Source organism: Arachis hypogaea, chromosome 12 (genome assembly GCF_003086295.3).
Source record: "Arachis hypogaea cultivar Tifrunner chromosome 12, arahy.Tifrunner.gnm2.J5K5, whole genome shotgun sequence".
Classification (NCBI taxonomy): domain Eukaryota; kingdom Viridiplantae; phylum Streptophyta; class Magnoliopsida; order Fabales; family Fabaceae; genus Arachis; species Arachis hypogaea.
The window spans coordinates 116,402,393-116,545,799 of record NC_092047.1 but is presented as its reverse complement, the minus strand read 5'-3'; the positions used below and the strand labels follow the sequence as shown (position 1 = coordinate 116,545,799).

Below are 143,407 nucleotides of genomic sequence, written 5' to 3'. Positions count from 1 at the left end.
CTTGGAGGGATAGCTTGTCTCTAATTCTGCTCAACCATCACAGGAGGTAGCTACAGTGGCTACGTGATGGAGGAGGCAGAGATTGGAGCAGATGAAGCTATCATCATGAAGCATCAAGGGCCAGAAGTTCATCTTGGAGAGCAATGCAAGGATGAAGGGTTCGGATTGATGAAGATTGGTGACCAAGGAAGAACTAGAGGTAATTGCATGTTGGATTTTGCATGGGTTATCTTTTCTCTCTCTCTGGCCGAACCGGTTCTGTTTGAAGAAGAAGAAGATTGGCTTGGTTTGCTTGGTTTCAACCTTGGATACTTTTCCCTATAAGTAAGGGTGAACAGTCAGGGTTTGATTCAAGGAGTAAGAGTGCAAAGCACAGGGTTCTTAGAGCTATCTAAGCTAACAGAATTTCTTCTCCTTCAATGTTCTTTATTTTGTATTTTTCTGTTTGATTTTATCATGTCTTGAGTCTCATGGAAAAAGGCAAACAGTAAGGTTTGTATGAAAAAGCCATAGAGCGAAAAAAGGCAGAGAGTGTAAAATTAAAAGAAAAAGTCATAGATGTCCTTAGAGTTCCTTTGTACATCTGTGTTGTATTTCATGATTCTGTGGGAATTCCCTTGTAAGTTAGGTTAGCACTATACAGTTGAAAGCTTGGCAGTGACCTAGTCAAGTTCAGGATTGGGGTTTAGATTCTTGACTTGTCCCAGATAGGAAAGGTAGTTCCTAAGGAGAATTGGTGTTCGTAATCAAGAAGGATTATAGTGAAATTCCATCATTGTTGTGATGGAAACTGGATGTAGGCTGCACTGCACTTAGCAGCTGAACCAGGATATATCTGGGTGTGATTTTCTCTCTCTTCTACTCCATTTCTGTTTCTACTGTACATGAAATAAAACCAAAAATATCTCGTGCTGACTGACGAGACAAAAAGAAAAGTCTCATGGCTGGGCACGAGACAAAAGAAAGAGTCTCGTGGCTGGTTACGAGATAAAAAGACAAAAAGTTTTCAGAAGTAGTTTTAAAGGCTAGCAAGCGTTGTCAAGTAAAAAAAAGGGGGCTAAGATTCAAACCCCCTTCTCTTAGCCACTGATAACCATCAATTGGTATTAGAGCTTGGTCTCAAAGAGATCAAGCTTTGCAGCTTGGAGAAAAGATCCTGATGGCAGAAAACAGTGGCTCAAATCTGGTGTCCTACAACCTGACTGAAGGACAATCAAACAACAGACCTCCTCTTTTCAATGGAAAAAATTATACCTATTGGAAGGAAATGATGAAGATCTTTGTGCAAGCAGTGGACTACAGACTTTAAAAGATTATCCTGGAAGGTCCTTAATATCCAACCGTTACAAGTGTCGAAGGAGTTGTCACTCCTAAACCAGAAGCAAGCTGGACTGAGGAAGACAGAAAGAAGGTTGAGCTCAACGCCAAGGCCATCAACTTACTCAACTGTGCTATCAGTTTCGAGGAATACCGACGGGTATCATGATGCACAACGACAAAGAAAATCTGGGACAAACTTCTAGTGACTCATGAAGGAACCACCATTATAAAGAAGATCAGGATAGACATGTTGAACAGAGAGTATGAAATGTTTGCAATGAAGGAAGGAGAATCTATTGATGAACTGTTTGAGCGCTTCAACAGCATCATTGTCGGCTTGGATGCTATGTGAATCAAGTATCCTGAATCCGTGCTAGTGAGAAGAGTGTTAGAATGTCTCACAAAAGAGTGGAAAACAAAAGCATTAATTATTTCTGAGAGTAGTGGTCTTGATTCCATGACATATGATGACTTGAGAGGAAATCTTCTTACTTTGGAAAACACTTATTTAAAAAAAGATTCAAAAAAGAAAGGAATTGCTTTTACATCTGTGACTAACCCCTTGGATGATGACTCCAGTGATTCTGAAAATGAATTTGTATTGTTTGCCAAAAAATTCAGGAAAATAGTGAAGCTCAAGGAGAGAGACAAAGGAGACAATTCAAAAAAACTTTATGTTTCTCGTAATTCAAAATTGACAGAATTTTAATAGTACATGGAAAGTAGTAGTTTACTGCTATAACTTGTCAAACCTAATAAAAACGTATATAATTTTTTGCCCTTATTAATATTGATAAATTCAATTTGTATTTTTTGACACTTTGATCTGAATTGTATTTGTCAACGATGAAACTTTCAATTGATTAATTTTTGTAGTAATAACTAGTAAGAAAAAAAAAATTTTAGGGGAGGAGGGGAAATAGTTTAAGGAAAACAATATAAAGTTATCATAAGTTAATGTCACTACAAATAATAAATCTAAATAAATAAGAAAAATATTTTTGAAAGACAAAATATAAGAAACGATCAAATAGCAACCTTTTTCAGCTAAAGTTATCATAATCTACTATTTATTTCTCTTAATCCGATACAAAAATTCGACCCATCAATTAAAAAAAATTATTTATTTATTTAAAATTTTTAACTTAAAAATAATATTCTTTAAAAAATAAAATAAAAAGATAAAGGACCAGCCCATTAACCAATTGTACTAAAAAATTATGTCCTGTGAATAAAATGGACATTAACAAACCGGACCTAAATGGGTCGGACTAGCCTAGTTAACAACCGTACTGATTCTTCGTTCAAATCTCTCTTTACAAAGCCTTTTTCAGCCATTGCCAATTGCAATTTTGCTCTTTCAAGATCAGCCTTTGCAGCAGCCACGTTTGCTTTCAAGCTCTACACTCTTTCAGCTTTGTCACCATCTCTTCTTTCTCCAAGTAACCTTTGATTTAACATGAGGCTCAAGCCATGTCAAATCATCAAATCTAGCCATCTCAACTTCATCCCATAAATCTTGAAGCTCTTCACAAGCAGCATCATCATTCATGTCATTCACTTTCTCAGTCTTAAGAAAATGAAGCACTCTTCCTAAAGCTGTGAATCCCCAATCAATGAACCTTTGGCTCCTATTTCGATGGCTTTGAATAAGAGAAGGGTGATTTCAACATGCTTTCTCTACCAATTCAACATAATCTCTTTCAATTTTTCCTACACCCTTAAAATCTATTAATTCTCTACCAAGTGAGGCATTGTTGTTATTGAGAAAAACTTCATCAACAATGATGCATGCGTCGTTTACAAGAAACCCATTTTTGGAGTCAAGAAATTTGTCTAAAGCCATAAACGATTGATAATAACCAGTTGTAACAATGCTTCCGTTGAATTCGACATTAAAACTTCCTGAAAAATTAAAGTGGCGAAGAGCAGTATATGATCCACAATGATATTCATAAGTTGAAATGTTTATACAAGTTATTTACACTCTCAAATAAACATGATATTATCAATATATATTAATACACTACCTATCTACATAGTTAAATGATGAGAGCACAAAAATGGGATAGATGGTTATGGATGATAATATTCAATCACATACCTTTTGTTTCTGTCATTTTGTCATCAATCTGATTAATTAGGGACAACTTGAATCTTGCATTTCGGATCCACTCATCAGGGAGATGAGCAGAATCCCCAGCATCCAAATAAATTGACAAACATTCAATAATTGACCAAAGTAGAATACTAGATAATAGAATTATTATAAACTCCTAGAGACATTAGTGTTCTGGATTTTACAAAATGATAGAGATCTAGCTAGTAATATAAGCAAAATACAAAAATATCTTTATATATAAACTTAATCTTAATTAGGGTTTAGGGTAATCCATATCCTAGTTGATCATCCAAATCTATTTCTACAAAACCTTCTTCAAGCATTGCCAATTCTTTCTTTGTTGTTTCAAGAACAGCATCTATAGCAATTGCCTCTGCTTTCAGGGTCTTAATTTTTTCTTCCAAATCAACCACATGACCCTCATGCTTTTCCACCTTGGCTGCATTATCAAAATAGCTCAAAGCAGATTTAACATGTGGCTCCAACCAACTCAAATCATCAAATCTAATCTCAGCTTCATCCCATAAATCTTGTAACTCCTTACAAGCATCATCACTCTTCATGTCCTTCACTTTCTTAGTCTTTAGAAAATGCAGGAGTTTCCCTAATGTTGTGAATGAAAGTTGATTGAACCTTTGGCTCCTATTTCTCTTTCTATGGCTTTCAATAAGAGAAGGGTACTTTGAACATGATTTCTCTAGTAGTTGAACATAGTCTTTCTCCATTTTGCATAATCCCCTGAAATCCCAAAATAAAGCTGTGGACTTCATAAGTGAACATGGGCGATTTTGATCATGATCAAGTCCTAAATCATTGACAGAAACCTCAGCAACAACAATGCACGTGTCGTTTTCAAGAAACCCGTTTTTGGCGTCTGAATAAAGTACTCTCAAGGAAACAACATCAACTCCTTTTTTGGGCCGATGAATATTGATATTCCCACTCTCTGGCAAAATCACAAATCATAGGTCAAAATAAAGTTTGATAAGAAAAAATGCCGCTAGATGACTTATCAAAAGGACAAAGGAATAATAATTATATATAAACCTCACATGTAATGAATAGAGTTTATCCATCAAAGAATATAATGATACCTTTTGTTATCATGGATTTGCATTGAAGCTGATCAACTAAAGAGAGCTTGAAGTTAAGAGATCTCCGTCCAACAGGAACATTATTATCAATGTCGGCAGCATACAATCGATCTACCAATAAGCCTCGTAAATAAATGTAGGGGATACTTCGTTGTATAGCTATCTGCCTAACAGAATTTATATACATGCAAAATCACTCATATATTATATTGTAAGCAGTTAAAGTTTTCAACTTTGTGGATTAGAAACAAAATCAAATGAAATTAAAAGTTAAAAGTAATATTTTGAAAGAATCAGAAATGCTTAGAAGAAAAAGCTATCCTTGAAGGTACATACCAGGAATAGGGGCCAACGAAGAAGGTGTCGGAGTAGATGAATCTGAAGGTAACCAGACTAGAGAAGTTGTTAATGGTCCAAGTGAAGTTGGCAGTTGTTAAAGTTAAAACCTTTACTTCTTGTTGCTCCTTTTCCATTCTCCTTTTTCTTCTTCTGCACCTTGCTGGGTTTTGCTTCAGAGAGCTCAAGCTTGCCCAACAATGTGCGTGTCTTTTGAATTCTGAAATGAAGATTGAAAAGGTTAGGATCATCTTCCATCATCTTCCATCATCTCAGTGCATGTGAGACACGTGGCCAACCAGGCTAAAATCAGACGGTGCGTGTTGGCTACCAGAAATCAGACTCTACAATTTCCTATTTTCCTTGCATCCATTTTAAAATCTAATCAGCAACCGTTAGTGAATTTTTTTTTCTAATATTAAATTAAATTATTGAGTGAATTTTTTAAAAAATAATTTAAATTATGTATTATATATTTAGATGTTGTGGACTTTTATAGAATATTTTTATAATTAAATTTTGTTATAAAACAATTTTTATAATTAAAAATATTATTTTACAAAATATTAAAATTATTCATATTTAAAAAAAATTTGCCACTGTTAGTAGCATTTTTTCCTTTGATTTTCTGATAAAAATTAATGTCTATATTGAAAAATTTGTTTTGAAATATATTCCTATTATTCTTATAAAACTAATTTTTTTAAGAAGGATTTTGTTATGCTGTGTATTAAAACATTAGTTAAACATACAATAAAAAATATTTTAATATTTTTAATATATTGAATATATTGAAAACATAAAAAAATTATTTTTGTAATAAATAATATTAAAATATTTTTTTATAATATTCGTTATGACACAAGATAAGAAAATCCTTTTAAAAAAGGTTTTCAACCTGAAAAATTAAACAAAATAACTTTTTATGAAAGTCAGTTTCAATTTATAGAATTATATATACAAACATAATTTAAGTTGTAAAGTTAATTTTTTTAATAAAAAATCAAATACACCCTTTGTTATAGTTATCAGGATTGAACCATTAATTAACCCAATTATACAATTAGATTACCATGTCACTGAGTCAATCGGTAAGTTACTGATTCAATTCACTCAGTTAATCCAGACATAATTAAATAAAAATATAAAAAATTAAAATTAAAATTAAAATTAAAAAGTAAGAATACAGATTTTTACAAATATATTAATAATAATCAAGTATCCATTTTTAGATATAATTTATGACACAAAAGAGATAATATATTAGTCATTAGTACAAAATACTTTTTCAATTTAAATGACTAAAAGAGAGAGAAAACATAACACAATCAATATATTAAATTTAGTATTTATGTGAATCCATGATTAAAAAGATAAAAGTAAAAATAAAATCCGTTTAAGATTTACAATATAATTTTGTCCAATATAGTAATAAGAAACATGTTCGTAAGGCGTTAAAGGAGGAGATGTTGCATTTACAATGTCCGATTGTCCGTGTTCAAACCTTACATCCAATATTTTTTAGTTTAATTTGAAGTGCACATCCGGAGCTCCTTTGGTGGTTTGATGGTATGCTGGTGCATCGTAAACCACAGTGGTTTGAGTTTAATTTCTGCTATTATTGAAGTGGACATGCGAACCTCCTTCGATGGTTCGGCGGCACGATAGTGCATTGTGGACCCACGCAGGTCAGTAGCGGTTTCAAACACGAACTGAGCTTGTTTTCAACGGTTTTTGACCACTGTTGACCGGATCAACTGTAAGTTCGGTCCAAATCACTAACCGAATGATCAGATCAGTGGTTTACCAATTTTTCAGTCGAACTGGTCGGTTCAGTATAACTATATCCTTGGTTACTATCAGTTTAGACTTATTCTTATCCTTTTATTATTGAACACGGAGTGCTGGATTACATTTTTTTATGCTTTTAAATATTAGGTTTAATTATATTGTTGGTTTTTATAATTTCATCAAATTTTTAATTAGATTTCTACACTTTTTTCCTTTCAATTCGGTCCCTAAACTAATATTTTTTTCAATTAAGTCCCTCATGACAGTGAACATTAGAAAAAACGTTAAAGAAGAGTACATTAATTATTATACCCTCATTTTTTTATACAAATTACTCATAGGGTTCATAGCTTTTCATCGCCTCTCCCTAACCTTTTTTCTCTTCTCTTTGATTATTATAGATTGTGAACACTCATGGATCCAAGCCAACTATTTTTATGAATCTCTAACTCCAAAAAGTTTATCAATAGAAGGTGTCTTTGTTTTTGTGGTGAGGCATTTATTGTCATGTCTTCTTTAGTAGTGACAAGCCCTGGAAGGAAGTATGTTGCTTATGGGAGGACGACAAAATGCAACTTCTTTGAGTGGGTTGATGACGAAGAAGACCAGAAGAGTGCATGGTTGAAGCAAAAAGAACAGAGATTTCGTTGTTTCTGCGGAGACACCCTCATTCCCCAGAGTTTAAGTACATCAAGAAATCCGAATAAAAGATTCATTTCTTGTCCTATACACATGAGTTGTAAGTTTTTTTTATTGGATTGATAAAGAAGAAAAAAAAATTTCTGGAGATAATGGATTAATGAGTTCACAGTAAGATTTTGGCAGGGTTAGAGAATTGGAGGCACAAGAAAAAAAGATGGATAGATTAAGTGTGGAGCTAAAGAGATTAAATATAAAAATTGGACAAATAGATGCTTGTGTAAATAGACTGTGTAATGAGATGAGTTCGGTCTAAGAGCAACTTGGTAGCATGAAAGACATTGTAAAGAAGCAAATATGATGCAAATTATGTTATATTGTCTTTTGGTGTTTTGATTGTTGCTGTGTTATATGAAAGGATGCAGGGATTATGGCTTAGTTGTGTATTTCTGGGTATGGACGTTTAAATTCAAACCAATTTAAATTAAACCGTTCATCCAATCCAATTCAAACTAAAAATTGATTAAAACTGTACTTATTTGGATTTGATTGTATTCTATTTTTTGCAAACTGATGGATCGGATCGGATATCGAATCTACTTTTCATAACCGATTCAACACAATTCCAGTTGCACAATGTGCTATAATGTTATTATTTTATTATTATATTTACAATTATACTTATAACATGTTCAATTTGTTATATATTTTAATATTATTCCTATATTATTATTATTTAATAAATATTTTATGTTTAGAATGTGATTTATTTTTTTATTTTAACTAACCTATAATTTTATTTCTATTGTTATGTTGTTGGTTTTTAAAATATTGTTAAAACTTGTTATGTCATTGTTAATTATTTAATATTTTATGTTGAGACTTGTTATCATATATATATAATTTATTTAATTTACAAAACCATAAATCCAATCCAATCCAAACGGTTTGAAATTGGATCGGATCGGATCGGATTTTTTTTTTTTTATTATCCCATCCAAACTGTACCGCAAGTAAAATTAATGTTCGAATCAGATGAATTTTTAACTCAAAACCGATTCAAACCACACTATAAACACTCCTATTATTCACCCCTGTTTCTGGATATAATGAGAATGTAATAGTCTATGAAATTGAAAATGTGAATGCAATGAAGATACATTTTCTGTTAAATAATTTCGTCTAATGAATATTATTTTTTTGTTATTTAATATGTATGAAAAATATGATACATATATAAAGAAAATCACAACAAATTATGCATTGAATTATGGACACGACTACACGAGGTATATAGAAAGTACTTTTGCATTATATATTCAAAGCCATCTAGATAATCACAAAATAAATGATCCACCAACTCATAATAGTGGTCCACTCATATAAGAAGACAGCATCAAAAGTGATTCATATCATAAACAAAACAATGTCACATATCATAATATAGTCTAAAAATCTTACACAGCAACATCACATATCAAAAAGAAACCTTAGATAATTTGAAGCCTCAATCAAGTATGATGTCTATATATTTAGATGGCTGAGTTGTTGTTTTTCAAACTCCTTACTGGAGTCTTTCATTCCTTCTTACACCAAAGACTTTGGTCAGATGGTGATGCAATGGTGTTCGATGGCTGAAATGATGATACAGGGGTATTTGGTGGCTAAAATGGTGATGCAGTGATAGGAGATGACTGATGAGATAGTGGTATAATGATATTTGATAGCTGAGATGGTAATACAGTGGTGATCCACAATAATATTCATAAGTTGAAATGTTTATACAAGTTATTTACACTCTCAAACAAACATCATATTATATTATTATCAATATATATTAATACACTACCTATCTACATAGTTGAATGATGAGAGCATGAAAATGGGATAGATGGTTATGGATGATAATATTCAATCATATACCTTTTGTTTCTGTCATTTTCTCATCAATCTGATTAATTAGGGACAACTTGAATCTTGCATTTCGGATCCACTCATCAGGAAGATGAGCAGAATCCCCAGCATCCAAATAAATTGACAAACATTCACATTCTTCTTCTTCCTCATTTTCAAATGGATATAAAACTATCCTCCTAAACATGATTTTAAAAAAAGTATAATTAAAGCATCCTAAAATTAAAGTAGGATTAAATTCAATTGCAAACAGTCAAGCACCGTACCATGGATAAGAGCAAGTGAGGAAAGTCTGAGTTAAGTTCAGAGAAGTTGTTGATGGCCCATATGAACTTCACAATTGTTTCCACAGTTGCTTTTTGATATTCTATTTCTAGATCAAGAAAACACTTATGTTGAGAATTATACACACGGCGTTATCTTGATTTATTTATGTGATTGGAACAACAAACTACGAAACATGAAAGTTGAAAAATAACTTCTTTTGTTATTTTCAATTTTTTTTCTTGTTATAAACATCGTTGTTAGCTAACTCTTTTTTCAATACAAAATTTTCCTTGTTTCTTTAATTAATGGCTCAATTCCTTTTAGATAAGAAAAATGTTAGATTACCAATATACTTAATTATTTTTAGTCAGTAATTAATTAATAATATTTGAGAATTAAATCAAATTGGTCCTTTTTGACACCGCTACGTTTAGCACTAACGAAACAATCTGATATAAACCATTTATCAAGCGGTCCAAAGAAAATCAACTATCACACAGATAAGTTCCTAAAACACTCATATATCAAACAAAAATAAATCCCTAATCGTTTCATTTAAACCCTTCAATCTCCCTAAAACCAAATTTTATACACATAATTCTAATACTACTTTGTAGTCGCTTGCCTTGCACAAACATAGTAACCAGATATATAATTATCCTCACAAGACTACAAATATAATCACTGCAATATAAACATAAACAATGCAAATATAATCGCAACAATACAAATATGTTTAGATTATATTAGAAAAAAGTAATAGGTCAAACATTAGCGATTATATACGGCATACAAGTTACACTACTAGACATTCTATAATTGACAAAAGTAGAATACTAGATAATAGAATTATTATAAAGTCCTAGAGACATTAGTGTTCTGAATTTTGTTTACAGAATGATAGAAATTTAACTAATAAGCAAAATACAAAAATATCTTTATATGTAATCTTAATTAGCGTTTAGGGTATTATCCCATATCCTAATTGATCATCCAAATCTCTTGCTACAAAACCTTCTTCAGCCTTTGCCAATTCTTTCTTTGTTGTTTCAAGAACAGCATCTATAGCAATTGTCTCTGCTTTCAGGGTCTTAGCTTTTTCTTCTAAATCAACCACATTAGCCTTAAGCCTTTCCACCTTGGATGCATTCTTAAAATAGCTCAAAGCAGATTTAACATGTGGCTCCAACCAACTCAAATCATCAAATCTAATTTCAGCTTCATCCCATAAATCTTGTAACTCCTTACAAGCATCATACCTCTTCATGTCCTTCACTTTTTTAGTCTTTAGAAAATGCAACAATTTCCCTAATGTTGTGAATGAAAGTTCGTTGAACCTTTGGCTCCTATTTCTCTTTATATGGCTTTCAATAAGAGAAGGGTACTTTGAATATGATTTCTCTAGTAGTTGAACATAGTCTTTCTCGATTTTGCATAATCCCATGAAATCCAAAAATAAAGCAGTGGACTTCATAACTGAACATGGGTGATTTTGATCATGATCAAGTCCTAAACCATTGACAGAAACCTCAGCAACAACAATGCTCGTGTCGTTTACAACAAACCCGTTTTCGTGGTAAAAAACTAGGTGTGAACATACTTTAAAGGAAAGAACAACTCCTTTTTTGAGCAGACGAATATTGATATTCTCACTCTCTGGCAAAATCACAAATCATAGGTCAAAATAAAGTTTGATAAGAAAAAATGCCGCTAGATGATTTATCAAAAGGACAAAGGAATAATAATTATATAAATCTCACATGTAATGAATAAAACGATACCTTTTATTATCGTGGATTTGCCCTGAAGTTGATTAACTAAAGAGAGCTTGAAGTTAAGAGATCTCCATCCAACAATGTCCACAGTATATAACCGATTTACCAATAAGACTCGTAAATAAATGTAGGGAAAACCACGAATCATAGCTATCTGCCTAAAAGAATCCAAAGGTAACAAAATTTATATAACTAAGTAAACATGCAAAATCACTCATATTCGTTCGTCCATTATTATATTGTAAGCAGTTAAAGTTATGAACTTTGTGGAGTCAAGGTCCAGAATTTTTTGACAAATCGAAAACATTAGAAACAAAATCAAATGAAATTAAAAGTTAAAAGTAATATTTTGAAAAAGTGAGAAATGCTTAGAAGAAAAAGCTATCGTTGTAAGTACATACCAGGAATAGGGGCCGACGAAGAAGGTTTCGGAGTAGAAGTTTTTGCACCAACACTGAGGACTATAGAAGTTGTTAATGGTCCATGTGAACTTGCTGGTTGTTAAAACCTTTACTTCTTCTTGCTCCTTTTCCATTCTCTTTCCACCCGCCAAGTATCAGTGAAACCCCAAAGTAATCAACACAATGCTTAGAGTTCTACTTATATATCAGCAAATATTTCAAGTAAAATATAGAAATCAGAAAAAAAAAACCTTACCAACAATCTTCTCTTTTTCTTAGCTACTCTTTCTTCAATACCTAACTTTTTTTGTTCCTTTAAGTTAATGGCTCAATGCTAGGAGTTGATGTCGGGGTTGAGCATTAATTTTGAGAAGTCAAGTTTGATCTCGGTGAATTGTGAGCAGGAATGGATAGATAGTGCCTGTGGTTTGTTGGGATGTAAGCAAGCGGTGTTACCTGTAAGGTATCTTGGGATTTCTTTGGGTGCGAACCCTCGGTTGGCAAAGACTTGGAAACCGGTAATTGAAAAGGTGGAAGAGAAACTCAGCCTCTGGAAAGCGAAGGTCCTAACCAAAGCGGGTAAGCTTGTTCTGATTAGATCAGTATTAAATAGCCTTCCCATATACTACCTCAGTCTATACAAGATGCCAAAGGCCGTTGCGGATAAGCTGATTACATTGCAAAGGAGATTCATGTGGTGCAAGGGGGATGGTAATGATGGTCTTCCGCTAGTTAAGTGGGAGTTGGTTCAGGCACCAAAAAAAGCTGGTGGTCTGGGGGTTGGAGATGCGGTGCTACGGAACATAGCGCTTTTATTTAAGTGGTGGTGGAGATTTTCTAAAGAGGAGTGTCCCTTATGGAAAAGGATTGTCTGCTCGTGCAACAACCTGAAGCCTGATGTCATGCTAGTAAGCCAAAAGTTACCAGATAAATGAGGGCCCTGGAAAGACATATGCAATCTTAATTTAAAAGAGCAGAGGATAAAAGACAAAATGCTTACTGGCCTGGCGATGGAGATAGGGAACGGGAGGAATATCATGTTTTGGGAAGATAACTGGCTGCAAGGGGGCCCCTTGAAGGTGGCTTTTCCAAGATTATTCTCCGTGTCGAATCAGCAAGGATCGATGATAGGGGATTGTGGATTTTGGGATGGACTTGAGTGGATCTGGAATTTCCAGTGGAGGAGAGATTTGTTTCAATGGGAGCTGGAACTGGTCCATCAACTCCATGAGCGGCTAAGGCCAGCGAAGCTGTCAGATGGTAAAGAAGACACTTTGGTTTGGAAGTTTGATAGTAAAGGGGTTTTCTCTACTAAGTCGGTGTTGAAGGTCCTACAATCGGAAACTCTGTCAGACGAGATAACGAGTTACAGTTTCACAAGTTCAGTTTGGCGAGGGATGGTACCGCCAAGAATTGAGTTGTTTGGGTGGTTTGTGCTCATTGGTAGAGTGAATACTAAGGAGAGATTGAGTAGACTAGGAGTTCTAAGACCAAGTGATACTCTCTACGTACTATGTAAGAATGAGATAGAGTCGGTGGAGCATTTGTTTCTTCTCTGTGAGTTTACATGGCAGGTATGGTGCAGGTGGGTGGGGTCTTTTGGGGAGGTTTGGTCTATGCCTGGAACTGTAAGGGAAATGTTTGAGAGGTGGACTGGTCGGCATAAGCGGAAACAAGAGCAGAAGAAATGGTTGCCGGGATTCTTTGCAGTTATTTGGAACATATGGGTGGAACGCAATGCTAGGATTTTTCAGCATCAGGAAACAGTGGTGGACTTTGTACTAAGTAAGACATTACAGAGCTACAACGAATGGACTGAGAGTGTCTCTATTGGTGGTTGATTGCGTTGCGGGAAGCTATAGGGATTTATGTTTTAACGAAATTCTTGTTGTTTCTTTTGTTGCTCCACATTAGTGTGTTGAGCTTATGTTGTTTCAAAAAAAAAAGTTAATGGCTCAATGCCTTTTAGATAAACCATTATTAATAGAGATCAATAATAGCCACTCCCGCTGATTGTTTTGAAGTTCTTGTCAATTAATTATAGTTTTTTTTTAAATATTATTTTCAATTTTTCATTGCATCTCATTTAGTTCACTGCCTTAAAAAATAATTAAATTTAATTTAACTTAATCTTACTATAAATAAAGATTTATATTCTTAAATTAATTAATTAACTTAATTTTACTGCCTTAAACCCTTTTTAAGAACAATAAAAGTCTGATTATTATTATTTGGGAATAAAAAAGGCACACATGCATGAGTATGAGTATATGAAGAAATGACCTTTTTGTTTTATAATAAATTGAAAATTTATATCATCAATAGAAGTGGCTACTAATTAAGTAGAGTAATTTTCTTGTGGTTCAAATTGAGATCTTAATCATCGTCCATGCATTGGAAACTACACTACAGCACTACTTGTGAATTGTGATTAATTAATTATTAATCTATACAAATTCCTACTCAACCAGTCATTAAACATTGGAAATATATAGGTCAAATTTATTGGAAGAATAATCCAGAATTGGGTCAAATATCAACCTAAATTTTAAAATTTAAAATAAAAATTATTTTTTAATTAGTTGGCTCTAAATTGATTATACCCTAATTGATTTTTTAGACTAATTTTTAATAAGAAAATTAGAAAAAAAGTTGAGTAAATTACAACTTTAAAAATTATTTTGAGCCAAACTATAAATCTTGGGGGATAAATTGAAGATAAACTCAAAAATTAAAAAGAAAAAAACAATCGAACCTATAGAGGTCAAAAATTGAAAAGAGAAAAAAACTATAGAAGGTGGTACATAAGTCAGACATTAAAGAATAAATGAAGAATATAGTTCGGAAAGACAAAATCACTAAGAAAACGATGAAATTAACTAGCAAATCGTTTAATTTCATTAGAAGAACATACTAGAAATAGCAATGTTGTAATTTCCTTTCAACCAAGATAGTAAGCCAAAAAAACAAGTCCATAATTTGTATCTTAAATTACAGATAGGATATTCCATGAGCTAATGCATCATTCAAATCTCTCTTATTATCAAAGTCTTTTTCAGCAATTTCCAATTATCTTTTTGCCCTCTTAACCCTGTCTTCAAGATCAACCACATAACCCTTCAGCTTTGTCACCATCTCTTCTTTCACCATATAAATTTTCATACTCAGTAATCATCAAATCTAACTATCTCAACTTCATCCCATAAATCTTGAAGCTCTTTACAAGCAGCATCATCATTCAACATATCTTTAACTTTCTTAGTTTTGAATGGAATTATTATTAATTACCACGCCAAGGTGTTAGGAAAAAATAAAAAATAAAACTGTTAACTAGTGTCCTGCCTGTTATATATATTGTGATACTTCATAGTATTTATAACGAAAAAAAAGTTTAGTAAGCTATAATTATTTAAACGAACCTACCAAAACAATTATTTTTAGCAGCTATTATTTTATTTTGTTTTTACCTGTACTAAAAATAACTCTTAATATATTTTAAATTGTCTTATAGTTTGTCTGTCTATAAAAGATTTTAGTAGGTAAAGACATTTTTAAAGATTATAAAAATTATATAATTATTATTTTAGCATATAATAATAAACGTGAATATAAAATTATCATAAAAATATAAGATAAATAATAGATATAACGACCATTGTATTAAAGCCACTAAAAATAATTTTTGCCGCAGTGATGATAGTCGGAAGATCAATATTTGATCCCTGCATGATTCCACAACAATAATCCTAGTGTAAAGAATAACCGGAAATTTTTCTAAGTATTATTTACACGGCTGCTGAAACAAAATACTAAGAAAGTCAAGATAAAAAATAATATAAAATTAATTCTTTTTTTTTAAATTATAACATTAGCTTAATTTTGTTATTTTATATAATTAATTTGTTAAAAAAAGAAACCAAAAATTTTATATATATAGGGCTTGGGGATCATGTCCGACCCACGCTCTACCTCTAGTTATATTTAGACTCTTTCAAATAAACATGACCCTTAATAATAATATATAAACTATCAACATAGTAAAATGAAGATGGAATAAAAATGGGATAGGTGGTTAATTATATTTGGATGAAAATATTCGTTATACTTGTTTTTGTCATTTTGTCATCAGCCTGATTAATCAAAGACAACTTTAAACTTGCATATTGGTTCCAGTTAGTATTAGAATTCCCAGCATGCAAACAAATTTGAACGACATCATCTTCATCGTCGTCTGGAGAAAAATCTATCCTCCTAAACAAGATAAAAAAATAAAAGCCATTGAGAAAAATTAAAATAACCCCAAAATTAAAGTAGGAGCTAATTCAATAATTTCAAGCAACGTACCACGGATGAGAGCCAACGAAGAATGTCTCAGACTCAGAGTGGATATCCTGGTATCTCTGAGCAAGGAAGTTGTTGATGGTCCAAGTGAACTTCACAATTGTTTCCACCATTCCTTTTTGATCCTCCATTTCCATTTCCACAATTGTAAGTAAAGATACTGAGAAAATTTGAGCCTAAATATACTTGAAACTTGATCTATTTATGTGAGTGGAACAGGCTAAGCTGCGTAACTTGAAACTTGAAACGTAACGAATTTAACTCTTTTTTCAATACAAAACTTTTCTTGTTCCTTTCAATTAATGGCTCAATGCCTTTTAGATAAACCATTATTATTAGAAATCAATAATAGCCACTCCCGTTGTTTTTTTTAAAGTACTTGTCAATTAATTATAATTTTTTTATATTATTTCTAATTTTTTTATTGCATCTCATTTAATTTACTGCCTCAAAAAATTAATTTTAACTTAATTTTACTATAAAGATTTGTATTCTTAAATTAATTAATTAACTTAATTTTACTGCTTTAAACCCTTTATAAAAACAATAAAAGTTTGATTATTATTATTATTATTATTATTATTATTATTATTATTATTATTATTATTATTATTATTTGGGAATAAAAAAGGCACACATGCATGCATGAGTACATGAAGAAATGACCTTTTTGTTTTATAATAAATTGAAAATTTGTAATCAATAAAAGTGGCTAATAATTAAGTTGAGTAATTTTTTCGTGGTTCAAAACTGAGATCTTAATCATCGTCCATGAATTGAAAACTACACTACAGCACTACTTGTGAATTGTGATTAATTAATTATTAATCTATACATATTCCTACCCTATCTGTCATTAAACATTGGAAAAATATAGGTCAAATGTATTGGAAGAATAATCCAGAATTGGGTCAAATTCAATGTTTAAAGTTTGAACTCAATACTAGCTAGCTACTTCAATATAACAACATATTAATAATTAGTAATAACAATTGAAAGGGAATAAAGAAATTAATCTCCATGTTATTATAGTTGTGAATTTCGAAGAGGTTAGGACTTATAAACGTCTTTAATACCATTTTGGCATAAGTTTGCGACATGCGAGAATTCCTTCCCAATATGTCTGACGTGATAATTTCTACCTTTATTATTAGATGGTTTATCAAAAGTATTAATAAATCATCCAGAAATTCACTGTGATTTCGAACGCATTCAATTTAATACATTGAAATTCCAATTATTTTTTTTCAATGATAATAGAGTGTGGTATTATTACAATTTGACAAAAATTACCACTGATCCAAATAGTTTAATGCATAAAGACGTAAAGGTAAATTGGGGTCTCTCAAAAAAATATGAATAAAAGACAAACACCAACAAAAAAGTTGAAATTAGATAAAAGACCTAATTCTTCTCAATTAATTAATTAACAAAGTTCAATAAATTTAATTGTTAACAAAAGTTTGTATTTTTTAATTCATTTCTTTCCGATATTACACTCTACTTAATTAGATTGTTAACAAAAACTCATTATTTAAGAAACTCAAGATAAAAAATAAAAATATAAACCAATGTCAAAAAACAGAGAGTTAAGTAGTTAAAAAATAAGTCTATTCTAAAAAAAAAAAACAACTCTCTTTATCCTAATTTGTTAAATTTTAAAATTAAAAATAAAAACTATTTTTTAACTAATTGATTCTAAATTGGCTTTATATCCTAATTAATTTTTTAAACTTTTTTTATAGTAAGAAAATTTAAAAAAAAAATTGAGCCAATTATAATTTTAAAACTTATTGAGTTTAATTTTAAATTTTGGGGACTTAATAAAACCTATAGAAAGTCAAAAATTGAAAAGAAAAAAATAATGGAACCTATAGAAGGTCGTTCATAAGGTAGGGACATTAAAAAATAAATGAATAATATAATTCAGAAAGACAAAATCACAATAAGGAAATTAAAGGATGAAATAGCAAGTTGTTTAATTTCATTAGAAGAACATACATTAGAAGCTAGAAATAGCAATGTTGTAATTTCCTTTCAACCAAGATAGTAAGCCAAAAAAAAAAAAAAAAACAATTCCATAATTAGTATCATATATTAGAGATAGGATATTCCATGAGCTAATGCATCATTCAAATCTCTCTTATCAAAGTCTTTTTCAGCAATTTCCAATTCCCGTTTTGCCCTCTTAACCCTGTCTTCAAGATCAACCACATTTCCCTTAAGCTTTGTCACTACCTCTTCTCTCTGAATATAATCTTTCATACTCAGTGCTGATCTAACATGAGGCTCAAGCCATGTCAAATCATCAAATCCAACTCTCTCAACTTCATCCCATAAATCTTGAAGCTCTTTACGAGCAGCATCGTCATTCATCATATCCTTCATTTTCTTAGTCTTGAGAAAATGAAGAACTCTTCCCAAAGCTGTGAATCCACCTTCAATGAACCTTTGGCTACTCTTTATAAGGCTTTCAATAAGAGAAGGGTGCTTTGAACATGCTTTATCGAGCAATTCAAGATGAACTTTTCCGATTTTCCCTCCACCATTTAAATCTATTAACCTGCTCCCAAGCGAGGCATTGTTATTCACAGAAGCTTCGGCAACAATGACGCACGAGTCGTTTACAAGAAACCCATTTTTGGAGTCGAGAAATTTGTCAAAAGTTATGAACGATGAACAACCCATTCTAACATGGCTTTTTAAGAAATCAATACAGATATCATCACCTGGAAAAATGACAAAACAAATTAAAGGTAAGAAATTCTTTTGATGACGATAAATTGTATTAAGATTATTGAATACTATCTCTTCAAAATGTAGTAATGAAAATGACATTATGAATTAATGGGAATGCATGCTATGGAGTTCGGTAGGTGACAATGTGAATTAGGAAGAATAATATAAAATTGAATGTAGGTTATGAGAATAAATACTAGATTAATCAATATTATTTGTGTAACTAAGCTTAAGTAGATTAATGACTTAGTCTTGTAGTATTTAATGTATTATCAGTGTGGCAGATAGGGTTTAAAGAAAACTAAAGTCATATCTTAACACAATATATCACAATTTCAAGCAATATGATTTTTAACTGGGCCAAATATAGATATATTAAAATTAGTCATTGATAAAATATAAAAATATAAAATACATATTAAAAATAAATTAAATATAATATGACTGATTTTAGTAATTAATTTTTAAAATATAAATAAAATTTTTGTATAATTTATATTATTTATTAACAAATAGTTAGTTCTCCGGCTATAAGGTGACCTTTTTAGTTTGAAATTTTTGATAATGAAAAAAGAATAATAAGATATGATTTTTTGAATGATCATCGTCGGAGCATCTATATCGGTGCATGATTCCACGATATTCTTATAAGCAAATTTTCATACAAGTTATTTACACTCAATCAAATAAACATGCCCTTGATAACAATAAGGAAAAGTATATGGATGATGATATTCGCATACATACCCCTCTTGTTTTTAAAAAGGAAAAATCTAAGAGGCAGCAATTTTTGTGTTTTATGGTCAATACTTAACCATTAAAAGAAAGATGAGTAATCTCCCACTATTGGATGTAATCTCTCACCATTAAAAATACTATTAAAAACACTATTGATAACCAATTAATAGTTACAAAACATAAAAGTTGCTGGCTACTAACACTCCTCTTTTAAAAAAGATTAGAAGTTTAATGCATGTTTCTAGCGTAAAGCAAATAAAAAAAATAGAAAATCACAAAATTAAAAAAAAATGTTGGTCACTTACTAGTTGTCTTGGTTCTCGTCATCTTGCAATCAATTTGATTAATTAAGGACAACTTGAATCTTGAACAACATAGGATCCGCTCAACATGAATAGCAGAATCCACAGCAACAAAATAAATTGACAATCCTTTTTCTTCTTCTTCTTCGTAATCTTCGTCCTCGTCGTCGTCACCTTCACGGTATAACAATAGCCTCCTAAACATGATTAAAAAAAAGTAAAAAAATTAAAGCACTCCAAATATTAAAGTAGGAGTTAATTATTCAGTTGCAAGCACCGTACCATGGATTAGCACCAGCGAAGAACGTCTGAGAATAGAGCATCTTGCAGTTCTTCAGTTCTTGAGAGAAGTTGTTTATAGTCCATGTGAACTTCACAACTGTTTCCAGGTTTGCTTCTTGATTCAACATTTCCTTATAATTAAGTAAAGACTTTTGTTAAGAAGCGAAGCTTCGGGGTTATCTTGTTTTATATATGTGAGTGGAACAACCTAATAAGCTGCGTAACTTGATACTTGAAATGTAACGTTTTTTTAGGTAAACTTTTAATTTCTTGTTCCTTTAATTAATGGCAATGCCTTTTAGATAAACCATTATTAAAAGAGAATAATTGCCACCCCCATTGATTTTTTAAACATTTTTCAACTAATCATCAAATTTTCTTTTTTGTTTAAAAAAAAAATGAAATTATGATTTCCGTTGCATCTTATTTAATTTATTGCCTTGAAAAATTAATAAATTTAATTTATTTTAATTTTACTATAAATATTTATACTCTTAACTATTAATAATTCTATTGAAAATATGACTCTTGTTTTTTTTTGAAAAAAATATCTGATAAATACATGAAGCAATTATCTTTGGTTTCATCGTAAATAGAAAACTTGTAATAAATGAAAATGCCTCCAATAGTTAAGTAGAGAAATTTTTTCGTAGTTCAAAATTGAGATGTTCATTTCCCATGCATCGAAAACAACTACACTACGGGCTACGGCACTACTTGTGAATTGTGATTAATTATTAATCTTTACATATTTCTATCCGATCTTTCATTGAACATTTGAAATATATATAGAATGTTGTTATTAGTTTATATATATATATATATGAAAAGTAATCCAGAATTGGGTAAAATTCAGAGTTTATTTGAAGTTTGAACTCCATATATACGACCTGCTTCGGAGTGCTTCAATGCAACGACATATAATAATTAATAACAACAATTGAAAGAGTCTAGAAAGTTTTTCTCTTGGCACTTCAAAAGTAAGAATAGTAATATTTTTATATATAGTGGCCTAGTGTGTATAAACTAATGAGAATAATGTGATCAAAACTGAAAAAAGAAAAAGAAAAAAAAAAGATGCGGCCAATTGTTTACTATGACAGGGAAAAATAAGGGACATAAAATAGTGGAGGAGATGGGAATTTGGTAGAAAAAGTGAGTAAAAAAAGAGTAATGATATATAATCAGTATAATTTATTATTTTTATTCACAATTAATTAATACCAACGTGATAATAATGTGTTCGTTTATTGCTTAGAAAATTGTCATTGATATTTGATAATCAAGCTAGTAAAAACTTCTACCTTTATTATTAGATGGTTCAACAGAGAAAGGTGAAAATGTGATATAAAAGATATATAAATAATAAATTATGAGTTAACAAGAAGATATGTTATGCTATTAGAGTATTTCACATGCTAGCTCATCATTCAAATCTCTAGCTACATAGCCTTCTTCCTCTTTCACTAATTCCCTTCTTGCTTTTTCAAGACCTCTCCCTGCAACAATCATTTTTTCTTTAAGGCTCTTCACCTCACCCTCCAGAGCAACTACAGTACCCTTAAGCCTTTTCACCTTCATTCCTCTCTTCTCCATATAATTTTTGGTACCCAATGCAGATTCAACATGTTCCTTTTCAACCAACTCAAATCATCAAACTTAACTATCTCAAGTTCCTCCCACAAATCTTGAAGCTCTTTACAAGCATCATCGTTCATCATGTCCTTCACTTTCTTAGTCTTAAGAAATTGCAACACTTTCCCTAATGTTGTGAATGACCATTCATTGAACTTTTGACTCATGTTCCTCTTTTTATGGCTTTCAACAAGATTTGGACGCCTTGAACATACTTTTTCCAACAATTGAACAAACTCTTTTTCTATTCTGCATAGACCCTTGAAATCCACTAACACATTATCCTTAGGAGATTCATCATCATTAGTATCTGTATTTTCATCATGTTGGTAGTTATCATCATTAGTATCTGTATTTTGATCATCATATCCAAAAACCTCAGCAACAATGGTGCATGTGTTATCCACAAGAAACCCATTGTTAGGACTTAGAAATTCATCTGAAGATATAAACGATTTGTAACCAAATTTAACATTCTCTGAGCTGAACAAGTGCTTGTTCTCTGCCAAAATAAAATCATACATTAAAAGTAGTAAAAATAATGGTATAAAATATATTCATACTTATAAAATAATGACAATAAATTTGGAGAAAATTAAATTAAATTCTATAAACGCACGGTGTCTAATATATGAATCCTCTGGTAAATGCTAGTATTTGCAAATTAAATCATGTAGAAATATAATTATTTATGCTTCAAATGGAAACCCTATATTCATAAGAATAGTACACATAATTGAAGCTAACAGCATGATACCACAGATTTCAAGCAATTGAAAGTGAAGAGGCAAAAAAAAATTTAGAAACCATTAATTTTTAGTATATTTGGCTATTATTTAATCAGCATAAATACTAAATTATCTTTAACAAATAAATTTTAATAATTTATGTGTATAAATTCTAAAAAAATATAGCTATAAACGATATCGATTTATATGTGTAAAATTCTGATAAATAAAAATATAAACTACATCTCTTTTATGTTAAAAAAAAAATTACTTAGCATTGCTAAAAAAAAGATTAAGAAAGATATACTTGTCCTAGTTTTGGTCTTTTTGCGACAGAATTCATTAATTAGAGACAACTTGAAGCCAGCATATCTGGTTTTGGCATTAGCAATGTACACAGCATCCAAATAAATTGACAAGCCTTTTCCGGTGTTGGCAGCTTTTGGGGTTATCATAATCCGCCTACAATAATCAGATTTAAAGGAATCATTAAAAATGGTTATTGATAGATTAAAAAAATATGAATGAAAACTTTGAAAGTGCATGCATGCATATAAATTGAAATAATATATACCATGCATAGGACCCAGTGAAGAAGGTTTCGGAGTGGAGCCCCCTGCATTCTACTAACTCGTAGAAATTTTTTATGGTCCATGTGAACTTCACAATTGTTTCAACCCGAAAGTGATCCTCCATTTCTAGAACCTAACTGTATTTCTCATTTGCTGATTCAGTAACTTAAAGCGACAAGGTAGGAATTCGGTCTTATAAACATGCTTTTAATTACCCAAATCGTTATCTTAAGTGGGACATTTTAGGGAGGGATGATTTCAATTTTTTTTAACAATCGAGAGAATAAAGTGTGATTTTTTACTATTAATTTTATAAGTAGAACAAAAAATAAATATAAAAAAGAAAATAATAAAAAATTAGAAATCACACTTTACACTCAATAATTGAGAGAATCCATTCCCACATTTTAGTTATCCAGATTTTAAGAATTTATCTATTATGTATCTTTCATTAAATTTATAAATTAAATTTTTTTTAAAAAATATAAAAAATTAATTTTTTAATGTAAATTTTTTTATATTTATTAAATAAAAACATTTAAATTTTTTTATTAATAGTAATAACACATAGTAGCTAAATTCTTTAAAATATTGAGTTTCTAATGTTTATTTTTGTCCGACATTATTGTCTTTTTTTTTTAATTTGATCTATTTAATCGAAATAACTATTTTAAAAATTTTAAAATTTTTTAAAGATTGATTTATAGATCACTTTTAAAATCAAATTAGAGAAAGATAAAATTGTCTAACGAAAATAAATATTAAAATTTATTTTGTGTATTTTAAAATATAAAAGATCAAAGTATCTAATTTTAAAAATTTTAAAGGTGAATTTAAATAATTACTCTTTATTTAAAGTATTTGTCAATTAATATATAATCCATTTTTAAAAAATAACAGAAAATAGAAATCATTATTTTCATTATTGCAGTTAATTCACAGCCTTAAAAACAATAAATTTAATTTAATTTAACTTTATCATAAAGATTTATATATATTCTTTTAATTAATTAATTTTTTGAGAATATGACACTTGTTAAAAACGGTACTGGGGTGATCTAAAATTGGATGATTGGGTTCAGATAGAAGGCTCAAACAATGTAGGATGGTGGTATCTGACTTGTTCACACTGAGGAGCCGCTGTCTGAGTTGTACGAATGCATTTGAATAGGTGGGGAGTGGTACCTGCAAGACACTCCGATGCCTAAGTCAACAAAGAATTAAGCAGGTTTTAAGTGTATTGGAACTTAAGTTTACCTGAGGGTGTCAGTGTATTTATAGAGAAGGAATCAATAACTATCGCTGAAATAGTTTCACTTCTGATGATGGATAACCATTCCTTTATCTTAGGAATGTTGGGATCTCTCTTCTAAAAGTGAGTAAGAGATTTAAGGAGGCAGTTATTCATTTGAATAAATAAGTGCTGATTGCTTGTTGGTGTCGACTCCGACTTCTTAGTAGAGGTCGAATAGTCAATAAATACCATCTTTTTAGATTGAGCCTCTTTAATTGAACCTGACTTATGTTTTGGAGCAGGATAGAAACAAAAACAATAAAGAGAAATTCTCTACAGACAAGTGTTTTTTATACAAGTCTTTACAAGTCATTTATATTAACGCACTTCAAACCGTTTTCACTGCATCTCCTTCTTTTTCTTGCTGCACGTTCTTCTTCCTCTTCCTCTTCTTCTTCTTTTCTTTCGTTTCTTGCCTTCTCTTTCTCCTTCTTCAATCGTTATTGCACGTTTTCATTGCACCTTCTTCTTCTTCTTCTTGCTGCACGTTCTTCTTCCTATTCTTCTTCTTCTTTTCTTTCGTTGCTTGCCTTCTCTTTCTCCTTCTTCATTTACGTACTTTTCTCTCTGTTTTCTTTCTTCGTTATTCTCGATTTTCATTGTTTTTTGACATCAAGTTCTGAAATCGTTTTTGAAGAAGAAGAAGCAGCAGAAGATGAGGAGAAGAAAGAGAAAGAGTTCTGAATTATGCATAAGGTGTACTTCAACGAATTTGGGTGTATTTCTTAAATTATTTGGGTGTAGTTTTGTAATCCTTTGGGTGTATTTCTGTAATCGTTTGGGTGAATTTCTGTAACCGTTTGAGTGTATTTTTGTAATCGTTTAGGTGTATTTCTAAAGTTCCATTCTCTTCAAATTTGGCAAGAAACTCGTTTTCATGGAGGAAGAAGAAGAAGAGTCGTTCATAATGCATGGTGAGTAGCGCGCTTTAGAAAGAGAAAGTGGTTAAATAACGTACATTTATTTACTCTTAAATGTAAAAGTGTAATGCGTGTGTTTTGTTTGGTTATAAGTCAAAAAGACTTATATGTGTAGTAGGCCTCAACAATAAAAGTCTTATTATTATTTGAGAATGAAAAGGCACACATGATGATGAACTTGGTTTCATCGTAAATTTAAAATTTGTAATCAATGAAAACGGCCAATAATTAAGTAGAGTAATTTTTTCGTAGTTCAAAATTAAACTGAGATTTTCATCGTCCATGCATTTAACACTACACTACGTATACACGCATGTGAATTGTGATTAACTATTAATTATTAATCTCCACGTATACATATTTCTATCCTCATTGAACATTGGAAATACACATGCCAATGTATTGGAAGAATAATCCAGAATTGGGGTAAAATTCAAAGTTTAAAGTTTGAACTCTATGAAGAGATAAATTAAATGGGCATGAATGATATTTTATATAGTAAAATTGAGTAGAAGTGATGAGTAAAAAGAGAGAATCAGATTGGCAATACATCTTAATTACACGTGTTAAAAATAAAAACATTAACATACATCAGAGAAAATAGAGAGTAAAAGATTTAAATCTAAAAATCAATTTAAATTTTATGAGAATTAAATCTTAAAATTTTCTATTTTATTATTAATTTATTACATTCACAATTATATTATTTTTATTTTAAATTAAAGTTTTAAATTCTTATATCATTAACCCTAAATAAAATTTTTAAATTAACACAACACATTTTATAAAAAAAAAACTAAAATCTCAAATTCGTTAGTCTCAATTTATTGAAAATTAAAAATATAAAAAAAATTGTTGGTTTATGATGACTTGCAAAATAAAAAATAAATAGTAACAAATCAATTTCAATTCGTGGATTATAAATGTTATATGTTTAAAGTTATGGATATTATACATATAAAATTATGAATGTTAAATTAGATATATTTTAATAAGAGAAAAGGATAAATCGATCCCTAATTTTTTTGTTCGCGGACATTTAAGTCCCTGAAGATTTAAAAATACATTTAAATCCTTGACCTTTTCAAAATCTGGACATATCGATTCCTGAGTCTAATTTGTCCAATTTTAAAAATTCTCTCACGTATGCATTCGTATCAACTAGGTCAGTACAACAGAAGTCACGTTTGATTTTTCCGATAAGTCCGACAGACCCAAGTGAACATGAGGGATCGATATGTCCAGGTTTTGAAAAGGTCAAAGACTTAAATGTATTTTCACATCTTCAAGGACTTAAATGTCTGCGGATCAAAAGGTTAAGAATCTATTTGTCCTTTTCTCTTTTAATAACTTCAACTATGCAACTTATATATATATATTATAAAATAAAAATAAAATATGAAAAAATTATAAAATAAATTATTAAATATAATTATTAATTGAACAGATTAAAATCAATAAATAAATATACATACGAATATCAATTAAAAAATATTAAAATAATTTAAAATATGATATATTAATACACATGTGAGATAATTTTAAAAATACGTATCTTAAAATTGGATAATATTAATCATAAAAAATTATTAATTATGAACATTATATATATAAAAATATAAATGTTATGAGTATGAAATTATGGATATTATTTATATAAAATTATAAATATTATATGTGAAATTATAAATATTAAATTAAATATATTTTAACTATTTTTACTACATAGAACAAGAAAAAAAAAATAAAAAAATTATGTGTATAAGAGACTGAAAATTGGCATAGATATGATATTAGAGAATAATAGATAATATATATATCTTTTCTATAATAGTAAAACAATTTGAATGCCAATGAGTTATAGCTCAAATGGCATAGTCTCCTTATACTCATTTAAGAGATTACGAGTTCGAGTCTCCTATCTTTGGTTAAAAAAAATTAAATAATATTAATATACTTTTTACTATTATTAATTTATTATTATATAATTAATGCATATCTTATTCAATTATTATTATTTGTCATGTTAAAAAATAAGGAGCATGAGGAAGAAGAGAATATATATATATATATATATATATATATATATATATATATATATATATATATATATATATATATATATATATATTATAGTTAAAAAATCAATAACAAAAATTAGTCTATTTTTTATTAATTTTTTTTATTTATCAAACATTTCTAATTTTTATATAACACACATTTCTTGAATTATAAACTTAAATAACATTTATTAACATTATATATTATTCTATAAGCTTTTTGAAGAAGGTTTAGCAGGGTTGCCACTCAGGGTAGCTGAAACAAAACAAAATCACTTTCCTCTACACTGAGTCACTACGACCATCTCCAGTAGGGAACTCATCCCAGTTCTTGTTTATGGCCCACCTGTCATAAAAAGTAACTCCACATCAGCTTTTGCGTCATAAACAATAAATAAGAACTCAAAGCATCTCTCTCTTCTCCATTAGGAGGAACTAACTTTAGTCCCTATTGTGGTCCCACTTAATTAATTAATTAAAATACTTAAAATTAATATAATTAATTTTTTTCAATAATATTATTTAAATTTATAAATTTAAAAATAATTCATTATTAAAAGATATTAATATTAAATAAATTCATATATAATAATAATACACAATATATAATTCGAGATTATACTAATTTATAGTTTTGTGTTTACAACTGCTAATTTTAATAATATCATTAGCATTTTAAATTTTAAAAATAAAAATAACCAACTCAACTAAAAATTATTTTATAAGGTATAAAAATTAAATTTATTTTTTAATGTAAGTAAATTTAATTAATTATAATTTAATATAATAATATAAATAATATTCAATATTAATTATAATATAAATAATTAATTAAATAAAAACTTAATTATTTAATCTAATTAATTATTTAATTAATTATTATTTAAATAATTAATATAAATTATTAATTAAATAAAAATATAATTATTTAATATAATTTTTATTATAATTATTATTAATTTAATTATTATTTAATTATTTAATTATTTCAGATTTTATATTATTATTTTTTTATAATAACTTGCCAAATGGCAAGTTGTTATTGGTTAATTTGAGTCCCTGCTTACCTTGATCTTTGTGCGGGAACTCACTCCTTCTCTCCTCCAATGGTTAGAGTTCCTATATGTCAAAAAAAAGTCAAAGAGAAACTCACCATTGGAGGTGCTCTAATAACCCACTTGGAGCAACTTTTTCACTTCTTGTTGACTTTAATTTCTTTATTTCCTCTTATCTTACCATCTTTAATTTAATACTTCTGAATTAGTACTCTCTTGTTTAGAATTTTTAAACTATATAATGGTAATTTTATGAAAAGAATATAATGTACTAACATATATTGTAGAGAACCTTTTGTTGAAAATAATTTGAGAGATCAATATATATTCAATGAATTGATCTTCGTATCCAAGACATTTTAAACGTGAAGAATCACTCTTGCCGACAAAGTCAAGTCAAACCCAAAGGCCTCAAGAATTGTGTTATCAATGTAGGAAAGAAATTTCCCTGAAACGCATATGTCCATTCAAAAGATAAAAGATAAATATATTTATATTACGAAAAATAAAAGCTGAAATTTAACTTGAATCTAAAAAAACCTAGAATCGATAAAGGAAATAAAGTTTAACGATTGTTGTGATAAGAATGAGCAACGTGGATGTCCATTCCCATGTAAGACTCATATTTTCAAAGAGAGAATAAATATTAAATATGTGTTGAAAATCAAGACCCCATGCATGTATAAATAGGGGGTATGGTAAGAGGCTTTACACACAACAAGAAATAAAAATACTCTCTCTTTTCTTTCTTACACAGAAGCAAGTAATAAGAAATATATTCCCTCTTTATGCTACAATCAAATACTATTCTCCTTATATTTCTACTACAATTCTTTCTCCTATTTTATTTTATAAGTATTTTAAACTCTATTTTCTATTACTCTTTACATATAATATTAATAGCAATATTAACCATCTTTATTATATTGAGATAGTATCAAATGCAAATCTCTCTCTCTTTATTTTTAATACTTTTCCTTATCTTTGTATATATATACACAATACAACATATAATATTATTATATATATATAACAATTATTGAGCTAATTATATTAATAATAGAGTCTTCTATTTATACATCTTTATTTTATATATCTTTTATTTATTTTACAACACGTTATCAGCACGAGACTCTGATCAAATCTTTAGGAAGACTCAGGTAACAAATTTTCATTATGTCGAAGCTCTCTCATCTTGAATTCAATGCTCTCGATATATCTGGAAACAATTATTTATCATGGATACTAGATGCTGAAATCCATCTTGATTCAATGGATCTTGGAGATACCATTAAGGCTGAAAATAATGCATCCCAGAAGGATAAAGCTAAAGCCATGATTTTTCTCCGTCGTCATCTTGACGAAGGATTGAAAAATGAGTATCTTACATTAAAAGATCCTGCAGATCTTTGGAAAGACCTTGAAGAAAGGTATAATCATCAGAAAACGGTGATACTTCCTCAGGCCCGATATGAATGGACGCATTTGCGTTTACAAGATTTTAAATCTATAAATGAATATAATTCTGCAATGTTTCGAATCACCTCACGAATGAAATTGTGTGGGGAAAAAATAACTGATCATGATATGTTGGAGAAAACTTTCTCAACCTTCCATGCCTCGAATGTGCTCCTGCAGCAGCAGTATCGAGAGAAAGGGTTCAAAAAATATTCTGAGTTAATTTCTTGCCTTCTTGTTGCCGAACGCAACAATGAGTTGTTATTAAAAAATCATGAAGCGCGTCCAGCTGGCGCCGCCCCATTTCCTGAAGTAAATGCGGCAAATCATTACCCCAGAAGAGGTAAATGGCAAGCTTTTAATAACAAGAAAAATTATGGAAGGAAAAGGAATTATGTTCAAAAGAGAGGATCTCACCAGAAGTGGGACAAAGAAAAGAATATCGGGCAGAATAAATCAACCGAGGAGAAGTGTTTCCGCTGTGGTGGAAAGGGCCATTGGTCTCGTACCTGTCGTACCCCAAGGCACCTAGTCGATCTTTACCAGGCATCTTTGAAAAAGAACGACAAAGGAAAGGAAACAAATTTTGTTTCAAATGATGCTGAGAACTCCACCACTCATTATGATGTATCTGATTTCTTTGAGGATCCTGAAGGAAATATTGGTCATTTGATCAATGATGGAATAGTTTAATATGTGGGATTGTGAAGTATATATGTAAATAAATAATTGTTAAGTTTTATTTTCTATGTATTTAAGTTTCAAATGTGATGTACATAAATAATGAAATATTAATGAATTTTGAAATTATTAAATGTGTCAAATTTTAAAATAAAATTTTAGTATATGACATTATTTTATGTACAGTATTTCTTAGAAAATAATTCTGATCAAGTATTCAATTTAACTATGCATACTACTCATTTTATTATTATTTGTTTTTGAAGAATGGCAAGGATATGTAATGAAGATGTATGCCTTGCGGATAGTGCAAGTTCACACACTATTCTCAAAAGTGATATATATTTTACCCATCTTGTGCCAAAAGAAGAGTGTGTTAATACTATCATTGGCTCAGGCAATGTGATTGAAGGCTCCGGAAGAGCTGTAATTTTGTTTCCTGGAGGAACAAAATTTATAATAAATAATGCACTATTGTCTACCAAGTCTCGAAGAAACTTGTTGAGTTTTAAAGATATTCGCCGAAATGGATATCATATTGAGACTATGAATGAGGGAGATCATGAGTATTTATATATCACAACTCATGATTCAAATAAGAAAGTTATATTAGAGAAATTACCCTCTCTTTCATCTGGGTTGTATTATACCAAGATTAGTGCAATTGAATCACATGCCACTGTAAACCAGAAGTTTACTAGCCCAAATGAATTCATAACTTCACGACCGTTTGGGTCATCCGAGAACAACCATGATGAGAAGAATTATTGAAAACTCTCATGGACATTCACTAAAGGACCAGAAGATTCTTAAAACTAGTGAATTTTGTTGTGCTGCATGTTCTCAAGGGAAGTTAATTTTAAGGCCATCACCAGTAAAGATTGGATTTGAGTCCCCTAAATTCCTAGAAAGGATTCAAGGTGATATATGTGGACCTATTCATCCACCATGTGGATCTTTTAGATATTTTATGGTCCTGATAGACGCATCTTCAAGATGGTCACATGTGTGCTTATTATCTTCTCGCAACCTGGCGTTTGCGAGATTACTGGCTCAAATTATTCGATTAAAAGCACAATTTCCAGAAAATCCAATTAAAGCAATTCGTCTTGATAATGCTGGTGAATTTACTTCCCAAGCTTTTGATGCTTATTGTATGGCTAATGGAATAAGTGTTGAACATCCAGTAGCTTATGTTCACACACAAAATGGGTTAGCAGAATCACTTATTAAGCGTCTCCAATTAATTGCTAGACCCTTGCTTATGAGAACAAATCTCCCAACCTCGGTTTGGGGGCATGCAGTTTTACATGCTGCAGCACTTATTCGTTTGAGGCCAACAAGTTACCATCAGTTCTCTCCTATGCAATTAGCTTTTGGCCAGCAGCCAAATGTTTCCCATTTAAGAATATTTGGGTGTGCGATATATGTTCCCATTGCGCCACCTAATCGCACCAAAATGGGACCCCAAAGAAAATTGGGGATATATGTTGGATATGATTCTCCCTCTATAGTGAGGTATCTTGAGATACAAACTGGTGATGTGTTTAAAGCCCGGTTTGCGGATTGTCATTTTGATGAATCAAAATTTCCAACATTAGGGGGAGAGAATAAGCTTCCTGAAAAGGAACTTAATTGGAATGCATCATCGTTGATGCATTTAGATCCTCGATCAGCGCAATGTGAACTAGAAGTTCAAAAGATTATACATTTGCAAAGAATAGCAAATGAATTGTCTGATGCATTTTCCGATACAAAGAGGATAACCAAATCTTATATACCAGCGGAAAATGTACCAATTCGAATTGATGTCCCAGTAGGACAAGTAGCTACTGAAGCGAATTCACGCCAGAAGCGTGGCAGGGCGGAAAATGCCCCAATTCGAATTGATGTCCCAGTTGGACAAACTGCCACTGAAGCAAATACACGCCAGAAGCGTGGCAGGCCTGTCGGTTCCAAAGATAGAAATCCTCGAAAGAGAAAAGAGGTAAATATTATTCCTGTTGAAAAAGACATAGTAGAGACACCTGCAGTTGTCCAAAATTCTGATATAACGCCAGAAGACGTTCAGGTACCTGAAAATTGTGAAAATGACGAGATCTCGATAAATTATGTCTTTACAGGAGAGAAATGGGACCGAAATAAGACAATTGTCAATGAAATATTTGCATATAATGTGGCAGTAGATATCATGCATGAAAGTAAGGATCTTGAGCCAAGATCAGTCGAAGAATGTCGACAAAGAAATGATTGGCCAAAATGGGAAGCAGCCATGAAGGCTGAATTAGACTCACTTGCAAAACGTGAAGTCTTCGGACCTGTAGTCCGTACACCTGAAGATGTAAAACCTGTTGGATATAAGTGGGTATTTGTGAGAAAACGAAATGAGAAAAATGAAGTTGTGCGCTATAAAGCCCGACTTGTGGCACAAGGTTTTTCACAAAGGCCCGGTATAGATTATGAAGAAACGTATTCCCCTGTAGTGGATGCGATAACTTTGCGTTATTTGGTCAGCTTATCTGCATATCATAAACTGCATATGCATTTAATGGATGTGGTAACAGCCTATTTATACAGCTCATTAGATCGGGATATCTATATGAAAGTCCCTGAAGGATTAAAGATATCTAAACCATCCACTGAATATTCGCAAGGGTTATACTCAGTCAAATTGCAAAGATCTTTATATGGTCTAAAGCAATCTGGACGAATGTGGTATAATCGTCTTACTGAGTATCTGGCCAAAAACGGATTCAAGAATAATGATATCTGCCCATGTGTTTTCATAAAGAAAACTACATCTGGGTTCATTATAATTGCTGTGTACGTTGATGATTTAAATATCATTGGGACTCCTGAAGAGATTCCAACAATTATAAAAACTCTAAAAGAAGAGTTTGAGATGAAAGATCTTGGAAAGACTAAATTTTGTCTCGGCCTGCAGATCGAGCATATAAAAGACGGGATCTTTATTCATCAAACAACATACACAGAAAAGATCTTGAAGAGATTTTATATGGATAAGTCACATCCATTAAGTACCCCAATGATCGTAAGATCTTTGGATGTGAAAAAGGATCAATTCCGTCCTAAAGAAGAAAATGAAGATATCCTTGGTCCTGAAGTACCATATCTTAGTGCCATTGGAGCACTAATGTATCTTGCTAATAATACGCGACCTGACATATCATTCGCAGTGAATTTACTAGCAAGGTATAGTTCCTCTCCAACCAAAAGACATTGGAGTGGAATCAAACAAATTTTTCGATATCTTCATGGAACGGTTGATATGGGATTGTTTTACCCCTATGGATCCAAGTCACAACTAGTTGGCTATGCAGATGCTGGCTACTTGTCTGATCCACATAAAGGGAGATCTCAAACAGGATATCTGTTTACATATGGTGGTACAGCTATATCTTGGAGGTCCACGAAACAGACAATTGCTGCAACATCCTCTAATCATGCTGAAATACTGGCGATTCATGAAGCTAGTCGTGAGTGTTTTTGGCTAAGGAGTCTGATTCAATATATTATGTCATCATGTGGACTGATTGATCATAAGATAGCTCCAACTGTCCTGTTTGAAGATAATACAGCATGCATTGCTCAACTTAAGGGTGGATACATCAAAGGTGATAGAACAAAGCATATTTCTCCCAAATTCTTCTTCACTCATGACCTTCAAAATCAAGGGACAATTGATGTCCAACAGATCCGTTCAAGTGACAATCTGGCAGATTTATTTACAAAGTCACTCCCAAAATCCTCCTTTGAAAGATTGGTACATGAGATTGGGATGCGCCGATTTCGAGACGTTAAATGATGTCGGCAAGAGGGGGAGACTGTACTCTTTTTCCCTTGGTCAGGTTTTTTTCCCATTGGGTTTTTCTTGACAAGGTTTTTAATGAGGCAGTCCCCATCACAAAGGATATTGTACTCTTTTCCCTTCACTAAGGTTTTTTTCCCACAGGGTTTTCCTTTGGTAAGGTTTTAATGAGACAATAATCCTAAATGGGCATCCAAGGGGGAGTGTTGTGATAAGAATGAGCAACGTGGATGCCCATTCCCATGCAAGACTCATATTTTCAAAGAGAGAATGAATATTAAATATGTGTTGAAAATCAAGACCCCATGCATGTATAAATAGGGGGGTATGGTACGAGGCTTTACACACAACAAGAAATAAAAATACTCTCTCTTTTCTTTCTTACACAGAAGCAAGTAATAAGAAATATATTCCCTCTTTATGCTACAATCAAATACTATTCTCCTTATATTTCTACTACAATTCTTTCTCCTATTTTATTTTATAAGTATTTTAAACTCTATTTTCTATTACTCTTTACATATAATATTAATAGCAATATTAACCATCTTTATTATATTGAGATAGTATCAAATGCAAATCTCTCTCTCTTTATTTTTAATACTTTTCCTTATCTTTGTATATATATACACAATACAACATATAATATTATTATATATATATAACAATTATTGAGCTAATTATATTAATAATAGAGTCTTCTATTTATACATCTTTATTTTATATATCTTTTATTTATTTTACAACAACGATCTAAAAAAAACGTGAGTATTTTTATTAGAGACATAGTAATTTATGTATTTTTTATTAGTTTAAATTTTAAAAAAATAATTTTATGATATAATTTTAAAATTTTTGTGATTTAGAAATTTAGAGTTTGATTCTTGTTCAAAAAAAATTAACATAATTCAAAAGTTTAAGCTGATCATAAGAGATACATGAATGATTATATTTTTAAAATATTTTTAAGTGACATTTTTAATAACCGTAGAATTTATTAGTTTTTGTCATCACTTTTAGTTATTAACATTGACGAATTTATGTTATAGGTTGTGAGGGCAAGTATTATATTTTTGAAAAAATATAAGAAAGTATATGTACAAATATACATGTGTCCTATAGAAAAATTATATTTGTCTCTACATTAAAAAATTATCTATTAAATTGTGTCAAAATATTTATTTTATTTATATATCTTTTTACTTTTAGAATTAAATTTTGATACATTATTAGTATAAAATAGTTTTAAACATACATCAAATTACGTAATATCATCATATCATAAAAAATAATTATCTTTTATACTGATTACATTTACATAGATGATCATCCAAAAATATAATATAATTAAAGGAAAAATATAAGGAATCAAAAGCTTATCAGTCAAAAACTAAACAAAACTACATTAATTTATATTAATAATTAATTAATTTTAAATTTTTTAAATTCAAAATTTAAAAAATTTTAAATTGATTAAGTAAACTTAATTAAAACCTATAAAAACCTTCCTCTTATCTCTCATATTAACCTACCCACCTCCAACAATCACACACACAGACCCCTTTCTCTCACCGTCAGGCCCTCTCCGCCTCCCCACCGCAATCCACTCCTCTTCTATCACCGACATCTAGGTCGTTGGATTCGCCACCGTAAAGAGATGTTGTGGAACGCAAGAAATGGATAATCATGGTAGAAGAGTGTGATTTTTCAGATATATTATAGGACGTGGCATGGATACTATTGATGGTTATTGCTGAAGGGAGGCTGTGGCGTTGAAGGTTTTATGTGAAGCATTACATGTTTGGTGATAAGTAGAATGCAATGCGACTTCAAGTGAAAAGGGGCTGGAATCCGTGTGTACTGGGTTTTGTTTTTATTAGGGTCTAGGAATAGTTATTATATTAGTAGTTAAAGGGTATGGATGTTGACACTGATGTAGGAGGTTGTATTCATATTTCTTTTGGTTCTTTGTGTTCATGTGGAAGTTTTTTGACTGTTATGATCTAGTTTTCTTCCATTGAATGCGTTCTTTTGTGTTTGGACATACTCTTTTCTGGGATTTCATCACATTGTATGAAGAGATTCTACTTTGTACGCAATTGTTTTGGGATATTAGGTGCCGTTTTGATAAACTACATACTTGATCTTAGTTAAAAGAAGTCCTTGAACAATTATAGAAATATAAAAAAAAGAACATTCATTTAATATGAAAAAAAACATCTTAATACTTAACAAAAGAAACATCTAATTATATTTTAACAAAAATAATTAAATATCTATAAAATTTAAAAAAAATATATAAAATTCTTAAAGAAATAGAGACATTTACATTTGCAATATAAAAAAATTCGAAAAATATATAAAAGAACATCCATTTAATATAAAAAAGAAACATTCTGATACTTAATAGAAGAAACATCTATGTATATTAACTCATAGAGATTTTGAATTCATCCAAAGATATTTGGCTGGATTTTGGCTGATATACTTTTGGTTCCTAGCTTTACTCATAATTAAATAATTATGTAAAATATTTTATACTGTAAATACATTAAAATTAAATTCTAATTTATATCTAAAAATATAAAATAAAATATTAAATTAATTTAATAAAAAACAAAATATTATCGTAGCATTATTTAATTAATCAATTCATTTAGTTGAAGTTTATATACTTAAATTTTTTATTCAACTTTAATATTTACTAGTAAATTAAAAAAAATTATATTAAATATTTATTTTGATAATTAGTTCTCAAACATAAATTGAAGTAAAAATTAATTGAAATAATAATGTATTTTATATTTTCATCTATTTAAGTAACTAACTCTATTATTTTTATTATTATTATTATTATTATTATTATTATTATTATTATTATTTGAAATTAATTTTTTATTAAATAATTAAATAATTATTAAATAATTTATAAAATATATAATGATGATATGAGAGATTTCGTGTATAATTTTTTTTAAAAATACTATTTATTATATATAATTTATAAAAAATATGTTTTATTTTTATTATTGATTAAAAGATAATATATTTATCATCTTAATTAATTTTATTTATTTATTTATTTATTTATTTATTATTATATATTTAATTTATAAAAAGGTAAATTAATAATTATATTATTATTACTTATCAATATATCAATTGTTCATACTCTAACCCAAAACACAACCCAGACTTAATCAAGTTAAAAAACTCGATCTAAAAGATTGGTTTCCATCGCTTATCCGACTTCCTCCAATAAGTCGGGTTCGACATAAGCAGGGACGGATGCATTCATTGAGTAGTGGGGGCAACTGCCCCCAGTGGAATTTTAGAAATTACTTAATACTTCATAGTAAAATGTCTTAAATGCCCCCACTATATAATTTAGGGTAAAGTATATTTTTTGTCCCTGAAATTTACTAAAAGTTTCAAAAATACCCCTAAGTTTTAATTTGTTTCAATTTTATCCTTAATGTTTTCGATTTGCATCAATTTTATCCTTATCTTCAAAATTTTTGGTCAAACTATGGTCAACATTAATTTTTTCCAATAACACCCTCCAAACCCTATTCTCTTTCATCATCATCCCCAAACTCAGTAACATTCCCATCCCTCACTCCCTCTCCGATTGTCTCTTCTACCGTGTAGTCTACCTCCAGAAGAACTCCCTCTCCAGCCACCTCCCTCCGCCGCTCCTCAATCTCACCAACCTAACCTCGCCAACCTCCAACTACTCAACCTTGCTCACAACCTCCTCTCCGGCACGCTCTACCCCCCTCCCTCCTTTCCCCTTCTTTCTTCTTCTTTCTTTTTCCTCCATCCTCCTCCGCCACTGTCCCCCCCCCCCCCCGCGCCACCACACGACGCCGCCACCGTCCAACCGCACCCCCCTTCAACCAGCAACACCACCCCTTTCCCCCCTCCCTTCCCATACCCCCATCACTCCTTCCTTCCCCCTGCCGAACAGCCGCACCGCTGTGCCCACCACCGCCAGCTGCCATGCTTACCACCTCCCAACATGATTTCAATGAAGATGATAAAGGTAGAATCTTTTTGTTGAAATCTTTGAGATCATGCTTGAAGATACGGTACCCACAAAGAAGAGAAAGTAATTGAGAATCAGAAGGGACATGTACCTCTTATTTGTTATGGAGTTTTGATCTGTTGTTGCATGGAGCTGTTGTTGTGTTTTGTTATTGTTGATGTTGCTGTTGCCCTTTTTTATTTTGCTTCTTCTTCTTAAATGTTGATGGATTTGATTTCAAGTGCTTCATAGCACTTGTTGGTTGGAGCCATGGTCAGGGATTGGTGGTGGAATGCTGGGTCTTGTAATGGAGTCTTCTCCATGAAAGAGAGAAGGAGGTTATGATATACATCACTTGCGGTGGCCGGAGTTGGGACACAAACGGCGGCGGGAATGTTAGGGAGGAGTTGTTCTTGATGATGATGAAAGAGAATAGGGTTTGGGGGGGTGTTATTGAAAAAAATTAATGTTGACTATAGTTTGACCAAAAATTTTGAAGATAAGGATAAAATTGATGCAAATCGAAAACATTAAGGATAAAATTGAAACAAATTAAAACTTAGGGGTATTTTTGAAACTTTTAGTAAACTTCAGGGACAAAAAATATACTTTACCCTATAATTTATTTTGACCCCACAACCCCAAATCAAATCCCTAACCCTTCTTTTCCCAATCTTCTTCATCTGCTCCAAGCCTCCAAGCTTCGCAGCCTCCAACCTTCGCACTTCGCAGCCCGCACTCGACAGTCGGCACTCTTGTCTCTAGATATCAGAGCCACTCCGCCGCTCCGCGTCTCATCCAGTGTCACGGCTCTCTTCCCGCTGACGTTTCTGGCTCTCCGCCCTCCGCCCTCCTGTCTCCACATCTCCGCGTCTCCTTTTGCCTTCTTCTTCATCGATCGGTTCCGATCCGTTCGTCCTTCTTCTTCGAATACTGCAAATCTGCGATCTTCTTCTCTCTTTGGTTTTCAATCTTCAGTCTTCACTCTTCAGGCTTCAGCAGAGAACGCCTGGCTTTCGTCATGCTGCCGCTGAACGCCGCATAGATCCGTCACTGGCTACTGTTTACTGTGTTTTACACTTTTGCTTCCTAAAGTTCAACTGTTCAGATTCAATCTTGGATTTTTTTTGGTACAGTCATGAATCATGATTTACATATCTGCAATTCTGCTTATTCACTTATTTGTTTCATTGTTGTTTGATAACTGATTTAGTTGTTAATTGTGAATTTGTATTGAATATTTGATTTTGTTCTGATGTAATGCAAGTTTAGTTTGATTAATTTATTTGTTAATTGTTTTTGTGCATTGATTTAATTATTTTTGAAGACTTAATTTGTTCTGATGTATAAATACGAGAAAACAATATAAATCAGTCAATAATTAACTAATAGTCTAATATTGATTTTGAATTTTTGGATGTCAAAAGTAGAAATCTTCTGATGATTCCTTTTAATGATCTGATATATATTTGTTGTCTTGTTGATTAAGATGAAGCATTCTATTTGTTGCATCAGATTGGGAATTTTTAATTCTTTCATAGCAGCTTGATTACCTAATACCTTCCTCTTGATTGGAATTCACAAGCATGAAGCATCCTCTTTAAGCAATGATAAGGCAAAGAAATGAGTGGCTAATAAGAGAGACTGAAAATTATTTTCTTGTTGTTTTATTTAAATTATTTTGTTGGAATTCACAAATCACAAGCATTCTCTATTTCTCTTTAAGCAATGATAAAGCAAATTCTCTTTAAGCAATGATAAGGCAAAGAAATGAGTGGCTGACAAGAGAGGCTAAATATTATTTTGTTGTTGTTTTATTTAAATTATTTTGTTGTATACTTGTATTTATAATTTTATATTGTAATTTTTAATTTGTGTAGAATTGTGTATTTATAATTTTATACTTGTATTTATAATTTTGTATTTATATTTTATCTTATTAGTAATGGAGAAATATTTCAAAAGAACCTCATCATTGGAGATTGGATCCCAAAACAATTCATCGACCTCTTCTAATAAAAGGAGGTTTTTAGAATTCAAAGTAGATAATCTTATAGCAGATCCAGGACAACGACCAAAGATTTCAAGTTATCACCCGAATGACAGAGACAAAGTTAGATGTGCATATTTACAAAAAGGTCCTTGTCAACCAAGGACTCATGATTTTCCGCAAACTGCTTGTGGTTCTTCTTTTCGAAGATTTAATCCTAATTGGTTTGATGACTATGGCAACTGGTTAGAGTATAGTATATCAAAAGATGCTTTTTTTGTCTTTGTTGTTATCTTATGAAACCTGAGACTGAAGGTGGTGATGCTTTTGTAACTACTGGCTTTTCAAATTGGAAAAAAAAGGAGAGACTACAAATTCATGTTGGGATTCATGATAGCGCTCATAATCAAGCTTGGAGAAAATGTGAAGCACTTATGAGACCAAAACAACACATCACTGCTGCTATTGAAAAACAATCTGAGCAAGCTAAAAAGAATTATCAAATTCACTTGACAGCAACAATTGATTGTATTAGATTTCTTTTGCGACAAGGATTGGCCTTTCGTGGTAATGATGAGACAGATGATTCTGTTAACCAAGGAAATTTTTTGGAACTTCTAAACTTTCTTGCACAACATAATGAAGAGATTGGTCGTGCTTTCAAAAATGCTCGTGGGAATCTTAAACTAATAGCACCCTCAATTCAAAAAGATATTGTAAGAGCTGCTGCAAGGGAAACGACAAAAGTTATTGTAGATGATCTTGGGGATGAATTATTTGCTGTATTGGTTGATGAAGCCCGTGACATTTCTATTAAGGAGCAAATGTCAGTTTGCTTAAGGTATGTGAACAAAGAAGGACAAGTTAGGGAGCATTTTCTTGGTCTTGTTCATGTTTCTAATACTAATGCTTTATCTCTAAAATTAGCATTGGAGTCATTATTAGAAACATATAATTTAAGTTTATCAAGAGTACGTGGACAAGGATATGATGGTGCAAGTAACATGCAAGGAGAATTTAATGGTTTGAAAACTTTGATATTGAAAGAAAATTCTTATGCTTTCTATGTACATTGCTTTGCTCACCAACTTCAGTTAGCTCTTGTAACGGTTGCAAAAAAACAAGTTGAAATTGCTTTGCTTTTTAATTTGTTAACTAATTTATGCAATGTTGTTGGAGTTTCGTGTAAACGAAGAGATATGCTTCGTGATAGTCAAATGACTAAGACAATTGAAGCACTAAAAAGTGGAGAAATTTCTAGTGGGCGTGGTTTGAATCAAGAAACAACTTTAAAAAGAGTTGGAGACACTAGATGGGGTTCACATTACGGAACTATACTTAGATTAATTTCTTTATTTCCTTCTGTGGTTAATGTTCTTGAATATGTTGAGGAAGATAGAAATAATTCAGAACAAAGAGCTGAAGCATGTCATTTATTGAATGTCATTCAATCCTTTGAATTCATTTTCAACTTGCACTTGATGAAAAATATCTTGGGAGTTACTAATGAGTTATCTCAAGCGTTACAAAGGAATGATCAAGACATTGTAAATGCTATGGCATTAGTCAAAGTGTCTAAGCAACGGTTGCAAAATATAAGAGATGATGGCTGGTCTCTTTTACTTGACGAAGTCTCACTGTTTTGTGACAAACATGATATTACTGTTCCAATCATGGATGATATATTTGTGTCACAAGGAAGATCAAGACGCAAAGCTCAAAAGATATCAAATTTGCATCATTTTCAAGTTGAGATATTCTATCAAGTAGTTGATAGACAACTTCAAGAACTCAATAATCGTTTTACAGAGGTGAATACTGAATTGCTTCTTTGCATAGCTTGTTTGAATCCAAGACACTCATTTTTTGCATTTGATAAGGAGAAGTTGATCCAGTTAGCTCAATTCTATCCATTAGAATTTTCTTCCACTCAACTTTTGGCACTTGACAGTCAACTTGAGAACTTCATACTAGATGTGCGTTCTGATGATCAATTCTCAGACTTAAATGGAATTAGTGCTCTTTCTCAGAAGTTGGTTGAGACTCGAAAAAATATTGTTTATCCATTAGTGTTTCTTCTTTTGAAGTTAGCTTTAGTTTTGCCCGTAGCAACTGCATCAGTTGAAAGAACTTTTTCTGCTATGAACATCATAAAGAGTCGACTTCGGATGGGAGACGAATTTTTAAATGATTGTTTAGTGACATACATAGAAAGAGAGACATTTGATTGTATTGACAATGAAAAGATTATTCAATCTTTTCAAAATATGAAACCTAGAAGAATGGAATTCTAAATTATGTGTTATTATTTTGAATTATTATTTTATTTTAATTTATTGGTTAAATAATTTAAAAAATATTCCTATTTTATAACATTAATTATAAAAATTATTATTATATTATATATATTTTGCCCCCACTGAAAAAATTTTCTGGATCCGTCACTGGACATAAGCAAGCAACCAACACCTATCCAAACGAGTAACTGCCTCCTCAAATCTTTCACCTATTTTTAGAAGAGAGATCTTAACAACCCTAAAATAAAGGGCTGGTTATTATCCACCATTATTAAAGGCGGAGCTACTTTAACAGTGGTTATTGGTTCATTCGCTATAAATATACTGACACACTGAGGTAAACTTAAGTTTCAATACTCTAAACCTACTTAACCTCTTACTAACTTAAGCATTAGAGTGTCTTGCAAATACCACCCCCGACCCACCTATTCCAACACATACTTACAACTCGAACGACGACTTCCAGACGTGAACAAGTCAAAAACCACCATTTTTCAACGTTTGAGTCTTCTATTCGAGTCCAATAATCATCCGATTTTAAATAAACCTAGGAACATCAATATTGTTCTCATTGCTTAAAACTTTTGAATTTATTATTGGCCATCAAAACCTACCCTTTTTTTTAATTTAATAATCTCATAACATACTTCATTCACATTTTTAAACATTATTAACTTATTATTAACAAAAAAAAAAAATTCTCTCTCTCTAGCATTCTTCTTGTGATATTTCTAATAATTTCTGTATGCATATGTATTATTGTTTCTTCAAATGTCACTACCATCTTGTTCTTGGTATATATTAACTGATGACGACTAGTCAACCAAATCCATTTTATAATCTCCATGAGCCAAACAAATTAATTATCATCTGACTTTTCTCATTTTGGCAGCACGTTACTACATGCGACAATTACTTCTCCATATGTCGGATGTGATAAAATTAAAAAAACTATATTGTAGAAAAAAGATAACCAACTTGTTATCTTTAAACACTTCTCACATAGCGAATTTAAACTAATTAGAAATCAGTACTAGCTTCCGTTATTGATCCTTAATTTGTTGTATATGAATCGTTAATTGCCTTGTTGCATTGTTACATCTCTAAACTTCTTTCTTCTATATGAACATTGAATAGTTTCATGCATGCTTTCTGGAATAACCTAAATCCTAGGAAGTTAAATTCAATAATTCAAGCCACGTATTCATCAATGTGAAAATGTCGGTGTAAACTAGCTAGCCTAGTTGGGTTTAACACTTGTCTTTTTCACAGCATGCATAATATAATGAGTTATTTGTACGGATTTAATAACTAACCTATGCTCTAAGTATACAAATTAAAGTTGTTAGTAATATAAAATTTTAAATAATTTATTTTAATAAATTTAAAATAAATACATTGAGAATTTAAATTTTATATTGTTTTTTTTTTAAAGAATTTTTTAACTGATAACTTTGTCATATGTGCTAAACTCTAAAAAAAATAAATATATTATTTTATATCACTACTTAACTTTTTCCGTAGATATTATAAATTAATTCATTTTTATTATAAAAAAAGGTGAGATATTCATAATATAATATAGATAAAAAATGAGTCTATTCATCATCAGTATAGAAAACTAAGTTAAAAAAATGTTTTTACCATGAATTATTTAATTATTTTCATCAAGATTAGAATGCATCAAAGTATCCTACATATGTATAAGTTGCTGCACTAATTAAGACATAGAATAATTGGTTTTGGAATCAAAATTGGATTCTCTTCAATTATGATGGGTGATGGCACCCCATGAATCGTCTATGATTGAGAGGCTAACCAATAAGTCAATAACTAACTCATGCACAAGAAATTAAAACATTATTAGAATGAAAATTCAAACCTTGCTCTGGACGGACCAAGTCATTAACCTTATCACAATATTGATCTCATTATTATATACATCTTATGTATGTACCGTGATATATTAATAATTTTATCATCTCCCCGTTTTTTTCTTTTACATCAAATGGGGAAATTTTAATATAAATGTATATATTTTTAACATGAAGGTGTGTACTATATATAGGGGATATCTTTTTCGTCTATTTTTTTCTACTTTACCTTTATTTTTTATTTTTATATATCAAAATTACTTAATAAAAGAGTAAAAATAGTTATTAATTTGATTAATATCATATTTATTATAATTATTGACATTTTTCAAGAATAAGTTCATCTAGATAAAATAAATACATTATAATTTTTGTATAGATAAATTAAAGTTAATATATATATATATCTATCATTACAATAATAAAGTACCAAAACTACTGTACCAATTACATATATAGCTATGAACATGAAGCAATTTCTAAGATCAATAACTCTAGGTATGTTAAAAATGTTACAAGAAGCTGCACCTTAATTTCCAGATCTGAAAATAAAATTAGTTGTGAGACCAATAATAACATATGATCAATAATAACAAATTCATTAACCACATGTTAATAATAACAAGGTGGAAAACTCAGGTGCAGTCGACTTTACGTGAAGTTGATACGTGAGAGTTGTTAGATGAAAATTCAGTCAAATCAGTCAAATCATCTAACGGCTCTCAGTATCAACTTCACGTAAAGTCGACTTCACTTGAGTTTTCACCTAATAACAAAGTCATCATCATTATTATTATTATTAGAACATGGCATAACCAATAGTAGCATTCACATCCATCTTTTGAAACCCTTTTCTCACTTGAGACAAGTCTTTTCTTGCAATCTCAAACTCAGCTTCAGCAGCAGCAAGTTCCCCTCTCAATTTCTTCATCTTAATTTCCAAACCAACAACATGATCAACCAATTTCTTCAATTTCTTTGTTTTTTGCAAGTGAGCCTTCACACTCAATGCAGCCTCAACATAAGGCTGAAGCCAAGCCAATTCAAACCCTGAAGACTTCTCAAGTTCATCCCACAAACCTTGAAGGGTTTTTATGTCATTGTCATCAATGTCCTTAACCTTCTTTGTCTTAAGAAAGTGAAGAACTTGGCCTAATGATGTGAATGCCCATAACCTAAAAGCTTGAGTCCTATTCTTTTGGCTTTGTAAAAGTGAAGGGTGCCATGTGCAAACTTCTTCTAACAATGGAATGTGATCTTTTAAGAAGGTTTGCAAATCTATTAGGTCTCTTAGTCTTAGTTGTTTTTTTGATGAAGCTTGGATTTCACTATTAGTACCTAATGATTCATTTGGACTAGACCTTGATGATGATTGTGATGATGATGTTGAGGGGCTATTTGTAATTTCATCACATGAGGATCGAAGATTAGCATGATTTGTTGTTGGAGGTGATGGATTATTATTAGTGTTATTATTTTCTAAGATGGAATCATCATTGATTGGGTTGATAATGTTGGTGTCTAGAGGTGGTGGAAAATTGGAGACACAAATGTGTGCTTCAATGATGCATGTGTTCCTCACAATGTAACCTTGTCTAAGGTCATGGAAGTCTTTTAGATTCATGAAGAATGAACCCCAGCATCTATGTCCTCCATTGAATTTCTGTTGTGTCTCTACAATTCATAGGTAAAGGAAAAAAAAACTCCAATATAAGATATTTTATTTACAGTAGTGCTAGGAGACCAGCACATTTTGTGATTTGTAATCATTAATTAATTATTATTAATATTTTTAATGATATAAGATTACATTTAAAAGTATAGAATTACACACTCTTTTTTTAGTGATTAAATTATAATTAGATTTTAATAAAAGTGCTCACCTTTGACACTTTCTTATTTATTTATATATAAAAACATTATTTTAAAATTTTCACATCATATCATTATTCTATTGTTCAACATCATTAGAATAATATTTCAATATATATTTTGTGTTAGTATCTAATTTTGATATATATTTAACATGATTATATTATAATACATATAATAATTTCATATGACAAAATCAATAAAAAAATTAAGTATGTTTAATTGTTTATCTATATTATTTTTGTGAAACAATAATCTAGCACACTTGTTTGAGAATATTAACAGTTTGTTTTATCACTCTAAATCTTATGATTATTTTTATTGGAAGAATAAAAATCACTCTAAATTTTATATTTTGCGATTTTAAATAATGTTACACATTTGCTATGCTAATACTATATATACATTAAAATCAACAAAAAATTAAGAAAACAACTAAATAAGATTAGACATGGGTAGGTGGCTTACCCTTTACAATTGACTTTCTTCTATCAACTTGATTGATTAGAGCCAACTTGAAGAAAGTGTTTCTTGTCCATCCATAAGGAGGTAAATTATCAGCAACCATCAAATACAATGAAAAATGATTCACATCGTTCCTCAGTGGATGCACAAGAAGCTTCCTATCACATAAAAATCCAGACACATACATACTTTAAGTTAAGAGATCGATATTAATAAAATTTCACAAATTCAATAGAAAATAAAGTTTAAAAATTTGATACATGTTTTTAATTTATATAATTACCATGTATAGCCACGTATTTTGAAAGCCTTGGAGCTTAATTTGGTGATATCTTTCTTTGTGAAATCTTCAATTTTCCAAGTGAATATCTCAAAATCAACACTACTTCCCACCTTATTTCTCATTCCGTTTGGTGCATCTGGCGGCTACTATGACAAACTAGCTAATTTATGACAAATAAAAAAAAAATCAAAAGAAATTAATTATTAGTTCAAACTAATTTAAGAAAAATAATTAAAAAACACATGAAAAATTGAAAATTACTTAATTATTTTTCCCAAACAATAAAAGAAATAAAAAAAGAAAAACCAATTGGGGGGAGGGTGGGTACCAGATTTTGGAACATGAAGATGAAGCTAGAGCTTTGAGTTTTAGGTGGTGATGATGAAGATGAATATGATAGTTTGGAATGAAAGAAACTGATGAGAGAATAATGAAAGAGAAAGAGTGATTGTTTAATGCTAGAGTGGTAATATATTGTGAATCAATTAGTCAAGTCAACGAACAAGATTCTTCTTATGCAAGGAAGCATGTTATCTAGCTTAGCTTGTACTATATTTAAATTAATTAATTCAAGGTGTTATTAGAAATATCAAGGAAAGAGCATGAGCAGAATTTGGACGTTAGGGGTCACTTTCTACTGTTCCACAATAGTATATTCTGACCCTTTTATATATTAAAAAATACAAAATAAATTTTTAATAATTAATGAATGATTTGTGAGAATCCTAATAGGTAATTAAAAATTAAAAAATATTCAGAGCTTGTTTTCATAAAATAATTAATACTAAATCTACTTAAACTTGTTTAACAGATAAATACTTCAGGGATGTTTTAATTATTTGATGTGTAATCTAGAATTTGAATAAGCTAAGCTTAGGTATACCTCCTTACCTGGATAATAATAACTTTTTTTAACAGAATGAAAATAAGTCAACAATAAAATATGTAGGTTATTAATACACACCTAGCTAATAGTAGGGATACTATTATATATTTAATTTTAATGTATTGATTTTATAAAATTATTTAATTATATTTATTTTTTATAAATATTTACATAATAAATATAAAAAATAATTATTTTTATTAACATAATGTTATATAATTAGACATTTATTTAAAATTATTTTACACGAATTGTACACCAAAGTTAAGTTCATTATCATATTATTCTTTTTCGTTTGATTGGTTCCCATTTCAATAAACAGGTATCCGATATGAATCTTTATATATATATTTTTATTAGCAAATTTATATTTTTTCCAAATAAAATACAATTATATTCTTTAACTACTTGATGCGGATGTTCTGTTTTATATGCATTCTCTCTTTATCATTAATTTGTGTGCTAATAATAATGACATACATACAGATCGCAAATTATAATAGCTGTGGTCCATTATTTCGTGATAGATAATGACCATAGCCTATATTTAATTCTCTTTTCTGTTTTTCAAAATAAAATAAATAGATTTGATATGATAGCTGGATACAATGCTAATCAGATCACCTCAGTTCTGTTGAATTTTCCTATATTTATCAAATTCTTCCAACACATTAATTAATATTAATATTTATGTACTATTTTTCGGTAGGTAGAAAATATTTGCATACATCATTATTTTCGATTTATTATGTGGTGATGTGTATTATACACAAACACTGATTTAAATAGGCATTATTAGAACTGGTCATAAGTATATATATAAATTCGAGAAGAATGCGAAAAAGTTAGAACTGGTCACATCGAAAAGTAAACATTCTAATCCGCATAATAATCATGTCATTTGTTTAAGGTTTTGCATATGTATGTCGTCATGCATTATATCATATAAATCATTTAATTTAGATTATTCATGAACTTCATCATAATTATTGATGATCAAACTGATAATAAATTTACATAAATAATGTGCCCATGAAATCAAGCAAATTAAAAAAAAAATGCAAACATGCACTAAATATTAATAACAATACAAAAAAGAGATTTTTTAAACATAAATAATTAATTTTTTTTCCAGTTCCCGATCGGGTCAAAGATAAAAATATATTCTTTATAGGTTAAAGTATAAGCCCAATAGAAATTTGGATTAATCCTTATCTTGCACACAAAATTTTCGATCAACATTGAAGAAGGCATCAACAATATAATGATGATAACAATATAATAAAATCTGATAAAGGACTTGATATATATAGGTTTTATCAAAATAAAAAATATTAAAATATTTAATTAAAAAAAATATATTTATATGTAATATACTAAATTCAATCTTTACAATAATATTTAAATTTTTAAAATATTTAAAATATAAAAAATATAACAAATTTAAAATTTTTAATATCTATTTTAATTATAAAAAATTATTTTTATATTATTTATATTTTAATAAGTTTAGACAAATCTGACAGATTTATTATACTATTTTATGAACTTGAATTTGATTTATTAATAAAATTAAATTTTTAAATTAATTTAAAATTAAATTTATTTTATAACAGGTCATACCAAATCGAATGTAGGCCAACTTATAGATCTTAACAGGCCACCTCACTTATTTCTTCTCCTAACTATAACTACGTATGAACCCTAATAACCTTAATTGCTTATTTCTATAAATACTTGAAAAATAATTGCCTAAGATCAATTAAGTATAGTCGAAGTATGTTTATAGGTATCACCCAACTTTTCATTTTGGAGCTTGTTGTAACTTATGATTTCCAAATTCTTAGTTACCGAACAAATATGCATTTGTAACTTTTTTGGTGACTACGTCCATATAGAATTTGTGATAGCAGTTCGGAATCTTCGAATCGCGAATCGCGATTAATATATATTACGTCATAATTAATATTATAATATATTTATTTGTTGTGGAATATACCAGCATCGTTGCTTATAGTATTCCTTCAATTTCGGATAATATTCAAAGTAAACTAAATTTAGTCTACATAAAACACTTGCACCAATTTATGGTTGTATGTGCCCCAATATTTAATATAACTAGTCAAGCTAAAGAATACATATATATTCATATAATTACCAGGATGCTTCTCTTATGTTGAATATTGTTACAAAATTGAGAATTTAAGGATTTAATTAATTAACTTAACTAATCTTTGTCGGTTAATTAAATTCATAAAAATAAATAAATAAGTATTTATACAAGCTTTTGGGGGGTCCTTATATATACTCATTGAGTCCACAAACCAACTCTTAAGTATTTTTAAAAGGATATATTTGGATTGCGTCATATAGACATGGCAAATAAAGGATGTATTTTAATATCAATTATTGTTATATGTTTTTTAGCGTTTGTTCTGTTGTGGAAAGCCATTGTTGGCAACACTTTTCTTCAATGTTTTACACGTAGTCAATCTTTATGCATGCATATGCCTTTGCTGCTGCCAGGTATCAAAACAGTCTTCAGTAAAGAGACACACAAAAACAGAGTCTTAAGTTTATATCTTTTATTTATTTGGAGCTACACAGTTACTCAATATATATTCATGAACCTGGATATGTTTGTGTTGAGTTTGGGGATAATTATTTTCTAAAAGCATTAAATTTTATTTGAAAGACAATAATTAAGAAAACATATCATATCATTTATGAATAATAATAATAATAATGTTAGGGGTGTTTATGGATCGGATCATATCCGCAGATTCGCGATAAATATTTGTATCCGATCCGGAAATTACGGATACGGTCCGATTCGCAGAATTATTGGATCAGATAGGATCTTATCTGCACTTTTTACGGATCGAATTGCGGATATCTGTTCTACATTCGCATATCTGATCTGCGGATTCGCACAATAATAATTAAAAATAAATAAATATACATATGCTTGGTATTATATTTACTTATTTGTATGTTTTAATTAATAATTATTATTTGCCAATGAGTAATAGCTCAAATGGTATAGTCTCCCCATACTCAATTAAGAGGTTGCGGGTTCGAGTCTCCTATCTTTGGTAAAAAAAAAAAAAAAAAAAAATTAATAATTATTATTTATATATTGTATTATTTTATTTTTATTTTTTAAAAAAAGTTTGATTAAAAATATTTTAGGAATAAATAAGTTTAAAAGTGTGAAAAAAATATTTTTATTCAATTGTTTAAATAAAAATATTATTAAAAAGAGAAGATTCAATTATGCAAATATATTCGATATCTAATTCGATCTGCACATTTGCGGGTCGAATCCGACACTAAAAATTGTGAATATCATATCCGATCTTATCGGATGAAAATAGTGCGAATCAGATCAAATTTTCGATCATATTCGATTCGATCCAATTCGTGTACACCCCTAATAATGTAGAACCATTATATTATTTTTTTTCTTTTACATGGGCTCTAAAAGAGGGACAAAAGTATCATAATAGCATATGAAATAAAAGAGTTGTAGTGTGTTATTATTGTTCACATATGACACACAAATTAAAGAAATAATGGAGGAAGGTGGTGGTGGAGAAGAGAGGAGGATGAAGATGAAGGCGATGGTGGCCATAGATGAGAGTGAGGGAAGCTTCTATGCTCTAAAATGGGCCCTTGATAACTTCTTCAGCACTATATCCATTGACAATAATAACAACAATGAAGAAGGCAGCATAATGGTGTATCTTGTTAATGTTCAATCCAAATTCCAACAACATATCTACCCTGTTGGAGTTGCTGGAGCTGGTTTTTACCCTAATCCTTATTTCAATCCTTTTCATTAGTTTAAAAAAAATGTAGCATAACTTGTGTTGAGATATATTAATTAAACTTGGTTTTTCATTATGTGTATTATAATTAGGGAAACATAAGCATCAGAGCCAAAAGAAAATGGAAAATCTGAATCAACTTTATTATGCTAAAAGGAGTAATCACATGGAGATGCACAAAGAGGCATTACTGAATGCAAGAAACACCATCATATTAGTTGCTGTTTGATTGCAACTGTGACTTTTGCTGCTGGTATTGCTCCTCCTGGTGGTGTATACCAAGAAGGACCAATGAAGGGGAAGTAAATGGTTATCTGTGATGCTGATAGCACTTGGTTGTGGCTCTCTTGGGACAATCTTCATTGGTCTTAGTGTGTTGCTGGTTGAACATTGGCTGAGGAAATCCAAGTGGAAAAATACAAGAAAGGAAGGTGCAAACTCTGATGGAGAGAGAGAGTCAAACCTCAGATGTTGAGAGCTCTTATTTACATGGCTACCATTCATACTGATAAATTTAGTTTGGTTCATAATGAAAATAATGTGTCACCATCCCTACAATAGTGGTCAATTATGTATACATTTCATACAAGAATTCATAGAAAGCTACTTGATCAGTTGATCTTTAATCTATGGGTGAATACCCCATCCCGGCCCCTGATAATTTTTTCGAAGGGCTACGAGGCCCCGAACACAAAAAATATCCATTTCAGCCCCTGATCATGATATAGGACTGTGTTGTTTGCCATGACAAGGAACTCTCAATAAACTAATACAATGCATTTTTATATTTGGTCTATGCAGGGCTTCAGTTTTACTCCTTCCTAGTCTTCAAATTTATTTGCTTAAAACTTTCTTTCTTTGAGTCATGTATATAATTATATACACCTCAAGCAGTGGAATATTCTGTGATTAGAAGCACCAAATAAAGTCGAAAGCTGAATGTTCTAATTAACTAACAATGTCTAAGCTAATAAAATAGTTCAGCACAAAGGAAAAAAAAAGAAACTTGAATGAGAGAAACTCAAGGCATGATCATAAATAAATAATTAAATACAATACAAAATCCATATAACTTGAATGAGTCACTTGCATCGCAGTGAAAGTAGTCCCATTTCTCCACACCTAGAACTGACTCAACTGAGTCATTCTCATACTCAAATACTGCAAAAACAAAGCAAATTAACATTCAGAAGTTGCACAAGTCTAAGTGCAAATTAAATGCCATAGACAGTCCCTCGCAGCTGTGGTACACAGCATGATGAAGAGAATCACACACTTAAATAGATGTGACATACTTTATTAAGAATGGATATTGAAGAACCAAAAAGTGGTGGTAAATCAATGCGAAGTGTACTAACGTGCGGCCATTATTGGCGGTTATGAGTTAAGTTGGTCAAAGAATGGTCGACAATCAACATCACATCTTTGGCGGTTTTCGAATATGGCCGCTGCTATAGCTAACGTTCCTTGCTGGTATAAATAATAATGAAAAAGTATTAATTATACGATGTTTCTTGTCTGATTTTATTTTTGTGACAGATTCTTCTGTCTGATTATGCTGAAACCTTCAAATTATATTTCCTACGAAATTTAGATTTTAGAATATGAAACTAGAACTAGAGCAATTAAAAATGGATGCAGCATCTATAATGGGTTTTTGGAAGCCATATCCTGTTGACAGAAGTGAGAAGTATCCATGCAAAACAAGCGCAAAAGATTTTAACGAAAAGAGAAAAAAACAGCTCCAAAGATTATCTAAGTACACTTTCCATATTCTGTTGACAAAAGTATTCGACTCAAAAGGATCACAGAAATAATGAACAAGCTCACATGCTGCATCCTCTTTGATTTTAGAGGCTACAATTTTCATTCCCTTTACCATTTAACAGGACCACCGTAATCTCAAATACCTAGAGTATTGGCCAGCTTTACAGAACCATTGATGAACCTGTAGTTAATATATGATATTCCAAAAACATAGCTACAAAGACTTTGACCTATAGTTATCCAATAAGAATGAAACATTATGAAGAAATAAATTCCAATCACTAGCATCTAAAGAGTAAACATTCCAACTCAAATCCAGAATGCATGCCAAACTTCTTAACAACATTTGTATAGCCGAAAGAGTCACCCATTGCTAAAAACAAAACAGAATGATATAGTATGATCCACCATTACAGCTCATCTAGACTCCAAACATCAAATCCATGATCTTGGACACCAATGATTTTGTTGGAGAAGCAATGGCTCCTCCAGTTTGCCGGGCACTTGAGTTGCCATTCTGCAGATAGTAGGGTCGAGAGGGAGCTTTCAGCGTACTTGATTCTGAATTTCTAGCAGACGGAAGAGGTAAGGGCATAAATCCCTGATGGTTAAGCCGTTCATCCAATGCTTGACGTTGCATGGGATCCAAGGGTTTCACACCAACTATTAGGACTCCATTGAGCTGCACTCCATTCTTGTTAAGGGCTTTCTGGGAATCAGAACGATTCTGCATATGCATTGATCTCATCAAAACAGTATGTATGCATAGTTTTGATTGATTGATGCACAACTATTGCTATTTAATCAATAAGTTCAAGTAAGGGAAAGATTGCACACCTGATATAAAATATGCATCCAATTAGCATCTCTAGGACCAGGAACATGTTTCAAAATTTCACCACATTTTTCAAACTCCCTTAAAACCAAATTAGTATCACCTGGAGAAAATCTGCAGGAGGAACTTGTTAACGAAATGATATCAGTATATACAATATAGAAACTAGATCTCATCATATAAATGAAATGACATCCAAAACATAGTTGCAAATTTGACAGGCCCCATTGAAATGTGCAAGAGCATATTCATTCTTTACACCGAAAACATGGTCATTTTGTGGAAGGTATATTTCTTACGCAGAAATAGCTGCACATCTTACTTCTTACATTGTTCAAAACTCTTTCCCACTCAGTAAGCTTTCTTTGTGTGTCATAGGAAAATTTATGTTATTTTATTCACGCTTTCTTTGCATACATGGCAACAGCATAAGGTGCATAATCACAATGAAATATATATAGTGGAATAGGATTAAGGTTAATAACTCAGTGCAGTACTACAATCAATAGTCAAGACTTAAATGCTGAAGTAAGATAGGCCATTACCCATAAACAGTCACCCACTCTTCCTCATTGAGATTCCCAGCTGGCAAAGAATTCCTTTGAACCTCTGGCCTTGCTACTTCCAGCTGCGGAGGGAGAGTTATAAGAGCACCAGGCTGAACCACACCCTCAACTGGTGAACTCCTTCCCTTTTCATCTTGTTCTCCGGCACTCTTTGCAGTTGTGGGTGACCACCAACTCAACCCTGGTGAGCTCTGCTGGCTTTGTTGCACCCCTCTTAACACATAAGATGTGCTGGCCTCGGATTTGCTTTTCAATGGAGTTGAAAATTCTCTATTTGAAGCTTGAACTGGAGTCCTAATATTGGATTTAGACTCCGGGGATATTTGGTAATCCGGTAAGCCTGATTCAGGAGAAAAATCTGACCTGTCTTCCAAGGTGAAAACAGGAGGAGGTGGAAGGTCCGAACCACCGAAATTCTCACGCCACAGAGCAGATACTGCAGCTGCCTGTCCCGGACTTGAAAACTTTCCTCTCCTGGAAGAAACGGGCGAGGCTAAATCCTGGAAAAACAAAGTCTGTCTACCAGACTTTGGAGTTTTGTGCACTGTGGTGCTCATGTTATATTCTTAATCTAGCAGAATCAAATCACTAGCTGCAAAAGCAAACAAAGAAAACGGCTGCATTAAAACAAAATTCGCTGAGAAATTCATGATAAGGATATGGATTCCCAGAATTCAATATAACTAGTAGATTTACCTGGCAGCTAAGGTAGCTAAAATCATAATATATAAAGGTACAGGCAAGGGTTTAGTATTTGAAAACCCTATTATTAAAGTACGTATCAAAATTTGGTTCATTTTCATCAGAGCGCTAGAATTCTTGAAGAAAGAAGCATCCAAATACAAATGACACAATAAAAATGTCATGTAAAGTGTAAGAAATCAGAGAATAAATGGAGGAAAGAATTGTGTTGAAATTAAAATTTTCAGCTAAGAATCAGAGACGAACACTTTGACTTGAATGAGCTATCTGGAGCTGCAATTAAGCATTTATAAGAGATGAAGATGAAATCAGAACAAATAAAAACTAGTTGCAATGAAAAAGGATCTACGGGAAACGAACAAAGGATTCTGAATCCAAGTTTGTGCTGAGAGAAAGAAAGAAAGAGTACCTGGAAATATGGGAGCGAAGGTTGAAGAGCGATGCAATGGATTCAGATTTCAGAAGAGACGAGATTTTGAGTCCAATTTTTGGGGGGTTTTAGAAAATTTCCCTCCCAAAATCAAACCAAAGCGCTCCTTAGCTCAACTCAGCTGCTCCATTGCAATAACGTCTCAACTCTTCTCTATTATACTGTTTTCTAGTATTCATTAAATTCAAAACCCTAATCCCCCTCTTTCTTTTTCTTTCCACTTTTAATTAACTTGCCGACAAAACAGATTCAAATCATAGTTGTCAGAACCGGTTCAGTAATCGAACCGGTCACATTATTAAATTTCTGATTCAATTGGTAAATCACGAATTGAACCGATTGACTCAAAGATGGAGAAGAAAGACGAGACACGACTTGCAAGCACAGAATGCTGAGGATCCGGCAAGAGACGCGGCGAAGGCGGCAAGTATGCAGTGGCGGTGAACCGAAGTGAGCGGCCAGAGCCGTCCATATTTCTCAAACTCACCGGTTTACCGAATTTTTACAAAACCTAACCGAGTCAAAAGGGTTCTCTCGAATTTGTTCCTTATCCACTCCAATATGTCCAGACCGGACCGACCTAGAATATGGGTCCGTTCGAAATATTTTCCAACTATGATTTTATCATATATTAATTAACCAACATGGCTTTTTTATTTAATCCCCAATCTTTTATTTTTTGGACATGAAAAATATCGAATCCTAGTCTTCCCTTTTTTTTTTTTTATATAGATACGGGTCAAGGAGCTAATCACAAATTATTGGGTTCAAAACATATCCATCACCTGTTTGGATTTAATTGGACCATTACATTTGGGCCCATTCAATTTCGTGATACACAACTCATCTCTATAAGACATCAAAACACACGCCTTCTCCAATATTTCAAATAAAAAGCGCCGTTAAAACCCGTCAATACACTTTTTTTCCACAATACTGAAACAGAAAATAATAACGATAAAAAAAATAAATAAATCAATCAAACTAAATATACCCTAATTTTCTTCAATCCCAATCTTGGATAAGCTGGTCTGCAAACATTATCATCGATAGACCATACCTGGAGTCACAATCTATATATTATGTAGACAAATAAAAGCAAAATAAGAAATTCGACCATAAAAACAAGTAAAATAGAAGTGAACTCTCGAGTCTCGACTTAAAATTTCGTAAAGTACAATCATCGATATTCAGATAGCAATACATCTGTACAAACTAGAGTTAAAAGATTAACTACCACACTAGCAATTCTCCGAAAATATAAGAGAGTTCCTGCATTATGAGATGGGATAAAAATGGTCAAAAATGAAAATTCAGGTCTATCATCCTTGGATGCAATAGCCCAAAATTGACACCTTTCATCCCAAAGTTCAAAATTATAATACTAAATCAAGGGCTCAAGCGTCATCCAAACTCCATTTCCTAGTGTTGCAACTTGTTACTGGCCTGCAAAATTGTGTTCCAATAAGCAACGCTACATCTACTTCACTTGCTACTCCTGAGCCCTGAGAATGATAATTACTCCTTTGCCTACCACTGTTTTATGCGTGTTCCTTAATCCAAGACAAAAAAAAAAGAAAAAAGAAAAGTGAGTTTGTCACTATTACTACCAAAATTGCCACCAAACCAACAAGCAGAAGTTAATAAAGATAAAAAAAATGTTATTATTACTACCAAAAAACCGAATCATTGTCATTCAAATTTGCAGCTTAACAAAACTGTTAAGGATATAAAGATTTCATAAGGTTCAGAGCAAACACGCAAAAGAATATTCAAATAAAAGGGTTCAATACGAGAGTATGACGATGACATTTTCGTAAGGGGGATGATGAGGCTACTTCTATTAAATATGCCATGACCCAATAACCAAATACTCCCTTTCATTGTCTGGAAACATTGATCTTCTAAATGTACCGCTCCAAATCGACAGTATTTTGTAATATTTTGTACATTAATCTTCTCATGTACCACTCAAACAGACGATTTAATTGTGAAACAGAGAGATAAGCAGTTAATACTACTTGTAAAACACACATGGCATTAGAATATCGTACTATTTCAGCAGTATGCATTAATTTAACTAATCCAAGTGACATCCACAAACCTAATTAATTAGAACCTCTCAAGAAAACAAAACAACACACAGACATCAACTCCTGACATCTGGCAAGATATTGTTGACAAGTGTTTTATCAAATAAGATGATCCCATCAAACATTCAACTAGAAGTTTAGCATATGGCAAAGGGAAAAGCAATCTACCTCTTCATTCTCTACTGCTATCTAAATCAGCAGCCCCTGCTGCTTTGACATCAATGGAAAAAGCATACTCCTGATCACAGCCCAGGTATGAATCGCACATGAAGTAAAGGGTATAGGATTTCTTTCCAGCATCAGCAGGAGCAGCAAACTCCAGTTTGGCTTTTAGCTTCCGCTGAAGCGAAACCCGTTTAATGGCAAGCAACAAGTTGTTTTTGGTGTCACCAACAACAAGCCACCATCCCTCCTCCTTGGATTTTGGATACCTGGGAGCATCAACAGGTCCTACTTCTGCCTGATCCCGTTCGAGAGCGACTTGTATTGTGACATCTTCCCCAGCCCGCACATTGTCACTGTCTATCACCTCATATGACAAATCAATATTGGGGAAACGATTACAAAATCTGGCAATATCAAACAACTGGGAATCTGACATGCCCAACAACTCCCGCCTTTCATCATCGTCCATCTCTAATAAATCAAACACAGTTTCTATACTCTTCCCTGGGTTCTCCTGGCATTTCTTAGCCAGATCCTTAGTAAAGTGAGGAAGTTGTAATAGCATGGAGTCACGTTCCCACATTCCTTGAGTAACCATTTGACTAACTTCCATGGCCAGAAGAGCCAAGCTTAGCCAACCATTACTTGATATTACATCTACCATTGACTGAAGCAATCTATTTGCACAAAGAAGAACCTCCCTCTGGTCCAGTGCAAGATTTCCCCCGACAAATTGCCTTGAGAAGTGGGCCTGCAGCAAAGCATTAGCTTTAACATGTGGGTCTGTGACTCTCGGGTTTTCAAAGGAAAACCTTTGGTGATTAATTAATCTGCGAACCACCTCTTCCTCCCCGGGTCGTATTGGAAGCTGAGCATACTCAGAAGCTGAAGACAGAACCTCCAAAAGACCCTTCATTTTTGTCTTTGAAGTCAATGATGACGAAAACCGCTCAATTGTCGTGTAACTGATGTAATAATATGAAGCAATCATACCAAGATTGAGTGGAGAAAGATCCATGTCATCCTCGATGAGAACACACTTGCTCGCTTCCAAATCACTTAATGTATTTTCCACAAGCTCTGAAAGGTGATCAGAAAGATGTCTGTGACTAACTCCTTGTAGATTGTAATAGTTGGGATTTTGTGTGAGACGCCTGTACATGAATGTCCATGTGAGATAATCAACAGCATCTTGCTTATTCTCAATAACCCCAGCAACAATTTCAGCATTCAGGTTATCATGCAAGAAGTGATGAAGGTGGCTCTCAACAGGGAAAGCTTCATATAAAAATTTCTTGTAGTATTCTTTCCGGGGTGCATGACACAAGATGACACATTTCCCAGAATTATCTACCAAAGGCCGGCTGGCATGACCCATCATCTGCAGAAGATCAGTAACAGGGTAATCTGACTGTGCATTTTCACGCCCATCATAATACTGTGTGCCCATCACAACTACCAAGTGAGCCGACAATGCCACTCCCCAACACATAGAACTACTCAAAACACACACCTGAATCCAGCCAGCTTCAAACAGTTGGGTCACAATATCATAATCCAGATTGTTTAAGCCCTCATGCAAGTATCCCACTCCTCCTTGTAAAGTGGCTTTCAACATTCCATCACTAATCCTGTCAAGAAAAGGTTCAAGCTCTTCTGAGGACCGCAATAAGAAGGGCTTCTCTGCACCGTCTGCACTCGAGTATGTAATCAGATCCACAGCTGTCAGCTGCACATGCTTCCTTGTAGGCACAAATACAAGAGCAGGTTTTGCATTCTTGGCGTGCTGAACAATTGCAGTATAAGTTGGTTTTGTCATTGCTTGCATCCTTGCCTCAAAATTAGCAATGTCTACACCTTGAATGTGTATTTCCAAAGGTACAGGACGAACGCCGGGGGGAAAATTGAAAAGACCATGGGAAGTAGCTCCAATCCATTCTCCTAGATCCTTGGCATTTGCAAGAGAGGTAGACAAAGCCACAATACGAATCTTGTTTTCAACCTGACTAGCAATATATCTCATCCTCGAAACAATGACTTCTAAAACAGGACCACCTTGACCTCCAATTAAGTGGAGTTCATCAATGATGAAAAGGCTAACCTGCTGCACATGTTTCCTTTGTTTCCAGCGGCGGGATAAAGCATCCCACTTCTCTGGGGTGCTAATGATAATCTGACCTTTCTCAAGTAGCTTCAAGTCAGCTGCTGTTTCTCCAGTCAATTGAACCACCTTCAATTTAAGACCACCTCCAAATTTCCTCTCCCAATCACGATACCGTTCCTTGGCAAGTGCTTCAATAGGTGCAATATAAACAACACGCATGACACTATCAGGCCCTTTTTGATGATTCCTCAAAATAGCGAATTCTGCACAGATGGTCTTACCACTTCCTGTCGGTGCAGCAACTAATACATTGTCATCAGAATTATACAGAACTGTGAATACTTGGGTCTGAACAGGATTGAAATGCTTGAAATCCTGATAAAGTGCTTCATACGATGGATTTCTCAATGCAGTCACAGGCAGTGGTTGCAGGTCCAAGAGTTCAGTTGGGGGAGGGTACTTTTCAGGTAAGATAAGGTGCCTGAAGGAAACAGGTAGAACAGTTTGTGACCCAAGCCATCTATCTGAAACAACATGGATGAAGTATTGAGGAGGAAGAGGTTCGTAGATTGGAACTGTGAAATTCAGCGTATGATCCTCATCAATAAACTGCTTTTTCAGCATAAAATTCTCATGATGAAGGATATATTCCCCATCATTGTCCTCAACAATCACCCAAAAAGGCTCAACATAACCATGAATTCTGTCATCCCATGCAAAATCTGGAGTTATCGTGAGTTCAACCCTCAGAACTGTCCGAGTAATAGGCTGCACATGAGCTGCAAGGTTCAGTTTTGGAAATTGATGGATATATTTATGAAGCATCCTTCCCATCTTTGGAGCACGAATGAGTTCACCTATCTCTTGTGATGATAGGTCATAATACCTCTCCCAAGCCAAATCTTTCTTCTCCAACTTCGTTAATACATCACTAGGGATACCATTGAACTGACGAAGGGGTGTTTGGACACTCCACATCCTCTTGGTCACCATCTTGCACAAGTTCAGAGCCTTTTCAGCCAACTGTGCCCATCCACGTTTCATTACAATCTCAAAAAGAGCCCGCAAAAGGCGTCCAGCACTCTGAAAGAACAAATAATAAAAATCAGTAAAATACTTGCAAATTACAAAAGTCAGCAAGACAGGAAAATTTGGCGTTCTTTTGCTGTGTTTATGTTTTCATTTATAAGAATTTTAGAAAACAATTTTCAAAATTAAATTTTGGAAAACATGGAATCTGCGTCCTTTTTAAGTGTTCTCTAAGAAAATTGACAAGAACTGAGATATGAAAACATGGTGGCATGCCCCATAATTAAGCTGAACTTTCTTTTTCTTTTCAACCTTTCTTTTAAATAGTCCCCCACCCAAAACCCCTTTATCACTTCACCCTCACAACTGCAAATGTTGCCCACTTTGCCTCACTGCTTCCAACCCTTGCTGGCACTGCCTCCTGCTCCGTCGCCGGCACCACACATGCCCCAAGCGACCACTGTCAAGCATTGTTGCAACAGTTCCCTTCTTCCTTTTATTCTTCAGATGCATTAACAGTAATTTCATGAAATTGTGATTTTGAGCCTTTTGGTATTTTTGTCATTTCCTCCCTTTCAACTAATTGTAGTTGCATTCATAATGAGATTAATTTTCTGTTAGGGAATTAATAATGGATATGAAAGAAAAATCAGTTTGTATCTGGGTTTGCATTCAAAAAAAAAAAAGAAAAGAAAAAAGAGATCAACTTAACTGTACTCAGTTATAAAATACAGGCATGTACACACAGGGAAAATTAAACGTATTCTAATATCACAATTTATTTTGAAGTTCATATAAAATATTTTTTAGTTCATAATTTTTGAAAACAATGACACGTAATATGATGCATAATAAAATTAAGTTACTATTTTAGTTACTTCAAGATATTTCACGTTTAAATTATTTTTAAGTTGACATTTACTTTTATTTTAAAAGTTTTAACAGATTGAAAATTGGCAAATCAAACAGATTTTCAACGTTTCCAAGTTTTTAAAGACAACAAAATATAGTCAAACCAAACATGTTTCCTAGAACTTGAGAATATGAAAATAGAAAATGTTTTCTTATTTCTTTAACAAAACTGACCATTAATATCTCAATAGTATAGAACATATTCTCACCTGAGTTATGAAAACCATATCAGATGTTAGTGAAAGCCCTTCAAGCTTTAACTGTGAAATGTATGCTTGAAGCAAAACATTGATTTTCGCACTTGGCTCTTCCAAACTCTCCTTGATGGGAATGGGAACACGGTCCAAAAGCTTTGCTAGCTCCATCTTCTCATCCTGCCGTACCGTCACATACTTGAATTCTTCACTCAGTGAGAACAATCGGCATAGCTCTATGTCTCCCATCGTAGGCTTCAAATGCTCGTTATATGTGGAGATGGTTCCATGTGTTATGTAGTAGTAACTCGCAATGCGACCCAAATCAGTGACCTGAAAATACCCACTCTTCCTGTCATACTTCACCAAATTATTCCTATCCAAGATGGTTGCAGCTGTATGAATCTGCAAGATTTCAATCAGAGATTAAGATTAGCCAATAAACCAGTAAAATATTGGAATGGGCAATGCAAGGATACACATCCAAAACATCTGCATTAATATCACCCAAATTCGTCCACCATATTATCGAAAGAGAAAATCCCAATTCCAGGTAAAGGAAACAGGTAATTTTAGTAGTGAAAACAACAAATTTTTCCTCTAAGTGGAAAATAGAATGGAAACCATGTGCCGTCTTTGTAACTAAACAAACCTTAAGTTTCTCAGCCAATAATGAACTAGTAACCACTTTAAACAATTCTACACAAACCATTAATTGACAAGCATAAATATGACTAGAGACACATTCCATACATTTCACACACAAAAAACAGATATACAATTAATCGAAAGAAAAAGAAAACCCATAATAAATAAACTAGTGTTGGGTTAAAAGATAAAAATAACTAAATAAAACAAACCAAATAAAGGCAAAGAAATCAGTTTGGTTCAGGTAAATGATGCATAACGACACAATGAAAGCATATATTGCAGCGCAACTTCAAGTTTTTCTTGGCCGATGAAGATCTAGTACCCTTTAAATAATTCTAACACGACTACAACGCCCATCCATATATATGTCGCATGCACGCGCTCACACAAACAAATGAAAAACCGGGGGGTTGGGTGGGGGGAGTCCTTAATAAATAAACAGAAAAAGGAAGTGTCAAGTTAAAACTTCTAAAAACAAACCAAATAATGACAGACATCTTTTTGGTTCATGTAATAATGCATTATGATACAATTAAAACTTATATTGCAGTGATACTTACCAAATCAGCTCTTCTTTCCTCCAATAATACATCTCTTGTCAGCGCATCAGGTTCCAAACCATAAAGTGAAGGATTCCGCACCATGCGGACATACAAGTAAGTATATCCAAGCCAATGACAGGCTTCTCTAGCATTTTGGACAGTACCAAGTACAATTTCTGCATTCAGCTGATCAGCCAACTTGGACACAAACTGGCTCTCAATAGGAAGTTGCTGATTCATAAGTGAGAGGTAATACTGCAACTCACTATGGCCAGTAACAATTATTCCTTCACCATACGAGTCATACTGGGGCCTTCCAGCACGACCCAGCATCTGCATCACATCAAGAGGGCTCAGTTCAGTCCATGCTCCCTTCTCCGGACTGTAAATCTGTGTTCCCTTAATTATCACCGTGTGAGCTGGAAGATTCACACCCCAGGCAAGGGTTGCGGTGGATACCAAAACTTGCACATGCCCATCAGCAAAGAGATCCTCAACAAGCTGACGATCTGTCCTGTTCATACCGGCATGATGAATTGCAAAACCGTATGGCAGAAGATCCTTAAGATCATTGCTCTTCACAAGGTCCGTATGAGTATGAAGAATCTCCCGACTTGCACTATCTTCTTTAAGGAATCTAGCAAGAGTATCTTTTGCAAGAGCAGTATCTCTGATGGCTTTAGCTGTTTTAGCAGTTTCTTTCCTTGAATGTACAAATATAAGAACTTGATGTTTTCCTGCCACAGCCATAACTTTCTCATAGCAAATATCATTCATCAACTGGAACCTCTGAAGTGGCTTCTTTACTGTGATTCCAACATACTGTTGAGAAAGGGGAACAGGCCTATAACTATTATCAAAATAGAACAACCCCTTATCCAGTTTAACTCGTAAGAATAGTGCCACATCTTCATAATTAGGAAGGGTAGCAGACAAACCCACCAACCGAATATGCTCTTCTGTGGCTTCAATCTGCCTCACTGTTCTAGCAACAATGCTTTCAAGAACAGGACCTCTATTATCATGAAGAAGATGGATCTCATCAATGATAACTAGTTTCACAAGCTGTGTGTAAGTGCGATCTCCTGACTTCCGAGTGATAATATCCCACTTCTCAGGTGTTGTTACAATAATTTGAGTCTCCTCTATCTGTTGTCGGGTTAGCGATTGATCTCCACTGAGCTCCCTAACTTTAACATCATAACTCTGCAGCCGATTGGATAAATTCCCAACCACCTCAGCTACAAGGGCTTTCATAGGTGCAACATAAACAATTTTGTATGCACTATGATCAATTGAACCATCATCTGGATTTCTATGCAGGGCAATCTGCCGGAGTATTGTGAGGACCGCCACATTAGTTTTACCAGCCCCAGTTGGAGCACAAAGAAGAAGATTGTCAGGCTTGAAAAGAGCAGTCTCGTAAACCTGGCTCTGAACCCTATTCAACTGTGTCATTCCTTTAAAGGCTGGTTGTGCCCAGTCAGGCATAGAAGATATCTTAACAAGCTTCTCATTCTCCTTAAGTGGTTTAGCCTTCAAAGCTGGCACATGAATTTCTTCATAACCCTTGCTGAGATGCCTATAAGACCCATCTGGAAGGTCACACTTCTTTTTTGCCATAAACAAACCACCTTGAGCAAAAGCAAGGTTATCTAGATCAATCATCTGACGCTGACCTTTCAACCATCCACTCTCTGCATCTCTATCAGCAAGCCCCCTCCTGCTCCTCTCCCTGTCCGTGTTCCCCTCACCACCAGTATCGTCCCTCAACCGACGTGCCTCTTCCCTTATACTCTTCTCCAAGTTCTTCTGCCTCTCCTTCGCAGAGGCCCTTGTTGCGTGCAACTGTTCCAAAATAGGCTGCAAATCTGTCCCCTTCATTTCCTCCTCAATCTTCTCTCTTTCCTCCTGGTCCTGTGCCCTTGCCAACTTGGTACACCACACTATCTTCAGTCTGTTCCTTAAAAGGAACTTAATGAGACTGAACTTATCAAACTCAAGATGGATCAACAGCTTGTTCTCAACTTCTCTGTCATCACCTTCAGCCAGAATCTTTAGAACCTCTTCAGCGAGTTTCTGGCACTGCTGTGGATCAATCTGCTGCTCAAACGCCTGTGAAATCTTCCTCTGCAGCCAATAGGCATCTATATCCTGTACATTGAGACTCATTCCCTCATTTGCATCCTCCATATCTTCATCGTCAATACCACCACCCATTTGCATACCACCTGATCCATTTGGTTCGGCAACATCATCCTCATCCTCTTCCTCCTCTTGCACCTGATCAAGATCACTCTCATCATCGTCATCCTCATTCTCCTCAAATTCCACTGCCACACCAACATCATCATCAAGGCCATCATCGCCATCCATAGCCGAGGTACCATTGGCAGCATCAGACCCCTCCTGAAAGTCTGTAATAAGCTTCCCAATAGAAACCAGCTGGTCAAACACTTGATTAGGAATAGGATTCAAAAGCTTCTCAATTTCCTTCTTCTTGTCCGGATTCTTAACAGCATCATTCTTGAGCACTGCAAGAATCTCATCAGCCGCACCGCTAACAATGCTGAGCGGCTGCCCGCCAAGCTGCTGTTGAATGACACTCAGCATGGCCTCATAGGCAGCCCTAGTCTCTTTGGTCTTGGGCTGATACACGCCTTCCTCCGTGGCAGTGAGGACACTCTCTTCCTGGAGGCGGCGGCGCTTGCCCTGTCGAGGCAGGGGCTCGGTCAAAGGGTCACGCTCCTTTTTCTTCTTCTGCTTAGCCTTCTCAAGTTTCTCATCCAGCTCGGCGGGCCTGCCACGGTAGGCCCGGTCACCAAAGCTCCTCGGGTCGATCTTCCCCCACAGTGACTCGGGTTCACCAGTAGGCTCGTGGGTTTCCCGGGGACGCGAGTCGGTGGTGAGGACCAAGCTCGAGTTGGCACGGTACTCATACTGCTTGAACCGTGCGTGTGCCTCCGCACCACCACCAAGGTGCGACATTTTTCTCTACTCTCTTTAAAGCCAAGTTAAGAGAGAGAGAGAGAGAGAGAGAGAGAGAGGGAGAGAGAGAGAGAGAGAGAAATACCCTAACCCTGCAAAATCAAAATTGAAAGCAAAGATGGATCAGAAAAGTCTTAGATACGACCAATTGAAACAAAACCAGGCAACATAAGAAAGACAATAAGATTGAAGTAATCGAAAGAAGAAAAAAGTAATAACAAAAGTGTCCGACTATGGAAATGGTAAAACCCTGATGCTGAAAAGGTTGAAGAGAATAGAAAAATGTAATACCTATATTGGAAAAGTGAATATCACAGATCAGCAGAGAGATATGACCGGCAGCGAGAGAGTACAGAGGTAGCCACCGAGACCCGGTGAGTAGAAAGCAAAGCAGCAACGGAGAGATGGACAAAAACCAGAGGAGATTAGAGCAGATAGCTCAAAGGTTGTAGCCTTGTTGAAGAAGGATGGAGGAGAGAGAACACATAGAAGTAGCCGCAGTGAAGAAGTGGGAGTAACGCTGGAGAAAGATGTTTGTAAAAGAGGCTCGAATTGGTAGAGGGCTGTATGTGTGCGTGACAGAGCGAGAGACAGGGGACTTAGGAAAATTAGGGCTTTGGCATGTAAGTGAATGGGGTGGTGCGGTCGTGTTTGCACGAAGATGGTGATGGAGTAAACAGTGAAAAGAGTCGGCTTATTTGGATGGTCGGTGGTGAGCAATGTAGAAGCAGAACGGGTTAAAAAATCTAGTATGTTTGAGAAATAATAATTAATTTTGTTATACTAGCTCATAAGCATTATAGTATCAATTTTCCGATTAAATAATAAAAATTATTGAATAATTGCTAAACAGGAAGAAAGATAATAATTTCATGTACTATATAAAGATATAAAGAGAATTGTAATGGTTTGAGTGAAATTTTTGTCCTTTTAAAATTTTTGTTATTACTTTTATACAATTATAATACAGAATCGAAGTTGGTTCATTCAAGTTTATAATTTATATAGATTTTTTACTATTGAGTTATAATTATTTTATGTATTATTTAAAAAATAATTAATAAAAACGTGATTTTGTAAGAACTTCATTTTTCGTAATATGATTTTTTGAGTTTTCTGCGATTGGAATTTGTGAAATTTGAGAATTACAGTTTATTTCGTTTTAACTAAACGGATCCATATAAAAAAAAAGGTTTCTATTAAAATATTTTTTAATATAAAACAAAAAATATTTTTAATGATGATATTTAATTACTGGATCTAAATTTATCCAATAAAAAATTTTTACTTGTATTTTTGATCCGTTTAACTTCACCAAAATATTTTTACTTGTATTTTACTTGATCTGATAAAGTAAAAATAAGTAATCAAGTAATTACTATTTTTGGTAATTATCCTTTATTTTTTTGCCTTAATTTCTTTTATATTGTTACCGTGTGCTTCGAATTTTCATGTAAGATTTATGTTGTCTTCTTTTCTTCTTCTTTTTTTCGTGTAAATTATTTTTCAGTCAACAATTGAACATTGCCACTTTGAATTTTATCATCTTTTCCTTTGTCGTTTTTTTTAATGTGTTATATTTCAATTTATTCGTTGTTTTTTCTCGGTTAATGAGTTTGCGCTATATATTTCTATTTTTCTTGATCTCTGTCTATTGATGCTTGAAATATGTAGGAAAATACTGTGTTGGATTTTAGTTTTGGGCACTACAATAAATAAGGGTTTTCGCAACGGTCAAAAACTGTTGCCATAAATCAGAAAACCGTTCCTAAAACTTTAGGCAACAATTTGACAATGGTTTTTTTTTAAGGCAACGGCAATAAAAAAAAACCATTGTCATAGTTACTGGCATAGACAACGATTTTGACAATCACTTTTAAAGAACGGTTTAGAACCGTTGCTATATAGACAACGGTTTAGAACCGTTCTCTTTCATGACGTAAAGGTTTAAAACCATAACTGGATAGGCAACGGTTTTAAACTATTATAGTTTTGTTGTTCACAAAGGCAATGGTTTTAAGTTGTTGCCTTCGGTGTTGTTTTTTTATAACGGTTTTAACACCATTATCATTTTGTAGCTGCCTTTAGCAACGGTTTTACACTATTGTCTTTTGTAACTGTTGACAACGATTTTTTTGTAATTATATAATTCTTTATATACAATAGTTTCTTATATTGCGTTGAAATTAGTTCCAACTATTTTTTTAATCTAGTGTCAATAAATAACCTTAATTATTTAAATCAAATTACTAAAGAAAACTAATTGAACATTTACCATCAAATTCGATATATAAAGTATTATGTAAGATCCACAATCTCATATTATATCATCATTGCAAAATATCATAATACTAGTCTAAGGTCATGTTTGGGTAAATAACTTAAATAAGTTAAAGTATAAGGAGTTTTATTAATAGCAGCTTATAAATAAGTTATTTTGTGTTTGGATTTTTAACTATAGAAGTACTTATTTTAAAGTTGTAGCATTTGGATAAATAACTCAAAAAATACATTTTTTTTACACAAGAGAATGGATATTAAAATAACGATGATAACAAATACTTTCCATTATTGAAGGTTGATTTTACATAACCAAATCACTAAGATTACAATCGATCAGGCAATTGATTCTTTATTTGTTCCTTAATTAGTTCCATTTTTCTAGCGCTTTCAGCATTCGGTTCTTCCCACGTAATATCATTAGAAACTGATTCTTCTACTTCACATTCACCTTCACCCATAAGATCAAAATTTTCATGGAATTCTTCAAATTGTTCATCGCTTGTGTCATTCCGTCAAATAAAATTGTGTAAAGCCATACAAGCACCAACAATTCTAACTTGTGTGTCTAAGAAAAACGATGGCATGGCACCTAAAATTTTCCATCTTGCTTTACAACATCCAAATGAACGTTCAATTGTACATCTAAGGCTAGAATGATAGTAGTTGAATACTTCATTTCTTCCTCTTGCTCTGGGACACAATCTAAAATGCGGAAGATGGTATCTGTGACCTTTATAAGGACCTAAGAACCCCATAAAACACAGATAGCCAGAATCTACCAAGTAGTGCTTATCTAGCAAAATTTAGTGCACCACAAAATCAGTTAATAAAAATAAAGAGTTTAATCTAATATAAATAATATCAGTCTCAAATATGCTAACTTTTAGGAGGAAGAGGGAAATGAAGACTTTGTCTACGCACAGCTTGATTGAAAATTTTAGTATCGTGTGCAAATCCCTCCTAACCTGCCCATACAAATGTGAAACACATGTTAAAATCACATACTGCCATCACATTTGTAGTTGTGATCCCCTTTCTACCAATGTATGGAATTTTCTTATCGGCAAGAACGACAACAGGTATATGAGTTCCATCTATTGCACCAATGCAATTTTTAAAATATGGATAATATCTTTCATCATTTTTAATTTCCACTGGAGTATCTATGAATTGTGGATCAGTTGGTTGAATAATATGTTGAGCAAGCTTGCAAACAGCATCCAATACACAATGAACTTGTCTAGAAATAGTTTTCTCTGGATGTTGGAATCTCTCTTCTGCATTACGTATTGAACCTGGTGGTTCAATGATATATAAAAATATACCTACTTGTTCATGAATTCCAATCCCTTTTGTTGTCTTCAGATTGTAAGTATTTTGTAAAACATCACAGAGATGAAGGAACACGAGCTTTTTCATCCTAAATTGCTGGTAGCAACGAATATGATGCCCATTTAAAAGTTCATTTACCCAACTACTTCCTTCAACCTTGAAGTTTTTCGTGGATTTTTCACAACGTACTTTAGAAAATAATCAACACAAGTTGCGATTGTTATTAAAGTCATTGTCTTCTTCTTACGTTTGGCTATACCTTTTATTTGTTTTCAAAATCTTCGTCTGACATATTTGTATTTGATATCAAACTTTTAGTTGACAAACTTTCAGTTGAGCTGTTAGATATCCTATTATACAAATATTTTAAACTAATATCAAATAATAAACACTAATCACACTTGTGTGTCAACCACAATCTTCAAATAAACACTAGTTCACATCTTAAATATAAAATAGCAAACAACCATAGAAAATAATAAAAAAATATAATCATATAAAATATTTTTTGAACAACACATGAATATATTAAAAAGAGACATTCTAGCAAAAAAACTTTAAGAACCAGACACATCTGCTAAACTATGAGTCTTCAACCAACCAAGTTGTAAGGCAGAATCTTCTAGCCCCATAAAAATCTCTCTATTTGACCTTTTTGCCATTAGTCTTGTAGCTATAAAGAATATATCACTCCCCACTTCTAGCCCAGGTAATTGTTTGAGAACAGCTAAACAAGTAGATATACTTGGTACGTTATTTCTAAAAGCTATTTCGTTGGCCTTTTCTTCTTCAAACATATTAATTATACATTCTAGTTGAGTTGAAAGTTGAGAGGCTCCAGACCCTTTTCCAACCTTTCATCTCTTTTGTCTCATTGCACTAGGAGGCGTTGATTCATCATTTAACTCATCTTCTAAATCTTCTTCCTAATTACCATTATCTTCGTCATTATATCTATCGTTATAACTATCATTTATATCTTCAGAAGGTGCCCATGCACCTACACCAATAGCTACAACATCTTCAAAAAGGAACTCCATTTCATCAAGATGTTTTGGACCTTCCTCTCTAAATTTTGCCACATCAGGATTTTCCTATGAGACGATAAAATGACAATTAAAAATCTCTCGATAAAATTGATATTTCTGAAATAGTTTTAAAAAATGCAACATACCTGAATCTTAGCATCCTACTAATCATCACTTGCTTGTATGGTCTTCTTAATAGGATCCCAACCAAGACCGGTCTCTTTTCCGTTTAGTTTAACCCATAGTTCCCATTCTCTTTTCATAGCCTCCCACTTGTTTTTAGATTGTTTAGACTCATAATTTAAACCAGTCTCTTTCAAGAATTTTGTTTTCAAATTTGCCCAACCAACCTTGTTAAAATGTGTTCCAAGTCTATTTCCAGCCACCATCTCTTCTTTACATATTTTCATGAATATAACAGTATTTCGTTCATTCTAATCAGTTTTAAATTTTCTTCCGGACTTGCCACTTTCATGAATTTGTTGGGGAAGAACATAAAAAAAAAGAAATCAAACAAACATTTTGTACATGAAGAGATACATAAAAAGTGGAGAGATACATAAAAAAATTATTACTGTTTTTTGTTTTTTTACTCTTATTAGAACTCTCTCCTATTTTATTGGGGTCAAGAACATGCTATAACTAATTATAAAAATAATAGCAAGTTGTATAAAAATAAAATCACATATAAAAAAATAAAATTAAAACTGAGATTTCATAGCATACACAATGTTCAATACAAAATTAATAATAAAAATAGAATGATAAAATGATAAAAAAAAAATACCTGGAAGGAATATATGCTGGTTCAGATGAAACAGAAAATGGTGGTGGAGGGTCAATACTTCCAGCAGATGAATCATTACGTGAAAATAGTGGTGGAGGGCCAGCACTTCCAGTAGATGGAACATTGCGTGAAGATGATGGTGGAAGGCCAGTGCTTCTAGAAGATGGAACCTTGCGTGAAAATGGTAGTGGAGGGCCAGTATTTCCAGCAGAAACAGGAAATATTTTTTCACAGAATCAAGAATGAAAGTAGATTTTTTTTGTTTTGAAATCAATTTTTTTTTTCACGAAAGTGATAAAATGACTTATCGAGAAGGAAAGAAGTCATATATTTCTACTTCTTCAAAAAGCTGTAAATTAACTTTTCAGGAAGTTAAAAGCTTTTCTTTAAAATAGTGCCAAACACGCTTATCGTAACTTTTCATAATTTAAAGGTAAAAAAAAATAGCTTCTGTCACTTCCCAAACGGACTCTAAGTCATAACTACTTCTAATTATATCATCATCATTTTTCTAAATACCATAATATTAGTCTAAGTCATAACAACCTCAAACTATATCATCTCATTTTGCAAAAAATATAATAACAAAAGAGAGTTGAAATAGTTAAGTAGCAAGTAGGTTTATCATCATCATATTTACAAGTTCATGACTTTTACTCTTTAACATTTGCTCTTCAAATTGAAAACCCCAAAATCTAATTGAAAAAGTACCTTATCTAACTTTGAAAAGAATCAACTCTAAGAGGGAGCCATCCATGAACAGCTTCACCACCAGTAACTGTGAGCCAACTTGGGAAAATCTCCTCCTCTTACTTGTACTAGTATTGTTCCAAATATAATGCTACCTACTTCTGGTGACATGAGTCAGTCATCCCTTGCTTCCTATGATGCAAAATTTTGGACCCAATTATGATATAGAATATATCAAATGCATTCACATTTTTAACTTATATATATAGATTGGAGGAGTGAGTTATTTTCTAATTAAAAACATTGACATAAATAGATTCTATTAACAAAAGAGAACATTGTTATAAAATCATGCTATAAAAGAGAACATAGATAGATTCTAATTTAAAATCATGCTATCAATATTATATTTTTATATATAAATATAAAAATAACACATATAGGAATACGACTACTACTTTCCCTCTGATCTTGATTTGAAAGTGAAAGCTCATGAAAGCTCATAGAGGACCCTAAAACTTAGAACTTACAAAATCAAAATTCTTAATCCCTTGCTTACATTTGGGTTATGGTGGTCATCCAAGACATAAAGTTGGGACTGAGACATTTATTCCAGATCCAAAGAGTTACAAGGTTAGTTATTAATAAGAAGAGACTTGAGTTACCTAAACTGAGGTTGAGCCATAATGAGCTGAGGAGGCAGAGGACTGCGAGACAGGGCGCAATTCAGAAGCAGCAATGATAGGGGCAGACCACGCACTGCGAGGAGCGGCTTTAGCAACGACGGCCAAGAGAGAACCAACAATGACCACGCACGCCGGGAAGAGGACAGGGGCAAACACGACCAACGTACACAGCAATGAGACGGGCAGACATGACCCACGTACGCGGCGATAAGAGCAGCAGAGATGATCCACGTATGCACGGTGAAGAGAGAGACAGAGACACAGTGATGGCGCACCACGAATTGCTTCCTTCGACGGTGGGTTGGGGCTCGATGATCCGGTGAAGGCTGCGTGAAGTTCTGTGATGATGGCTAACGTACGATGATGAATGATGGGTTAAGGTGGTGGGTTAGGGCTCGCTAGTAGAGGAAGGGAAGATGACGAATGGTGAGAGGACCGAGCAGGAAGTCTGTTGGGCTCTGATTATTTTTTTGGATTTTTCTTTTAAGTGTCAAAACAATATTATATGTTAACTTATAGAGGGAATTAAATGAAAAAAAACTAATATTTGTTTTAAATTTTTTTTCATAAATAATATTTGTTAAATTATTTAAAGAACATTAAAAATTTGTTTTTTTAATAAAAAATTGATGTAATGATTATAAAACCGTTTTTTAAAATAGTCAAAGAGAACGGTTTTATTTTGTTGCTATAACACAGTGAAAAATTGAATTTCAACAGCAACATTGTAAAAATCGTTCTCTAAGACCATCTAATAGAATGGTTTTAAAGTGTTGCAATTTTGGCAACGGTTTTTATGCATATTCTTTATACAAATATTAAAACAACAATAAAAAATGTTGCTTAAAAACAAATCATTGTAACAGTTATAAAAGCGTTCTTTAAAATAGTCAAAGAGAACGATTTTATTTTGTTGCTATAAAGTAGTAAAAAATTGAACTTCAACAGCAACACTTTAAAAAACTGTTGTCTAAAACCATCCAAAAAAAGGTTTTAAGGCGTTACAAATTTTGTCGTTACTAAAACCCATATTTGTGGTAGTGGGGTTATCTCCTGTGTGTGCTCATATTTGGTGATTTTTAGATAGCTAAATATAACTTTCAGATCCCCAATAAAAATATTTTCTTTAAATTTATTGTTTCTGATTCCTAATTATATTTTTGGATTTTTTTCTCTGGATTAGTTTATATTATTAATTATTAATCCATTCGTTTCTTTATTTTTGTTTTGTGTTAGTTCGCATCGATTCAAATGATGCTCTAACCGACATGATGGAGGTTGGGTCTAAAAGCGTACGAAAGTTGCTTCAATCTTTGACTCTAATTGTAGTCGATCTCGATTTTTTTTAGCCTTCGATTGTGGTTTTCTATAATTTTTAAGGAATCCATTTCCTTGGTCAATTTATTTCTTAGCGACTCCACTTCTTTAATAATCTAATCACTCGTAATCTCTGTCCCACACTTATAGACAAAATCCAATTTTTTTTATTAAATCATCAATTATATTTAATTATAAATAATGTTTTTTTTTTAACATTGGTTTTTTTTTTTTCAAATTACTGGTAACGTTTAATTGCAACTTGTGGGGTTAGACATGTTCTTATAGATCATGTGTCCGTAAATCCTCTAATATAGATCATCTGGTCCAATCATTTGGTACCCATTAGCACATGATAGGTCATTGTTTAAATTACTAGCATGTTTATTTCATAGTAGTGTTATAATTTGTATGCCAGATTTTAAATATTTCATAATTATCCATTCTCGTGTATAAAGAATTAAATATTTATATATAACCCTCTATAGTCAATTAAGCAAAGAATTTTAATCACATAATAATTATTTTATTTTAAAGTAACTGTTGCTTTGAATTAATATTATTTTAAATTAAAATATTATTTTAAATTATTTTAATCACATAATAATTAATATTATTTTATATGTTTTTTATATAACAATTGTGGTTAGATTTTGGTTGTAACCTCTTATCTTACAAATGTCAATCCATAAACAAATATATTGGAATTGTTATCGTCAAAAACACAAAAAAAAAAACAAAGGGTTTCATTCAACTGAATACAACTTGTAAATAGAAAACAAAAGAAACTCCATAAAAATGAAGAGTCAGAGAAATAAGTTGTATTTTCAGCAAGCAAATTTAAAAAAAAGTTAAATCGATAAAAAAACCGCAATAGATATAACATAATGACAATATTAATCGAAGATGAAGTTCGATACAACAAAAAATAAATATTAATATAAATAGATATCCGATTTGTTAAAAGTTGAAGAAAGAAAAAAAGTTTAAGCCAATAAACCAATTCAACAGTATAAAGAAAAAAAAAGTAAACAATGAAATTGAAAAAGAGAACGTCACTGAAGTGGAAGGTATAAAATAATTATATAATGAATGTGCTATATTCAATTCAATGAGGCGAATAGACAACACCAATCATGCCCTAATAGATACACAGTATTAATTTATTCAAAGTATTGCAATAACTAGAGAACACAGTATTAATTTATTATGCAAATATTACACGTAAAAAAGAGCGTAAAATATTGTGATAACTAGCATATGTCTAATAGATACATTTTTTCATATTTATATTATATAACTGGATAAATATCTGAATCAATAAAAATATATTTTAAACCATAAATTTAATTTTGATAATAAACAATATAACAATCATGCCCTTACATTTAAAAAGGATAAGAAAAATTCCATCAGTATAAAACTTGTCTGATCATATACAATTTAAAATATACATTAAGTATACAAAAGTTAATTAAACTGAATGAATTTATAGGTGAACCTAACTCAAAGCAGGTTCACAAATAGTACAACTCATGGTCCGACGACAGTAGATACTGGTTACATCACTAGCACCTTCGTCACCATCATTACAGTCCCACCCTCTTCCATAGAGATGATAGTTATAGAGACGACCCATGTGGCCACGGGTTGGGATGGCCATGAACAGGCGATAACGTGACATAACTTCCATTTGCATATGGTGAGTGAACCAGACGCTTTAAGGGCACGGTAAATTTTGATCCCGTTGTTTTTTGACTCATTGTCATCATTACGAAGCAAAAGCATCATTGACAATGTGTACTTGCTTGCGTCATAGCCTTTGATTGCATTAGTGCGCAGCAGTTGAAATCCAACATCATCGTGTAGTCGAATGAAAAGTTCCCATATTTTGTTCCGAAAGAGAAGCTCTGTATAACGACCATTCTCTCAGCACCAGTGAAAGAATATCATTACGCCTGGGTCCATATACCAAGTAAACCCAAATTCGTGTGGTTCTGGTATAGAAGCACATGCAAAAACAACATCCTTATCTACCTCGCGCAAAGCCTTGCATGTCATTCTGAGATTGCATAGGTCCTTAAGAGATTTTGACGTGACTTTCATGCTAATGGCTACCCATATATTGTGAGGAAAGTACACGATATCTGTCAAACGCTCCATTACCCTTTCTGAAAGAGAAATGGTTGAAAGGGGGTAGGGATATACTTAATTGAATACAGAACGGAGCAAGTAGAGGCATTTCTTTATGCTATATTTCTAATCCCTTTGCGCCGTTTTGTAAATTGTTGCATCGAATATGAATTGTCGCATCGTTTCTCTCTCTCATACGGCTTCATGAACAAGCGTGCCCCAACATATTCCTCAAACACATTTTTATTAATAATTTTGAAATAACTACTAATAAAATATTACAATTGTTATTATTTGATGTAATGCCCTTGTTATAATATGGGATAAGTACTTTTTTCGTCCCTAAGGTTTGATGTCAAAATCAAAATCGTCCCCGACCTTTTTTCATTATTAAAATCATCCTCAACGTTACAAAATGTTATAAAATCGTCATTTTCTACCTCAATTTTATTTTTTTACCAAATTATCCTTATTAAATAATAAAAATAATAAAAAAATTAAAACAAACCCCACACCCCACTCCCTCACTCCCTCACCGTAAAATAATAACAATTGTAAAATAATATCATAACATAAAATACTATTAGATTTATTATTTTTATATCCAATAAATGTTTATCCCTAATGTTTATAATTAAAAATTTTGCTATTAACCTTATTATTATTTTTTAGAATTATTAAGCACGAGAATGGATAATTATTAAATGTTTTAAATCAGGCATACAAATTATAGCACAACTATAAAATTTACCTGCCAGAAATTTAAACATCGGTTATGACTTGAAAATATGCTATTTTCCTTATTATTATTATTATTATTATTATTATTATTATTATTATTATTATTATTATTATTATTATTATTATTATTATTATTCTGACTAATTTGTTTTTTTCTCTATCGTAAGTTATCAAATGTATGAATATTGCTATTGTTATTAATAATGCTGGCAACGTTATTAATGGTTTATCTAAGTTTTGCGTAAAGAAGACATGTTCAGATTATAATTCCAGAAAAATTATTCTACCTAACACTAAAAGCTTAATGTTTTCATATAACTATTTTTTTATTTAGAATTTATTTATATTATCTCTTAAAGATACATGTTAAATTTACAAAGTAAAATAGCTTTTATTGAAAATACACGAAAAAATAGTATATATTTAATTTGTTTTGAATTAATTAAACAAATAATTTGTAAATATGTAAAATTTATTCTATTAAATGAGCTGGATAAGGATCAGTGATTTCTATTTATTATTCTTTGAGTTATGGAAATTTAATATTTTTATCATTTTGAGTTTCACTAATCTTCCTCATCTTTTTTTTTATCCTATACTCATGTTATTTAGCAATTTGATTCCTATTGTTTTCATTATGTATAATTTGAATAAATATTTACTTGTACTTGAAAAGAAAAATTATATAAAAACATAAAAAAATGTTAAAACATGCTGTGTAATTTTAAAGTATTTGCTTAACTGATAAATCATTCAAAATTATCAAAGACAGCAATCGATAGATAAAAATATCGGGAGGACAGTTACAATAAGGATCGGAACAACTTTAGTACGCTTTTGGTCAGAAAAGTTACTTTGCCATTTTAATGTAAAAAACAAAGACTGAAAAAGTATTTGTCGATAACGGTTGTTTTTTTTGTGTTTTTGTCGATAACGGTTCCAATATATTTGTTTATGGATTGACATTTGCAAAATAAGATGTTATAACAAAAATCTGATCACACTTGTTATATAAAAAAATATATAAATAATATTAATACATTCAAAGCGACAATTAATGTAAAAAAAATTATTATTATGTGATTTAAAAGTCTTTGGTTAACTGATTTTAGAGGGTTATAAATAAATAGGGGTAAGTACGATTTTGGTCCCTTAAGTATGGGGTCAGAATCGAATTCGTCCCTCTTCTTATTTTGCCATTAAAATCGTCCTTAATGTTGCATTTGTATTTAAATTCGTCCTTTGTAATTAAAATTTTTTTTAAATGACAATTCTACCCTTTTTCATTTCGCGGGAAACGCTTGGTTTATTTCCTTGGATGAGAAACCCTTGACGTTTGTTAGTCACAACGCTTGGTTTCTTATTCACAAGACTTCGTAAAGGAAATCCAATACATTGTGCCCTAACCCAGAATCGGAGAGGAGCGTAGATGTTGATGGACTGTAACTGAAGAGAGGAGGAGAGATCGAGGAACTGGAAGAAAGGGACGTGAGGAGTTCCGATAGGGTTTGAATAGGTATGTTGTTGTTCCTTCTTTTCAGTTTGGTAGCTGTCTCTGCAGTAGGTATTCTCGGGTTAGATTACTTAGGGTTTGGGGGTGTGTTTATCGTTGGTTTGAGAGTTCCGTCTGTTTCATATTCTATATTAATGTGTATGTGTTGTTGTACTCTGTTTCAGGGTGTGGTAGAAGACCATGGGTTATTTTAAAGTGAAGGTTTACCATGGAGGATGGTTTACGTATAAGAACGGTCCATTAGAGTATGTGGGAGGAGAAACAACGGTGATAGAAGAGATTGATGGTGATCGGTGGTCTGTATTTGAAGCGTATGCTGAGCTAAAGCAACTTGGTTACGTCAAGGAGAATATCCCATCATTATGGTTCAAGGATCCAGTTGTTGAAGACATGGAGAAAAATCTGAAATTATTTAAAACTGATGCGGATTCCATTGAGATGTGTCGAATAGCAGAGTTGAGAGACCATGTAGAGTTATATCTTGTCCATAAGGTTCAGGACGAAGAGATGTTTCCTGATGTTGGCTATATTGATGTTGGGGATAAAGATGGGATGGGTGACATTAGTGAGGGGCAGGAGCTGGTTCCGTATGGGGGAGTAGATGAGGGGGGAAAGGAATCTGAACCATTTGCTGCTGACTCTGGGGCAGAGGACGACAATGAAGTTGGGTATGATAAATCTAGTGACAGTGACAGTCTCGATTCGGAGTACAATCCATCTGGGGAAGAGGACGATAGTGAAGATGATGTGCACTTTACTGATAGTGATGATGATGTTAATCCTGAGGTAAGTGGCTTTCAAGATGTGAATGTGATGAGTAAGAAACCTAGGGCTGTGAATAAGAATGCTTGTGCAAGTGAGCAGTTTGAGAATGTTGAGGGAGGAGACAGTGATGACTTAGATTTCGATCACCGGGTTGGGTCTGATTCAGAGCATGAGGGCTTCACATTCCCAGTTCACAAGCTTCCGAAAGATATGACTCAATACAAATGGGAAGTTGGCACTTTGTATGCATCTCGGGAGGAGTTCAAGGATACGGTAACTGCTTATGCTGTGCATACGGCAAGGTCAATCAGGTTTAGGAAGTGTGACTTGCAGAGGGTTAGGGCTGTTTGTTCGGGTGATTGTCCTTTCTGGGTGTATGCTGCAAAGGTCAGGGGTGAGGAAACTTGGCAGCTACGCAGCATGAACTTGACACACACATGCACACAAGCACACAGGGTGGGGATCTTACATTCGAAATGGCTCGGCAAGGCGTTTAAGAAGAAGGTTGAGTCAAATCCGAAGGTGAAAATAAAGGAGTTGGTTTCGAAGGCACAGAAGAAATGGAACTTGACTGTTACTAAGTCACTGGCCACTAAAACCAAGCAGATTGCACTTGATCAAATTCAGGGAACCTTCCGAGAGCAGTATAAACGAATTTATGATTATGGACAGGAGCTGATGAGGGCCAACCCAGGATCCTCCGTTCGCATACAAGTGCAGAGGTCCCCAGATCTTGACAGTGAAGCACCAGCATCATCAAGGACCAGTTACTGCATCTTTCAGAGGATCTATGTGTGCTTGGAAGCATGCAAGCAGAGCTTCCAGCACTGCAGGGATTTCATTGGCCTAGATGGCTGCTTCTTGAAGACACCCCAGGGAGGACAGCTGCTAACTGCAGTTGGGTGGGATCCCAATGACCAAATGCTGCCGATTGCATATGCAGTTGTGGAAGCCGAGACGAAGGACTCATGGAGTTGGTTTCTAAGTCATCTTGCATCTGATGTGGGGATGGATAAGATGGGGAGATCGACATTCATGTCTGACCAACAAAAAGTAAGCATAGTACACTAACTTTATAGAGTGAATCAAATCTATTCAATTCTCCCTAGTACCAATTACCTTGATTTCATGCGTGCAGGGTCTGTTGCCAGCATATGAGGAGGTTATACCTGGTGTGGATAATCGGTTCTGTGTGAGACACCTGTACAGCAACTTCAGAAAGAGGTTTCCAGGATTACAGTTGAAGAAACTGATGTGGAAGTGTGCTAAAGCAACTCACTGGAGGGATTGGGAGAGTCACATGGCCGAGGTGAAAGCTGTGAATCAGGAGGCCTATAGGTACCTAATTGCTATCCCTCCTAGGTATTGGTCTAGATCTAGGTTCACTTATAACTCTAAGGTAGATACATTAGTTAATAACATGTCCGAGAGCTTTAATTCTGCTATTGTTGATGCTAGAGAGAAGCCTATAGTCACCATGTTAGAGGAAATAAGGGTAAAACTAATGACTAGGTGGGCAGAAAATAGAGAACTTGCACATAATTATCTAGGGACAATCTTACCTAGGATTAGACTCAGGTTGGAGAAGAGATCTAGGTCAGCTGGGGATTGGAGACCATACTGGTCTGCAGCTTCGAAGTATGAAGTGGTGAACGGATTAGATAAGTTTGCGGTGGACTTAGGATCCCATGAATGTTCATGTAGAATTTGGCAGATGAGTGGCCTACCCTGTGTACATGCTATCAGTTGCATCAAGTTCAAAGGACTAGACATAGAACCTTTTGTGGCTGAGTGTTATAACAAAGAAGCTTACATGAGGTGCTATGACTCAATCATACATCCATTGAATGGAGTAGATCTTTGGGAGAGGACTGCACACCCTGATGTTATGCCTCCCCCCTATCGAAGGCCTAGTCACAGGCCAGTGAAAAAGAGGAGAGCAGCTCCTGGAGATGAAGAGCAGAGCAGCCGCACTAAGCTATCAAGGAAGGGAGAGATACAAAGGTGCTCTCTGTGTGGATCTGTTGGGCACAAAAGAAGCAGATGCCCTAAACCTATTGAGGAGTTGGTATGGTTTTTAATTTGTCTTTCTTCTATTAATTGTAGTCTCAGCTATTGTTGCTATCCCATTATTCAATTGTATTTGTTTGTGTGGCCCAGCAGTCAAAGAACAAAGGAAAGCAGCAAAAGGGAAGCACCAAGACAAGCCATCTACCAGGCAAGGGAGGAAGGAAGAATGCCTCTGCCCAGCCCAAAAGGAAAGCTGTTTCAGCAACTCAGCCACCCTCTGCTCCTCAAGCCAACAATGCAGCTCAGCCCAAAAGGCCTAGAGGCAGGCCCAAGGGAGCTACCAAGCCCAACTCCTCAACCCAACCTGCTCCTCAGCCCAACAAGGTTGCCAGCCCAACAAGCTCAGCACCTCCTTCATCCTCATCACAGCCAGCCACCACAACTATTCCTTCATCTCAGCCTACCCTTACCACATCTTCAAGCCAACCTGTTGGTCGCTTCTCTGCCAGGCTCTCTGGAGCACCTCACATCTCTCCAAAGAAACTGAAGTTAATGGCAAAGTTGCCTCCAAGGAAATGGGGAATGCTTTAGGAAAAGGAAAATGAGATCTGCTTTCTTTTGGGTTATGTTGTCTTTTGTGTCTTCTGTTGGGTATTTTGTGCATGTTGTCTTTTTTTGTGTTATGTTTCTGTGAACTTTGCTGGGAAAGTGCAGTGTGACTTGTTAGCTACTTCTTCATATGTTATATTTCTGTCAAATGGTGCTATGAGCATCTATGTGTTGTACTTGGTTGCTGGATTGGACCAGCCAACCCTTTTGGGATTACCTATGTGCCTCAAACACTTTTTATCATCTATGTTATTATGACATTTATCATATTCACATGAGGTTGTCTTTGATTCAAGTTTGTTATATTGTTAGGAAATTAGTCAGTAATGGAAAACAGCTATTTACCAAGCAGAAATCAAATTCACATAATTGTCATTTATACATGTTAAGAACCAATTCAACATAACACATTCAAGGCAGGTACATCACTGTCACCTAATAACTTACCACCAAAACACTTCTCACTAAAACACAGTCAACAAAACCAACCCTGAAACAATTTACCAACAACAACAACAGCATCATATCCAAACACCCTTTTCATACCAGGTTCAATGGAATTACACACTTAGGCCTAGACATAGCAAAATTCTGTAGCAACAGAAACAGGAACCCAGCCCACCCCACAAACCCTAACAGACCAACGACCATTAACTTCCACTCTGCCGCTCTCATCCTTGATTTCAGGGAGGCAACCTTCTTCTTCATCCTTGCAATTTCAGGGTTTTCAACCTCTGTCTCCGAGTCTGCCCAACGAAAGAAGTTGCAGCCTTCATGCACCTACACAAAATCACCGTCTTCAATCTCCACTCCTCAACCCACAAAACTCAACTCAGAAGAAAAGAAAGAAAAACAAACCCCGTAATAAACACAGCCCCAAAACCTGCGCCCGTAGTTCTCCTTCGTCCCCGAGGTACGCAGCACCGGCCTCTCACCATGGGAACAGAGCAGCAACGCACCATGGGAGGAAGATTTGCTCCGAGACGACATCGAGCTTTCGGCAGCCATGGCGTTCTCCCTCCTCGACGTGGACGACGGTGGTGTCGGCAGCAGTTCCGGATTCAACCAACTACCCCTTCTCTTCTTTTTGGGGGTTATCATATGCCTAGCCCCTTTATTTTTATTTAACCAGTCTAGTAACTACCCTAAAGATGCAAAGGGCATTTATGTCCGAAAAAAATTTTAGGGGCCAAGTGAAATACAAATGCAACATTAAGGACGATTTTAATGGCAAAATAAGAAGAGGGACGAATTCGATTCTGACCCCATACTTAAGGGACCAAAATCGTACTTACCCCTAAATAAATATTTAATTCTTTATACATGAGAGTGAATAATTATGAAATATTTAAAATCTGGTATACAAATTATAACACTACTATGAAATAAACCTGCCAATAACTTAAACACCAACCTATCATGTGCTCATGGATACCAAATGACTGGACCAGATGATCTATATTAGAGGATGGAGGGACATATAATCTATAAGAACATGTCTAACCCCACAAGTTGCAATTAAATGTTACGAATAATTTGAAAGAAAAAAAAAACTAATGTTAGCAAAAAAATTTCTTTACAATTAAATATAATTGATAGTTAAATAAAAAAATTGAATTTTGTCTATAAGTGTACATATGAGACAGAGATTACAAACTATTAGATTATTAAAGAGGTGGAGTCGCTAAGAAATAAATCGACCAAGGAAATGGATTCATTTGAAATTATAGAAGGTCACAATCGATGAATGAAACAATCGAGATCGAGTACAATTAGAGTAAAGGATCGAGCAACTTTCGTACGCTTTAAGACCCAACCTCCATCATGTCGATTAGAACATCATATGAATCGTTGCGAACTAACACACAACAAAGATAAAGAAATGAATGGATTAATAATATATATAATAGAAACTAATCCAGAGAAAAAATATCCAAAAATAGAATTTAGAAACAAAAATAATGAATTTAAAGAAAATATTTTTATTAGGAATCTGAAAATTATATTTAGCTATCTAGAAATCACCAAATATGAGCACACATAGAAGATAACCCAAAACTAAAACCTAACACAGTATTTTTCTACATATTTCAAGCACCAACAGACATCAATCAAGAAGAATATAAATATATAGCGCAAACTCATTAACTGAGGAAGAACAACGAATAAATAGAAAGATAACACATTAAAAAATCAACAAAGGAAAGGGTGATTAAATTCAAAGTGCCAATATTCAATTGTTAACAGAAAAATAATTTACACGAAAAAAAAAGAAAGAGACAATAGAAATCCTAATGAAAATTCGAGCCACACGGTGACAACATAGAAGAAATTAAGGCAAGAAAACGAAACAACAAATAGATGTGATGAGAATAACAACGCACAAAATGGATTCGAGATCAAAGAGAACACATATTATATCATCAAACTTAAGAGTTTAATATTAAAAACATAACTTCCGTAAACATTGGCCAAAGCATATACTCAATCAAGGTTATCATGTATACAAATATAGACAAACATAAGACAAACTTGGAAAAAAAATACATGACAAAAAATAGGTATAAGTCACAAACAATTCGGGTTCAACGAAAGGCGGAAGAGGATAAAAACATGGGTCAATTACACACGCAGAAAACCAAGATACGAAACCAATTGCTCAGAAGTATGGAAAGAATGAGAAACTGATGAGTATATATATATATAGATTGATCGATGTTAAAGTCATTGCAAAAGTTAACTTAGTCAAAATAGTAGTAAATTAGTAATAAACAAATATTTGTCTTTCTTTGAGTGATTGTTTGAAATTAAAAGACAAAAATATTATTGCATGAATGTATTATGTGTAATTGTGTATGATGTATATATGTAAATGCAAATATGACAAAATGGTAGAAAAAAACCAAAGAAGATCAATAGCTTTTACCAACTACTTGTGTCGCTAAAATTTATACAATCATTGCAAGCAAATAAATAACTGAAAAATAACACGGAGAAAAGACATTTAGATATGATTATATAGAGATTTGTTGTCCAGCAATAACTTAGCTTAAAATTACCATAAATTGAAAGACAAAAATATTATTGCATGAATGTATTATGTGTAATTGTGTATGATGTATATATGTAAATGTAAATATGACAAAAAGGTAGAAAAAACCAAAGAAGATCAATAGCTTTTACCAACTACTTGTGTCGCTAAAATTTATACGATCATTGCAAGCAAATAAATAACTGAAAAATAACGCGGAGAAAAGACATTTAGATATGATTATATAGAGATTTGTTGTCCAGCGATAACTTAGCTTAAAATTACCATAATGTAAGGATACTATTAGACTAATAATATTTAACACGTATACGCCGAAAAAGGAGACAAACACATATGAATATAGCTAAATTAATAAAGACGTGGATAATATATCTATTGATCTCATTTCGGAAAATAACATTAATTCAGATTGCAGGAGTTTCAACATGAAGTTGTAATGAGTTTTCCACCAAATAAATTAATAAAGATGTTGAGTCGATGATGACGAAATCAATCAGCTATTTCAATTTATTTGAATTTATCCAAAAAATGTAATAGAGATAAAAATATCGAGATAGAGAACAATCCATTCGATGATGGGAGTTACTTTGGTATTCGTTTTGTGAGAACAGTTAATTCGCTTATCTTCCTCCGTATTCTTCTCTCTTTTTTTTTTAAATCTTTAACTGAGCTGTTATTTAGCGATTTCGATTCCTATTGTTCTTGTTATATATACTTTGAAAAAACATTTACCTGTGCTTGAGATGCAAATTATATAAACAAACAAAGAAATGTTATAAATATGGAGTATAATTTTAGATTATTATGTCATTAAATAAAAAAGGTTGGATGTTGTCTTCAAGTGAACGTGTGGGACAAGAATGGGAGCAACTTTGGTACGCTTTTGGTGAGGAAAATTACTTTGCCATTATTTAGAGATTACATTTCGCAAAATAACTCTGCTAAAAAAATTTCAATGTAAAAAATGAAAGACTGGAAAAACTTTTCTTGATAACGATTCTAATATATTTTTTATGGGTTGACATTTGCAATTTAACAGGTTATAACAAAAAATCCAACCATAATTGTTATTAAAAAAAAATAGTGTATAACATGAAATTAAAACATCCATAGCGAGAGTGAATGGTAAAAAAAAGAATAGTCTCAACATCAGATTAAATTCAGGTACGATGATCGATATTGTTTTAACAGATCAACAAAATCAATAAGTTTTGGACTCTTCAAATCAAACCACCATCAGATCGATTACAACACCATCTGAATCGACACAAATTAACACAAAACAAAGATAAAGAAACAAATGGATTAATAATCAAAACTAACACAAAGAAAATTATCCAGAAATAAAATTAGGAAACAAAAATAAGGAACGGAAAGAAAACATATGTATTATGTATTTGAAAATTATATTTAGCTATCTGAAAATCACCAAATATGGCATACAGTGCATGAACCGAAACTTCAACCCATCACACTATTTCCTACATAATTCGAACACCAATATTATAAAAAAAAATGGATATTTTTTCAGATATCATATTAATAAGAGGGAGACAACAAAGAAAAATATAAATATAAGTCACAACAAAAGTTACAAGACGAAAATGAGTTTGACTAAAATTTTTGTCTTTGATTGTTGTTGCTGGTTTGTGCTTAATTAGGAAAATGAGTTTGCTGGTTTGTGCTTAATTTGTGAATTGCTTCATATTTCTTGGTTTGGGATTCAGTGTGTATAAACTTGGATCCTCGTTAAACAGCTTTTATCTTTTCAAGCTACTAATTAAAATTTATATAGTTAGTAAAATTGATGTAACATGAATTGATGATTGTTGAATTAAGCTCACAGTTATACCTATTTAAACTTTTGATATGAAGGGCACGCCTAGAGTAACTGGATCAGTGATGTGGGATAGTAGAGTTGTATTGGGGAAGTTTTTAAAGCATTCTGTTGATTTCGGGATGCTTGTTCTCCAGGGCAAGAAGATTGTTGAATTGGGATCTGGTTGTGGGTTGGTCGAGTAATTACGTTCTTACTATCAAGTTGTTGGTGCCGAATTGCAATAGTTTGTCATTTATTTTCTTTTAAATTAGCTTGTAACCTGTTTGACGAAGATTTATGAACTAGAAAAGTAGAACTATGATCTTTTGTGTTGACTCTTGTCTTGAATTAGGTATGCAAAATAGAAATTTAAAGTTCCTTTCATAGCTTATGTTTATAATTTATAATCTATATTGATTTCTTTGTTTTGTTTTTGTAGAAATTGCACTAATCGGAGAAGATGATGATGAATCTGGTGTGAATTCAGATTAAGCAGGGTGGCTGTTTTGGATTTTCTTTAGTTTTAAAGACTAAAATGGCTGTTTCGATTTTTATTTAGTTTTAAAGTGTATTTATTTTTGTTGTTTGTTAGACATTTCTAATTGTCTTTGTTTTTATGTGTAATTGTTGGAACAAGTTGAAATTGTATTGAATTTGGATGTGATGTACTCTTGTTATTTTAGTTTATTGATTGTTTTAAACTTTATTTTATGGTCATTTAAATTCGGTTTATTGGCTTTAAAAAAACCGAAAAAACCAACTGAACCAAACCTCTGTTAGTTCGGTTCAGTTCGGTTCGATTGTGTCACAAACAGCAAACCGAACGGTTAATGTCATTAGAAAATCAAATAGGTCGGTTCGGTTGGTTTTCGATCCAAAATCAAACCAAACCAAACCGATTACACCCCTCCAAGAAGTAAAATGAAGATGCAGAGAAGATGGGATCTTCCGATATAGATGATACAGAGGGAAGGCAACAATTCGGCAGCGACAACCACACACCACCGGTAAAACCCACTAACCAACTTTTGAGTTTCATAGAAAAGCAATAGAGACCAAAAGATGAAGAACAAAAAATGGAGAAATACTCGTGGATCTAGTTTATATTCTATTAGGTGTTTGAAAATTACCGCATATGACTAGAGATAGTAGAGACCTTTAAACCTGCAGCTATCACAAAATTTTTTATGTATTTCAAAGAAAACGAAAACATTCAACAACACATGCATTGATAATAGACCAAAATTTTTTTTTAAAATATTAAAGAAAAGAAATACATCGATTACAGATAACAGAAAATGATGAATCAAAATGATTCAAATCAAAATATCGACAATCAAATAATACATGCATTGAAGTCGTGTACAACGAACAAAATTAAAAAACCAGTCTAAAAAACATTAAAATACTAAAAAATAAAAGAAAATAAGCTACATTATCAACCGTCAAAAACTGGATTTTAAGATATTTATTTTTTGGAGGGTAGAAAATATTTGGATATGTCATTATCTTCGATTTATATGGTGATGTGTCTTATACACATACACTGGTTTAAATAGACATTAGAACAGGTCATAAGTTTTTTTTGAAAGTAAAAGCTCAACACTAAAGTGGAGCATTGTAGCCAGTTACAAGAGTGATAAAAACATAACAACTCCTATGTTATCTCCGGCATAGCCATCAACAACATGAGTTAGTTACAACACCATTCCTTAGCACATGAGAATGATTGCTCCACACAGTCACCAATTTCTGTTGTCTTACTCTGAAATATGATATCGTTCCTGCGTAACCAGATAATCCATATATATAACTGAGAAGAACCCAACTAGCTAATGCTTGTGCCTCTCTTTTCTCATTGGCACATATCTCCAACTTTCAAAGTGCTCTTTCAACGTAACAGGGACAAACCATGTCTGTCCAAATGCCGAGATCCAAGCACACCACACCTGCCAAGAGTACTCACATGTAATAAATAAATGTTGTATAGTTTTAACATCTTTCTTGCACAGCACGCACATCAAATCATTCTGTTGTAGGATTCCCAGTCTACTTAGTCGGTCCTTTGTGTTGACCCGGCCTACCAAAGCAAACCACGCAAATAGCTCCACACGAGGCGGAACTAGACCTTTCCATACATCCTTTGGTGAACCTGAATCTCAGAAGCTCCTCATCCAAAGTCTCTTCCTGCAAAACCTGTACAAACGAGTTAGTAGAATAAACGCCTTCCTTATCAAATTTCTACACCACTCTGTTTTGCACATCCGTTATCAATCTAACAGATTGTAAGACATTAAGCAGTTGGTTCAGTGTATCTGTCTCCCATTGTCTCAGTTCTCTTCTCTACTATAAGTGCCAAACCCACTCTATTCCATCTCAAAATCCACAATCCCCAATTACTGATCCTCTTTGGTTTGAAATCAAAAATAGTTTCAAAAAGGAGGCTTTAAACTTTTTCATTTGCAGCCAGATATTCTCCCAAAATTTGGTGGATCTTCTATCCCCTATTTTCATGGCCAGTCCATCAATCATCTATTTAACATGTTACTTTTTTATTTGCACTTGACATATATTTTTTCACAGTCTCTTATATGTAATTCGAGAAGAAAGCAGTTAGAACAGGTCACATCGAAAAGTAATGATTCTAATTCGCATAATCATATCATTTGTTTAAGGTTTTGTATATGTCATATGGAGGATATATCATATAAAATCGTTTAGATTATTCATGAACTTTATCATAATGTCAAACTGCAATTAATAAAGGTACACAAATAATGTGCCCATGAAATCGAGCAAATTAAGAAAAATGCAAACATGCACTAAATATTAATAACAATACATTATTAAAAGATTTTTTAAACATAAATAATTAGTTTTTTTTCAAACATAAAATATAACCTTTATAAGTTAAGTTAAAGTATAAGCCCAATAGAAATTTGGATTAATTCTATCTTGCATTCTTGCACACAATATTTGCGATTCACATTAGAAAAGGCATCACCAATGATGATAATAATATATCTTCCAATATCATAACTACATATAGATGAATCCTAATAACCTTAATTGCTTATTTCTATAAATACTTTTTTTTTTGGCCTTTAGTTCTATAAATACTTGAAACTATTATATATAAATAATTGTCTAAGACCACTTAACTATTTGAGGTATCTTTATAGGTATCACCCAACTTTTTTTTTGTGGGAGCTTATTGCCACTTTTGATTTCCAAATTCTTTGTTATTTACGAAGCATGGACACTTCGCTGAGTTGTCGTATTCGTATGTCGGACACATTTTGGACACGACACTCACCGATACTTGTTCGACGACACGTGTGTATGATGTGTTCAACTGTATCTTAATAAAAAATAAAACATTTTTCTCCGGACATACCTAGACACACCTAAATACCATCACGTGTCGGCGTGTCCAGTCTTATTCTTAACATATATTCTTAAAATAAATTTAGATATAGTATATATTATTATTTATTAAAACAAAAAATATTTTAAATACTTGATATAATTGAAATAAAATATTAAAAATAATTAAAAATTTTAATTTATATTTTAATATCAATAAAATATCAAAATATCATTACAATTTATCTAAAAAATACTTTATATTTTATATATATACGTGTCTCCGTGTCATGCAAAATTTTAAAATTTGCGTATTGACATGTCCTGTGTCGTATCGTGTATCCCGTATCAGTGTCTGTCTCTGTGCATCATAGTTAGTTACCGAACAAATATGCATATGTAACTTTTTGGGTGGGTGAAAATAATTCAAGTGTAGTTAATATAATATGAAGTTGATGGATAAAAATTGTTAAATAATAATTTAATTAAATTGATTAAATTATTTAACAATTATCAACATCTAAATTTCTACGTTTTTGGTGTGACTACGTTCATATAGAATTTGTGACAGCAGTTCGAAATCTTCGTATTTATGTAGTTGTCGCGATGAATACTACCTAATAATTAATATTATATATAAGAGTAAAGGACATTTTCGTCTCTGACCTTTTTTTTTGCGGACATTTTCGTCCTCAAGCAATGGAAAATACATTAAAGCCCCTGACCTTTGAAAAACGTGGACATTTATGTCCTTCCGTTGAATTCAGCCGTTTGCACTGGACGGAAAAGGCTGAGCTGGCAGAGGTGATGCTGAGGTGGCACGTAACGGAGGCCAGGTGGCATTGAGCATTTCGTAATAGGACGTATAAGTCCCTGGAGACGGAGCATTTCGTAACAGGACGTATAAGTCCCTGGAGACGAAAACGACGCCGTTTCGTCTCCTCCCCCATCTGTCCTTTTCTTCTTGCTTCGTCCCTTTTCCCTTCCATTCTTCTTCCTCAGCCCCTGCCTCCATCACCGCCGCACAGCCGCGCCTCCGTCAACCACCATCAACGCCGGCGACCTCCTCCTTCCTCTCTTTTCGCGTCTCCTTCCACCTACCGTTCGTCCGCGACAACCTTCTCGGCGACCCACTACCGCCGCGCCGCCGCCTCTATGTAAAAATTAGTCTCAAATCTCGAGGGGTTAGGGTTTTCCTCCAACCTTGACGTCATTGCCAATGGTTTCACATACTTGAGGGTCCTCAATTTGCATAATTGTAAATGTGAACTCTTTTTTCCTTTTTTTTCCCATGTTGTTTTTGTTTGTTTTGCGAGAAAATTGTTGAAATTGACCTTTGGGATGTTGCTTTTCTTCTGATGGGGAGTGAAAATTTCAATCAGATTCACATGGAATGTTTTTTACTTTTCCCCCTTCATAGATCAAGGAGAAGGACACTGCGTGCTTTGTTGTTGATTTTGTTTTTTCCACTATAGTTGGACATGAAAATCATAAAGTTTGCATCTTTGACTGCCAAGAAGAAAAAAAGTGTTTTGAAGTTTTTTTGTGGGGGTATCTTACTATAGTGTTGGGGTTCCTCTTTGGTATCAGGTAAAACTTTTCCAACCTTGGATCCAAGAACAGGGGAAGTGATTACTCATGTTGCTGAGGGTCACTCTGAAGATGTTGATAGAGCAGTTGCAGCCGCAAGAAAGGCATTTGATCAAGGGCCATGGCCTAAGATGACAGCCTATGTAATTCATACCATTGGACCTTTATTTTATTCTTTTTATTAGTATATAATCTTTGTATGATTATCCAGTTAAAATCCCTTTATGTTTACTTTGATTTTGTATAGGAAAGGTAAAGGATATTGTTGCGAGCTGCCGATCTGTTTGAGAAGCACAATGATGAGTTTGCAGCACTTGAGACCTGGGATAATGGGAAGCCATATGACAATCTGCTCAGATTGAAATCCCAATGCTGGATAATGGCAAGAGAAAGAGACTAATGGGAGCAAGGGAGTGAGAAAGGGAAGAAGACGCGAAAAGAGAGGAAGGAGGAGGTTGCCGGCGTTGATGGTGGCTGACGGAGGCGCCGCTGTACGGCGGTGATGGTGGCAGGGGCTGAGGAAGAAGAATGGAAGGGAAAAGGGACCGAGGAAGAAGAAAAGGGCAGATGAGGGAGGAGACGAAACGGTGTCGTTTTCGTCTCCAGGGACTTATACGTCCTGTTACGAAATGCTGCGTCTCCAGGGACTTATACGTCCTGTTACGAAATGCTCCATGCCACCTGGCCTCCGTTACGTGCCACTTCAGCGCCACTTCTGCCAGCTCAGCCTTTTCCGTTCAGTGCAAACGGCTGAATTCAACGGAAGGACATAAATGTCCACATTTTTCAAGGGTCAGGGGCTTTAATGTATTTTCTATTGCTTGAGGACGAAAATGTCCGCGAAAAAAAAGGTTAAGGACGAAAATGTCCTTTACTCTATATATAATATAATTCTTTGTTGTGGAATAATATACTACTAGCATCCTTGCTTATAGACATGGATAGATTCAACAATGGATAAATTTCTAATGGCCTAATAAGTGTCTTTTTAAAGGATATATTTGGGTTGCGTCATATAGACATGGCAAATAAAGGATGTATTTTAATATCAATTATTATTATTTGTCTTTTAAAATTTAACGTTTCTTCTGTTGTGCAAAGCCATTATTGGCAACACTTTTCTTCAATGTCTTACACGTAGTGAATCTTCATGCATGCATATGCCTTTGCTGCTGCCAGGTATCAAACAGTCCTCAGCAAAGACTAAAGAGTCACACAAAAACAAAGTCTTAAGTTTATTTATTTTATTTATTTATTTATTTGGACCTACAAAGTTATCCAATATATATTCATGAACCTGGATATGCTTGTTTTGAGTTTGGGGATAAATATTTTCTAAAAGCATTAAATTTTATTTGAAAGACAATAATTAAGAAAATAAATAATATCATTTATGAATAATAATAATAATAATGTAGAACCATTATATTATTCTTTTGTTTTTCATGGGCTCTAAAAGAGGGACAAAAGTGTCATAATAGCATATGAAATAAAAGAGTTGTAGTAGTGTTATTATTGTTCACATATGATATACGCACACAAATTAAAGAAAATAATGGAGGAAGGTGGTGGTGTAGAAGATAGGAGGATGAAGATGAAGGCGATGGTGGCCATAGATGAGAGTGAGGGAAGCTTCTATGCTCTAAAATGGGCCCTTGATAACTTCTTCAGCAACATATCCATTGATAATAATGATAATAACAATGAAGAAGGCAGCATAATGGTGTATCTTGTTAATGTTCAACCCAAATTCCAACAACATATCTACCCTGTTGGAGTCGCTGGAGCTGGTTTCTACCCTAATCCTTATTTTATTTCTATTAACTTTTCATTAGTGTAAAAAAGATGAAATTATTATTATGTTTAGTTTTTATATGGAATTATCGCTAGAGGAAGGGCTTGAACCTTCGACCTTGTGGTTAACAGCCACACGCTCTAACCAACTGAGCTACTCCAGCTGCTTGAAAATAATTAAATATAGATAATATTAATCTCTATTTTATAAGCATTTATTCAATGTTTTTATTTTCTTTTCCTTCAACTTACAGCATTTTATCCTGCAACTGCTGTTATGGAATCTGTTAGGAAAGCCCAGGAAGAAAGATCCGCAGCTATTCTTTCTAAAGCCTCCAAGATGTGCAAGGATAAGATGGTAAAATTCTCAGTCGGGTCTATCATAGCCATAACAATAGAAAGAGATAAAACTAAATATAAGAAATTAAAAGGTGCACTATTAGAATGAAAAAGTTACACTAAGGTGCCAATATTATTATTAGGATAAAGGATTATTTTTGGTTCTCGAGTTAAACTCTAATTTTGACTTAACGATTTAAGCATTTTATTTTAGTTTTAAAAAGTTTTAAATAGATTGAATGTTATTCCGTAGATAAAATTGCTACAAACAATTAGTATATTCAAGAGTCAATATAATATTTGATTTCAATACGTAAATAAAATTGACCTACTAATAATTATTAATGTAAAAAATTTTTGGTAATTATTCGAGTCAAATTTAATTATAAGATAATATTGAATTTGTTTAAAATTTTCTAAAATTGAAATAAAACCTTTAAAATAGTAAAGATAAAATTAAAATTTGTCGGCAAACGATGAAGATTAAAATAATTTATTATTATTATTATTAATGTAACTGCAAACAGGTGAAAGCAGAAAGTATAATTTTGAATGGAGATCCAAGGGAAATGATTTGTCAAGCCGCAGAGCAAATGAATGTTAATCTTCTAGTCATAGGTAGCCGTGGCCTTGGCACAATCAAAAGGTTAGTATTGTTCCTCTTAATTAGTTAATTAATTATGTTATTTAATATAATAATTATTTTAATTTCAATTATATCACTATGTATGGTTTTAATTAATTTTGTTACATTTGGTGTGGCAGGGCATTCCTTGGAAGTGTAAGCGATTATTGTGCTCATCATGTCAAAATCCCAATCGTTATTGTGAAGCCACCACCAGAGGATCAAACTAAAAAGCAACACTAATGCCATTTTCTGCTTATGTTTCAGTCATGTTATATATTTTTATGTATGTCTTCAAGTCTTAGTATATGACTTCTTTTTTTTTTAAAAGACTTTCTCTTTCGGTTGTGTTTGGATTCGCTTCATGCCTACTCCATATATAAGCAGTGTAACTAGTTTCATTTTCAATGATTTGTAATAATTAATAAGGGATGCACATATGAAAATTTGTTGTACTGTGTTGTGGTTTATTTTGCTACTTTTTCTTTTTTATTTGTTGTTATGATTTAGGGTGTTTAATTTGGCTTAGTTTTTGAATTAAAAAAAGTTTTTTTTTGTCATTTTTTTTTACCAAAAAATAGGAGATTCGAACTCGCAACCTTTTAATTGAGTATGGGGAGACTATGCTATTTGAGCTATTACTCATTGGCTTTTTGTCATTTTGTTGCTAGTTTATTTTTATTTTTTTTTTTATTAATGTTATATCTAAGTATTCTTAAAAACTTTATATATATTTTTTTTTAAAATAGTTTTCTCTTCTATAAATTATATAAATTACATTCTGAAGTTTGAAATCAGAGCTTATGGAAGTGAATGACAACTCTATACATATTTAACATAAATATAAAAAGAAAAAACAATTGAATAAGAATGATGATCAACATCTATAAATTAAATAACAATAACGTATAAGACCTCAGAATTTTTTTGTTCCATGAAAATTAAGGTCCCATGTTGGCTTGCAAACCGTGTCAAATATCTGGTAATTTATATTGAACAATTGAAATACACTCACGAATGAAATTCTATCAAACTTATGCCCAAAAAAAAAAAAAAAAGAATAAACAAAATAGTGTTTATCCCTGTGCCATTTTTGCATGCAACATTATCGTTAACACGCATGGTAGCAACATTACACGTATTCTCAATTTTCTACGTGCATCCAACATTTGCACACAGCAGAAGCTGCCAGGTCTGAAAAACATTTACAAAATGAAATGACACAAAAGCCCTTGGCAAAGAGATAGGGGCCAAATAATCATTACAAGATGGCATGTTTTTATCACCTTATTAGTGTGCATTATATGTTACATATATGTGCATAGTGTTAATAGCATACATATAAAATAACATAGGCATAACAAAGAAAGAAGCAAAGAGTGTGTGAATTGAATTAGTATGATGGAGAAAACGAGTGCTACTACTACCAAAGTTGTTGAAGAAGGTGGGGGTGGTGGTGGTAGGGAAGAGAGGAGGATGAAGATGAAGGTGATGGTGGCAATTGATGAGAGTGAGGGAAGCTTCTATGCACTTAAATGGGCCCTAGAAAACCTATTTGAGAACATGGCTTCTAAGTGTTATGCTTCAACAGCAGAAGAAGCACATGCAGGGATGGTTGAGAATGAAGGAGGAATGGTGTTTCTTGTTCATGTTCAACCAAGATTTGCTGAGTATGGTTACCCTATCATTGGTCCTAATGGTTTGTCATTCATAATCTACTTCTAATTGCATACTTATTAATTATTATTAGGTGACACAGTTGTTTTTATGTGAAGTTGATAATTAAAAATCGTTAAATACTTATTTAATTAAACTTATTAAACAACTGTATGTGAGTGTATATTTAATGACAATAATTATAATGAGAATTATATTATTGACAACAATTTTTGCAATATCAGTTGAGGATTACGTGAGGAAATCACAGGAAGAAGCATCTGCAGCCATACTCTCACGTGGGTTGCACATGTGCAAAGACAAGAAGGTAAATATCTAAATCATGCATTTCTAATTAACATATATTGCTGTATTACACATAAATCTGTGGAATAAATAGGTGAAAGCAGAAACAGTAATTCTAAGGGGAGATCCAAGAGAAATGATATGTCAAGCTGCAGAGCAAGTGCATGTGGATCTTCTTGTTGTTGGTAGCAGGGGTCTTGGCACTATTTCAAGGTACTAATATTCTAATCAACCTACTAAATCATTTCATGCAAGAAATATTTAAATAGTTGTGATTTGTGTTGAGATGAAATGAAAGACAAAACACATGAATCATGCTTGTTGTCTGTGGTTGCAGATTGTTTATAGGAAGTGTAAGTGACTATTGTGCTCATAATGCAAAAGTTCCAATCCTTATTGTGAAACCACCTATCAAGAAGGATACCAAAGAGACACAAACAAGTGCAGTTAATGCATGATCAGTCATCACTTTCTGAATCAAGAGTGTAAATCATCAAAACTGGTTGTTTCAACTATATACTTAATATGTAAGAATAAGTTTGATGTATGTGAACCATATATATGTGCTACAATCCTAAAATGAATTGCAGATGTTGCAATGTTGTCACATAAGAGCAGTTAGTTAATAATGTGTATGTGAAGAAATTAGAAAGTAAATCCTGTATGTTTTCTTCTAGGTTTGTATTATTGCATTAAAATTAATGTGCAATCTTTGTATCATTACTCTGGTGTCAAATATATATATATATATATATATATATATATATATATATATATATATCCTTAACGTTTTTTTTTACTATCAATAATTAAAGATAGAACTGAATTATAACCTTTCCTAATTAAAATTGATAGTTTAGTTAGGACTTGACAGTTAAGGGCTGAATCAAGTTACACTAAGCACAGCCGTGGTGTTTTAATAATATCGAAGTCAAAAATTTGTAACTGGTTGTCTGGTTCTCAAACTTCTCCAACATACAATGATAACTTCAAAGACTGTCTGGTAAATGTATATATAATGGTAAATGTGCAACATTTTTTTTTTCATTTTGAAATTTCTACTAAATTGTGAATTTGATACAATGAATCCTATGGCGTGAATTATTGGGGTAAGTCAATAATACATATTTATGAGAAACTCAGTTTTTTTTTTTTTTATAATTATTTTTCTAAATAATATGGATGGCTTAATTTGAAGAGCATTAATAGGAAGTGTAAGTGATTATTGTGCACATCATGCCAAGAGCATAAGGACATTTGTTTCTTTTATGTAAATAGTTAAACCCTTTGTCTATAAGGAATATAAACCTGATTCTTAGTCTCTTAGACATGTACAAATAATAGAGAGAAGAAAAAAAAAAGGCTCTAAATGGTTGAAGAACATATATTTAGCATTTCTAATATCAAATCTGTGTCATGCAATTGTAGATATCTCATTTCAACAATCTGCACGAAGGTTAAGTATCATTAAAATCATTTGCAAGCAACAAAGTATGTAAACTGAGATTAGATTGGTTAGCTCAAAGATTTATCTCAACCTTCCACTACCAGAAAAAGAGTGGAAGTTTGGCTATAAAGAAACCATTGTCTCACAATCTAATACAACTAACTGTTCAATACATGAACAAAACTAAGATTCTTGGTAAGCATTAGTACAATAGCTTAATCAGCAAAGTCAAAATTATGCTCCTTGTTCAAGATACTCAGGCAACATTCACGCCACAAAAGAAAATATTGGTTTGTATTTGATCATCATTCCAAGAAAACCAGCTTCATTGGTGCCAAACAATGTGAAATCGGCAAACTGAAGCACTGTGAACCAGATTCCAACTCTTTCATCTTCATAGTGCATAACCCAGGAACTGACCACAATTATATCAAGACAAAATCTATAGCATACATGAGATAATTCAGTGTGCGAGAAGCTACTGGGACATAAATACCTATCTTTCCCACCCTCCTAGTCTTGTTCCAGGGTCATAGTTTGTGAATAGCCTAAACTCATTTCCAAGTTTGCTCGAGTGCTGAGGTCTAAAACCACAAGGATGCAATCCCAATATCTCAGCTGCCCTTTCTCTCTGCACTTCACCTGCAATTAATTGAAGTACAAGAATTAATCTATCTTCAAACGGGGGTTAAAATTGGGTGGAAATTTTCATGGATGAACTCCATGAATAAACTATGGGTTCGAGTGCTTTGATACGAAAGATAACAGGAATAAATCTGTTGATACCTGTGAGTAGAAGCAAAAATGATTCTCCGGGTTTTATGAGCACAGAAATTGTTTCAGCAACTTTCTCCAAGCACTCTTTGCTCTGTTACCAAAGCAATGAACTCAATAAGATCATCAACCAGCTCAAGGTTTTCAAAACTGAAATAACTTGTACTATATATATATACATAGGACAATGGATCCTCATTCATTTTTCAGCAAATAAAATTTCAGCAATCAATTTAACTCTCACCAAGTAAGGAGGATCTGCCACTACTATTTTGAAGGAATGCTTCAACTCCGGTGGCAACTCCTCAGGGTGATTGTAGTCATAAAATGTGTAATCACTTCCGTACTGCTCAAAACGTTTGTCATACTCAAGAAGTTGTGCAGGAACATTAGGATCTATGTTCTGAAGATTCAAGAAAGGAAAATTTTTTAAATATCTGACAAAGCAAAAACAAGAACTCAGAAATGGCATCAAACAAATTAAAACAACTCAACAAACCACATCAACATACATTTTATCATTATTACAACTGAGGCATTATTGCTCATTGATTTCTTCGCTCAAAAGGGGTTTAAAGTTGTAACTATCATCTTCAATTCTTCACCAAGATAATCAATCCTCTACACTACACTTACACTAATATTAATATTGAAGATAAAACAATGCAGAACTTGAAGCTTAACACATCGCATATTTCCAAACTATTTCCCAATGAAAGTGACTAATAATAATAAAAATCTATACTCACCGAAAAATTTAAACATTTGATTAAAAACATTAGCTTTGCACTTTTATCACAAATCAGTAACATTTGAACCCAAATGAACATTGAAAAAAAAAATTAACTGAAATTCTAAAATTTAAAATAAAAAAAGGAAAACAAGAGAAATAATGAATTACCTTGAGATAAGCAAAGAGGGTAGGGCAAGCGATGCAGGCAACGGGAGAATTGACGCTGCCATTGCAGAGCTTGAGGACCTCTTCAGCTATGGTCTTCGCGGTCTCCGCGCTGTACCAGAACTGACTCAACCTCCAATCCTCCGAAACCAGAGAAACCTTGGATTCTTCGACGGCGGTTGCGGTTTCTCCTTCTGCAGCGGCGGAGTGGTGGCTCTGCTGCTCGGAGAGGAACTCCTTGAGTGCGGCGAGGGCATGCGAGCTGAGAACAGGCGCGTCGTCATCGTCGTCGACTTCTTTTAACGAGTGCGGTAGCGCGCTGGACTCAGTGAGTCCATTGAGCGAGTTAGGGTTCAGCTCGAGTTGGTCCTCCATTTCACGTTGATCTTCTGCCCGTCAGCGCGTGTTAATACTTAAGGTAGTTTTTGGTTGGTCTCCGTGTCTCTTTAGACATGGTAAGAGACATGGTCACACGTGTCTTTTGTTAGTGTTTGATTTATTAAGACACAACTAGCAAGGAACCCGCGCGCAACGCGCGGGCAAAACAAATAAAAATTATAATAAGGTAAATGTAATTATTTTAGGATATTATCTGTTGTATAAAATAAAGAAACATTAATATTATTTGAAAAAGTATATGAAATCTTTTAGCTAAATGAAAAAAATTGCTGTAAAAAAAATGTTATAAAGTATTATATTATGTTGTTATTTATAAGTGATGTAAAAATATGAATGATGTTCTGAATTTTTATTATTTTACTCAAATATTGAAAATAAAAAAGTACTTTATTCTATATTAAATTATATTATATTATTTTTTCAAACACTAATAGTATTCTTTTATTTTTACACTAATTAATAATTTAAGTATAATTTACATAATTAACTAGGTAGATAAGAAAAGAGTAATATATTTAAAGAAGATATCAGTAATAGGTGTTTGCTATGGTGACTAAAAAGTATTGTCTAATTACTAAAATAGGTAAAATAATTAATTTTAAATTTAAAAGTATAAAAGTTAAAAAATTTTAAATATTTTAAAGTTACTATAAAAAGTAATTTAGGCAAAAGTTAGGTACCAAACAAAATAAAATTGGCCTCGGTAATAATAACAGTGGCTAATTCAAAAGTAATAGATTATGTTGTTATTGGAAATTTTTATTCTAAAATAAAAAGCATAAAATACCTTTTTATATTTATATCATGAAATTTTGAGCAATTGCTAACTTGTATGAAATTAAAATAATTAAATAGAACTATAATAGAAAAAATATATAAAACAAAAAAACAGCTTTATTATATTAAAAAGAAAAGAAAAAGCTTTAGTTGTTTCATTGTCAAATTATCAATTATTATTGTTTTTGGAATAAGATTTTGGTCATGAGTAGATTAAGTACTTTTATGACCTCAAAGAAATACATTATCAAAGAAAAAGATTCAAATTAAAAATGATAAAAACAAATCATAACTGCTAATAAAAAAGATATATATCCATTTACATTTTTTATATATAGAAGACTCGTCTTTTAATTATATTTTTTATGTAGCAGAACTGACTCAACCTCAAATCCTCCAAAACCAGAGAAACCTTGGATTCTTCGACGGTGGTTGCAGTTTCTCCTTCTGCAGTGACGGAGTGGTGGCTCTGCTGCTCGGAGAGGAACTCCTTGAGTGCAGCGAGGGCATGCGAGCTAAGAACAAGCGTGTCGTCATTGTCGTCGACTTCTTTTAACGAGTGCGGTAGCGCGCGGGACTCAGTGAGTCTATTGAACGAGTTAGGGTTCAGTTCGAGTTGGTCCTCCATTTCACGTTGATCTTCTGCGCGTTAGCGCGTGTTAATACTTAAGGTAGTGTTTGGTTGGTCTCCGTGTCTCTTTAGACATGGTGATACGCGTCTTCTGTTTGATTTATTAAGACATAATTTTTTGATAAACACAAAAAAAAATACCGATAGACATGAAGATACTAAATTTGTGTACCTCCTAATAATTGAGACACTAAAACATAATTTACGAGACACTAATCTTTTACAATTTTACCCTTGTTTAATTTTTAAAATTTCAAATTCATCCCCCATCCTCCCAAATCTATCTCCAGTTCTTCTCTCATGCATCGCTTCCCTCTCTGCAACTTCTCATTATTCCTAGCATCTCCATCCTCTATCCTTTCTCACCCCCACTGTTGATCGCTGCCTCTCCCTCTTCCTCTTCTCAGCGTCCAGCACTCCTCTCTTCCACTCTTCATCTTTGCCCACTGTGCCTTCTCTCTGCCTTGTCTTCTTCCTCGGATAGTCAGAACTGCATTCATTTTTTTGCCGTCGATTGCCATTTCTCCTCCATCAAGAACCGCTGCATCTGTTCCTCCTTCTCTCTCGAAGGATTCGAGCTACGGGAGTCCAGATCCATCGTCATCCAGATCCGCCGGCGGCTTCAAGATTTGACGGCGCTTCTCTCCACATCCTTTCCAAAAAGAACGTCTCCAATCTTTTCTTCTTCTATTCTCCCTTTATTAAATGTTTTATTAAAAAAATTAAATCTGTGTATCTTATTTTACAATATGCGACAAATTAAAAATTTTGTTGATTTTATTAAATTTAATTTATATTGGCATATTGTTGCTTTTGTATTTGGTTGAAGATTACAGTGGTATTAATGTTGATGATAACTCTAAAAGAGGAATTGGGCAAAAATAGTGATGGAGAAGAATGGTGAGAATAAAATTGACATTTTAGTAAAATTGAATTGTATATTCTGTTGTATCTAAATTATCAAACAAGATAAAAAATTAAGTATTTTTCTGAGTCTATGTATTTACATGTATTTGTGTCTATATTTTTATTATTTTGAGATATCAACCAAACATAGTCATTAGAACTAAAGAAGGATGTTTTTTTTTTAAATAAAATAAAAAATTTTATTATTTTCTTAAACATGATTTTTGGACTTTAACTTTTCAAATACGATCGTTTTTGTCCCGACGAACTCTATAAAAAATAGCAAGTTCGCTTTACCCTCCCCCGAACTCCCCTTTAAAGTTTTCAAAATGCAAGTTTTTTAATTTATATCATCGTCTCTAAAAGAGTATATAGATCTACAAACAGTATATAGGAGTACACAAAAATACACAAACAATAATAATGACTTCTTCAAGAATTTCTTTTAATTATAAATTAAAAAAAATAAATCATATGTAACAATGGCAACCATTATTATCGTCTCTAAAAATAGACAGATACACTGAAATAAGCCATATTTAACAGATTTTTTTAATTAAAAATAAAAAAAATATTTCCCAAAAATAAATTACAATGGCAACTGTCTTTTTCTTTCTTTTTCCCATTTTTTGCTTTTTTTTTACGAGGAAGTATAGAGAGCCAATGGAGTATTTGTACAATGTGTACAATGGGGGTTTAGGAATGTTCGATTCAGTAAGATATCAGATATTTATTATCCTAGTATCCGGATGGTTATTCTGGATAGTATGAGTGTATTGTGTTTGAGAAATTAGTAGTATTTTATCCTGGATATTCATTTTTTTAACTCATATTAAGTCAAATAAATAGCCAATGGAGTATTTGTACAATGTGTACAATGGGCTATTTATTTTTCCTAATATTAATTAAAAAATAAACATCTAGAATAAAATATTACTAATTTCTCAAACACAATATACACATACTATCCAGAATAACCATACACATACTATCCAGAATAACCATTCAAGTACCATAAATAATAAACATCTGATATCTTACTGAATTGAACATTTCTAAACTCCCATCGTATACATTGTACAGATACTTCGTTGGCTCCCTATACTTCTTCTTAAATAAAATACGGTTCAAGATTTAAATTATCTACTTTTTTTTTTTTAAGGTGAATCTCTCTGTGAAAACGAACGTAGCCCCGTAGTCGTAGAGTTGTAAAGAGGGTTTTCTTTTTTTCGGTTTTTGTCAAAATTTGAACAAAGCATTTTTTTTAAAACATCTGAAACCGTTTTTTTTTCCCCACAGAAACCCCTTCTCATGGTAAACTACTCTTAACAAAAATGCAAAATGTCACTAGTTAACAAATTTTATATGGATTCAATTCCTTATCATGTTTCCTGTTTCTATAATGATATTCAACACCTTTTTTGGTCGGAAATCATATTCAACACGTACATATTTAAGTTTCAGTGTTATTTGAAATGGATAACTCTATCAATTTAAGAGTTTATACGAAAAATAACCTGCATTTTACACACATGCATCCATAGATCTTGAATGACAGCAAGCCATTAGGTTAAATTAGTAATCCTAACCTACATATACAAAAATGTGTACAACAAATGCAAGACCTATGGCAAGAATTGCTTATCATTGCTGCATCTGTATTCCTTTGGCTTTTGAAATTACATTTGTTTGTTTATGTGAATCTCTACAGAACACATCAATTACATGCACATTTGATTCAACATCCTTAATCCAATTCATCAACTTCTTGTGAACGTCAAGGGAGACAAGATCCTTGCTCCTAATTAACCGTACCAACTCCTCTACTTCCTCCATATCTCCTTTACTTTTCAAGTATTCAAAAATGGCAGCCAAAGATTCCCAAAATTGCATCCAGTGATGCCCCACTTCACAGACAGAAATGGCTTCTTTGATATATTCAATAGCCATTGAAAAATTACCTTGTTCAATATACCCACATGAGAGATAGGACCAAGTCTTTGAATTTGGCTCTCCGTTGTTTATGATTGTCCAATCAACAATAGATTCAGCTGCCTCCATATTGCCCTTCTTGCTGTAAGCTCCAATAATCAAGTTTGGAATCCGAATATCAAAACCCAGATTTTTAGATTCCCAATTCTTAAATATATTCTCAGCACTTTCAAAGTCATCAAACTTAAGAACTGAAGCAATTACAGCTAAATAAGCTCTACTGTATAACTTCCCATCCGTTGTTAAAATTTTCCATAACCTCATCACTTCTTCTTTCTTGCCTATTGCTGCATATCGAGTCATAAGGAAAGTAAGGGCCACTCTCCTCTTTTTGTTAGTTATGAGCCTCTCTGATTTCTTTAAGACATTAAAAGCTTTATCAAAGAGTCCTTGTTTCCTATAACAATTGGCTGCAATAGCATAAACAGTCCAATCTAAATGCCAGTACTGAATCCAATTATGCTCTAACTGTGCGAGAAGCTTGTCAATTCCCTCCGTATTAGAAGTGGCAGCGTAAGCACTTATCAGGGTACCAAATGTATAGCTATTGAAATTAATACCCTCTTCTTGCATTTCACATACCAAATTTTCCAATTTGTCATAGTTCTGTGTTTGATAGTAGAGATTAAGCAAAACATTTCTTGACAAAATCGACCTTGCAAAACCCGAAGCTCTCATCTTCTCCATGATGCGCTCTGCACTAGCCACATCCCTAGCATGAGCACAGCAATTAAGAAGAGAGCTGTAACATTCTCCAGTTTGTAAGTACTTTGGAATGCTATTAAAATAGAATTCTGCTTCTTCTAGTCCATTAACTTTCCCAATCAAGTCTAGTCTTATCGCAAGATCTCCAGATTTATGTTTGGAAAACCCTTTCTCAAACATCCATGACGATACCTGTAGAGATGATTCATGTTACTCAATAGAAGGTAAATGAAAAGGCATAAAAAAGCCAACACACCTACCGACATGCAAAGTTTGTTGCTGTAATAGCAGAAGAATAAAGATAAGGCTATAGAAAGACCCCAAAACTTGAGAGAAAGAAGCATTATTTCAAATCTTAGTCACAAAATCAAATCGACCCACAACTCCCAGGGAATCAAAAACAGAGATATACCATTCTTCTATCGTTGAACAAAATTGTCAACTGAACACTGAGAAATGACACCCTAAAATGCAATTCATTAGTCATTTTTAACAAAGGTTAGACCTTCAAAACACACCCCAGTGAACACTTTCAAAATTGTAATGTCTAATTCTTCTAATTCAAATCTCACTAATAATGTTCAAATTTCTTGTATATTCGCACCAATTGGATATGCAACTAGATCAAAATTCATCCTATACTATGATTGAATAGAAGGGAAAAAAAACCCACAAATTTAAATAATTTAATTAACTATTAAAAGTAATTAGTAGTAGCAAAAGCAATACCTCGAGGGCGTTTCTATATCTTCTGCGTGATCTGAGTTTCCTGATAACAGATAGGAGTCTGTTGTAGTTAACAGTTCCGCCATCTCTAATCCACTTCTCGATTATCGAAATCACCAAGGACGTCGATTCAGGAGCCGTGAAGATCCGACGGTATAAGTCGCGCAAAGGAAGCTTCTGGAAAAATGGTGTCCTCGGAACTGAAACGACGCCGCTTTGTTCCTTCTTGACTGTTAAGAGGTTGGAGGTGGTGGAGGGCTGTGAAGGAAGCGTAGGGGTTGCGAGAAATGAAAACCGTTTTATAAATTGAAAGGATTTACGCGAAATGCTGAGGATTTGTGTAGCAAAACTCATCTAATCTAAGCCTAGGAAGAAGGGTTATAGTGGAGAATTAGAAACATCTGCAAAAGCCTGAGTAAGATGAGAGAGAGAGAGGAATAAGAAAGAGAACATGTTTGTACAGTTTAAAGGAACACTGAAGAACCGATGTGGCTGAGCAGAGGCTAGTATTGACGCCGGAGCTGGAGGAGGCGCTGTTGCGATGGCTGCGGCTGCAACCACGTTGATAAGCTTGGGTTTAGTTGATAATCTCATCCAAATTGTTCAAGCTTCTCACCAATCTTGAATTTTTATTCATCGTTTAACAATTTCCGAATGCTCCATTCCTTCATATCAAAATGATCATTTCAGTCAAAATAAGCATAAATAATCAATTAACTCTACTGAAAGTATAATTCATAACACTCATACAAGCACCAATGAATGGTTATGTCATTACTATCATCTATGTGAAAAATAAAATACAATACAATGAAACATCAACTAAAAAATAATCTAATATAACAGGGGTAGCTGGACATATTATTCATAGCAGCAGCAAATAGCAAATAGCAAATAGCAAATAGCAAATAGCAAGCATTTGTGTAACAGATTTAACTCAAATTGAAGTCCACCCAAATTGAGAATACTCAAACACAGTCAAATATACAATTAATCACATACTCAAATACAGAGAACACAAATGCAAAAGAGAAGACAAGCTGCAGAACACGCTGAAATATACAAAAACTTCATCAGAGCAGGTGAACTTTTCAATAAAAAATCATATAACTCCATACAATTTCATATAAAACTGCAACAAAAAAATATACACGAACGCGAAAGAGAAGACAAGCTGCGAAAGAGAAGAGAAGAGACGACAACAGAAACGTGAACATGGAGAAGAGAAGAGAAACAGAGGCTAGACAAGGATACACGAACTGAAAAACGTGCCTACGAAGATGAAGGTGTGACTGCGACTAACCTTGGTCACGGTGGTCCGACAACAGCGACGCGGTGGTGGTACTGGCGGCGACGACAGGGGCCTGGCTTCAACTGGAGCTCTTCGATGGTGACCTGTGATTGAGAGGAGAGGGAGGTGAGAAGAACAGAGGATGCCCTAATAGAAATAGCAAAATGGTAAACTTGGAATTTATAAATTTAAAATAGTATTTTGGGCAGAAATTTATTTAAATTTTAATATTTTTATCACAATATCTCACCACAAACACTACTTAAGTATTTGTAAGCTTTTAAAAAAAGTTTACAAATCGATTTTTGATTTTTTGGTGCACGAACGTTTAAATCTCTTAAAATTTAAAAATACATTTAAATCTCTTATCTCTTTGAAATTTGGACATACCAATATTTAAATTTAATTTATTCCATTTTAAAATTTTTCAGGTGTACATCCGTACCAACCAAGTCAAAACAACGGGAGTGCATCCGTATCAACCAGGTCAATACAACGAGAATCACGTTTGACTTTTTTTCCGTTAGGTCTTTTTTCCGTTAAGTCTGACAACCCAAGTGAACATGAGGGCATGGTTATCAGAACCGAACCGACAATCAATCCGGTCATATGACCAGGTCACTAGTTCAACCGGTGGATCACTAATTCACCCAGTTGATCCGATCGTAATTTAAAAAAAATATAAAATTAGACAAATGAAATTTAAATTGCGTATATTAATTTAAAATGCAAGTCTTTACAAACATAATAATTAAATATTAATTTTTAGACATAACTAATGATGCAAAAAGAAATAATAAACTAGTTTCTAGTACAAAATACTTTTTCCATTTAAATAAACAAGAGCAAGCAAAAGATAACACAATCAATAAATCAAGTCCAAGTGATCTTAAAATCGGCATCTATAACTTCATAGGAATAATTTGGAGCTTGATCAACATTTTTCTCGTTTTGACTTGCATCTATATCTTCCATAAGAAACACTGCATTATGCAGAACATCAGAGAAAGAAGAGTTTGAAGAGAGAGGTACGAAAAACTAGGGAACTGAATTAACTTTATCTTATTCTTCCATCAATAAATCAATTCTACACACCTCTTAGAGGGATGCAAGAGCTTCATTTATAATAGAGTTGGAAAAGAGAAATATCAGAGATCAGAATAATAAACCCTAACTAACTATACCAAACTAATTTTGTTATTGACCAACTCTCTTATCTCTTATCCCTTAACATTCACCAACAGAAGATTTAGCATTTTTTAAGCAACACAACAACAAGGTTCAGTTACAAATTCAACTCAACTCAGTTATCCAACAACAAATTCTACTTCCAGCAATAGCCACATTTATGATAGGTTCAGCATCAAATTCAACTTACAGCTGACAACAAATTCTACTTCTAAAATTCTAGCAACAAATTCAGCTATGATAACTATGATAACTTTCAGGCAGCAACAAAAACTTAAACTATGATAACTGTCAGGTAACAACGAAAAAAAAGAAAGAAAATTGAAACAGAAAGAACAGGGAGAATTCATCAACAAATTCAAGGTTCATGATAATCAGTAACGAATTTCAGCAACACATTCAATCTTCAGCAATAAATTATTTTGGCAACAAAATCAAAGTGCAGTGATGCAGCAACAAGAACAAAAGATAAAAAAAAATAATAAGGATGAATAAATTGAAAATTATATAATATATAAAATCATGAAGAGAATAAAATATTATATTAATACATAAACTATAATTGTTTGAATTAAAATTTGCAGTTGAAATTTTTAAAAAGAAAAACAATGAAGTTGAAAGATACATAGTCATAGAGAACTATATAAAAGAAACATAGAAAATTTGAAATTTATCTTTGGATAAAAAAATATAATCGCTAGACAAAGAACAAAAAAAAATTGTTAAAAATATAAAAATAAGAAGAGGGAATAAAGGAGTACCGGCAAAAACATTAAATTTGATTAGGTTAAATAATAGTCAAAATAAGAAAAAAATTTAGAACTTTAGCCAATTAAATTTAATTTATTCATAGTAAAATTATTTAAAATTTTAAATAAAGACACATCATATATAATTATTTTAAAAAAAAAAATTGAAAACGCAGTCAGGCAAGTGCCCCTCATTGTTGTTACTGGATCCGTACCTGATTGCAAACACAACGTGCCATGTATGAGAGCCAGCGAAGAATGTGTCAGATAGAGCTCCCTGCAGTTCAGTTTATAGAATTTGTGAATGGTCCAAGTGAACTTCACAATTGTTTCCACCATTGCATTTTGATCCTCCATTTCCTTAAATCATGTAAGTAAAGATACTAAGACAATATGATGTGAGTGTATCTAAAACTTGAAACTTGATCTATTTATATGAGTGGAACAGGGATGTTACAATACTTCTTAATTGTTTGGAGTTTTAAAACTCTTTTCTATTATTAATTATTAATACTATAACATACATTGGTGTAATATTTGAGAGAATATTTTATGAATGTAACTTTTAATGTACATTGATAAGATCATTAAACAATTAATATATTTTTTTTAAAACTATAAATACATTAATTATATCCTCTAAAATATATTTTTAATAAAATAACAATTATGATTATTATTGAGTTTTTCTCTTATGACTTACTATTAAAAATTTAACATGTTCTATTGGTATATAAATTATTAAAATTATTAAATTCGTTTATAAATTCTAATTAATTAATAACTTTTATTTTTATTTATTTTAATTATTTATTTGATATTGTAATTTATCTCATAAAATTTGTTTATATATTACTTTTTTTTTCATCTATAGCATCATGATTTTAAAAATTAACTATATTATAACATACCATTTAATTAGGATATATATAAGGAATAGAATTAATATTTTTTAAAGTGTTATTTTAAATTAATTTGTCAAAAGATACTTTAAAAGAAAAAAGAGATATTAAAAATAAATTTAGATGTATTGAACATTGAGGTACTGCATAATTTTTTTTAGCAGAATAGTGTTACATTATCGTCAGATTCATAACTAGAGTTGTTGTTTCAAATGTTTAATCTATGAAGTTAGGATGTAATAGAATTGGTTTATTCTTATTTTTCTTCGTTGCAAATTTTTTTCTTTTTTGTTGTTTTTAAAAATCCAATTCTAATTCAGTATTCAAATCAATGCAAACTGATATGATCGGTCCAGATTTAGTCACAAAAACATATTTATCTGATTTATTTCAAAACGATCAAATTTAATCAGGTCAGTTTTCAATTTCTTCCAAACTCAATCCAAGCCAATCCGATTACACCCTAACTTCATGGATTAAACATTAGAAGCAACAACCCTAGTTACAAATCTGACGATAATATAACACTATTCTACTTATTGATTTGTGACTACTTACTTAAAATTATTTTTAAATTTAGTTTTAACTATAAAAAACTAAAATTACATTCAACTAATTACCAAAAATAAACATCTCTAATAAAATATTAAAAAAAATTAGGCAATACCTCAACACATCTAAATTTGTTTTTAATATCTCTTTTTTTTCAAAGTATCTTTTGACAAATTAATTTGAAATAACACTTTAAAAAATATTAATTTTGTTCCAAATATATATTTATATATATCCTAATTAAATAGTATGTTATAATATAATTAATTTTTAAAATCATGATGCTATAGATGAAAAAAAAGTGTAGTATATAAAACAAGTTTTATGAGATAAATTTAAACAATATTTTTTTCTATGTATCAATTATTTTTTAGATATCCGTACGTATAAACATTCTATTAACAATATTTTTAAGAAATATGAGGCTTATACATTTAGATATTAAGAAATATGAGATTTATACATTTAGATATATTAAACTATTAATGTATTAAAATTTTAAAATAAAAATAAATTTTATTTTAGAATGTAGAATAATAATTTTCATTTTTCCCTTTTGAAAAATATTGTCAAATACCCATCTACTAAAATTAATATTCATTTCAAGATGTCTCTTTTAAAAATAATTTTTTGGATTTAAATTTTGTTATTTTTATAATTAATTTTATTTATTAATATTAAAAATTCAAAATTTAAATTTAATTATAAAAGACTACTATAATGAAAAAATTATCTAAATGAATTAAAATAATTTTTTAATTTTCAAAACAAATAAATAATATTACTATACTATATTTATTTTTAATCCTCCTTTTTATACCATATTTAAATGTTACTATAAAAAAATATTAATGAGTATAATAAAATAATTATTCAATAATATTTTTTATAGTACTTACTAATATATTTATTGTACTTATTAATAATTTTTATAGTATAATAAAAATATGGTATAACATAGAATAATAAAATATTGTATACGCTGAAAGTATAACAAAAATAGTAACGAGCTCGATAAAAAAATATTAATAAGTAATTATTTTATTATACTCTTTAATATTTGTTATAGTATAACATCTCCAACGGCAGAAAAAATTGGAGTCCAGTTATTGTTATGTCAGGGAAAAAAAATTTATGCGTTGGAGTGAGAAGAAAGTGAATTCCCACACGAATTCTAACAAGGGAAAGTCCTTCTGAATGGGGATTTCTGTGATCCAATCAACACTTGCTATTTGGTAAGTTATTTAAAAAATAAATAATTATATATAATGTTAATTAGTTAAATAGGTATATTAAATAATTAAATTTTTATTTAATTAATAATTTATATTAATTATTTAAATAATAATTAAGTAATTAAATTATAATTAATTAGATTAAATAATTAAATTTTATTTAATTAATAATTTATATTAATTATTTATATCATAATTAATATTAAATATTATTTATATTATTATATTAAATTATAATTAATTAAATTTACTTACATCAAAAAATAAATTTAATTTTTATATTTTACAAAATAATTTTTTTGTTGAATTGGTTAATTTAAATAATAATTAATTTAGTAATAATTATAATAATTAATTATATTAAATAATTATATTTTAATTTAATTAATGATTTATATTAATTATTAAAATAATAATTAAATCGTAAACTATAAAGCTTAGTTATGTTTTTTTTTTTTGTATTAAGTAATTTTACAAATTAATATAATCCTAAATTATATATTGTGTATTATTATTATATATGAATTTATTTAATATTAATATCTTTTCATAGTGATGGTAATGGAGGTGATATATGTCTAGTCATGAAGAATATTCATAGAGTTGTTCATTAGTAAACATGTTCTATCATTTGGCAAAATTATTATAATGCGTGATAAAGGGGAAAAGAAAAATTTTGCAGTTAACTATGCATGTGTATAAAATGCAAACTAAAACAATCAAAATTTATGATTCAGAAGGAAAATAAAAGCTTCATCAATGCAGACATTATCCTATGCAATTAGTGAAACTAAATACAAAGGAAAACTTCTGAAGTATTGTAGTTGTTATATTAATAGAGCAGGACAGGGCAGAACTGAATTGAAGCTAGAACATCACCCTAAAGGCCTAAACCATACAACATCACAGCATACAGAAATGTAAGTTCACATAGCACTGCGTGAAGTAGCAGTAGCACTTACAGTACCGAGAAAATGAAAAAAACAGTAACTAAAGAAGATGACATCAATAAAAATCAAAGATAGCCACCAAAAAAGGAAGCAAACTTATATAATCACTTAGCCAGAAAAACTAACAGAAAAACAGAGCCCTCAGATCTCATATAGCTAGCTAGAAATCAGCTAAAGCTTATGCCACTAGCTTTATTCACAGACTTCTTGCACCATGAGGAAGAAATAAATAAATAAATAAATAAATAATTATGAAAGATCGCAGTTCTCAAAGTTATCGAGAGAGAGAGAGAGAGAGAGAGAGAGAGAGAGAGAGAGAGAGAGAGAGAGAGAGAGAGAGAGAGAGAGAGAGATTGGTGCAGCTCTAGCTATGAACAAAACCTGTTAGCCAGGAGATTGTCTGTCCATCATTGGGCAGAATTAAAAAAAAAATAAACAAATAAATAAAAGAAGAGGGAAAGGGGGGAGGGAGGGACTAATTTGGAACAATTTCTCAAAATTCAATTCTTTAAAATTTGAAGTTGCAGATCAAAGCATGTGGCAAATAAAATTGTATCCAAATGCTCTTAAAATTTTGCAAAGTTTTCTTAAATAAAAAAGGGTACTTTCTTCCTCTAAATAAAGCCAATCTAAACCCTCACTATTAATTATGCAGTCAATTAATAAAAGTAACTTAGAGCTCAGTGCGGCGCATCATCATTCATAAATTAAGTCACTAATTTTCCCTTAGAAACATGACCCCAAAACTACTATATAAACAATCAAATCTAACCAACTAGCTCAAATAGCAGGCAACAGAAGGTAAAAGTATAAAACATAGGAGTGCCCTCAGATCTCATAGCTTAGAACTAATCATAGACCGTTCCATAGCCAGTGGTGTTCATCAAAAGCCTTCCAAAGGATCAGAATCATAATCATCATCATTGCCAAATATATGTATGTGTATGTATATATGCATGCATGTGAGGAGAGAGAGAGAGAGAGAGAGAGAGAGAGAGAGAGAGAGAGAGAGAGAGAAATGGTGGAAGGCAAGTGATGAACTTAACACCACAGCAAAACTGCTCAATACATTTTGAATTGTGCATCATTGGGCAATCACCATTGACCATTATCCAAAGAAAATAACAAAGAACATGGGAAGATAAGGTTTTCTATTTTAACTCAACAGCAACTATGAAGAGAAATGATGCAGGAATCTTATATTAGAGTTATGTAGGTTTTAACTGGACTATGCGCTCAGTCTCTCTTCTAATATATAGAAAGTACAGCTTACACATGCTGTTGAATCATCAGCAATAAGGCAAAAGTAAACACAACCCAGCCACACCAAAATTTAATTCAGAAAACTGAAAAAGTCAAAACGCCAATTTAAGGGACATTTCAATCCAAAAAAAAAAAAAAGGTTCAATCCATATGTGCGTCCATGTGTATGTATGCATATGTAGCAGGGAGGGAAGTGTTGATATCAAATTTATATAAACCAAATGCACAAACTAGATTATCACACACACACTGCTCAGAATTTCATGAAGTATCATCATCAAACAGAACTTTATAAAACCGTTTCCTTTCCTCGGGGTCAAACAAACCTCCCGGCTTATTGTTTCCATCCTTATCATCATCTGAGTCAGCATTTTCGCTTCTTCTCCTCCTACACCTTACTTCATCTACTCTAGCCAAAGGAACACCTTTCTTCCTCCTCTTCTCCATATTTATGAGACGCCGCCTCTGATTGTACTCATGAAGCCCTTCCTGCATCAGTTCCCCAAATTTCTCCTTCACAACAACCAAAGGATCCTTTTCAACAAGTTCAGACCCAACATACGCCTCCCTAAGAAGAACTGTGTAAATCTGATATTTGTTGGAAACATAGAAAATCCCAGGGTGCTTGAGCAACAACACATTCAACCTATCAGGCAAAGCAAACTCTCTCCTAAAATGACCCAACTTCACTATTGAGGCTTTCTTCCAAAGAGTCAAAGACAACACCTCATGTACCAATCCCACATTCCTCTTCTCCATCTCTTTCGATCCCTCCACCAATTCCCTATGGTCCATGTAAGGCGAAAAGTAAGGAACCAAATCGAATTCACGGAATCTCTCCCATGATTTCACCCAACTGAAAGGCAAAGAACACGAGAATGTTGGCCTTGTATTGCCGCTCCTCCTGGCTGCAACCTCCACTGTGGATACAGCAAATTCAGGGTCCCAGTGAATCAATTCAATCTCCATAGAGCTCCTCCTCCCACCCTCATTAACAACACGGAACAAATTTGGGTACTTTGCAACAATCCTAATCACGTAATCATCGGGAAATCCTAAATTCCTTTTCAGCTCATTGATTTTCAGAACATTAATCCTCTTGTTGACGCTCATCATAAGTAATTTTGCTAACCTGCAAACGAAAGCATTTTCTTGAGACTCCCTAACAGATTCCTCCTCTTCGACAAGGCTCATCATGCGCTTGGAGAGGTGACAGCGGTGTTCATCGCCGGTGAAAGTAACATCGAAGCAGGAAGGGTACTTGTGGAGCCAGTTGAGGGCTTTGCCTTTGAGGTCAAGGGTTTTCAACTTCTTCTGAAGGGATGCAATGGGGATCTCTTGGTTTGGATAGCGGAGGATGATGTTCTTGATCTGGTTGTTGACAATCCAGCGGCGGTTGCGGGAGAGCACGGATTCGAGGTCTGGATCTTTCTTCATGGACCACAGGGAGAAGGTTCGGTGGAGAAGAGAAAGACATTGTAGTTGTTGTAAAGACGAAATCAATGGACCACGACGATGAATAAGTCTTGTGAGCATGTGATTTGGTCTATTGAGACAAGAATGAATGTGACAAATGGTTCGAAGTTGCGATATGGTTCATCGTGGTCCAGAATCAATTCCAATTAGGCAATTAACAATCACATTGTAGCAACGAAGCCTATTAACAATCAACAATTAATTAGAGACAATTAACAATCAATTCTAACAATGGTAATTTCAGGGCCCTCCTAATTAAAATTGAAAATAAGGTGCATCCCTATTATTTATATTAGTAGAATCATAATATCATAACCACAAAATAACATTTTCTTTCCAATTCAAAATTAGCAAACCAACCCAAAATCAGCAATCGACAGGATAACTAAATTAGTAATTAGCAAACTTCTCATTCAACAAATTGACAAATTCAAGTCTCATCGTAAATTCATAACCAAGCAATTAGTCCATTACATTTCATCAAGGTTGCAAGAACTAAATCGGTCATACCGGTTTAATTAAATATAAAGTAAAATTATTAAAAATTTAATATATAATTTAAAATATTTAAAAAACAATATCAATCAACAACAAAATTACTTCAAAAAATTTAATAAAACCACCATCAACTATCATCCATCAAAATTTAAGAGAGCAGTGAAACACCATCAACAAAATTATTCAAATCAACCATCAACAACTATTCCAGTTTCATGAAAAATTATAAAAACCAAAAACTTAACAACAGAAGCAGACACAACATTATTCTCCCTAAGTTCAGAATAAACAAATCAGTACCACCATAGCACCATCAATAACTCAGAATTAAAAAAACCAGCAATCAACAACTCAGAAATCAGAATCAATAAAATTAACAAAATTTAACAATGCAGTGAAGCACCATAGCTACTCAATAATTACTCAATAGTTACTCAATCAATTGCATGCTTTCTGAATAAGATTTCTGTGATTCAAGGACACATACAAAATACAATAAACTGATATAAATTGCTTTCTCAATCAATTGCAGACAATTTGGAGTGCAAGAAAGCAAGTTAGAGCGAAAACTTTCATGGCGAGGGTAGGGGATATAGAAAGGATAGAGATGATATAACTAGCGACAAATAAAGTGAGAGAGACCAAGAGTTACAAGGCCATGCACCCTCCGGGCACCAGAATAAAACTCTGTAATAATTGTCCACAAAAGTGCGAGAGTTTAGGATTTGTTAAATTGAGGCAGCGGTTACCGGCAGTGAGGGAGAAAGGGAGGTGACGGCACGGCGAATACTCCACCACCGAGCAGAGAGAGACGTCGCAGTGAGAAAGAGACAGAGAGAGCTCGAAGAGGGACAGGGCGACGGAAATAGATCCGTGCGACGCCGAGGAGAAGAAGGTCGAGGAGAAGCAACAGACCTTCCACAGGCAAAGACAGACACGAGCTCGACAACAAGGACAGGGCGGCCAACGACGAGGACGAGCCAACCTTTTGCTGATTTGCTCTGATAGGGTTAGGGTTGGTGAGTGGAGCTTTGGGCGTTTCAGCGTCTGTGAGAGATTCAAGGGGGAGGGGGACGGGTGATTTGGCATCTGGGCTGACGGTTTTTTTTTTATATTTTTTTTTGGGTAGCGAACCGGGAGATTAAAAACCGGTCCGGTTCAGTCGATTTACCAGTTAACCGCTCGTTCGACCAATTAAGTAACCTTCGGTGGTCCTCCAACGAGAAGAGTATGGAGGAGAAAGTGCACGAATGTGACGCGGAGAAGCTAGCGGCACTGCAACAGTCCTTCTCCTTATGTTTACAATGCAAAAAACTGGCAGAATATAAGGCTCGATAGGGAGTAAGACCGCCGATGACGAGCACCCAAAGGACGGCAAAGCTCGAGCAGAGACACGAGGAGGGAGAGAGGCGAGGGGGCGCGAGGACGACACGAGCAGGAGATGCGCAATGTTAAAACCAAGGTTGCGATAACCGGACCGGTCAATAAACCGATGAGGTCACTGGTTCAATGGTTCGACCGAGGTTCAACCGGGATTCAACCGGTTTAATTAAATATTAAATAAAATTATTAAAAAAACTAAAAATAATTTTAAATATATAAATTCAATAATTTCTAACTTAATAAAATTTAAAATTTCACATAATAAATTATCCATAACTTAATATTAGAGGTTCACAAACAACTTCAAACATCAAGTTTATAACTAAACAACTTCATAGATCATTAAGGAAGAGAAATATAGTGATACTAAGAATTTGAAAAGTGCCACGTTCAACTCTTAAGTAGCAAGTTTAAAAACAGAGCAATTTCTAGAAATTTGGGCAGCAAGTAGCAGCAAAATATAAGCACATGAATCCAAAAATTGCAATTAACATGAGAAAAACATGGATTGCATGTACAGAGGCAGCATCAAACTTAATTTCACAAGTACAGTTCAGCAGGGCAGCAGGTAGAATCAGGTCACATGAAACAGAAACAGCACAGCAATGATCACACCAACATCATTCAGCAAACAAGCAGTATTAAGCCATGTTGGATAATCAAGAACGGAGCAATTATCAGGCCTAGAATCCTCTAACCACAACCTAGCTACTTAACAGCATATATATCTATCTATCCTAACAAACAGAATTAATCAACAATCTAACTAAAATTAACAACAGAATTAATAAAAGAAAGTAAAGAAACAGAGCAGGAAGCAGGAATGAGGCAGGGGACCTGGAATGTAGCAGAGACAGACTGGGAAATGGAAAGGGGAAGAAGAGCAGAAGTAGTGCCGCCCAGAGTTGGTGGTGGCTGGCTGAGCTCGCGGCAGTGCAGAGAGCGGCGCGAGCGGCGGAACGATGCAGGGCAGAGAGATTCAGCTTCTCTCTGTGGCAGTGACGAGAGCTGAGGGGGGTGCAGAAAATCATGAACAAATAACCTCAGCAAATCAAAAACCAAAATCAATTCATCATGAACAAATAACCTCAGAAAATAAAAAACCAAAATCATGAAGCAGCAAACAAATTCATCATGAACAAATAACCTCAGAAAATCAAAAACCAAAATCATGAAGCAGCAAACAAATTCATCATGAACAAATAACCTCAGCAAATAAAAAAACAAAATCAAGCACAGAAAATCAAAATCAGAAGGCAGCAAATAAATCAAAATCGCAAACAAATAAATCATAAAAAGTTAAAATGCCAACATCCAAATTTATCATCAATCATCAAAATCCGCCATAAACCACAACATTATTGATACCAATGCTGCATGCCATTAATTCTAGATTGAGTCATAAATTAAGGAATGGAATAATATATATCCTCCTGCTTTAAGTTTGCTTATTGATTCCATAATACAGTATATATCTGTTCACCAGTTTTGTAATTTATCATCCACAAAAGGGAAATTACAATCCAGTGAATCCACAAAGACCTCAAACTTGTCAAGTTTCAAAAATTTAACAAATATGGATATATGTGTGAACTGTTCCCCTAATTATCTACACAGACTTGCACATGAAGATGGAGATATCATTAACACTTTTTTTGGGGGAATAATTAATTTAAATATTAGAGTGCAACCGTACTAAACGTAATGAAAGGGGAGTGCTTAAACGCCATTCTCTTTGCTTCTTATTCAGTGGTCTTCCTTTCCCTCTGTTGCCTCTCACATCAGCTATACCCCACGTGCAACACTTAGTTTCCATGTCAAAGGTTTCAAGCCTGAAGACCCCATCACCTTCTGCAGATGAATTATCAGAATCATTAACAATGGAGTAATTCACATACATAGGCCGGTCCTTGAATCGATCCAGGTCGGTTGGAATCCGAACTATTCTTTCAACACTTGGAGAAGACACTTAAAGTAACAGAAAGTCAGATTTGTTAAGATAATAATCATAGAACCAACGAACAAGAAACTTTGATTAAGCCACTAGTGGAACTAATATGATAACATAGGGCTTCAAGTTGTGATTGTGATAGTCTCGCATTATATATATTCAACATAGAACAAACTGCTAGTAAGTTAGTTGAAATGGTACCTCCAATACAATCTAATCCAATTACAATATCACAGCAACCCACAGCAAAGTTCACACATTAACTAAAAACAATTATTCACAATTATTCAATTCAGTAACAACAGCAGGGTTCACGGATTAACTAACAACAATTATTCAACCCAGTAACAACAGCAAGGTTCACAGATTAATTAACAATAATTATTCAACAATTATTCAAACCATAACAAGTTCACAAATTAACTAACAACAATTATTCAACAATTATTATTAAAAAAAAAATACCTAGAAGCTAGAAGCCTAGAACAGAGCAGGGCAGATCTTGAGCAAGAGGGAGACAAGGGCACGACCGAAGGGCTGACCGGTGGAACAGAGATGGCGCCGGCGACGATGGAACAGAGCTGCGCGACGGAGGTAGGAGGCGAACCCGGTGACGGTGTTTTCAAAGCTGAAACAGTAGCTGCACGATGGTGGAACAGAGCTGTACGATAACGACAGTGGCTTCGAAGCTCGTTTCGACGACGGCGGCGTGAGCTGGACGGAGGTGAGGGAGTGAGATCGATGAGGGTGAGAGGAAGGAGGAGCTCGAGGGACATGGGAGGGATGGGTTCGCGTTTAGCCGTTGTGTGGAGCTAGGGTTGCTGGGTTGGGTAATTGGCTAGGGCATCAGCATCCAAAACGACAGCGTTTTTTGCAAAATTTAGAAAACCAGCCGGATCCCGATTCGGTTCAACCAACCGGTTTCCGGCCGGTTTGAAAGTCCAACATCAGTTTTTCAAATCTCCGATTTCAGCGTCTGTCCGAATCATTATTCCCTTTGGTATACGGTTCGACCAGTTCGAACCGGTTTTCAGAACCTAGTCAATACCTTGCAACAAATGCTATTCAAGTGTTTCTAAGCTTTAAAAAAAAACATTTGAAATCATAGTTATCAGAACCGAATCGGCAATCCACCCGGTCATATGACCGAGTCACTGGATCACTGGTTCAACCGGTGGGTCATTGATTCACCCGGTTGACCCGGTCATAATTTAAAAAATATAAAATTATATAAGTGAAATCAGAATTACATATTAAAACTTAAAATGCAAATCTTTACAAACATAATAATAATAATCAGATGTTAATTTTTAGACAACTAATGATGCAAAAAGAGATAATAAACTAGTTTCTAGTACAAAATACTTTCTCTATTTAAATAAACAAGAGCAAGCAAAAGTTAACATAATCGATAATCAAGTCCAAGTGATTTTAAGATCGACATCTATATCTTCATAGGACAATTTTAGAGCTTGATCAACATTTTCCTCATTTTGATTTGTATCTATATCTTCCATAAGAAACACTGCATTATGATGTTATGCAGAACATCAGAAACAGAGAAAGAAGAGTTTGAAGAGAGAGGTACAAGAAACTAGTGAACTGAATTAACTTCATCTTATTCTTTCATCAATGAATCAATTCTACACACCTCTTAGAGGGATGCAAGGGCTTTATTTATAATAGAGTTGGAAAAGAGAAAGATCAGAGATCAGAGTAACAAATCCTAACTAACTGTACCAAACTGATTTTGTTATTGACTAACTCTGTTATCTCTTATCCCTTAACATACAGTAACAAAAGATTTAGCATTTTTTAAGCAACACAACAAGAAGGTTCAGTAACAAATTCAACTCAAGTCAGTTGTCCAGAAACAAATTCTACTTCCAGCAACAACCACATTTATGATAGGTTCATGATAATCAGTAACAAATTTCAGCAACACATTCAACTTTCAGCAACAAATTATTTTGGCAACAAAATCAAAGTGCAGTGATACAGCAACAAAATTGAAACAGAAAGAACAGCGTGAACTCACCAAATTGGGTTGCACGAACCACGAAGGAATCTGACGGCGAAGGAGAAGCTGATGACGAGGGAGAAGCTGACGGCAAGGCTCGAAGCAAGAAGACGACAACGAAGACCAGCGCACTGGGATCCGTTGCCTCTATTACCGGCGACGAAGAGCGCGGGGAAGGGAGAGATCGAGACCAGGTGCGAGACAGACCGTGAGAAGCAAGAAGATGACCACCACCACCACCTGAGGGACCAGATGCGGTTCCGTCTGCTTCTGCCGCCAGCAAAGCGAGCGCAGGGGCACGGGACCGCGACGACGACCAATGTGAGTGGACGAGGTGAGAGATTGAGAGAGCGACGAGGTGAGGCCGTGAGAGACTGAGAGTGACGACTGTCGAGGTGAGGGGAGAGACGAGAGAGGGACTACTGAGTACTGAGTTCCGACTGCCGAGCTAGAGACGGAGAGAGCACAGAGACTGGCTGGGTTAGGGGGGTTCTACTCAGACTCTCAGATTTGGCATTTGGGCATAGGGTTTCATCAAAAGGAAAGGGGAAGAAGGGGTTATGAAACGACGCCGTTTCAGATAATAGGAAGAAAAGAAAAATGACCCGGACCGGGTTAAATTAACCGGACGGGTCACCGGGTTTCACGAAAACCCGTCAGTTCAAACCGGGTTCGACCAGGTCTGTTGCACAACCAGTTCAACGAGTGGCTCGACCTGGCTAGGTGATCGGGTGACCGGATTTTCGGTCGAACCGGCCAAGTCGAGCCGGATTTGATAACTATGTTTGAAATGATTTTTTAAATTTTTTAAAATATTTTAAAAAAGATAAAAATAATTTAATCTTTAAATATTTTATATAAAAACATTTTTTATTTATTAATTATATTTAAATAAAACAATATAATTTTTTTAATAATCTAATAACACTCAAACAAACTCTAATATACATTACCATTTTTTTTGTGCACACTATTAACATATTCTTTTCTTTTTTGGTGACTAAACTACCAATTTACCATGAATCAACCATCTTATATTTCAAACTCAAATTTCCTCAACCAAAAGTTATTACATAATACAGATTTCCCATCCATTTACTTTCTTTCTATCAAATTAAATTTGAACTGAAACATCTTAGAAAATCTAACATGGATACATAGATCATAAATGTAAACCAAATGTTGGTCCTTAAACTTCATTGTTCAAAAGATGTGTACACCAAATGTAAACCCTAATTCATGATTTGACTAATTGAGAGTCATCTCTTAACATTTTATTGATGGCTAAGGCAGAAGTCAGGGCTGTTCCTATCTTCCTCTGGCTCTGAAATTTCACCTGTTTGTTTATGTGAATCGCCTCCCAGCACATCAATTGCAGGCACATTTGACTCCAGATCCTTAATCCAACTCATCAGCTTGTTATGAACATCAAGGGAGATAAAATTCTTGTTACTGAGTAACCTTATCAAATCCTCTGCCTCCTCTATATCTCCATTAAATTTCAAGTACTGAAAAATGGCAGCTAAGGATTCCGGTAGTGGCCTCCACTTACACCCTTCACAGATAGAAACTGCCTCTTTCATACATCGAGCAGCCCTCGCAAAATTTCTTTGTGAAATATATCCAAACAAGAGCCATGACCAAGTCCATAGATTTGGCTTTCCTCCCTTCATGATTGTCCTATTAACAATGGCTTCAGCTTCCTCCATATTGCCCTTTCTGCTGTAAGCTGCTATCATCAAGTTCGGAATAAAGAAATTTTTTAAATACCGGTTTCTAGATTCCCACTCGTCAAAGATAATCTTAGCAAGTTCGATGTCATCCAACTTGAGAAATGAATTTATTACAGCTGAATAATAGTCACTTTTGAGTAACTTCCCATCCATCTTGTAAATATTCCACAACCTCATCACTTCTTCTTTCTTCCCTATTGTTGCATATTGAGTCATAAGGTAAGGAAAGGCCTCTTTCCAGATTGTAGAACTCGCGCGCTCCTCAGATTTCTTTAAAGCGTTAAAAGCTTTATCATGAATCCCAAGTTTGCCATAACAATTGGCTGCGACAGCATAAACACTCCACCAATCTGCATGTTGGGAATACGATGGATCATCTTCTAATTGTGCAAGATGTTTGTTGATTCCCTCAATATCAGATTTGGCCGCATATGTATTAATCAAGGTGGCAAATGTATATCTATCGAATTTAATACCCTCTTCTTTCATTTCAAGCAACAAATTTTCCACTTTGTCATAGTTTTGTCTTTGATAGTAGAGGTTAAGCAAAGGATTTCTTGCCATAGTAGACCTTGCGAAACCCAAATGTTTCATCTGCAGCATGATCCTTTCAGCTTTATCCACATCTCTAACTTGAGCATAGCAATTAAGAAGAGAGCTGTAACATTCTGCAGCTCTTAAGTCTGTCGGAATGCTATCAAAATAGGATTCAGCTTCTTCTATTCCCTTAACCTTTGCAATCAAGTCCAGTCTTATACTAAAATCTCCAGATCTAGGTTCAGAGTATCCTTTCTCGGACATCCAAAATGATACCTGAAAACACGGTTCATTTTAACAAAGATCCCAAAACTCAACCCAGAAAAACATATTATCTTTGACATTTGAATCGCATTGTGCAGCTCGATCATGATTCAACCTAAAGTTCGAATAAATAATCTTTTTATTAATTAATTAACGACTAATCAGTAATTATCCATGATGAAGATACCTCGAGGGCGTCTTTATATCTTTTGCGTGACCTAAGTTGCTTGATAACGAATAGCAGTTTATCGTAGCTAAGAGTTTGGCCATCCAGAACCCACTGCTCGAGAATCGTAACAACCGGGTGAGTTTGATCTCTCACATGGAAGATCCGACGGTACAAATGCTGCGGGAGAGGAACGACGGCGCTTTGGTTCTCCTTCGCCGTTGAGAGGTTGGAGGTGGAAGGGGCAGAGGTTGTGTAGGTCACGGAAGAACGAGGAAGAAGACGTAAAGCGGATTTCAGACGGCTGAGTACTATCATTTCTTGTTCGGAATTCAGAGAGAGAGACGAAGAAGGGTTGCAAGATGCAAGTTTTGTTCTTCAGCAATGGAGTTGCAGTGTGAGCGTTTGGAATAGTAGTGAAATATTGTTTGCGAATACTGCGGAGTGAGCTGTGAGCAACAGCATTTGGTCTCAGTGGCAAAGTTGTAATTCGATGTAACTTCACAAGAAAGAGGTGAATGATTTTGGAAAATAAATCTAAAAACATTCTTAGTATTCGTTAGATTCCCTATCTGAACATTATTACTTCCACAGTCCACACAATTAGTAGCTAAACAAAAATGATTAATATTCTTGGCGACATTTCGTACATAGCATTTAAATAGGGTAAAATTTCAAATCTTTAATTTGGTACCGCAACACGTAAATAGATTGCTTTATGTAAACCAACATACAAAAACAGAGAATTATTGATCGCATTTGTTAATACCTCTAATTCTGAATTCAGTCAATATGTGATTATGGATCAATTTTATATTTTGGCAAATAAGCCACTTTGAGTACGAAAACATCTTCATAGAACCGTTGAATATCAACAAAGTACTTATAAGTTATAAACCTATTTTAACCCCCTGTTTTTGTGACTAATTCAAGTTCCTCATAGCCAAAATTGTAGACTCAGCATTTACTCTGCAGTGGAAATGCTTTTACCTAGTTGAATAATGACAAAAATCCTCACATGTGCAATCAAGAAAGGAATAACTTCTTTTAGTGCCCTAGAAAAATCCTCTTACTACATGTGAAATATTGAATTATGTTTAGGGAAATAATATACTAGAAAATAAGAAAAATAAGGAAATAGCATCATGATGTTAGATACATGCACGTTGGAAGATTTTTAGCTAGCAAGCTAGGGAAAATGATCCTCTTTATTATCAAACATTAAGTATTGATTTGCAACTCAATTTAGACCAACTAAATCAAGGTGAACCTTAACACAATCCAGATATCTTCAAAAAAAAAATCAAGTACACTATTTGAAGTCAAAATACAGAGACTCACTTGTTTTGCTATAAATTGGTTAAAAGAAAAAAGCAACACAGAAAATGCTGAAAGAATTGCTTGGAATGAGATAAACAACTTTTTCAGTTATATGCTTGTAAAATGTTTTAAACAGAATAAAAATTTTCATTTGGTGGAATACCATAAAGGGCACATCAACTATCAACTATGCACCTTAAAGCATTTCAAGTTAGGAAACAACCGAAGCAATTCTTCGCGGCTCCGTCTCTGCAAAGAGGTAAACTGTTAGAAAAAGGGGTCCAACTAATACTTGTAATTTGTATATATGGAGCTACTTCCAAGCACAAATTTACCTTGATTCCTATACATCCATTCACATCAAGAGTTGTAATTTTGTCAGAACAGGACTTTGAGAGTTCCTCCAGGCATTTATCAGTCACACCAGTTAATCCAAACAAGCTGCAAACATTTCCTTTCAACACATTAGCAAGATAAGAGTTTTTTAAGGTAAAAAATAAATATAAAGAGGCTCAATTTACATTGTTGTAGCAAGGACATATATCTATATATGTAAGCAACAAGCGTGTGCATATGTCACTGCATTACTTTAGACATTGCACCACCAATACCATATACACAAGTTCAACAAAGTTCTCAAGTTGATATACCTTAGAAATTCAAGAGAGGTACAGTTTTGTGCAATGGATATAACTCCTTTATCAGTCACTCGGACACACCTAGCAATCAAAATGAAAGCTAGCTCGATTACTTTTATATATTAGAAAGTTGCATATATTACAGTTGATGCTTCATTTACCATGTCAAATTCAGAGATGCAAGGTTCTTGGACTTAGAAATATAGGAAAGTCCTTCATCTGAAAGATTCTACAAGCCAAAGTTTTTTTTATCAGAGGTCAATATTTGATATGTTTCTGCCTAGAAATCTCAGTAATCTGAAGATTTTACCTGTGCACCACAGAGATCCAAAAACTTGAGATGCTCCAGAAGGCATATTTTCTTGTAAGCTTCATCTGTGAAACTAAATCAGAGTAATGATGTGAATTAATCCAATTCAAGGTCAAGATAACATTAACTTTAAAAAGAGTTACAATGCCAACCTAGACAATGCATAGAGATTCAAACTCTGAAGAGATAGGCATTTGTGCAATAATTGCTTCAACCCATCATCTGTTATCTTGATTCACCTATGAACCAAATCATGAGATATAAAGTACCATCATAGAGGTATAAAATTATAATTTACTCCAATGTTAATTTTAATCATCTAAGCGTACAGCTGCTTGATATATTATTATGAAATGTATTTTGAGCCAAAATGTTTGCATCTTACAAGGAACAGGAGTTACAAACAAACACGGGCATCTAACATGCCAACAAACATTTTCAAACTATGCATAAACGTTTTGAAAGACATCTACAAATTTTCATAATATGAAAATTGTTCTTTATAATCGCATAATGTGTTTGATGATACAGAAGCTGTTATAAATCAATGCAAATACCTAGTCAGATTCAGTGACACTAGTTCTGGATAATTCTCAGCAACACATTGTAAGCCATGGTCTGATATATTCTGCAATTATTAGATCCAGGTAACTTGTTCAGAAACAATTGTTGAAGACATGATTACAAATTCTCAACACCTCAGTTTAGTTCAACACATAACTGTAATTACAAAACTGCACTTAGACAATAAGCTTCAACTCTTCATCTGTCACAACAAAGAGGCTGAAATCATAGTTCCAAATAACTCACTGTCATTCATTTAAATAATAGATTTGCTGACTCCATTTAGTGACCTTCAAATTCCCATATGCTAGATGTTTTAAGACTTGTTTACTTAAATTGGTTTGTATAGTCATTTGCAACACGGAACTATGTTGTTCATCTGAGTTATAAGCTTCAAGTGAAGGAATGGATTAACTAGATACTCATTCTATGCAATACTTTTTGTTTATGTAACAATTTTATTTTCATATTCACATTAATGATAAAACACTTTAGAAATCAAGTTGTAAAACTAATCCAAAGGATCACGTACCTTACAGCCACTTATGTTCAAATCAACTATGTATTTGCAGTTCTGAACTGTTTTGTTTCAGTCCTGTATCTGTCACCCTGAGAATATGATTGTTCAGTGTTTTACCTTGGATTCAACTTTGAGTTCAAAAGTAAGGATATAAACAGTTAATTTAAACATCATAAGAAAATATTAAATCACCTCACATTCCAGTAGATGGAAAAGTTTTTCAGCTGAGGGCAGCAACTGGTTATTGCTTCAATTCCTGTATCTGAGATTTTTTGGCAGCCATTGAGATTTAAAGACTCCAAGCATTGAAGAGATTCAAAGCACTAGAAATGCTTGAAAACTTTGGTTAGAATGAAAGTCAGAACATAATTTACATCGTAAGGTAGTTGTGCAAATATTGTTAATTAAGGTTATCTTCTTTCTTTTAAAATGAAAAGAAGTAACTGATAGTGATTTCAGAACTGAAAATATCAACTTAGCAAGCATAACAGATAGACATAGTATTCACTTTAGATGAAAAAGAATCTGTTACCTTTTGCTTAATAAGGATGAGATGCGAGTTGTCAATGTCTCGCGCAAATTCTAGGTCAATCTTCTTTACATGGCGATATCTAGGCTACAACAACCAAGCAAATTTCATCCCAAAAGTCCAAAACACCATTAACTAAAATATGCTGAAAAAACAATTACAAAGGGGAAACTAAAAAAAAAGTTCAGGAAAGTCCTTCATAGTATCTCTAATCTTTACTTTGAAAATCTGAAATTTACAACAGTTACTAACTGCAGCATCATCAATATAATCATCACACTTCACAGGAGAAAAAGAGTTTAACTTGACACATTTTTAGTATCATTTCATCTATCCTACATATTCATCAATCATATATTGCCAAATCCCTAAAAGCTTTATCAAAGAGTCCTTGTTTCGTATAACAATTGGCTGCAATAGCATAAACAGTACAATCTAAATGCCAGTACTGAATCCGATTATGTTCTAACTGTGCGAGAAGCTTGTCAATTCCCTCCACTTTAGAAGTGGCAGTGTAAGCACTAATCAGAGTACCAAATCTATAGCTATTGAAATTAATACCCTCTTGCATTTCACATACAAAATTTTCCAATTTGTCATAGTTCTGTGTTTGATGGTAGAGATTAAGCAAACCATTTCTTGACAAAATCGACCTTGCAAAACCCAAAGCTCTCATCTTCTCCATGATGCTTTCTGCTCTATCCACATCCCTAGCATGGACATAGCAATTAAGAAGAGATATACCATTCTTCTATCGTTGAACAAAATTTCAATTGAACATTGAGAAATGACACCCTGTGAATGCAATTCATTAGTCCTTTTTAACAAAGATTAGACCTGCAAAACACTTCCCAGTGAATACTTTCAATCACACATATTATGAAGTAAGGTTCACTCTGTCTTTTATCCTGCAACCAATATCAACAAATTCCTCAACTTCGAGATAAGTAGATAACACTCTTACCCTAGACCTTATTTGCAACAATGAATTTTTCTTTCCAAATTTGTGATTATTAATTGGTGTCTGATTGTGTGAAGATTTCAGATCTGACTTGACTTGGAAAACTTTTTCTGGAAAAAAAAAAGAGACTTGTCCCTTTGATTTAACCAAACCAACACAATTTGAATAGGAAGTGCAATTTTCCCTTCCCTTTGTTTTTGATTGAATCAGAACTTTGCATCAAATACAACAAAACCATATCATATGTTTAATTTTTTCTTAACAATGCTGCATAATTTGGCACCCCCCAGAAAGTGTATTCTTGCTGATGATGAGTCAACTGGAACAATTGGCAAGTGTCTATCCAGCATCAATGTTGAGAAAGTTGAAACTAACAGGCGAGCTCTTAGGGAGCTCCTCTTCACTCCTGGAGCTCTTCAGTATCTCAGTGGAGTTATCCTCTTTGAGAAAACCATGTCTTGTTAGCTTAATATGTGTTAAAATAGTTTGTTACGATGATGACTTGATTTTCACTTTGTCATGCTTAGTTTCTGTATTTTTCTGTTGCATGTCTGTCTGACTTTTCAGCTAATGATCATGAATAGAACCAGCTAGGCTTGGTAATAATTAGTCATGTAGTTCCACCTATTTAGTGTTTTATTTGCTGGTATTTATGACTGTGTTTTATGTAATTATCTGATTGATGGATCTTATGTAAGACTAACTGTATTATGCTGGTTCTTGTTCAATAAAGTGTTAGATAATTAGCATATCTTAAATTCTTAACTGGATTAAAAGTAACTAGGAATTAAATATTTAAATCAGGCTTGGCTGCTTTTTTTATTCCTTGACTTGTTTTTTATGTGAATCAAGCAGTTCTGATACACCACTTATCGAAGAAGCTTACACAAAAACTTCCATTCAAATTACATGGACTTGCTGTTAGATCAACTTTCCGTCCATCTCGTTCCATTTTCTTTATTTGTACAAAGCAGAGTGTTCGTGTGTATGATTTATTGAAGATTAAGCTCATAAAGAAGCTAGATACTGGGCTCCGTGAAGCCTCATCTATTGCAGTTCATCCTGGAGGTATGATTGTTTATTTTTATTTATTGATAACAAAAGAGAGAATTTCATTAGTTAATAGAACAAACAGTACACAGGAGTCAAGGAAAAGATATCCTTCCTAAGCCATAAAAATAAAATAAAAAGGAAAACCATAGAAATCAGTGAACTGTAGCTTCCCAATCTCATAATGTCTAAGAGGGAAAGTCCTCTGAAAAGTCATTAATATGCTTTGCACCAGATAGACACTAAACGCCTAATTCTATCCCAAACAATAACATTTCCTAAGGATCTAGGAGGTGTGATTATTGTTGTTATGCAGATGTCGCATAATCAATTAGTTTTTCATAAAAATGAAATTATTTCTTCATAACTACTTGTCTGTATGCTCTGTTAATAGGTGATAATTTAATTGTTGGGAGCAAAGAAGGGAAGCTGTGTTGGTTTGACATGGACCTTTCATCTAAACCTTATAAAACTCTCAAGTAAGTTTTGTTATTAGCTAGTGAATGAGCTAAATATTACTTCACTGCATTGGCATTCATCTTACCCCCTTTGTTTGTTCTTTTGTTTGCAGGAAAGAAATTTTGCATCTTTACAAGTGCAAGATGAAAGCAAGAGTTATTATTAACAACAGATAATTGTATTCTAAATATAAAGCTCTAGAGTATTTCAAGTAAAATGGTCTTGAAAAATAAGTTTATTCATAATTGCTTTATGAACTTGAAGCTGACCGGCATAGAATGACTTTTACTATGTTGGTTGCCTAAAATTGGAAGTAGTCGAAATGCTCTAAGTATTGAAGTAGAAGGGGAATGTGCAACTGGTTCTCAAAAATTGGAGTAATATCCTGGTGTAATAATTGTGAGACTTTATTTTATGATTGATGTTGTACTTTGTAGCTTTATATGATTATTTGTATTAAGTTATATTGTATTATATAACTTAAAATAGATAAATTATATTTTATAAATTCAGGATATGTTTGAACTTTGCTACTGCTCATTCTTTTGATTAAGTTATATTGTATCTATCATATCTAGCAATAATTAGTTACGATAATGTATAGGTCACTAATAACTTATATTAACTGACAAAGTAAAGGAAATTAATAATTTAGAATTGTAACATGTAGAAAAAAAGGATAAGTTAGTGTATAAACTAACGAAAAATAACTTAGTAATTTGACTTTCAAAGAAAATAGTAAAAATATCTAAAAAAAGTATTCATCATTCTTAAATATCGTCATACTCTGCTTCCACCCTACTCCTATATTGTATACCACTAAACCATTTACTTGTACAATTTCATACTATTAAACTACTATCATTAGACAGTCAAACCAAATCAATAGAAAATATAACTAGCCACATTACTAAGCACATTAATAAACCATAACTACACAAATATATGCAAATAATTTGAGTTTTGTAGTTAATGGAATTGGAAACAAAACAGGAATTTGTTGCTTCTAATTAGCCCAAACAAATAAGTAGAGCCTAGAATTGGTGCAATGAAACAGAGCACTATATAGTTGTAATTGTAGCTGTAACAATATATAGTGCAACCTGAAAATATTATCATGCTGCCACTCCACAAACTTTTACCACGAAATTCAATTCAATGTATAAGATCAAGACTCAGAATGCCATTATTGGAAGTAGTCATTTAGACAACTCATGCAAATATCAATTAAATCAAGAACCAAAATTATAAGCCTTCAATATAGCCTTCACACGATTAAATTGCCATGCTAAACTCAGCAGTCAGCAGGGATCCAAGAATGATTCATGATGCAATCAGCATTCAGAAACGTGTCTGTGTAGGTTTTCAATTATTTAATGTACACTTAAGTGCCATTTGTTGAGCTTAAATGAAAAGAACAATTAACACTTAATTCGTGGCCTTTTTATATACTTTACTTAAAATAATTCTACCATATTTAAAAAGAAAAAAGAAAATTGAACTGAATGATACAAAAATAAATTACAGGTATTGATCGTGTTCCTAAATGTCATATATTTATACTCAAAACATTGTACATTTCCTAGAGCTACAATTTCTACTTCTTGCTTCTTCCTGTTTACACATGCAATCTGGCATGGGAAACGTATAAAGAGAAGCACCAGGCTTTTTCAACTCGATGCCCTTTTGATCACTGTGATGAAGCATGTCTTTCATTTGTTGTTTGAAAACTTCCCACCTGCATAATTATGCATAAATTAAAACATCAAGTTATGAGAATGGAAGTTATTGATATTGAAATAAAAGTAACTTAAGGATGGTTGGCAGCCTGGAAGAACAATAACATCAACATTTATAGAAATAAGTGATAAATAACATCGAATTCGTTTTGAGACAAGCATCCAAATCATAAAAAGGGTGAAATATTATCTTCTAAACTGTGCCATTAGTCATAATAAGTTAATAGCCACTGGCTAAGCATTAGTTTGTCTTGAGAAAGGAGTTCTAATCTGCCTGAAAACGATAAAATCAACCAAATGTGTATGCAGCAAATATTTTTAATAAATATTAATAAACCTCAACAAAAAAATAAACATAACATTATCTATCTATAAAGCATTGCAGGAAAAAGCCAAGAATGAAGAACAAAGATTGGCCAATGTCTTCACACATCCAGAATAAAAGACAACCAGAAGCATTATCCTAACCCATGGCAAGGTTGCATAAAATCAATGATAAACATTTAAAGATTACTACCATCATTGAAGTTAAAGAATGTATCTCTATCTAACAGTTGAAATTTTTGAAGAAAAATTCATTGTGTTTGTTGCCAATTGCAATGCTCAGTTAAGGCAATGCATTTTCTTGTCCACCCTTAATCTGCCATTGAAATGAAGTAGTTGTTTTATTTTCTTAAGCTCCAACTATTCAACAGAACTAAGTAAATGTCTTACAGTCATCTACCTTCCTAATCTAGGGGTAACTTATTTATCTACTGAAGTTTTATTTTATTGAAAATTTCATGCATTTAAGATAAATGGCACATTTAAGAACGGAGTGATTTTATGTTTTTTCCTTAAAATTTTCATAGAAAAAGAAATAAGTCAAATAAAAATAAAATGGAACCTTAAAGGAGTAGGTCGCAAAGGCAGAGGTGAAGGAAGAAGGACAAAGATCAGAGTCGCTGGTGAAGAACAGGGACAGAGGGGCGACAAAAATCAGTGAAGTGGTGGACCCGAGTGTTGCGGTGCGGCTGCGGAACCGTGTTCCGGTGGCGAGGATCAGAGAAAGAGCGAGACCGCGGATGAAGAGGAACATAGAGCAAGCAACAGTGAGTGAAAGAGGGGCAAAAACCCTAGTAGAGCAAGCACGGTGTAGGAGAGAATGAGTAACCGAGGAGGTAGCGAAAGAAAGAACGACGACGGTGATGGAAAGAGAATCTGCTAGATTTTCCTATCCCTTCTTTGAATCTGGAATCAAAAGGAAAAGGAGAAGAAATGCCTAATACAAATAAATTGAGGGTCAATATTTAATTATGAATATTTTCAAAAATAAAAAAACGGGATTCAATTTGTAAATACTTTTAAGTGGGTTAATGATACTCCCACATAAAAGTGGGAGTAAGGAATCCATTCACCTACACCAATTGGTCCTAAACTTCATTGTTGAAAAGATGTGTACACCAAATGTAAACCCTAATACATGATTTGCCTAATTGACAGTCACCCCTTAACATTTTATTGATGGCTAAGGCAGAAGTCAGGGCTGTTCCTATCTTCCTCTGGCTTTGAAATTTCACCTGTTTGTTTATGTGAATCGCCTCCCAGCACAGCAATTGCAGGCACATTTGACTCCACATCCTTAATCCAACTCATCAGCTTGTTATGAACATCAAGGGAGATAACATTCTTGCTACTGAGTAACCTTATCAAATCCTCTGCCTCCTCCATATCTCCATTAAATTTCAAGTACTGAAAAATGGCAGCTAAGGATTCTGGTAATGGCCTCCACTTACACCCCACTTCACAGATAGAAACTGCCTCTTTCATACAATGAACAGCCCTCGGAAAATTTCTTTGTGGAATATATCCAAGCAAGAGCCATGACCAAGTCCATGAATTTGGCTTTCCTCCCTTCATGATTGTCCTATTAACAATGGCTTCAGCTTCCTCCATATTGCCCTTTCTGCTGTAAGCTGCTATCATCTTGTTTGGAATAAAGAAATTTATGAAATACCGGTTTCTAGATTCCCACTCCTCAAAGATACTCTCAGCAAGTTCAATGTCATCCAACTTGAGAAATGAACTTATTACAGCTGAATAATAGTCTCTTTTGAGTAATTTCCCATCCATCATGTAAATATTCCACAACCTCATCACTTCTTCTTTCTTCCCTATTGCTGCATATTGAGTCATAAGGTAAGGAAAGGCCTCATTCCAGATTGTATAACTCAGGCGCTTCTCTGATTTCTTTAAAGCGTTAAAAGCTTTATCATGAAGCCCGAGTTTGCCATACCAATTGGCTGCCACAGCATAAACACTCCACCAATCTACATGTCGGGAATATGATGGATCATCTTCTAACTGTGCAAGAAGTTTGTCGATTCCTTCTATATCAGATTTGGCCGCATATGTATTAATCAAGGTTGCTAATGTAAATCTATCGAATTTAATATCCTCTTCTTTCATTTCAAGCAACAAATTTTCCACTTTGTCATAGTTTTGTGTTTGATAGTAGAGGTTAAGCAAAGAATTTCTTGCCAAAGTAGACCTTGCAAAACCCAAATGTTTCATCTGCAGCATGATCCTTTCAGCTTTATCCACATCCCTAACTTGAGCATAGCAATTAAGAAGAGAGCTGTAACATTCTGCAGCTCTTGAGTATTTCGGAATGCTATCAAAATAGGATTCAGCTTCTTCTATTCCCTTAGCCTTTGCAATCAAGTCCAGTCTTAAACTAAAATCAGCAGAACTAGGTTCAGAGTATCCTTTCTCAGACATCCAAAATGATACCTGCAAACACGGTTCATTTGCACAGAGATCCCAAAAATCAACACAGAAAAACATAGTATCTTTAACATTTGAATCGCATTGTGCAGTTAGATCATGATTCAACCTAAAGTTCGAATAAATAATATTTTTATGAATTAATTAACGACTAATTAGTAATTAATGATGATGACGATACCTCGAGGGCGTTTTTATATCTTTTGCGTGACCTAAGTTGCTTGATAAGGAATAGCAGTTTATCGTAGCTAAGAGTTCGGCCATCCTGAACCCACTGCTCGAGAATCGTAACAACCGGGAGAGTTGGATCGGTCACAGTGAAGATCCGACGATACAAATCCTGCGGGACGTAAACGGCGGCGATTTGATTCCTCTTCGCCGGTGAGAGGTTGGAGGTGGAAGAGGCAGAGGTTCCGTAGGTCACGGAAGAACGAGGAAGAAGACGTAAAGCGGATTTCAGACGAGTAAGTACTACCATTTCTTATTCGGAATTCAGAGATGCAAGATGCAAGTTTTGTTGTTCATCAATGGAGTTGCAGAGTGAGCGTTTGGAAGAGTAGCGGAATATTGTGAATACTGAATACTGAATACTGAATACTGCGAAGTGCGAAGTGCGAAGTGCGATGAGCTGTGAGCAACAGCATTTGGTCACAGTGGCAAAGTTGTAATTCGATGTAACTTCACAAGGAAAAGGTGAATGATTTTGGAAAATAAATCTAAAATAAAAGTTAAAAACACTCTTTAATAGGATTTTTTATTTTAAATTTTTAATAAATAAATTAATTATAATAATTATTGAAATAAATAATTTAAAAAATATTTACCGAAATAAATATTTCTCTTATTTCATTTACACTGTAAATGAGATAATTGTGCATGTATCTCGTTTTCAGTATAAACAGGTAAATACAAAACGTGTATATTTTACGTATAAACGAGATATATATGTTATTCAAAATAGTATGTTATCAATGGTGTTATGTTTATGTTTGATTGGTATTGGTAAGCTGCATTATTATTAGAACTTAGAAGCTTATATATAGGTGTAGCTTCTGCTATGTGTAATTCTATATTTGCTGAATTGCTGCTCCTGATGTGGCCCAATTCGCTGCCGCTGCCCTTGATGTGGCCTAACTCGTGTGCGCCAGTGGTAAATTGAGCTATTTCGTGCACGCCAGTAACGAATTGGAGTCGCAGCTTTTCAACCTGCCACTGCCAGTTTCAATTCGTGGCTATCAATCCTGAATTGGAGTCATGCGCCACACCTGAAATGGCTCTGCGCATCTTGAGAAGTATTTTCCTTCATGCATATTTTGGAAAATAATACCTTTTTGTTATTTATTTATATAAAAAAGCCAAGTGATTCAAACTAATACAGAAGTATTACACCATTCCAACTTTTATATTAAAATTAATTTAAAAAATTCCGTGATGTAACAAGACTAATTATATGCTGTTCGAAAGTTATTAAATTGTTAAAAAAAATTGGTGTATTTAGTAAATTTTTAATAATAAAAATAAAAATATTAAAAAAATAAAAAAATATTTTTTTTGAAATATAACTTACATTTTTTAAAAGTTTTTTATTTTAAAAAATATTTTTAACATAATAAATAAAATTTTTTTATTTTATTATATTTAAACATAATTATTAAATTAAAAAATTTTTTTACATAAAATATTTAAATATAAAATTATTTATATTTTTTAAAATATATTTTTAAAAAATTACTTAAAAATATTACAATTTTATTTGGTAACATATTGTTTTCTATTTTGGTGACTAAACTATTACCATGAATCAACCATCAAATATTTCAAACCCAAATTTACTCAACCATAAGTTATTACTTAATACTGATGTCCCATCCTTTTACTTCTTCTATCAATTTTGAAACGAAGCATCTTAGAAAATTTAACAGAGTGATATATAAAACATACCAACTCAGAATCAGCCTTTTTGGTGAACCATTCACCTACATTAATTGGTCCTAAACTTCATTGTCGAAAAGATGTGTACACCAAATGTAAACCCTAATTCATGATTTGCCTAATTGACAGTCATCCCTTAACATTTTATTGATGGCTAAAGCAGAAGTCAGGTTGTTCCAATCGTCCTCTGGCTCTGAAATTTCACCAGTTTGTTTATGTGAATCGCTTCCCAGCACATCAATTGCAGGCACATTTGATTCCACATCCTTAATCCAACTCGTCAGCTTGTTATGAACATCAAGGGAGATAATATTCTTGCTGCTGAGTAGCCTTATCAAATCCTCTGCCTCCTCCATATCTCCGTTAAATTTCAAGTACTGAAAAATGGCAGCTAAGGATTCCGGTAGTGGCTTCCACTTACACCCCACTTCATAGATAGAAACTGCCTCTTTCATACATCGAACAGACATCGGAAAATTTCTTTGTGGAATATATCCGAGCAAGAGCCGTGACCAAGTCCATAAATTTGGCTTTCCGCCCTTCATGATTGTCCTATTAACAATGGCTTCAGCTTCCTCCATATTGCCCTTTCTGCTGTAAGCTGCTATCATCATGTTCGGAATAAAGAAATTTCTGAAATACCGGTTTCTAGATTCCCACTCCTCAAAGATACTCTTAGCAAGTTCAATGTCATCCAACTTGAGAAATGAACTTATTACAGTTGAATAATAGTCTCTTTTGAGTAACTTCCCATCCATCTTATAAATCTTCCACAACCTCATCACTTCTTCTTTCTTCCCTATTGTTGCATATTGAGTCACAAGGTAAGGAAAGGCCTCTTTCCATAATGTAGAACTCAGACGCTCCTCTGATTTCTTTAAAGCGTTAAAAGCTTTATCATGAAGCCCGAGTTTGCCATAACAATTGGCTGCCACAGCATAAACACTCCACCAATCTGCATGTTGGGAATACGATGGATCATCTTCTAATTGTGCAAGAAGTTTGTCGATTCCTTCTATATCAGATTTGGCCGCATATGTATTAATCAAGGTGGAAAATGTAAATCTATCGAATTTAATACCCTCTTCCTTCATTTCAAGCAACAAATTTTCCACTTTGTCATAGTCTTGTGTTTGATAGTAGAGGTTAAGCAAAGAATTTCTTGCCAAAGTAGACCTTGCGAAACCCAAATGTTTCATCTGCAGCATGATCCTTTCAGCTTTATCCACATCCCTAACTTGAGCATAGCAATTAAGAAGAGAGCTGTAACATTCTGCAGCCCTTAAGTATTTCGGAATGCTATCAAAATAGGATTCAGCTTCTTCTATTCCCTTAGCCTTTGCAATCAAGTCCAGTCTTAAACTAAAATCTGCAGATCCAGGTTCAGAGTATCCTTTCTCAGACATCCAAAATGATACCTGCAAACACGGTTCATTTTCACAAATATCACAAAACTCAACCCAGAAAAACATAGTATCTCACTATCTTCAACATCTGAATCGCATTTTGCAGCTAGATCATGATTCAACCTAAAGTTCGAATAAATAATATTTTTATTAATTAATTAACGACTAAGTAGTTATTAATGATGATGACGATACCTCGAGGGCGTTTTTATATCTTTTGCGTGACCTAAGTTGCTTGATAACGAATAGCAGTTCATCGTAGCTAAGAGTTCGGCCATCCTGAACCCACTGCTCGAGAATCGTAACAACCGGGTGCGTTTGATCTCTCACACGGAAGATCCGACGGTACAAATGCTGCGGGAGATGAACGACGGCGCTTTGGTTCCCCTTCACCTGTGAGAGGTTGGAGGTGGAAGAGGCAGAGGTTGCGTAGGCTACGGAAGAACGCGGAAGAAGACGTAAAGCGGATTTCAGACGGGTGAGTACTACCATTTCTTATTCGGAATTCAGAGATGCAAGTTTTGCTCATCAGCAGTGGAGATTCAGATTGAGCGTCTGGAAGAGTAGTGGAATATTGTGAGTTTGTGAATACTGCGAAGTGAGCTGTGAGCAACGGCATTTGGTCTCAGTGGCAAAGTTGTAATTCGATGTAACTTCACAAGGAAAAGGGAAATGATTTTGCAAAATAAATCTAAAATAAAAACACTTTTTTTTTATCGCGGGCCCCGGGGGGGTTCAACCACCCCAAAAGAAACAAAAGGAGTCACAAACAAAAAGTGTAAAGTACTAATTCGGTGATAGCTTTTTCTCTCGGAAGGAGAGCTGATTTCTCTAGATAGCTAGAGCAACTACTTCGACAGGAAGCTTGTTTATCTTCGGTAGTGGAGCTCTGTTAAAGGAAGAAGGAGAAAATCATAACATCAGCAACCAAAACAATCACAAATTTCTGAGTCTAGTTTTTCAGTTTAGCTAGTTAACATTTTAAACTCATGGCAGCATTGGGTGGAGAAGTTCTTCACCTTGATGGAGACCAGGCTGTCGAGGAACAGCAGATCAGGAAGAAGTTGGTTGGAAGAATTTTGACAGAGAAGAATGTAAACAGGGTCACTGTGGAAAAATCAATCAAGAGAATGTGGGGAGAGCCTCAGGGTTTGATTATCTCAAGCATGGGCACAAACACATATTTGTTCAACTTCAAGCATGAAGAAGATGCCATAAGAATTCATGGAGAAGGGCCATGGAGGGTGGACGGACATATGCTTAGCTTGCAATGGTGGAGGCCAGAGCTTTCATTTGAAGAGGTAAGTTATAACTCCATCGCTTTCTGGGTCCAAGTTCATGCCTTGCCCTTGGAAAAGTTGAATAAAAGTAGTGCTGAAAGGATAGGAACTTCTCTGGGAAAACTATTAGAAGCAGAAGATCCTTACGTTGACGGAAATTTGCTTAGAAACTTTTTGAGAGTTAGAGTAGAAGTGAATGCGTTGGAGCAATTGAAAACAGGATTTTGGTACAAGAGAAATGATGGCAGCTATTCTTGGGCTTCATTCAAATATGAAAGGTTATATGATTATTGCTATAATTGTGGAAGGATAGGTCATGATAAGAGAAGCTGCAAAGAGGAGAAGGCAATGGCTATTGATAACTCAAACTTACCAAGATATGGGCCAGATCTTTCAGCTCTGGGACTCCGGTCGATTTCTTCATTGGCTGAAAAAGCTGGAATCAGGCAAGACGGCAACGGAACTAAAATTTCAGAGTCAAATTTATGGGTGGCGCGTGGAAAAAACACACAGAATAGAGAGTGGGATTCGGAAGGAGGAAGAGAAGGCAGTCCTATCCAAGAGCAGGCAAATACTGTAGAAGCTGGTGGCACAGGAGCAGACCTACAGGTAACTAGAAGGTTCCAACAACAGATGGAGATAGAAGAAATGAACCGGAAAAAAGATACACAATATCTTGGAAATAGTGCTGGTCAGAACGTTGGGAAAGAAACAAAAAAAGATAAAAGAATTGTTGGAATAACATTAGAAGAGGGGGAGGGTGAGAAAGTAATTTATGAGAAGGGGACTGGGTCAGCTTTAAAAGGTCATTTCCATAATTTGAAACTAAAAGAGAAAGGAGTTGAGCCCATGCAAGTAACCCACAAGCAAAATAAAGTTAGAGAGATAAAAGAAATGGAGAATGCTGAAAGGGAAGCAAGTGAATCAAAGAAGCCTAGTAATAGTCCAGAGGAAAGAAAATATTGGGCCAGCAGTACATCCAAGCCCATTGGCATTAACTTCATAACAGAAATTGGGCTAACTAAAGGGGAACAAAATATATCAACAATGATAGGGATAAGAAGAAAAGAGGTGGAATTTTTTAAGAGGGCCATGGAAGGAGACAAACAGGATAAGAAAGAAAAGAATGAATTAGGAAAAAGAGTGCAGGGGGAGAATGACCTTGACCAAAGACATTTATGGTGGAATTATAGGGAACAAGCAAAGACAGTTAGTAATTATCTACAGGCAGGACAACAAATTTACAGCTCAGATGATGGAGACCTATACATCGTGGAATTAGCAAATGAAGAGGATGAGAAAGATGAAGTAGCAAAACAAACGGAATCTATAGCAGAAACTTGGGAGACAGAGTTGGCTAGCCACATTAACAAGAGTCTGAAATTAAAAAGAAGAAGGGATGATGAAATACCAATGATGATTGAAGGTGCTGAGAATGAAGAAGAGGACGCAGAAAGTGCTGGTCTACACTTGCGAGGAAGGAAAAAGTGCAGAAAAGAGGCAATATATGAGGAACAGGAAGGGCAAGTGATGCAGATCGAAGAGGAAATAGGGAAGATTTTAATGGCTGGGGAGGCGGGCCTTAACATGCCCCCAACTCAGCCATGAGTATTGTAAGTTGGAACTGTCGCGGGCTGGCGGCTCCCGCGACAGTTTCGGAACTTATAAATATATGTAAAAAAATAAAGCCAGCCATAGTATTCCTCATAGAGACCAGGGCAAAAGAAAAAAATGTTAGCAGAATCAAAAGAAGGTTACATTTTGAAAACATGTTTTGTGTAGAACCCCGGGGTTTGTCCGGTGGTCTATCCTTGTTTTGGAATGAAAAATATGATGTTGAGGTTTACTTTTGGAATGATAATCTTATTAAAGCCTATGTTGATGATAGAAAAGGTAACAGATGGATTGGTAATTTTGTGTATGGTTGCCCAAATTATAAGCAAAGAAGAAAACAGTGGAGAAATATCACTGCCACCACTACCAATGTAGGGGAGGCGCAGCTGTACATAGGCGATTTTAATGATGTTTTGAGTCAAGAAGAGAAGATCGGTATGCATCCAAAACCTCAGGCACATGTGAGAGAATTTAGAAATTTTGTGGATGCTAATTTTTTGATAGACTTAGATTTAAAAGGCAGCAGGTTTACTTGGTTTAGTAACCCAAGAAATGGGTTTGTAACCAGAGAAAGAATAGATCGAGCCATGGCTAATTGGGAGTGGTGGAGTTTAAACCAACATGCTTCCCTTTCAGCCTTACCGGCTGTGAGTTCAGACCACTGTCCATTGGTGCTGAAGCTGGAGCAGAATATTAGAATTCAAAAAGCATTCAAATTTGAGGCATATTGGACAGATCACAAGGAGTGCAAAGAAATTGTTAAAAAGGGATGGAACAGAGGGGGGGAGACAGATAGTGAAGGAGCTGGAGTAGGATTGAGGATAAAAAATTGCAAGGAAGAATTAAAAAAATGGAGTAGAAGCACCTTTAAGAGAGCGGATAGAGAAATACAGAGCAAGAAAGAAGAATTGAGCAGATTGCAGAATTCTGAGTTCACAGCGGATCAGCAAGAAAGGATACAAGCCTTAAAGGAAAGTATTACGCTCTTATGGAGACAAGAGGAGAAATTTTGGGGACAAAGATCAAGGCTAAAATGGCTACAATGGGGCGACAAGAATACTGCTTTCTTTCATGCAACAACCATTCAAAGGCGAAACAAAAACAAAATAGAGAAGCTTAAGAACACAGCAGGACAGTGGGTATGTGGGAACAAGGAACTCATGTCTCTGATTGAAAATCATTTTTCAAATCTATTCTCTTCAACAAAGAGGCTGAATTGGGAAGATTGCATCAACAAAATTCCAAGGAAAGTCACAGAAGAGATGAACCAGAACCTGCTACAAGAAGTCACAGAAAAGGAAGTAAAAGATGCAGTTTTCAGCATGGGAGGCCTAAAAGCACCTGGTCCGGACGGACTAAATGGCTTATTTTATCAAGAACATTGGGAAATCATAAGCAAGGAAGTTTATGGTGCAGTCAAAGAATTTTTTAATGAAGGGAGTTTACCTCAGGAATTTGGGGAAACAGTGGTGGTTCTCATTCCTAAAACTAAAAATCCAGAATGCTTAAATCAACTTAGGCCTATCAGCTGTTGCAATTTTATTTATAAAATCATTGCAAAAGTGATGGTGATGAGACTCAAGAGTATACTAGAAGACATAATATCTCCAACGCAAAGTGCATTTGTGAGCGGCAGACTAATTCAAGATAATGTTATTATAGTACAAGAG

The 143,407-nt window shown here is 33.2% G+C and overlaps 14 protein-coding genes, 1 long non-coding RNA gene, 1 other non-coding gene and 1 pseudogene across 40 annotated transcripts; 5 read left to right on the top strand and 12 right to left on the bottom strand.

The window, feature by feature from the left end:
• Positions 1–3,560: 3,560 nt before the first annotated feature.
• On the bottom strand, positions 3,561–5,189 carry LOC112729461 (uncharacterized). Its single transcript, XM_025779647.3, has 3 exons — positions 4,873–5,189; positions 4,537–4,703; positions 3,561–4,388 (listed from the first exon to the last, which is right to left on the bottom strand). Exons 1-3 carry the CDS (start codon positions 5,121–5,123, stop codon positions 3,703–3,705), a joined length of 1,104 nt encoding a protein of 367 aa, XP_025635432.2. The 5' UTR covers positions 5,124–5,189; the 3' UTR covers positions 3,561–3,702.
• Positions 5,190–40,606: 35,417 nt separating this feature from the next.
• LOC112730668 (uncharacterized) lies at positions 40,607–42,604 on the top strand. The gene is made up of 2 exons (XM_072208460.1): positions 40,607–42,020; positions 42,120–42,604. Exons 1-2 carry the CDS (start codon positions 40,607–40,609, stop codon positions 42,602–42,604), a joined length of 1,899 nt encoding a protein of 632 aa, XP_072064561.1.
• A 2,245-nt stretch (positions 42,605–44,849) lies between these two features.
• On the bottom strand, positions 44,850–47,584 carry LOC112728606 (uncharacterized). Its single transcript, XM_025778822.3, has 4 exons — positions 47,430–47,584; positions 47,102–47,261; positions 46,822–46,976; positions 44,850–46,155 (listed from the first exon to the last, which is right to left on the bottom strand). Exons 2-4 carry the CDS (start codon positions 47,221–47,223, stop codon positions 45,281–45,283), a joined length of 1,152 nt encoding a protein of 383 aa, XP_025634607.1. The 5' UTR covers positions 47,224–47,261; positions 47,430–47,584; the 3' UTR covers positions 44,850–45,280.
• A 3,895-nt stretch (positions 47,585–51,479) lies between these two features.
• On the top strand, positions 51,480–52,613 carry LOC112728605 (uncharacterized). The gene is made up of 2 exons (XM_025778821.2): positions 51,480–51,794; positions 51,910–52,613. Exons 1-2 carry the CDS (start codon positions 51,563–51,565, stop codon positions 52,044–52,046), a joined length of 369 nt encoding a protein of 122 aa, XP_025634606.1. The 5' UTR covers positions 51,480–51,562; the 3' UTR covers positions 52,047–52,613.
• Positions 52,614–53,568: 955 nt separating this feature from the next.
• Positions 53,569–56,429, bottom strand: LOC112728603 (nuclear pore complex protein NUP35). 4 transcript variants are annotated; one of them, XM_025778818.3, is made up of 5 exons: positions 56,097–56,351; positions 55,934–55,960; positions 54,965–55,577; positions 54,422–54,545; positions 53,569–54,311 (listed from the first exon to the last, which is right to left on the bottom strand). In XM_025778818.3, the coding sequence occupies exons 3-5, from the start codon at positions 55,540–55,542 to the stop codon at positions 54,006–54,008; spliced, it is 1,008 nt and encodes a 335-aa protein (XP_025634603.1). In that variant the 5' UTR covers positions 55,543–55,577; positions 55,934–55,960; positions 56,097–56,351; the 3' UTR covers positions 53,569–54,005. The 4 variants fall into 4 exon arrangements, with proteins under 4 accessions (XP_025634603.1, XP_072066054.1, XP_025634604.1 ...); XM_072209953.1 differs by having other exon boundaries at positions 54,422–54,533; XM_025778819.2 differs by lacking the exon at positions 55,934–55,960 and having other exon boundaries at positions 54,422–54,533; positions 56,097–56,429.
• Positions 56,430–57,251: 822 nt separating this feature from the next.
• On the bottom strand, positions 57,252–67,587 carry LOC112728602 (DExH-box ATP-dependent RNA helicase DExH12). Its single transcript, XM_025778816.3, has 5 exons — positions 67,087–67,587; positions 63,826–66,887; positions 62,630–63,019; positions 58,379–61,562; positions 57,252–57,670 (listed from the first exon to the last, which is right to left on the bottom strand). The coding sequence occupies exons 2-4, from the start codon at positions 66,793–66,795 to the stop codon at positions 58,383–58,385; spliced, it is 6,540 nt and encodes a 2,179-aa protein (XP_025634601.1). The 5' UTR covers positions 66,796–66,887; positions 67,087–67,587; the 3' UTR covers positions 57,252–57,670; positions 58,379–58,382.
• A 26,244-nt stretch (positions 67,588–93,831) lies between these two features.
• On the top strand, positions 93,832–95,744 carry LOC112728604 (universal stress protein PHOS34). The gene is made up of 4 exons (XM_025778820.2): positions 93,832–94,306; positions 94,565–94,668; positions 95,177–95,295; positions 95,415–95,744. The coding sequence occupies exons 1-4, from the start codon at positions 94,042–94,044 to the stop codon at positions 95,515–95,517; spliced, it is 591 nt and encodes a 196-aa protein (XP_025634605.1). The 5' UTR covers positions 93,832–94,041; the 3' UTR covers positions 95,518–95,744.
• TRNAN-GUU (transfer RNA asparagine (anticodon GUU)) lies at positions 94,401–94,474 on the bottom strand. Its single transcript has one exon. It is a non-coding gene; the product is annotated as a tRNA-Asn (tRNA).
• Positions 95,745–96,574: 830 nt separating the features above from the next.
• Positions 96,575–97,956, top strand: LOC112728601 (uncharacterized). Its single transcript, XM_025778815.2, has 4 exons — positions 96,575–96,973; positions 97,176–97,258; positions 97,331–97,449; positions 97,574–97,956. Exons 1-4 carry the CDS (start codon positions 96,673–96,675, stop codon positions 97,692–97,694), a joined length of 624 nt encoding a protein of 207 aa, XP_025634600.1. The 5' UTR covers positions 96,575–96,672; the 3' UTR covers positions 97,695–97,956.
• A 791-nt stretch (positions 97,957–98,747) lies between these two features.
• Positions 98,748–100,829, bottom strand: LOC112728600 (uncharacterized). The gene is made up of 4 exons (XM_025778814.3): positions 100,359–100,829; positions 99,702–99,860; positions 99,470–99,551; positions 98,748–99,325 (listed from the first exon to the last, which is right to left on the bottom strand). Exons 1-4 carry the CDS (start codon positions 100,728–100,730, stop codon positions 99,180–99,182), a joined length of 759 nt encoding a protein of 252 aa, XP_025634599.1. The 5' UTR covers positions 100,731–100,829; the 3' UTR covers positions 98,748–99,179.
• Positions 100,830–104,518: 3,689 nt separating this feature from the next.
• Positions 104,519–110,584, bottom strand: LOC112728599 (pentatricopeptide repeat-containing protein At2g20710, mitochondrial). Its single transcript, XM_025778813.2, has 4 exons — positions 109,935–110,584; positions 107,795–107,886; positions 106,495–107,156; positions 104,519–105,957 (listed from the first exon to the last, which is right to left on the bottom strand). The coding sequence occupies exons 3-4, from the start codon at positions 106,843–106,845 to the stop codon at positions 104,713–104,715; spliced, it is 1,596 nt and encodes a 531-aa protein (XP_025634598.1). The 5' UTR covers positions 106,846–107,156; positions 107,795–107,886; positions 109,935–110,584; the 3' UTR covers positions 104,519–104,712.
• A 3,948-nt stretch (positions 110,585–114,532) lies between these two features.
• LOC112728598 (protein WHAT'S THIS FACTOR 1 homolog, chloroplastic) lies at positions 114,533–122,504 on the bottom strand. 21 transcript variants are annotated; one of them, XM_072209938.1, is made up of 5 exons: positions 121,968–122,504; positions 120,395–121,454; positions 119,675–119,829; positions 118,816–118,986; positions 114,533–116,278 (listed from the first exon to the last, which is right to left on the bottom strand). In XM_072209938.1, exon 5 carries the CDS (start codon positions 116,155–116,157, stop codon positions 114,883–114,885), a length of 1,275 nt encoding a protein of 424 aa, XP_072066039.1. In that variant the 5' UTR covers positions 116,158–116,278; positions 118,816–118,986; positions 119,675–119,829; positions 120,395–121,454; positions 121,968–122,504; the 3' UTR covers positions 114,533–114,882. The 21 variants fall into 21 exon arrangements, 19 of the variants coding, with proteins under 19 accessions (XP_072066039.1, XP_072066043.1, XP_029146760.1 ...); XM_072209942.1 differs by having other exon boundaries at positions 120,395–120,966; positions 121,968–122,462; XM_029290927.2 differs by having other exon boundaries at positions 118,816–119,020; positions 120,395–121,009; positions 121,968–122,455.
• A 457-nt stretch (positions 122,505–122,961) lies between these two features.
• Positions 122,962–125,152, bottom strand: LOC112728597 (pentatricopeptide repeat-containing protein At2g20710, mitochondrial). Its single transcript, XM_025778798.3, has 2 exons — positions 124,671–125,152; positions 122,962–124,495 (listed from the first exon to the last, which is right to left on the bottom strand). The coding sequence occupies exons 1-2, from the start codon at positions 124,965–124,967 to the stop codon at positions 123,224–123,226; spliced, it is 1,569 nt and encodes a 522-aa protein (XP_025634583.1). The 5' UTR covers positions 124,968–125,152; the 3' UTR covers positions 122,962–123,223.
• Positions 125,153–125,908: 756 nt separating this feature from the next.
• Positions 125,909–128,662, bottom strand: LOC112730667 (F-box protein At3g58530-like; annotated as a pseudogene).
• Positions 128,663–128,778: 116 nt separating this feature from the next.
• On the top strand, positions 128,779–131,436 carry LOC112729460 (uncharacterized). The gene is made up of 3 exons (XR_003166548.3): positions 128,779–130,559; positions 130,936–131,020; positions 131,113–131,436. It is a non-coding gene; the product is annotated as an uncharacterized lncRNA (long non-coding RNA).
• A 985-nt stretch (positions 131,437–132,421) lies between these two features.
• On the bottom strand, positions 132,422–136,128 carry LOC112728596 (pentatricopeptide repeat-containing protein At2g20710, mitochondrial). 2 transcript variants are annotated; one of them, XR_003812792.2, is made up of 4 exons: positions 135,687–136,128; positions 134,299–135,511; positions 133,626–134,000; positions 132,422–132,738 (listed from the first exon to the last, which is right to left on the bottom strand). XR_003812792.2 is itself a non-coding variant. In XM_025778797.3 (3 exons), the coding sequence occupies exons 1-3, from the start codon at positions 135,981–135,983 to the stop codon at positions 132,713–132,715; spliced, it is 1,536 nt and encodes a 511-aa protein (XP_025634582.1). In that variant the 5' UTR covers positions 135,984–136,127; the 3' UTR covers positions 132,422–132,712. The 2 variants fall into 2 exon arrangements, 1 of the variants encoding a protein (XP_025634582.1); XM_025778797.3 differs by lacking the exon at positions 133,626–134,000 and having other exon boundaries at positions 135,687–136,127.
• A 1,283-nt stretch (positions 136,129–137,411) lies between these two features.
• On the bottom strand, positions 137,412–139,474 carry LOC112728595 (pentatricopeptide repeat-containing protein At2g20710, mitochondrial). The gene is made up of 2 exons (XM_025778795.3): positions 139,039–139,474; positions 137,412–138,855 (listed from the first exon to the last, which is right to left on the bottom strand). Exons 1-2 carry the CDS (start codon positions 139,333–139,335, stop codon positions 137,545–137,547), a joined length of 1,608 nt encoding a protein of 535 aa, XP_025634580.1. The 5' UTR covers positions 139,336–139,474; the 3' UTR covers positions 137,412–137,544.
• Between the last annotated feature and the right edge of the window lie 3,933 nt (positions 139,475–143,407).

Excerpts from the sequence above, each read along its gene's own strand:
- LOC112729461 (XM_025779647.3), bottom strand. The coding sequence starts at position 5,123 with ATGATCCTAACCTTTTCAATCTTCATTTCAGAATTCAAAAGACACGCA. Across the intron at positions 4,704-4,872 it reads TTCGTTGGCCCCTATTCCTG|GCAGATAGCTATACAACGAA; the intron begins GTATGTACCTTC and ends AAATTCTGTTAG. Across the intron at positions 4,389-4,536 it reads CAAATCCATGATAACAAAAG|AGAGTGGGAATATCAATATT; the intron begins GTATCATTATAT and ends TGATTTTGCCAG.
- LOC112730668 (XM_072208460.1), top strand. The coding sequence starts at position 40,607 with ATGAAACCTGAGACTGAAGGTGGTGATGCTTTTGTAACTACTGGCTTT. Across the intron at positions 42,021-42,119 it reads GTCACAAGGAAGATCAAGAC|AGGTGAATACTGAATTGCTT; the intron begins GCAAAGCTCAAA and ends ATCGTTTTACAG.
- LOC112728606 (XM_025778822.3), bottom strand. The coding sequence starts at position 47,223 with ATGAGAAATAAGGTGGGAAGTAGTGTTGATTTTGAGATATTCACTTGG. Across the intron at positions 46,977-47,101 it reads AAAATACGTGGCTATACATG|GAAGCTTCTTGTGCATCCAC; the intron begins GTAATTATATAA and ends TTTATGTGATAG. Across the intron at positions 46,156-46,821 it reads AAGAAAGTCAATTGTAAAGG|AGACACAACAGAAATTCAAT; the intron begins GTAAGCCACCTA and ends TATGAATTGTAG.
- LOC112728605 (XM_025778821.2), top strand. The coding sequence starts at position 51,563 with ATGGAGGAAGGTGGTGGTGGAGAAGAGAGGAGGATGAAGATGAAGGCG. Across the intron at positions 51,795-51,909 it reads TGTTGGAGTTGCTGGAGCTG|GGAAACATAAGCATCAGAGC; the intron begins GTTTTTACCCTA and ends TATTATAATTAG.
- LOC112728603 (XM_025778818.3), bottom strand. The coding sequence starts at position 55,542 with ATGAGCACCACAGTGCACAAAACTCCAAAGTCTGGTAGACAGACTTTG. Across the intron at positions 54,546-54,964 it reads GAGTGGGTGACTGTTTATGG|TTCCTCCTGCAGATTTTCTC; the intron begins GTAATGGCCTAT and ends TTCGTTAACAAG. Across the intron at positions 54,312-54,421 it reads GGATGCATATTTTATATCAG|AATCGTTCTGATTCCCAGAA; the intron begins GTGTGCAATCTT and ends ATGCATATGCAG.
- LOC112728602 (XM_025778816.3), bottom strand. The coding sequence starts at position 66,795 with ATGTCGCACCTTGGTGGTGGTGCGGAGGCACACGCACGGTTCAAGCAG. Across the intron at positions 63,020-63,825 it reads AGGAAAGAAGAGCTGATTTG|ATTCATACAGCTGCAACCAT; the intron begins GTAAGTATCACT and ends GAAATCTTGCAG. Across the intron at positions 61,563-62,629 it reads ATATGGTTTTCATAACTCAG|AGTGCTGGACGCCTTTTGCG; the intron begins GTGAGAATATGT and ends TTGTTCTTTCAG.
- LOC112728604 (XM_025778820.2), top strand. The coding sequence starts at position 94,042 with ATGATATACGCACACAAATTAAAGAAAATAATGGAGGAAGGTGGTGGT. Across the intron at positions 94,669-95,176 it reads AGATGTGCAAGGATAAGATG|GTGAAAGCAGAAAGTATAAT; the intron begins GTAAAATTCTCA and ends AACTGCAAACAG. Across the intron at positions 95,296-95,414 it reads GGCCTTGGCACAATCAAAAG|GGCATTCCTTGGAAGTGTAA; the intron begins GTTAGTATTGTT and ends TTGGTGTGGCAG.
- LOC112728601 (XM_025778815.2), top strand. The coding sequence starts at position 96,673 with ATGATGGAGAAAACGAGTGCTACTACTACCAAAGTTGTTGAAGAAGGT. Across the intron at positions 96,974-97,175 it reads CCCTATCATTGGTCCTAATG|TTGAGGATTACGTGAGGAAA; the intron begins GTTTGTCATTCA and ends TTGCAATATCAG. Across the intron at positions 97,259-97,330 it reads ACATGTGCAAAGACAAGAAG|GTGAAAGCAGAAACAGTAAT; the intron begins GTAAATATCTAA and ends TGGAATAAATAG.
- LOC112728600 (XM_025778814.3), bottom strand. The coding sequence starts at position 100,730 with ATGGAGGACCAACTCGAGCTGAACCCTAACTCGCTCAATGGACTCACT. Across the intron at positions 99,861-100,358 it reads CCCTCTTTGCTTATCTCAAG|AACATAGATCCTAATGTTCC; the intron begins GTAATTCATTAT and ends TTGAATCTTCAG. Across the intron at positions 99,326-99,469 it reads ATTTTTGCTTCTACTCACAG|GTGAAGTGCAGAGAGAAAGG; the intron begins GTATCAACAGAT and ends AATTAATTGCAG.
- LOC112728599 (XM_025778813.2), bottom strand. The coding sequence starts at position 106,845 with ATGAGTTTTGCTACACAAATCCTCAGCATTTCGCGTAAATCCTTTCAA. Across the intron at positions 105,958-106,494 it reads GATATAGAAACGCCCTCGAG|GTATCGTCATGGATGTTTGA; the intron begins GTATTGCTTTTG and ends TCATCTCTACAG.
- LOC112728598 (XM_072209938.1), bottom strand. The coding sequence starts at position 116,157 with ATGCTCACAAGACTTATTCATCGTCGTGGTCCATTGATTTCGTCTTTA.
- LOC112728597 (XM_025778798.3), bottom strand. The coding sequence starts at position 124,967 with ATGATAGTACTCAGCCGTCTGAAATCCGCTTTACGTCTTCTTCCTCGT. Across the intron at positions 124,496-124,670 it reads GATATAAAGACGCCCTCGAG|GTATCATTTTGGATGTCCGA; the intron begins GTATCTTCATCA and ends CCGTGTTTTCAG.
- LOC112728596 (XM_025778797.3), bottom strand. The coding sequence starts at position 135,983 with ATGGTAGTACTTACTCGTCTGAAATCCGCTTTACGTCTTCTTCCTCGT. Across the intron at positions 135,512-135,686 it reads GATATAAAAACGCCCTCGAG|GTATCATTTTGGATGTCTGA; the intron begins GTATCGTCATCA and ends CCGTGTTTGCAG. Across the intron at positions 132,739-134,298 it reads CGATTCACATAAACAAACAG|GTGGGAAGTTTTCAAACAAC; the intron begins GTGAAATTTCAA and ends ATAATTATGCAG.
- LOC112728595 (XM_025778795.3), bottom strand. The coding sequence starts at position 139,335 with ATGGTAGTACTCACCCGTCTGAAATCCGCTTTACGTCTTCTTCCGCGT. Across the intron at positions 138,856-139,038 it reads GATATAAAAACGCCCTCGAG|GTATCATTTTGGATGTCTGA; the intron begins GTATCGTCATCA and ends CCGTGTTTGCAG.